The sequence below is a fragment of the Podarcis muralis genome, chromosome 14, assembly GCF_964188315.1.
Source record: "Podarcis muralis chromosome 14, rPodMur119.hap1.1, whole genome shotgun sequence".
NCBI lineage: Eukaryota > Metazoa > Chordata > Lepidosauria > Squamata > Lacertidae > Podarcis > Podarcis muralis.
Window position 1 is genome coordinate 11259619 of NC_135668.1, and position 110640 is coordinate 11370258.

General features: G+C 47.1%; 1 protein-coding gene across 1 annotated transcript; it reads right to left on the reverse strand.

Moving 5' to 3' along the window:
• Positions 1-402: 402 nt before the first annotated feature.
• TNFAIP8L3 (TNF alpha induced protein 8 like 3) lies at positions 403-72628 on the reverse strand. Its single transcript, XM_028706166.2, has 2 exons — positions 72278-72628; positions 403-7224 (listed from the first exon to the last, which is right to left on the reverse strand). The coding sequence occupies exons 1-2, from the start codon at positions 72327-72329 to the stop codon at positions 6662-6664; spliced, it is 615 nt and encodes a 204-aa protein (XP_028561999.1). The 5' UTR covers positions 72330-72628; the 3' UTR covers positions 403-6661.
• Positions 72629-110640: the final 38012 nt, after the last annotated feature.

Here is a 110640-nt window from a genome sequence, read left to right on the forward strand (position 1 = left end):
GCTCATGTTGGAGAAGATGGTTCTTTGGATAGAAACGAGCTTTCAGGGAAATGGAGATTTTGCCTACAGTTCTGATTTTCACTGTGCCTTGGTTCTCGAACGGCTTAGTTCTCAGACAAATCGGCTCCCGAACGCCGCAAACCCAGAAGTAAGTGTTGTGGTTTGCGAACGTATTTTGGAAGCTGAACGTCCGACGTGGCTTCTGCTTGAGTGCAGGAAGCTCCTACAGCCAATCACAAGCTGCTCCTTGGTTTTCAAACAGTTCCGGGAGTCGAATGGACTCCCGGAACGGTTTAAGTTCAAGAACCAAGGTACCACTGTACTTAAAAAATAAAAAACCCTGCAAAAGAAAGTTAGAGGAAATAACTGCAGCAGATTAAAAAAAATCCAAAGGACATATAGTTTAATCACAAATCATTTAATGCATAATTTCTGATAAACACATGGCACACTTTTTGAGTCTGACTCAAACACTACTGAAATGATTGTTTTGCATGTTAACCCACCAATATAAAAGTAAACGATGAATATATAGCATATGCCAGCATGAGACACGCGTAATATTTCTGCCTCCCTTTTAAAGGCTACTCAAGTCTTTTATACATATAAATAACAAGACATTTGGCTGTTTCCTTAAAAAAAATAACCAGATTTGAAGCTCAATGTGTGCAAAATATAAACATCTCTCCTTTTTGTGCTTCCTCCCTGGAGCAGCCTCCCTGCATCACTGCTGGGGAAATTGGCTTATTGGAAGTAATGGTGTCTATAGCTCTCTAGCTATTGGTGGAGCCCAATTGTGGAGCCCATTTCCATCAGCCCCAGCCATCCTGACCAATCGTTGGGGATAATGGGTGTCCATCACCATTGGGAGGGCCGCAGGTTGCTGATCACAGTGTATAGGATTGGCCAGATTGAGTAACTGATTTTGCACATAATACCAAACCGTAGTTGTGTTAACACGAACATGCCTAAGTCTTGCACACCCCTCTTCCTCCTCCAGCGTAGCCACATGAAGCAGCATCCACTTCTATTTTTCGCTAAGCGCAGTTTCCTGTTGCCTTCAAAAAGGGAGAACTCTGCTTAGTTTAAGCTATGGTTTCTTAAAATGAATTATGGTCCTGCATGCTATGCTTTGGTATGTAGACAACAGGCCAACTGGTACTCTCTAGTTTTTGGGACAGTTTTGCAGTGGGTCACTGAGCCAAATTTATTTCGACACACCTGTGAAACAACAGTTTTCAAAGTGATATTTTATCCCGTCTTCCCTTTTAAAAATTATTTGGATGTGTGATTACCTTGGATGTATAATTTCTGTCCTGGTTTAATAAAAATCTATTGAAAATTAATAAAATAAAAATAACCATACTCTTAACTAACCAGAATTTGCCCTGTTTAGATGTAATGTTAACTATGATAAGTGAACAGCAGAAACCACAGGTTTTAAATCTCTTTGCAGGTGTACAGAAGTGGGAGCCTGAGGCTCACACCTGCTCATTCCCCTAATGTTAAACCATGGTTTAGTGTTATGTGCAAAACAAGCCAATTCCTCTTTGTATTTCTCTGATTTGACAAAGAGCTGATCTTCTTCCCCAAATTACATGATCCAGTGAATGGACACGGATGCAAAATGGAAACTGCCCAATGAAGCTACCCGAGACAAGTGACTCGTGGACAATCTCATCAAAGCCAGCAGGAGGGCACGTCATTGTGGATTTTACTCTTCTGGTTGCCAGAATAGATCCTGTGTTTAATCTTAGAAAACAATTGTTATGTATTTGCTGCTATGCGGCAATAGGCCTTTGTACTTTGTTAAGCAGCCATTCTACACCCACTTACCTGGGAGTAAGCCCAGCTGAACCCAGTGAAACTTATATCTGTGTAGGGATGTCAGAGAATTCCGACGAAAACAAAAATGGGAGCGGAAATCGCCAACGCTCGCTTTTTGCTCCCTATCCAAAATTGGAAACAATCTAGTGAATGCCATTGACCTTTGCTGCTGTTTTTGCTTTCAGTTTGTGAACCGTGCATAACTGATTGTGCCCTTCCCTTCTTTACACTGCAACGAGTGGGGTGGAATAATGTAAGGACAACGTAACTGTCAGGGGCTCAGGAGCTGAGCCACAGGGGAGAGAGGAAATGGAGAGTGAAGGGGAGGAATCTGAGGGTAGCGGAGGACAGAATGACAGTGACTCGAGAGATTCCATAAGCCTCTCCAGTGAATCAGAAGATTCCCAGAAGGGGGCGCCTATGGCCAGGGCAAAGGGGGTCCCAGGGGGGACACACCAGAAGCAAGGGGCCAGCGGAGACTCCCAAAGTAGTAGCTGGAGATCAGGGCCAGTTTCCCCACCAGAGTGCAGTGGGGGGGAAGAGTCCCTTGGGACAGAGCCAGCATCCACTCCAGGAGGGAGGGAAGAGGAGTCAGGGCTGGCCACGCCCCTGTCGGAGAGTGAGGGAATGGAGGGGAAGTCAGACCCAGCTAGCACCCCTGGAGAGGAGAGTAGCAGCAGGAGCAGTGTAACGGTGAGGAGGAAGGTGTCAGGCTGTGCGCGCGCGCCAAGTTCAAATGTACAGGCGCGCGGGACAGCTGACAACCCGGAGTGGGAACCAGGTCCTAAAGCCCGCCGGAGGGAGGGGGAAGAATCAGGAGACTCAGCGTCAGAAGAGTCTAGGATGGGCAAGACCCCAGCGGACAGGCGGAGGAGGAAAGAGCTAAGGAAGAGGTGGAGCAAGGCTAGAGTCTTAAACTGGTGTCTGGGGGGAGGAGACTCAGATGGAGGTTCGGCGGTCTAGAGTTTGAGACGTAGAGCTGCGCGCCGAGAATGTAAAAGCGAAGCAGAACTTAAATAAAGACTGTTTCATATAACAACGACCTGGCGTTGGTCCTTTGTGAGCTGGGACCTAGGGCAGCTCTGTAATTACGTAACTTATGCAATTTTGCCAAAGCAGCGGGTGTGGTGGATGATGCTGTTTTTGGTGGATGACAAATTGCAGCAGAGCAGAAACACTGCTGCATGCAACAAGTCAGGATTGCTTCTTGCACCCCTACTTCTGAGTAGCCATTTATAGGTTATGTACAGTGTTTTCCGTTTCTCCTATAAACTCTCCTGTACTGGAATTTCTAGGAGGGAACACAATTTTTAAATATCTTTTCAGTAATACATAATCAACACTTGGACCAGAGTGTTCATTGTGACCCTACAGCGATTTCCTGAAAGGAAAGAACAGCACCGTGAGGACATCCCTTATCAGACTAAAGATTTAAGGAGTACACAGGCATGAAGGGTCTAACAGATTAGCAGGGCTTGGGCGAGGAAAGCTAGCTTCTGGTGGTGTTGCTTCCTTTCATTTCCCCCCTCCTCTTTTCTTTCTTTCTAAACCACTTCTGGCTCAACGGAACACTGTGACAGAAACCAGAGTGCATGGAAACACCGTTTCCCTTCCCGCCACAGCGGTACCTATTTATCTACTTGCACTGGTGTGCTTTCGAACTGCTAGCTTGCAGGAGCTGGGACAGAGCAATGGGAGCTCGTCATGGGGGTTCGAACCGCCAACCTTCTGATCGGCAAGCCCAAGAGGCACAGTGGCTTAGACCACAGTGCCACCCGTGTCTACACACCACTTTCTATCATCCAGCCAGACAAGCATCATCAGAGCTCAAGGGCACAGGCAAAAACCACTTGCCAGCAATGCGAAGAAGGCTGGCAAGGGGTGTGGCCTGTGGAAATGGGGGTGTGGCTGACATGGGGGTGTGGCTTGGGGAGAGTCCCACTATTCCCCACTCCTGAACTAGGGCCACAAATGAATGACAAGTAGCTGGCTATGATTATGTCAAGGGTGGAAAGTGTTTTGTTGGATTCGATAGGCAGCTTTTGAGATCCCATGCCCTTAGAAGGTCCTCTGTTATCACACCAGGCATACGCTGTTGCTCCTCTCACTGGTGTAGCCTCCTCTTGTTCACCTGCCAGCCCTCCAAGCAAGCAAGAAGATGGCTGTAAGAAGGTGGAAATGGAAGAAGCCACCCCTGGAGTTCCTCCCCCTCGCTGTTTTCAGGCAGATGTCCCAATGACCAGGAGCAAGACAACAGTGGATTGCTCAACAAAGATGTCAGCCCAGTGTGCAGCTGCTATGATAAAGGTGAATTCCGGGTTGGGGATTTCATTAGGGTTGGAAATCAAATGGTCAATATCAAAATAAAGTAAAGGTAAAGGTACCCCTGCTCGTACGGGCCAGTCTTGACAGACTCTAGGGTTGTGCGCTCATCTCACTCTAGAGGCCGGGAGCCAGCGCTGTCCGCAGACACTTCCGGGTCACGTGGCCAGCGTGACAAGCTGCATCTGGCGAGCCAGCGCAGCACACGGAACGCCGTTTACCTTCCCGCTAGTAAGCGGTCCCTATTTATCTACTTGCACCCGGGGGTGCTTTCGAACTGCTAGGTTGGCAGGCGCTGGGACTGAACGACGGGAGCGCACCCCGCCGTGGGGATTCGAACCGCTGACCTTTTGATCGGCAAGTCCTAGGCGCTGAGGCTTTTACCCACAGCGCCGCCCGCGTCCCTCAATATCAAAATACACATTGTTAAATATATGGCCTGATGTATACAGCTCTGGCTGCTGTCTACGCCTCAAAAAGGATATTAGAGAGCTAGAAAGGGGCAACCCAAAATGGGTTGAAACACCTCCACTATAAGGACAGAGTGAAATGTTAGGGACTCTAGCTTAGAAAAAATGATGAGTAAAAGCGAAGGTATAGAAGATTATGCATATAGAAAGTGGATAACAGAACTTGGGGCCATCCAACAATTTTTGGAAGATTTGGGACTGACAAAAGAAAGAGACTGCACAGTTAAAATTACGAAATTTGTTTCCACAAGATGTAGCGAAGGTCACCAGCTCAGACCGCTTGCAGAGAGGACTGGACAAATTCTTGGAGGAATTTGGCTACTGGCCACAACGGCCATGTTCACTCACCACGGTGAGAGGCAGCATGGCTCTGAATGGCAGTTTCTGGGGGCCAGTGGGGAGGGTGCTGTTGCTAGTGGGCTTTCTTCCCATAAGTGTCTGGTTGGCTTCCGTGAGAACAGGATGCTGGACCAGATGTGCCTTGGGCCTGATCCACCAGGGCGCTTATACTTTTTGCAGATTAATATGGAAATGGGATGGAACAGACAAGCCAAACCGTGCAAACCGACTAAGGATCAGAAATAGACGGATCCGTCCATTCCTAGTGGGTGCAGGCCTTCAACGATATCGGTTGCCATCCAGTTTAAGGCAGAGGATTGTAGGGTTGTTTGTTTGTCTTAAATGAAGCTTTTGAAAATGAGTATCCATTTCTATGCTTTGACAAGAAACAATCACGAGCTCTTCGGGCAACATTTTGGACAGCCTCATTTCTTGCAAAGCCCAAGGACCTAGAGAAACATAGATATATAGAAAATACAGAGCTGTATATGGTACAGAAACAACAGTGAGACACCAGGCTTTGTGGGGACTCTGATTCAACTGTGGGGAGGTTACTGACATCATGCTTAAATTCAGGAGTGGAGGGACGAGCCCCAAAATCACCCCACTTCACCATGTTCTTCACCCCCCCTGCCAACGCACACCCTTATGAATAATAGCTTCGACAATGCAGAATTTGCACAATCTTTCTGCGGCACCCCATTTAAGAGTCTTTAAGAGATTGGCACAACTTTTTCATTCCTTTCTTGGTCTAAAATGCTGACACCTTAAGAGAAGCAATATTCCTGCTTTTGTTGTGCTTTGCCCTCATTCCTGGCATATGGAATTATTCTCTGTTTGGATCATGTGCTAAAAAGAGATTTTCAGTTTTAAAAATAATGATATCCAGAAACCCATTCTTTCCACTTCACCTTATGGGTTCCATTCTTCTACAATATAAACGTGGGCATGTTTGCTCGATGTCATGGAACTTCAGGTTTCCTTTTTGGCACATCAAACTGTAACCACAACACAGCAATAATGAGATCATGGTATGTAATCATTTCCCTCCCCATCACAAATGGCCTTGCATCATAAAATGCTCAGTTTATTTGTGGTCTGAAGTGTGGCTTGCTTTGCTTTCCATTACAAATGCTCTGGAATGGCCTGGTTCACACATAAACACTAAACCATGGTTAATGTTAAATGTTAAACCATGGTTAACACTAACTGTCATTAATAAAACCATCATTAAAGTGGAAACATCTGGCAGATGGTCACTTAAGCCTTAGTTTATTACATCTCTCTTATCAAAGAGACACAAGCCCAGAAGAGCTGCTATTTAGTTACAGCTCTGTACCTTTTGAGCGGTGATGACTCCATAAGCAGCATTAAGGAGGAGGTGTTGGGCTGCGTCCACATGTAACACTAAGCTATGGTTTACAGTAACAATGGTTTATAAACCAACTACAAACCTTGCTTAACAAACAACTTTTAACCATAGTTAATAAACCATAGTTAAGCTGCTGGGGTCATCCATAACACTAAGCCATGGTTAAAGAAACTGTAGTTTAACAAACCATGGTTTAGTGTGCAAACCAGGCCATTCTCTTTTGGGATTATGCACAGGAAGCTAACAGTTGGTCCCAACTCTCTGGTTACATTTCTTAAGCGAAACTTGTATAGTTGCTGTTTTGTTTTGTTTTTTTAAAAAGGGCAAAGTTTCAAAGGATTTTCTCATCTAGCAGTTTGTTGATTCCATCACAGATCTTTTTGAGGTGTGGTCGGCATTCCCCATCAAGGCTATAGAGGGCAGTGAGGAACTCCACATTTGCGAAATGGTTGAAGACGTGATTGATTCGCGCATGAGACCTGGCTGTCAGGTGCCGTTCCACGAGTTCGTGAACAAGGTCTTTGCACTCGTTCAGGAGTTCCGAGAGGACATTTTTATCGAAAGTGTACTCCACCTCGTAAAAGCTAACAATCGTCATGGCCGCTTGGTTCAGCTTCTTGCGGAACTTCTCGACAATCTCCAGCTCTTCGGAATTGAACTGATTGTTTCGGTAGAGGATCCCGATTTTGATGGCCACTTTGATCAAGTCCCTCATGATTTTGTGGGCTTCCTTCTTGTTTTTCATGTGCTCCGTGGTCACTTTGTATAACTCGTCGAAGATTTCGCTGCTGGTGTCATCAATCAGCATGTTAGCCATGGTCTTGGTGGCCATTTTACTCAAGATCTTTTTCTGGGCTTGCAGCGCAAGGCTCTTTGAACTGAAGTTTTCGGGACCTAAGGGTAGTGGGCAGGGTGGGTGAGTGGGGGGGGGGAGGGATAGGGAGAGATGGAAAGGGGGGAGAGAAGAAAGGAGAGAAAGAAAGGGGGGAAGTCATCTTTGAATAATTTGCAATGAACATTTCACAGTTCAAAGTGCCATTTACTAAATCATCTATCTATATCTATCATCTATCATCTATCATCTATCATCTATCATCTATCATCTATCATCTATCTATCATCTATCTATCTATCTATCATCTATCATCTATCATCTATCTATCTATCTATCTATCTATCTATCTATCTATCTATCTATCTATCTATCTATCATCTATCTATCTATCTATCATCTATCTATCTATCTATCATCTATCTATCTATCTATCTATCTATCTATCTATCTATCTATCTATCATCTATCTATCATCATCTATCTATCATCATCTTCTATCATCTACATCTATCTATCATCTATCTATCTATCATCTATCTATCTATCTATCTATCTATCTATCTATCTATCTATCTATCATCTATCTATCATCTATCTATCTGTATCTGTATCTATTTCTGTATCTATATCCGCATTGTTTTGTAATTTATAATTATCATTAGAACAGATTTTGTCAGGTGGCACAAGATCCAAGCCCCATGGCAAGTTGCCAGGAAAAAGATAAGACAAGTGAATGTAAGGTACAAAACCGTAACTCTTATTAGGGGGAACTGCTTGCAAAAACGTGTGCAAAAGGGGAAAATGCGCTTTTGGGGAGATATACCCCTCAATGTGGAGGGTTTGACTAGATGAGCTGTGGGGTCTCTTCCAACTCTACAATTCTATGAGAAATTCACATTAACGTTTTCATGAGAACTAAAAAAAAACTGATCTGGAAATGTGCAAAACTGAACTTAAAAGACTGGAAAAGCAAGAGATAACTGAAATTCACAGATCCATCCATCTACCCCTAGTTTGTATTATGCTAGCGTTGCAGAAGGATAAAGAGGGGAGGAAATACATTGGCTCTTCAAGCCATATGGTCTCCCTCCTCTTCAAAGAGCAGCGAAAGCTTCTGGAGAAGTAAAAATAAAAAAAGCTGCAGTAGGCGGTGAGAATTGGCTCAGAAGCAGCGGAACGGGCCAAAAGCCTGTCACAGACAGCATGTTGACCCTGCTTGCTGAGAGGAGAAGTCTGTTTTGGTCACGGGGAGTCACTGTTGAGTGGCAGCTAGCTGCGTTGGGTCCGTTAGGAGGAGTTGGGTCTGGGGAGCAGCATGGTGGGGTGTGTTTGTGAGGCTATCCAAGAAGTCACAATACGGCACTGCTTCTGTCAGAAGCACCTAAAATGTTTCGAAGTCAGGAGCGAGTTCCTGAATTCCCACAAAACCATTATTAATAGAGCGCTGATCAAATCAGATGTTAAAAACAGCTGCGAATGTGGGACCTGCAATTCAGGATGCAATTCGAGCCTCCCAGTCCAACGGCTGTGCAGTCCCTGCTTCAATGCCCCTTAGGCAGGGGTAGGCAAACTAAGGTCCATGGGCCGGATCAGGCCCAATTGCCTTCTGGATCTGGCCCGCGGGCGGTTCGGAAATCGCTGCATGGATTGCCAGCTCACGTGAATTCCTTGGCTCTTTCTTCCACGGCGGCGGCAGCGGCGCCTCCTCCCTCCCTCCTCCTGGTTTCTCCCTGCCCTGCCTAAGGGAGGAAGGGGGCTGGGCTTTGTTGGTACAGCAGCAGCAGTGCTTGGGCAGCCGCCATTTTAAGCAGCTCCTCTCTGGAGCCCTTTTGAGTGCCACTCAGCATCCCTCTGCCGCCGCCAGCCCCTTTCGCTCGCAAGACACAGGTAAGCAGCCACTGGGGCTCGTGGGGCTCTTGAATCATCCCCCCCCTCAAAATATAGTCCGCCCCCCCACAAGGTCTGAGGGACAGTGGACCAGCCCCCTGCTGGAAAAGTTTGCTGACCCCTGCCCTTAGGGATGGAGAGCTCACCCCCTTGCCTTGCAAATCCCTCTTGAGAATACAGTGGTACCTCGGATTAAGAACTTATTTTGTTGTGGAGGTCCTTAACCTGAAACTGTTCTTAACCTGAGGTACCAGTTTAGCTAATGGGGCCTCCTGCTGCTGTTGCGCCGCTGCCGCACGATTTCTGTTCTCATCCTGAAGCAAAGTTCTTAACCCGAGGTGCTATTTCTGGGTTAGCGGAGTCTGTAACCTGAAGCGTCTGTAACCTGAAGCATCTGTAACCCGAGGTACCACTGTAGTGCCCTTGGAACTTCTTTAAGAAAGCTGATAAGCTTCAGACACCGGCTGTGCTTTGCTTCTGCGACGCAGCTGCAAAGTTCTGCCTGGAGAATTCAAATGGAGAGGCCAATTTTGCGTTTATTGCCTGTTAATTCTAAAATAGCCCAGTATCTTTTTTTTGACTAGGGGGTTGGGGGTGGAGTGGGATGCAGACACAGCTATGGTTGAAATGATTCATCTTCAGCACATCTTTGACAATCTTAAAACAATGAGGGGAATTCTTTTCTTTTTTTAAGAAACAACTGCTGTCATTAATAAATGGTGTGCTCCAACCATGAATGCAAAATAGTTTCAATCAGACAATCCTAACCTTACAACTTTTTGTCACGTTTTGACCACAAACTTGACATGAGCCAACAGTCAAGTTGGCTCTAGATAGCATCTAGATCAAGGGAAGTAATAGTGCCACTGTATTCTGCTTTGGTCAGACCTCACCTGGAGTACTGTGTCCAGTTCTGGGCACCACAGTTCAAGAAGGACACTGACAAACTGGAACGTGTCCAGAGGAGGGCAACCAAAATGGTCAAAGGCCTGGAAACGATGCCTTATGAGGAACGGCTAAGGGAGCTGGGCATGTTTAGCCTGGAGAAGAGGAGGTTAAGGGGTGATACGATAGCCATGTTCAAATATATAAAAGGATGTCATATAGAGGAGGGAGAAAGGTTGTTTTCTGCTGCTCCAGAGAAGCGGACACGGAGCAATGGATCCAAACTACAAGAAAGAAGATTCCACCTAAACATTAGGAAGAACTTCCTGACAGTAAGAGCTGTTCAACAGTGGAATTTGCTGCCAAGGAGTGTGGTGGAGTCTCCTTCTTTGGAGGTCTTTAAGCAGAGGCTTGACAACCATATGTCAGGAGTGCTCTGATGGTGTTTCCTGCTTGGCAGGGGGTTGGACTCGATGGCCCTTGTGGTCTATTCCAACTCTATGATTCTATGATTCTACGTTCTCACCACTGCACTAGCAACGGCAATTCTGTTTTGTTTGGGAGAAGGGGCAGGTCTGCTAAGAAAAAATGTTTTAAGAGAGCAGCAATGGATGTACTAAACCACTCCGTGGGTAGTTGGGTCAAGGTAGGCCTATGGCTATTGGTTTTTATCCAATGCTAATCGCACTCAGCTCCTTCATGGATCACTGCCCTGTTGTGGCGAAAGGGCCTGAATAACTGCAAGAAGCGATGAGCTATGCTGTGCAGGACCACCCAAGACGGACAGGTCACAGCCGAGAGTTTAAATTAAATGTGATCCACCTGGAGAAGGAACTGGCAAACCACTCCAGTATTTTGCCAAGAAAACTCCATGGACATAAAAAAGGAGAAGCTTTGAGAAGAAAGTGAGAGTCTCCAAGGCATGCTCTGCTTCATGGGGTCACAGAGAGTCGAACATGACTAAGACGGCTAAACAACAAAAAATCTCACTCAGAGTAAACTTAACTGAAATTAATAGGCCTAAATTAGTCATGCAACGTGCTCTTTATGGAGCTACCTTTGAAGGTGACCTGGAAACTACAACTAATCCAAAATGTGGCAGCTAGACTGGTGGCTGGGAGTGGCCACCGAGACCATATAACACCGGTCCTGAAAGACCTACATTGACTCCCAGTATGTTTCCAAGCACAATTCAAAGTGTTGGTGCTGACCTTTAAAGCCCTAAACGGCCGCGGTCCAGTATACCTGAAGGAGCGTCTCCACCCCCATCGTTCAGCCCGGACACTGAGGTCCAGCTCTGAGGACCTTCTGACAGTTCCCTCTTTGCGAGAAGTGAGGCTACAGGGAACCAGGCGGAGGGCCTTCTCGGTAGTGGTGCCCACCCTGTGGAACGCCATCAGATATCAAGGAAATAAACTATATGACTTTTAGAAGACATGTGAAGGCAGCCCTGTTTAGGGATTTAAAAAAAAATGATGTTTTATTGTGTTTTTAATATTCTGTTGGGAGCCGCCCAAAGTGGCTGGGAACCCCAGCCAGATGGGTGGGGCATAAACAAACAAACAAACAAACAAACAAACAAACAAACAAACAATAATGCCCATTAATTCCAATGGGTCTACTCTGAGTAGGACTAGCATTGGCTACAACCCAATAGCTACAAGTTTCCATTCTGTTCAACATTCATGATGGTCATCAGGAGAGTTATTTCTAGGAGAGTTCAGTCAATAATAATAATAATAATAATAATAACAATAACAATTTATTATTATTAATACCCCGCCCATCTGGCTGGGCTTCCCCAGCTACTCTGGGCGGCTTCCAACAAAATATTAAAATACAGTAATGCACCAAACATTAAAAGTTTCCCTAAACAGGGCTGCCTTCAGATGTCTTCTAAAAGTCCAGTAATTGTTTTTCTCTTTGACATCTGGTGGGAGGACGTTCCACAGGGAGGGTGCCACCACCGAGAAGGCCCTCTGCCTGGTTCCCTGTAATTTGGCTTCTCGCACTGAGGGAACCGCCAGAAGGCCCTCGGAGCTGGACCTCAGTGTCTGGGCTGAACAATGGGGGTGGAGACACTTATGGGCGTGGTAGTCCATAAGACAGGGCATTCTTGGTATAGATACCTCCTTGATGTAGCTCTCTGCTGGGGAGTATTTGATCTGTTCTCAACAGCAGACATTTTAAACAAAGGTTGAATTTTTTATTTCTCCAGGCATTTGGATCATAAAGGGAATTTGCTCTGGGTACAGTTCCACAGATACGTGTCATTTCCTGTGTTGTGGTCTGATTTTTATGGTCCTGATGATGCTTTTTATTGTGCGATTGCTTTATTGAATTTGAGTTGTCATTTGTCCTGTGCTCCTGACAGGAGGATGTGCGGGATATAAAAACAAGGACTGCTGATACAATCAAAGAACTGTAGCATTGGAAGGGAATCCGAGGGCCATCTAGTCCAACCACCTGAAATGCTAAAAAAAAATCCCTGATCACCCAACCTGTTTAAAAACCTCAAATGAAGGACAAGGTAAAAATCCATAAGGCCTTTAAGAACCATATTGTCAGGAAGGCTGTGTTTAATGTCTGGACAAAATATAAGGACTTACTAGAAAACAAGACCCCAAGGTGGCTGTCACCAATGGAAGCTAAGGCCCGGAAAAGACTCAATATGGAGGCCAATTGGCTGAAATATTGGGAAATAATAGAAAAAGAAGGAGATACTTGGAGATTGCAGAGTCTTGAGAAATTAAAGGATAAAGTGCGAGACTGGTTACACTATGCTCAGATTAAGGAGGTCTTTAAGGCAGATAAAAAAATAGGTTTCCAGGTGGAAAAATCGAAATTGGAAACTGAACTGTTAGAACCTAAGACCAAGGTACTTTCAAAAATGTATATCTTGCTGTTGAAATGGAATACACAGGATGAAACTGTCAAATCAGCTATGATAAAATGGGCACAGGACATTGGGTACAATATTATGTTTGCTGACTGGGAAAAGTTATGGACCACCGGAGTGAGGTTTACGGCATGTAATGCCTTGAAAGAAAATATTATGAAAATGATATACAGGTGGTACATGACCCCAGTCAAGCTGGCAAAAATATATCACTTGCCTGATAACAAATGTTGGAAATGTAAGGAAACTGAAGGAACATTCTTTCACCTCTGGTGGACGAGCCCAAGGATTAAGGCTTTCTGGGAAATGATTTATAATGAGTTAAAAATGGTATTTAAATATACCTTCCTTAAGAAACCAGAGGCCTTCCTTCTGGGCATTGTCAGCCAAGGAGTGCTAAAGAAAGATAAAACCTTTTTTATGTACGCAACAACAGCAGCAAGAATACTCATCACAAAGTACTGGAAGACCCAAGATTTACCCACGCTGGAAGAATGGCAGACGCAACTGATAGATTATATGGAGTTGGCTGAAATGACTGGCAGAATTCGGGACCTGGGAGAAGAGACGGTGGAAGAGGACTGGAAAAAATTCAAAGACTATTTACAAAAGCATTATAAATTGTATGAATGTTAGGAAAATGCACGACTGAAAGAAACACGGCAGCAGTAAATTTATTGTAAGACATATGAGAATAAGCGATGTTTAATGAAATGATGAAACTTGAAGTAATATTATGTTCAAGCCAAATAGTTTAATTTATGATAAAACCATTTAAAAGTTGGAACAGAATATGTGAGATTTATAAAATAAGAATGGAAGTAAGGTAACAAATTGCTGCATATAACTATATGATTGAGAACGCAGGGAAGGGCGATGTGAGGAAGTTCAAAGATTATGAAAATATGTCTTATGAACAATTTTATTTTACTTGTATTTTCTTTTCTCATTTTTTTCTCTCTATCTTATAATCTTACTTTGTTCTTTTTTGTTTGTTATATGGTGATGGTACTTTATATGCTTGGTGGTCTGTTTGTTGTTTAAAAATTGAAATAAATATCTTTATTTAAAAAAAAAAAAAACCTCAAATGAAGGAGAGTCCACCACATTCTGAAGCAGTCCATTCTACTGTTGAAAAGCTCTTACCATCAGAAAGTTCTTCCTAATGTTTAGTTGAAATCCCCTTTCTTATACTGTAATTTGAATCCATTGTTTTGGGTTGTACCCTCTGGAACAGCAGAAAACAAGCTTGTCTCCTCTTCCATGTGATGGCCCTTCAGATATTTGAAGATGGCCAATGTTGTTGGACTCTCAGCAGCCCAAATTGACAAGGCCAACAGTAATAGAATCTGAAGTCTAACACCACCTGGAGGACCACAGACTCCTCATCCCAGAGCTACAGGCATATTTTTCTATACTCCTGTCCTTCCCATCTGTGTACATTTTGTCCTGGACTTCCACCAGCCGCGATGAAGCCCAAAAGCTCAGAAAATGCCTGCCAGATACGCTCAGAGTTATCATGGACACAGGCGCTACCGTCCCTGTATAATTATAGAAAGGCCAGAAATAATATGCAGTCTTCTTAAAATTCTCATCTTGAAATGGAATCTTCTTAAAATGTCTTCCTCCTCTCCCCCACCTCGGATTGTAAACGCAAACTCCGTGAGCATCTGCAAGATTCTCAAAATATTTTGCTTCCAGATGGCGAGAAGGGAACGTACCAAATTGTTGCCGATCTGGGGAGGGGCGAGTGGGGCTCGACTATATTATCTGCATGCAAATATGCTTTTAATAAATGCAGGTCCTGCACGTATGCAGAAAAATGCGATGCACAAAGCATGTCCTGGGTTTCTATTCCTAGATATGAAAATAAGACTTGAACCCTTGTACTGTGAGCTATGTGCATTTGGAACATCTGTTAGGCTAGATGGTTTCTAGAATTATTTTTGGATGCTAGGCATAAGTTATTGGCAGATGTAAATTTCTTATAGCACAGAGGAGAATGCAAGATAAGCCCTGGATCACTCATTCAATAACCACAAAATGTCCAACACTTGGGGCTTTGCAGAGAGGTTAAATTATAAATAGGAATAATAATAATAATAATAATAATAATAATAATAATAATAATAATAATAATAATAATAATATGTTATTACTTATGCCTCACCCATCTGACTGGGCTGCCCATGCCACTCTGGGTGGCTTCCAACATGATATACAGAAACATAATGAAATATCAGACATTAAAAACTTAACGGCTTGTTTTCACCAGATAAGAATCTGACCCATTGCTTCTTTCAGAGACTTGAATAGTCTACAAAGACTTTCAGAGACTTATAAGACTTTCATTTGGTTCTATGTATTCAAGAGAATCCATCAAGAGTGCATATTTTGTGACTTTCAGAGATTTATAGATTTTTGTTTATTTGGTTTTGCAGGGAGTACATTTCATACTGTTCAGTGTTTTGTATAATAGATTATATAAAGAGTTTACATTGACATCGTATTGTTGTACTTGGTCATCGTGTTGCTTTGGATATTACTGATTGTGCTAAACTGCCTGCATGTGCTTATTTATGTATATCCTGCTCATCCTCTCATTGGAGTTATAAAAAAATTAAAACATCTTAACAACAATTCTAGTGACAACAATAGTGATGCCAACTGAGAAAGATCTCAGAAGGCTTGCTGAAAGAGGAAAGTCTTCATCAGAGGCTGAAAAGACAAGCAAGATGGTACATGTGTAATAGTCAACAGGCTTATATGACTGGTTCTGTCCCCGCACCTCCATTCTGGCAGACCTGTTTAGGGAAGTTTTTAAAGTTTGATGTTTTATCATGTTTTTAATTTTCTGTTGAGAGCCGCCCAGAGTGGCTGGGGAAACCCAGACGGGGTATAAATAATAAAATTATTATTATTATTATTATTATTATTATTATTATTATTATTATTATCATCATCATCTGACAACTGATGGAAGGGCTTTCCACAAGGTGGGTGCCACTACTGAGAAGGCCCCCTGCCTGGTTCCCTGTATCCTTACTTCTTATCCTTGGAGCTAGACCTCAGTGTCTCGGCTGCTGAATGAGTTTATGAGAAGTGAACATGGCTGTTTTTTATTAATAAGGGATCATTTCTCTGGATTCCAGATACTTGGCATTTTGACTATGCTTTCCTTTGCATTAAATGGAAAAATGCAAAAGGTGTACGTGTGGCGGATTCCGACCACTTCTGCCTGATCCATTTATTGAATAGTCACCCTGGTTTGGTTGCAGGGAGGTTAGCTGAGAAAATATTATCTCACAACTTCCAGAGCATTTCCCCATCACATTCCTTGTTGCAAAAAGTCTGATCTTGGAGGGAAATGGTTTCGTTGCACAAGACTGCTATAGCAACCAGTGGCGTAGCGCGGGTTGTCAGCACCCGGGGCAAGGCAAGTAATTTGCGCCCCCTAACCCGTGGATTTGCGCCCCCTAACCCGTGGATTTGCGCCCCTAACCTGTGGATTTGCCCTAACCCCAGATGTTGCGCCCGGTGCGGCCGGCCCCCCCTGCACCCCCACGCTACGCCAGTGTTTCCCAACCTTTTTTGGGCAAAGGCACACTTGTTTCATGAAAAAAATCTCGAGGCACACCACCATTACAGCCCCGTGATGTCAGCGCGCAGCGTCACGCCGGGAGGGACGCACGAAAGTGTAAGTTTCAATTTTTTCCCCTCCCCCTTGCCTTCCTTCTGTGCCAACCGCCAAAAAGCCAAGAAAAAAGCCAAGACTTTAGGGCAGCAGGTCGACATGGAAGAAGCTCCTACCTAAGGACAGGTGCGACGGCCGTGTCCTCTTCTGCCACACTTGGCAGCCCTGCCTCACGGTCGTGACTCCCACCCTGATTTCTCCCCGCAGGTCGAGCGGCACAGGCAGCCCAATGTGTCCAGCCCAGACACAAGCCCCGCTTCCCCACTCTAGATCCTGAATGCAACCAAGTGCTCTGGACTCCCGAGCAGGGTGGGAAAGAGGACTAGCATCTGGTAGCCTCCGGGCTCCTCGCCTGCTCGAGGGATGGCATTGCAGGCAAGCTGCCGGCCGTCGCCATCGCCGCCCCCTCATGCGAGTGGACCTGCCCGGAGTGGTGGGCCGGGGGAGGCTCGCTCTCTGTGGGGATGTGGCCCGCACGCGCGGCCCCGCTTCCTCCTGCCCAGGGCTGAGCTCCTTACCCGCGATCTCGGTCTCGCGCACACGGATCCCACTTATTCTGAAGCTCGCGCCACTAGCCGGGGCTCTCACACCGTGCCAGGGCGAGGCGGCGCGGCCCACTGACGTCATCGCGGCTCGCCGCCGCCCTCGACTTCCCTGTTCCCTCCCCTCCCTCGGGTCGCCGTGGTTACCGAGGACTGCAAGCTGCTCGGGCGAGCGTGGGGCATTAAGTGGGAGAAGGAAAATTAAAATTAAAACTCGCCTGAAGGCCGCCTCTCCGGATACAGTGGTGCCTCGCAAGACGAAATTAATTCGTTCCGCAAGTCTCTTCGTCTTGCGAGTTTTTCGTCTTGCGATGCACGGTTTCCCATAGGAATGCATTGAAAATCAATTAATGCGTTCCTAGGGAAACCGCCTTCAGACCAGGTCCGGGGACAGTCTGTCCCCCGACCTCTTCTGAAGGCTGGGGGGGGGGACAAGGGCTTTTCTTCCCACCCCCAGCATTTTAAAAAACCCCGGGACAGCGGAGGACTTCTCCGCTGTCCGGGGCAATCTTAAAATGCTGGCGGGCGGCATTTTAAAATCGCCCGGGACAGCGGAGGACTTCTCCGCTGTCCGGGGCGATTTAAAAGCCCCTGGGAAGGCAGGCAAGGGGGACAAAGATTTTCGCCCCCCGCCCGCCTTCAGAAGAGGTCCTGGACCTCTTCTGAAGGTGGGTGGGGGCGAAAGTCTTTGCTCCCCCCTGCCTGCCTTCCCGGGAGAGCGGAGAAAGGCAGCACATTTCACCGCTGTCCCGGATGGCTTTAGAAGGTCCTTGACCTCTTCTGAAGGCGGGCGGGGGCGAAAGCCTTTGCTCCCCCCTGCCTGCCTTCCCGGGAGAGCGGAGAAAGGCAGCATGTTTCTCTGCTGTCCCCGACGGCTTTTGAAGGCAGGCTTTTGAAAGCCGTCCGGGACAGCGGAGAAACGCAGCGCGCCCTTGCCGCTGCCCCCCGACTTGGCTGGAAGGCTGGCGGGGGGAGAAGCCTGCTCCTCCCCATCGCCAGCCCTGCAAACTCGGGGGACAGCGGGAGAGGCGCAGCGCGCCCTTGCCGCTCCCCCCCGACTTGGCTGGAAGGCTGGCGGGGGGAGAAGCCTGCTCCTCCCCATCGCCAGCCCCGCAAACTCGGGGGACAGCGGGAGAGGCGCAGCGCGCCCTTGCCGCTGCCCCCCGACTTGGCTGGAAGGCTGGCGGGGGGAGAAGCCTGCTCCTCCCCATCGCCAGCCCTGCAAACTCGGGGGACAGCGGGAGAGGCGCAGCGCGCCCTTGCCGCTGCCCCCCGACTTGGCTGGAAGGCTGGCGGGGGGAGAAGCCTGCTCCTCCCCATCGCCAGCCCCGCAAACTCGGGGGACAGCGGGAGAGGCGCAGCGCGCCCTTGCCGCTGCCCCCCGACTTGGCTGGAAGGCTGGCGGGGGGAGAAGCCTGCTCCTCCCCATCGCCAGCCCTGCAAACTCGGGGGACAGCGGGAGAGGCGCAGCGCGCCCTTGCCGCTGCCCCCCGACTTGGCTGGAAGGCTGGTGGGGGGAGAAGCCTGCTCCTCCCCATCGCCAGCCCTGCAAACTCGGGGGACAGCGGGAGAGGCGCAGCGCGCCATCCCGCTGTCTCCCGACATGGTTTGGAGGCTGGCGGAGGGCTTCCTCCTCCCCCAGCCCCGCAAGCTCCCAGAGCGATGCCAAAGCTGCGCGCAGCTTTGGCATGGCTCTGGGTCCCGTTCTGGGGGAGGGGGAAGCTCGGGCTTCCCCCGCCCCAGCCCCACGCCTGGCGGTGGGGGAATAATTTTTTTCCCCTTTATTCCCCCCCCCCGCCAATTTTTCCCGCGGCACACCAGGCAACGTCTCGCGGCACACTAGTGTGCCGCGGAACACCGGTTGGGAAACACTGCGCTACGCCACTGATAGCAACTGTCCAACCTGATTTTGCTGCTATGTGGCTGAATCCCACCTGAAAATTGCAACAGCCTGGAACTGCCCAAATGTTGAGGCAACAAAGGCTACATCCAGCTCCTTCTTGGCTTTTACCCGTCATTGGGTATTTACAGAGAACACATAAGATAAACAGAGATGTTTTACGCTCGCCTCTTTGGCTGGAAATATACAATTATTGTCATGGCGACAATTGGCGATCGCCGCCTTGTCTGTTAGTTGACTAAAACAACCCACCCTTGGCTGAAAATAACCTGTTTTAATAGCTGAATCCTGCTCTTTGTGAAAATATTTAAATGCTTTTAACATTGCTGTAACTCGATGTTGATTTGGAGAGTAAACAAACGTCCGGAAGAAATATGTCCCTCAAAAGAACAGAGTGCAATAATTTTAACTAGAGTAAATAATGTTGATGAAACCTTTCTCGGTGCACTGGGGGGAAAGGCCCGGGCAATGGCTTGCAGTAGACTAAACACACCACCCACAAGCCTTTGTGCAAACTGGGAGCAGGGTGCTGTCGCTAGAAAGTTGGGCAGTGACCTGTGGGGGATAAAAGAGGATGCAAATGACTGTCATGTAGCTTAATTGGTGCTCTTGGGCCTGTCTGGAGATTACACGGATTTGCCCATTTTGGTTTCTCTCAATTTCTGATTTTTCCAGTCTTATGTCCAGTTCTCCACATTTCTGCATCAGTTTGCAAAAAAACAACAACAAAAAAACCTCATGAAAATTAGTCAGCATTTTAGCATAAATTTCTCCCTACATGCACATTTTTGTATGCAATTTTCTCTAACGCATTTTGGCAAGCAGATTTCCTTAACGAAATGCATTATTTGAATCTGAAGGCAGCCCTGTTCAGGGAAGTTTTTAATATGTGACATTTTAGTGTCTTTTTCATCTTTGTTGGAAGCCGCCCAGAGTGGCTGTGGAAACCCAGCCAGATGGGCGGGGTACAAATAAATTATTATTATTATTATTATTATTATTATTATTATTATTATTATTATTATTAGCATGTTAATTTCACTGATAAATGCTTTTCCCTGCACACTTTCCCCTGCTGTGCGGATTTTTGTAGACGTCTATTTGGAACCACATCACAAAATTCAAAGAAGGGCTAATTTCAAAGGATGGCTGCGGTTTGATTTGCACATTGTTTTGGGAAGTGCTGAGCCGAATTCTCCTCCATCCTCCATCTGTTATACCATCACAGGGCCAAACTGCATGAGATGCCTGTGACCAACTGCACAGTTGGCTTTGAAAAAGTATATTTCAGATGCAAAGGGGGGCTCTGTTCCAAATTGGGACCTTGGTGTGGAGTTAGAAATGTACGGTAATTCCTGCAATTCCTGGTGTGAACTGGATAGATTTGCACTTTCCCGGTTAATTAATTATCCTTCAGATGTCATACATCCCCAGATTTTCTGATACAGTTCTTGGCTCAAGGAACATACCAAGATGCATTAAAGGTGAAATAAAGGTAAAGGTAAAGGTACCCCTGCCCGTACGGACCAGTCGTGTCCGACTCTAGGGTGGTGCGCCCATCTCACTTAAGAGGCCGGGGGCCAGCGCTGTCCGCAGACACTTCCGGGTCACGTGGCCAGCGTGACAAAGCTGCTCTGGCGAGCCAGCACCAGCGCAGCACCCGGAAACGGCGTTTACCTTCTCGCTATAAAGCGGTACCTATTTATCTACTTGCACTTGGGGGTGCTTTCGAACTGCTAGGTGGGCAGGAGCTAGGACCGAAAGACAGGAGCTCACCCCACCGCGGGGATTCGAACCGCTGACCATGCGATCGGCAAGCCCTAGGCACTGAGGTTTTACCCACGGCGCCACCTGTGTCCCAAAGGTGAAATACATACATGGAAAAAACCTGGCATTTGTATATCTATTTAAATACAATTTTTCATGCAGATTTTCCTCTCAGTTTAGATTAATGAGGAAATGGAACTTATGACTAGAGGAAACAAACATCTATCTGACTTTTAGATGTTTGATGTTTTATTCTGTTTTAATATTGTGTTGGGAGCTGCCCAGAGTGGCTGGAGAAACCCAGCCAGATGGGCGGGGCATCATCATCATCATCAAACCTTTTATTGGCATCACATACAAACATCCAAAACAAATCAATACAGAATTACCACTTCCCCAGTGGCACAAAACATTTGCTAACAGAAAGGAAGCAGTGCAGTTTAGGGTGAGGTATAAATAAACCATTCTTATTCTTATTCTTGTTCAGTTGCTGGGAATTGTAACTCTGTGAGAGGTAAACTTCAGTGCCCAGGATTCTCTGAGGGAAAGAAGGAGGGCCAGACACTTGGCGGCTACCTGAAGTTGCCCAGTGGTGCCCTGGGCCTGGCAGAGAGAGTGTTCCTGGAGCCCAGAGCCCATTGGCTCCAGTCCTTGGCCCGGCTCTGACCTCACAACCAGCTGTGGAATCCTGGGGAATGTTTTGTTTCCTAGGAGACCAGGTGAGTTCTTTGAAAGGATCCCTGGGTCAGTTGAAAGCCCAGTCAGTTGGAGCAGTTAGAAGCCAGAAAGCAGCCATTCTTCTGTTCTTGTCTTGAAAGCTGTTCAGGCGGATTGACTGACTTTCTGGACATCTTCGGTTTTGTACCCCCATAGCACAACGTGCTGCTGGTTAGGCAGAAGGTAAAGTCATGGGAAAGAAGGGAGACATCCTGAAGATTTGTGTCCCCACCACATGCCCATTTTTTAAAGATGCTCCTTGGACCAAGGACCTTGGTTATCTGACCTTTCTAAATCCCATGCTGGGTGTTACATGAGCCAGCAATTTTCCCAGGGAGTTTTCTGATGAGTTTTCCGAGTGTCCTTTTTTTGTCACCATCCAAATTGCAGCAGAATTACCAGCTCCCCATCCCAAATATTCAGGAGAATGCTCCCCCACCTCCCAATCTCACCAGCCACAAATAGGATGGGGAATTCTGGGAGATCATTTTTCACTCAACCCTAAAATACACACTCCACCTCTGTAGGGATCCCACCAGCACCCTTGGGTACTCTCTTCCTCAGCTACATCTCCAGGGTCTTGAATTAGTTTCCCAAGTCCCATCAGCCCCAGACAGCAGGTCCAGGGGGGCAGGGAGAGGGGGGAGGGGAGTTGGAGTCCCACAGCAACATCTGGAGGGCGCCAGGTTTGGGAGGCAGTTGTTTATCAGCTCCATCTGGTGCGCAGGCTGAGACCCTACCTGCCTGCAAACTGTCTCGCCAGAGTGGTGCATGCTCTGGTTATCTCCCGCTTGGACTACTGCAATGCGCTCTATGTGGGGCTACCTTTGAAGGTGACCCGGAAACTACAACTAATCCAGAATGTGGCAGCTAGACTGATGACTGGGAGCAGCCGCCGAGACCATATAAGAAAGAACTAAACTGCCTCGGCCCAGTATAACTGAAGGAATGTCTCCACCCCCACCGTCCAGCCTGGACACTGATGTCCAGCTCTGAGGGCCTTCTGGCGGTTCCCTCACTGCGAGAAGTGAGGTTGCAGGAATCCAGGCGGAGGGCCTTCTTAGTAGTGGCGCCTGCCCTGTGGAACACCCTCTCATCAGATGTCAAGGAAATAAACAACTATCTGACTTTTAGAAGACATTTTAGGCGGCAGCCCTGTTTAGGGAGTTTTTAATGTTTTACCTTGTTTTAATATTCTGTTGGGAGCTGCCCAGAGTGGAAATATTATTATTATTATTATTATTATTATTATTATTATTATTATTATTATTATCCACCGACTTCAACCCATCCCATTCAGGGGGTGGGTCTGCAGAGGAGTTAAATGCCCCCCGCCTTTTTTTCTGGCTGAAAACTGTACCTCTGAAGTTGCTTTTTACTGTCCCTTCAGAAGGATGATTCTCTGGGGGGGGAGCGGTGCAGGAGGAAAGCATTAACCCTTCTCCCCCCCCAGATTCCCAAACGTGGAATTAAAAGACGTGTTTGACGTCAGTGTCTAGGGTGATACGTACTGGCAGGATATCAAAGATGGAGCAGCAGCAAGCACCTGCCAACATTATGTTGCTATGCTGGTGGTGTATTTTTCGTAGGCTATAAAAAGCTGCCTTATAGTGAGTCAGGCCATTGCTCATGGTTGCCTACAATGCCTGGTTTTCAGACAGGGCTGTTTCTGCCCCTAGCTAGAGATGCTACAGACTGGGCTTGGAACCTTTTTCATGCAATGCAGTACCAATGCACAACCTTTAAAGCCCTAAATGGCCTTGGTCCAGTATACCTGAAGGAGCGTCTCCACCTCCATCGTTCTGCCCGGACACTGAGGTTCAGCTCTGAGGGCCTTGTGGCGATTCCCTCGCTGCGAGAAGCCAAGTTACAGGGAACCAGGCAGAGGGCCTTATTCGGAGTGGCACCCGCCCTGTGGAACGCCCTCCCACCAGCTATCAAAGAGAAAAGTAACTACCAAACTTTTAGAAGACATCTGAAGGCAGCCCTGTTTAGGGAAGCTTTTAATGTTTAATAGGTCATTGTATTTTAGTGTTTTGTTGGAAGCTGCCCAGAGTGGTTGGGGAAACCCAGCCAGATGGGCGGGGTATAAATAATGAATTATTATTATTATTGTTGTTGTTGTTGTTGTTATTATTATTATTATTATTATTATTATTATGGTCCTTCCCTGATAGCCCGACTTATACCTAGGGATGGGGGAGACGTTCAGTTCAGTTCACATTTAAAGCAGGGTAATTTCTAAGATTTGCAATTTCCAAAACAACATAAGTACTGAAACAAAATATGATGATGGAAAGAAGATAAAGTCCTTGCCAGAGAAGATTGGCAAATCAAGTTGATGGATTATGCCGAAATGGCTAAAACAGGCATAGGCAAAGTTGGCCCTCCAGATGTTTTGGGACTACAACTCCCATCATCCCTAGCTAGCAGGACCAGTGGTCAGGGATGATGGGAATTGTAGCCTCAAAACATCTGGAGGGCCAAGTTTGCCTATGCCTGGGCTAAAATGACCAGAAGAATCAGAAATCAGGAAGACCAAATTTTTAAAAAGGAATGGGGAAAATTTATAATTCATCTTAAGAACCATTGTTTTTAAGTTGAAGTTAGCAGGATTGGAATAACACTTGTAGTTTAATGGTGAATTTTGGACACAATGGAGAGGTAAAAGATTCGGATTATTATAGAAGATGCAGGAGGAAATGATTAACAATAGGATCCACAAAGGGGAGAAGGGAAGTCTAAGAGATTCTTTGGAATCTTTTTTCTATGTTGTATATGTGGCTGTAAGATTTTAATCTGAAAAACCAAATAAATTTATTTTTAAAACCCCCAATATGAACAATATGACACCCAAGATACTTCAAAACTCACACCTATCTGATTTTTTATGTGCAGTTCTCCAACCAAGGCTTACAGAACTGCACATATTAGTGGGAAATGTGTATGGAAATGAATGCATTTGTGAAAATAATGTACAAGAAATGCACTACATTAGAAGCCGCTTGCAAAAATGCACGCCTTAGACAGAGAAAAACGTGTCTTTTAGCGATTGTGAAGATCTCTGAAAGGATGTCTCCAAACGGTGAGGATGGGAGATAAAGTATCAAATGTAATTCAATGCAAACAGGTGAAAAGTGATGCATGTCGAGACAAAAACAACTTAATTCCACAGTGGTACCTCGGGTTAAGTACTTAATTCGTTCCGGATGTCCGTTCTTAACCTGAAACTGTTCTTAACCTGAAGCACCACTTTAGCTAATGGGGCCTCCTGCTGCCGCCACACCACCACTGCGTAATTTCTGTTCTTATCCTGAAGCAAAGTTCTTAACCTGAAGCGTATGTAACCCGAGGTACCACTGTATACGCTTATACGGGTCTAAACTGGCAGTGCCTGGGCAGGAACAAGACCTTGGACAGCTCTGTGAAGATGTCGCCCAAATGTGCGGCTAGGAATCAGATCTCAACCCTCTCTTGTAGAACGGGCAAGAACGGACGCTGCTTTCTGCCCACACATACTGTAAGTGCTCTTAAAAGTTCCGTTGCCTTTTAAGGAATGGAAACGAACCTTTTTTAAAAAGAAAAAAATTGGTGTTGCAATGGCACCAGCAAGGGTATCATTTATCAGTTGGAATCCAAACCCCGGAAAGAATCTTGAGACAATCTTACTAATGTTGGAAAGTGGAATATTTCTCCAAGGCTCAGAAAATAAATCTGGATCTGCAAAAGTATTACAACATCCCCACCACCCCTAATATAAGCAATAAACCTTTTACAAATCTAATTTAAATACATTTCAGCCAAGTAGTAAGTCAGCAGGCGGCAGGTTTTCTAAGGCTTTGCAGGCACTAAAACTGCCACATTCTGTGGGCAAAGACCCTCAGTTTTTAACAAGGCTTAATGGGCAGAAGTTCATACAGCTACAACTACAACTAACCCAGAATGCGGCTGCTGGACTGGAGATTGGGAGCGGCCGCCAGGACCACATAACACTGGTCCTGAAGATATGCGGTGTGTGGCAGACTCTTCTTGCAGACAGACCGAGCCTCCTTCCGAAGCTTTGACTGTAGATGTAAAAAAAGTATTCAAAGTGTGCTATAATCCGTGTCTTCCTTTCACAACTTGCTGCCTGGAAAAGAACTTCTTTGCCTATTTGCCACTGAACCACTTGAATTATAGAATTGTGAGGGACCATGAGGATCATCTACAAAGACCTCCATTGGCTCCCAGTACGTTTCCAAGCATAATTCAAAGTGATGTTGCTGACCTGTAAAGCCCTAAATGGCCCTGTATACCTAAAATAACGTCTCCATCCCTGTCACCAGCCCCTCTTCCTTGTTTTAAAACACAAATAACAAAGAACAGAAGAACACGCACTGTGTCAGGTTGCCCTAAGATCCTTTTATTTTTTTTTTATCACTGCATGACCCCATCCATTGCATCATGTCTATTACAGTGTTTCCCAACCACTGTTCCGCGGCACACTAGTGTGCCGCGAGATGTTGCCTGGTGTGCCGTGGGGAAAATTCGAAAGATTTTTTTTTTTTTTGGAAAAGTCAAATTAGGTCCTAACCTATCCCTCGAGCGCATCTTGTCCGTTATTGTGACGCATGAAGCGTGTTCCCGCCCACCCCACGCCCTCCCTTGCTTCTCTCTCTCTCTCTGTGGCGCTCTCCGCCGCTTCCTGCTGGGCATGCGCAGCTCGCCTCACGCTTCCATTCCGGCCCCTCCTTCCCCCGACTACCCCGCCGCTCCGTTCCTTTCTCTTTCTCGCGTGTCAGAGAGCGGCGGCGCGAGCGCGGTGGTTCCCTCAGGGCTGACGGAGGGCTCGAGGAGGAGGAGGCAGGATGTGGAGGCGGAGAAAGCGGCGGCGGCCACCCCCCACCTCCGGCTCGAGGCCCGCGTAGAAAGCTGAGGGGGAGAGATAGATAGAGGTGGGCGGCGGCGGCGACCACGACCAACCGCCACAGTAGTTGTAGCGGTGGCGACGGCGAGCAGGGACTCCCGCTCTCTCTCCGTCGTGTCTCTCTCTCTCTCTCTCTCTCTCTCCCGGGCCCGTCCGTTGAGTCTCCCGCGCGCCTCGGCTACAAGATGAGCATCGAAATCCCGCCGGGTCTGACTGAGCTGCTGCAGGGCTACACGGTGGAGGTGCTGCGGCACCGGCCGCCGGACCTGCTGGCCTTCGCCGCCGAGTACTTCGCCAAGCCGCGCTCTCCTTCCTGCCTCGCTTTGCTGCCTCCTCCCCCCCACCCCCAAAGCTTGGAGGTTCCCCGGCGCCGACCCGCAGGTTTGACCCCCTTCTCACACCTGTTCGCGCTCCTTGCACGGAATGGGGCGGATGGGGAGGAACGGGGCTCGCCGCTGCCTCCGCTCGCCCTCCCCCCCTCCGCCGGCGGTCCCACGATTCTTGGCTTTTTGGCGGTTGGCACAGAAGGAAGGCAAGGGGGAGGGGAAAAAATTGAATCTTACACTTTTGTGCGTCCCTCCCGGCGTGACGCTGCGCGCTGACGTCACGGGGCTGTAATGGTGGTGTGCCTCGAGATTTTTTTCATGAAACAAGTGTGCCTTTGCCCAAAAAAGGTTGGGAAACACTGGTCTATTAGACTGCTTGCCTGTAGGCAGCCGAGAACTGCTTATCTTTAAATATACAAACAGTGCTCAGAGATGTTTTACAAGTGTTTAGCAGTGAGGACAAGTGCAAAGCACATTAGGAAATTCGGGCAGACTGCGATGCTCTCGGGCTTTTCTCCCCTTCACTTTTAGGGGAGCTGTTCTGTCCTATTTGGAGTCTGGAAGGAAACTTTGAAAAGTAGCAAAACCAGCAAATTTTCCTAAGGGCTGGAGCTTGAACAAAGCAGAGACAGGCAAGCTGACAGAAAGGAGGTGGCAGCCCATTGCTTCCAAAACAAACTTTGAAAGGAGCAGGCATTGAGAAAAGGGCGGTTGTGATGCTGTCAAGCCTGGGCAGCAACGCTGAGCTTCAGTTTTCCACCCTGCAAGCCAGAGAGAGGCTCAGCCTCTTCTCTCCCCCAAATAAAAGTCACCAGGTTCTTTACAGGATCAGCTTCAAAGGGAACTCGCTGAATAGGGCAGCAAAAACCAAGGATCAAACAGCTCCCAGAGTTTGGCAAGGAGAGGAGGAAGGGACGACCAGAGCAACCCGGTAACAAATCTCTCAGCCCCACTCACTTCACAGAGTGTTTGTTGTGGGGGAGGAAGGGAAAGGAGAATGTTAGCCGCTTTGAGACTCCTTTGGGTAGTGCTAAAGCGGGATATCAAATCCAAACTCCTCCTCCTCCTCTCCTCTAGTATTGGGTTAGACACAATCCCACTTTCTTTGCTTAGCCTGCAAAGGTTTGCAGGCAGTTGTACTGCTTTGCTTCTATCAGTGCATGCCCTGTCCTTTCCCACTGAATCTGCCTGTTCCATCAGGCTTCGGGAAATGGATTGCTTTTAATGTGAAGGTAAAGGGACCCCTGACCATTAGGTCCAGTCATGACCGACTCTGGGGTTGTGGCGCTCATCTCGCTTTATTGGCCGAGGGAGCCAGCGTACAGCTTCCGGCTCATGTGGCCAGCATGACTAAGCTGCTTCTGGCAAACCAGAGCAGTGCACGGAAACGCCGTTTGCCTTCCCGCCAGAGCGGTACCTATTTATCTACTTGCAGTTTGATGTGCTTTCGAACTGCTAGGTTGGCAGGAGCCGGGACTGAGCAACGGGAGCTCACCCCGTCGCGGGAATTCGAACCACAACCTTCTGATTGGCAAGTCCTAGGCTCAGTGGTTTAACCCACAGTGCCACCTGCATCCCTTTTAATGTGAAATGTAATTATCCGATCCTCCTAAACTCCCACTGCCTTGCGGGAGATATTCAGAAGACTCCAGTTCGGGACTCCAATTCCCAATGACCATGGGTGATGGGAGTTGCAGTCCAGCAACCTTTGGAGGGCCACAGATCCCACACCCTTGGTTAAATTCCTGTTTTCAAACTTGAAAAAACTCCTGAAAGATGGCACATGGCCCTGCGGAGAGGGACTCTGATTCTTATGCTGTGTGTGAAGCATCTAGACCACACATAGCTTGCTCAAAATATTGTTATGAGTTGGGGGCAGGGGTTAGGTTGTATGCCGGAGCCCCTCTTCTAATTCCTGGATCCAGCACAGATTCAATTGCCAGCCTGGTAATCGCCCTCTGAGTCGCTAAGGGAACAAACCCTACACAAATCTGGAGTGGAGTCCCTAATACGGTTGGAGGGCGCCTGGTATGCCTCCTTCTGGCAATTCCTGAAGCCAAGCTGGTGTCAAACATATTTCTCTGCTTTCCTTTGGACCACATCAGTGGGGTGGGGGGGTGGACTCTCCTGTGTGAGTGTCTGAGGGCCCTGCTCCTTCCTGCCACTCACCATCTGGCCCAGGGCGGGGCCTGAGGCCTCATAAGGACTGCTGCGTTCTGCTGCCCAGGAGGACTCTCCTGTGTGAGTGTCTGAGGGCCCTGCTCCTTCCTGCCACTCACCATCTGGCCCAGGGCGGGGCCTGAAGGACTCACAGGGACTGCTGCGTTCTGCTGCCCAGGAGGACTCTCCTGTGTGAGTGTCTGAGGGCCCTGCTCCTTCCTGCCACTCACCATCTGGCCCAGGGCGGGGCCTGAGGCCTCATAAGGACTGCTGCGTTCTGCTGCCCAGGAGGACTCTCCTGTGTGAGTGTCTGAGGGCCCTGCTCCTTCCTGCCACTCACCATCTGGCCCAGGGCGGGGCCTGAAGGACTCACAGGGACTGCTGCGTTCTGCTGCCCAGGAGGACTCTCCTGTGTGAGTGTCTGAGGGCCCTGCTCCTTCCTGCCACTCACCATCTGGCCCAGGGCGGGGCCTGAGGCCTCATAAGGACTGCTGCGTTCTGCTGCCCAGGAGGACTCTCCTGTGTGAGTGTCTGAGGGCCCTGCTCCTTCCTGCCACTCACCATCTGGCCCAGGGCGGGGCCTGAAGGACTCACAGGGACTGCTGCGTTCTGCTGCCCAGGAGGACTCTCCTGTGTGAGTGTCTGAGGGCCCTGCTCCTTCCTGCCACTCACCATCTGGCCCAGGGCGGGGCCTGAGGCCTCATAAGGACTGCTGCGTTCTGCTGCCCAGGAGGACTCTCCTGTGTGAGTGTCTGAGGGCCCTGCTCCTTCCTGCCACTCACCATCTGGCCCAGGGCGGGGCCTGAAGGACTCACAGGGACTGCTGCGTTCTGCTGCCCAGGAGGACTCTCCTGTGTGAGTGTCTGAGGGCCCTGCTCCTTCCTGCCACTCACCATCTGGCCCAGGGCGGGGCCTGAGGCCTCATAAGGACTGCTGCGTTCTGCTGCCCAGGAGGACTCTCCTGTGTGAGTGTCTGAGGGCCCTGCTCCTTCCTGCCACTCACCATCTGGCCCAGGGCGGGGCCTGAAGGACTCACAGGGACTGCTGCGTTCTGCTGCCCAGGAGGACTCTCCTGTGTGAGTGTCTGAGGGCCCTGCTCCTTCCTGCCACTCACCATCTGGCCCAGGGCGGGGCCTGAGGCCTCATAAGGACTGCTGCGTTCTGCTGCCCAGGAGGACTCTCCTGTGTGAGTGTCTGAGGGCCCTGCTCCTTCCTGCCACTCACCATCTGGCCCAGGGCGGGGCCTGAGGCCTCATAAGGACTGCTGCGTTCTGCTGCCCAGGAGGACTCTCCTGTGTGAGTGTCTGAGGGCCCTGCTCCTTCCTGCCACTCACCATCTGGCCCAGGGCGGGGCCTGAGGCCTCATAAGGACTGCTGCGTTCTGCTGCCCAGGAGGACTCTCCTGTGTGAGTGTCTGAGGGCCCTGCTCCTTCCTGCCACTCACCATCTGGCCCAGGGCAGGGCCTGACAGGACTCACAGGGACGGTTGCTGTCACTGCTGCTGCGGCCCAGGGGGATCCGGTGGGGCGCAGAGTTCCTTTTAAAATGTTTTAAAATTTTCCTTTTCCTTTTCCTTTTATTTTTTTGTATATGTGGGGACGGGGATGGGGGTGGGATGGATGTTTAGTTGGGAATTTGTTTGATTTTAATGGATTTGTAATTTTTATAGTTTTTCATATGTATTGCTTTTTGTTTTCTGAATTTTGTTTGTTTGTTTGTTTGTTTTTGTTTTTATTGTTTTAAGGTCTTATTTTGTTCTTAAGGGGAAGGGTCAGGGCTGCCGGGGAGTGGGTCCCAGCCAACAAAATGGCTGGGGTATGTTCCACAGAGGGGGATGCGCTGGGACAACCGATCTCAGTGATCACGGGTAGGAGGAGGAGTTACGCTAAGACCAGACCATGTCATTACAGAGGAGGCAGGTTTAGTCGTTGTCTGAGGACTATCCCTGCCTCCGGGTCTGGTCCTGTCCGGACGGATACTAGAATCAGCAAGGGATACCCACATAGCCTGAAGGTGCTGCTGTGCAATGCCAGGTCAATGATTCATAAGACCACTGCCATCCATGACTTGATCATGGATGGAGGATTTGACCTGGCTTGTGTAACAGAGACTTGGTTGGATGAAGCAGATGGGCCTGTTCTTGCCGCTGCTTGTCCACCGGGTTTCTCTTACGCACAGCAACCCAGGCCTTGTGGGCGGGGAGGGGGGGTTGCAGTGATTTTTAGGAAGTCATTAGTTTGCACCAGGCGTCCTGTTAGGAAGACCCAGTTCTCTGAGTGCATGTTCTGGAAGTTGGGCAATAGGGGCAGTACAGGATTCCTTTTGGTGTACCGACCTCCCCGCTGCACCAAGGATTCCCTGCCCGAGCTGCTTCAGGTCGTGGCGGATGTTCTCCTGGAGACACCTAGTTTGGTTGTCCTAGGGGATTTTAATATCCATGCCGACACGACCTTACAAGGGGCCGCTCGGGACTTCGTGGAAAGCATGGCCTCCATGGGGCTGTCCCTGAATAACTTTGGCCCAACCCATAGCCGCGGACATGCCTTGGACCTGGTGTTTACCTCCATGGATGTTGGTGTTCTGACACTAAATAAAAGCGAAACAAAAGAAGTGCCATGGTCAGACCACTTCCTGGTGCAACTTGACTTCTCCGCGACCCTTCCCCTCTGCAGGGAGGTGGGACCGATTCGGATGGTCCGCCCCCGCCACTTAATGGATCCAAATGGCTTCCAGAGAGTGGTAGGGGATGCTTTATCCCATGTTGATGGCCTTTCAGCTGATTCCCTGGTGGCCCGCTGGAATGTGGAGTTAACCAGGGCTATTGACTGTTTGGCTCCGAAGCGCCCTCTCCGATTGCATGGAGCCCGGACAGCCCCGTGGTTTTCCACGGATCTGAGGGCAATGAAACAATCGTTGAGACGGCTAGAGCGCCGGTGGCGGATGACCCATTCTGAAGCTGACCGGACACAGGTTAGAGCTCAGTGTCGAGCCTACCAAGTGGCGGTAGCGACGGCGAAGAAGGCCTTCTTCGCCGCCTCTATTGCATCTGCAGAAAACAGCAGCAGGAGACTTTTTCAGGTGGTCCGCAATTTAGCGGAACCACCTGCTACATCGGGGCCTAGTACGGGCCACATGATCTCCTGCAATGATTTTGCAAAGTTTTTTGCAGATAAAGTCGCTCAGATTCGGGAAGAGGTAGACGCCACCGTGGGAGCAGGGCCAGGGCGGGAGAGTGCTAGAGTCCTGTCTAGTCAAATTGCGTGGGATCAATTCCAATCTGTTACCTCCGAGGATGTGGACAGGCTGCTTGGACGAGTGAAACCAACCACCTGTCTCCTGGATCCTTGCCCATCCTGGCTTATAAAAGCTAGCCGGGAAGGGCTGGGCGATGGGCTTCGTGGGGTGGTGAATGCTTCCCTCCGTGAGGGAACCTTCCCAGACCCGTTGAAAGAGGCGGTTATTAAACCGCTTCTTAAAAAACCATCTTTAGATGCGGCCACGATGGCCAACTATCGCCCAGTCTCAAATCTTCCATTCTTGGGCAAGGTGATTGAGCGAGTGGTTGCTGAACAACTCCAGGCACGCCTGGAAGAAGCGGACCATTTGGATCCCTTCCAATCGGGATTCAGGCCTCATCACGGGACTGAAACTGCCTTGGTCGCACTGGTTGATGATCTCCGGCGGGCTAGGGACAAAGGTGAGAGCTGTTTCCTAGTTCTGCTGGATCTCTCAGCGGCATTTGATACCATCGACCATAACATCCTTCTGGACCGTCTTGAGGGGCTGGGAGCCGGGGGTACTGTCATACAGTGGTTCCGCTCCTTCCTCCTGGGCCGTGTTCAGAAAGTGGTGGTGGGGGATGAGTGTTCAGACCCCTGGGCTCTCACTTGTGGGGTGCCTCAGGGTTCTGTCCTCTCCCCTATGCTTTTCAACATCTACATGCAGCCGCTGGGAGAGATCATCAGGGGGTTTGGGCTGGGTGTTCATCAGTATGCAGATGATACCCAGCTCTACCTTTCTTTCAAATCAGAACCAGTGAAGGCGGTGACGGTCCTGTGTGAGTGTCTGGAGGCGGTTGGAGGATGGATGGCGGCAAACAGATTGAGATTGAATCCTGACAAGACAGAAGTACTGTTTCTGGGGGACAGGAGGCGGGCAGGTGTGGAGGATTCCCTGGTCCTGAATGGGGTAACCGTGCCCCTGAAGGACCAGGTGCGCAGCCTGGGAGTCATTTTGGACTCACAGCTGTCCATGGAGGCACAGGTTAAATCCGTGTCCAGGGCAGCTGTGTACCAGCTCCATCTGGTACGTAGGCTGAGACCCTATCTGCCCGCGGACTGCCTCGCCAGAGTGGTGCATGCTCTGGTTATCTCCCGCTTGGACTACTGCAATGCGCTCTACGTGGGGCTACCTTTGAAGGTGACCCGGAAACTACAACTAATCCAGAATGCAGCAGCCAGACTGGTGACTGGGAACGGCCGCCGAGACCATATAACACCGGTCTTGAAAGACCTACATTGGCTCCCAGTACGTTTCCGAGCACAATTCAAAGTGTTGGTGCTGACCTTTAAAGCCCTAAACGGCCTCGGTCCAGTATACCTGAAGGAGCGTCTCCACCCCCATCGTTCTACCCGGACACTGAGGTCCAGCACCGAGGGCCTTCTGGCGGTTCCCTCACTGCGAGAAGCCAAGTTACAGGGAACCAGGCAGAGGGCCTTCTCGGTAGTGGCGCCCTCCCTGTGGAACGCCCTCCCACCAGATGTCAAAGAGAACAACAACTACCAGACTTTTAGAAGACATCTGAAGGCAGCCCTGTTTAGGGAAGCTTTTAATGTTTGATGTATCACAGTATTTTAATATTCTTTTGGAAGCCGCCCAGAGTGGCTGGGGAAACCCAGCCAGATGGGCGGGGTATAAATAATAAATTATTATTATTATTATTATTATTATTATTATTGTTGTCTGGGCAGCCCAAGACCTCCACCCACACTGCCCAGGCTTGCACCCTAGGGAGGTCACTTCAGTGATGGTAAAGCAGCGCTTTGACTCCACTCCCAGAGGTGCACTCCATTGTCTCTCGAGGCAGATGGATGCCAACAATATGCTTTTAATAGATTTTATATAAAAGTGTAAAGGGACCCCTGACCATTAGGTCCAGTCGTGGCCGACTCTGGGGTTGCGGCGCTCATCTCGCTTTATTGGCCAAGGGAGCCAGCGTACAGCTTCCAGTTCATGTGGCCAGCATGACTAAGCTGCTTCTGGCAAACTAGAGCAGCGCACAGAAACGCCGTTTACCTTCCCGCTGGAGTGGTACCTATTTATCTACTTGCACTTTGACGTGCTTTCAAACTGCTAGGTTGGCAGGAGCAGGGACTGAGCAACGGGAGCTCACCCCGTCAGGGGGATTCAAACCGCCAACCTTCTGATCAGTAAGTCCTAGGCTCTGTGGTTTAACCCACAGCGCCACTCGTGTCCCTAGATTTTATATAAGTACAGTCAAACCTTCGTTCTCAAACTGCTCCGTTGCCGAAAACCCAGAAGTGAATGCTTTTGTTTCCGAATGCACCTCAGAGGTCGAATGGCTTCTGAGGCGTGTTTCTCAATTTTCCCCATTGAACTTGTTGACAGTCCTTTGATCCTCAGTTTTCAAATGTTTTGGAAGTCGAATGGACTTTTGGAACGGATTACATTCGAAAACTGAGGTTCCACTGTATATGGTTTTACTTCTATCAATGTCTGATTGTTTTTTAACAAATGCCCCCCATCCCCTGTGTTTTTAGCAGTTCTCAGTTTTATCTGTAAACCACCTTGAATCCAGTCAGGGAAAAAGGTGGGGCATAAATAAACATATGATAAAAAGGTAAAGGTAAAGGGACCCCTGACCGTTAGGTCCAGTCACGGACGACTCTGGGGTTCCGGCACTCATCTTGCTTTATTTCATTGTGCTGTGGCATCAGAGTGCCCCTCCAGATGGCAATCATGTGGTAACTTTGGGGGAAATTAAAGCAGAACGGCAGGGTGTGTCCCCAGTATAAATCTGTCCCTAAAGCACCATTATTGTATCAATGATATGTTCCAGAATATACATCTGCAAAACAACCCTGAACACCAGTTTTGGAGGGGCCCCATACCAGTAGCAGAAATTCTAAAACCCAAACTCATTCAGGTTTTATTTTTCATCCCTTTCCAACAAATCCCCAGATTGTAGGGATAATATATGCAGAATACGGCAAACGCTAAAAAAAGGTTTTTTAAAAAGAGCACAGGAAAGCTCAAATCCAGAACCCAACTTTCAGGGAACCTGCCCCCCCCAATTCCTACCCAGAAAGTTTTCCCTCAGAACAGTCTCCATGTCTTAAGACATTATTCACCTGGTCCCCTGACATTTGCATTCTCTTTTCTTTCGTTAAGCCTCAATGATAATTGTACATATTTGACTAAACAGCTGCGCTTGGTTTTTTCCTAAACCGAACCTTATTAGGCCATGTTTATACCAAACACCCTCTAGAAGACGCTATGCCGTTTTCATTCGCCTCAATCTATGTCTTGTTTCTGTGATCAAGAAGCTAAACAGAGACATCTGAAAGGGAGAAGAGGGGAAAAAAAAACCCCATCCCATTTAAAAGAACTATGGCCAAGTTCAAAGTTTTGATACTAAAATATCCTCTATTTGCATTTTCTGGAAACAACTGAAGACATTACTGAAGACAAGAAGCTTTTCCCGATGAATGAATGGGTTCTCTGCCATTCCCTGTATTGGTTTTAAATATATCTCATTTTCTTTTCAATGCTGTTTTAGTTGATTGAGGCAGGTGTGTGGAAGGCATTAATAATCATAAAATAATCATAATATTTTGGCGATTGTCCAGCTTCTGGGAATGATTTCCACCTTAACCCACCTGCGGATTGGCCCTTGTGCAAGAAACAGGAGGCTTTGGGTTCGTGAGGTGCGCTCAGATTTGTGACCATTACATCTTTACGATCTAATTGAAAGTTTTATTGGCTTTCCTTTCCCTTTTTGTTTCCGTGCAGGATGTGCCTGCTACAAGGCGAGATATGGTGCAAAGCCAATTTGCAAAACAGGACGGGGAAAAAACAAATTCTATTTAATGTTAAAGATTGCAAGATGAGAGCGGGAGGAGGAGGAGGAAGAGGAAAAGCCCCAAGCGATGGAGGCAGAAATTATAGTACCATAAAAGATATCGAGGAACACTGGAAGCTGAGAAACACAAACGCAGACCACAAGGACAATTCGAGCATCGTGAATGGAAGCAGGAAGGCGAGATGGAAAAGGGGCTGAGGTCTCTGCAGATCCTCACTTACAGGGTGGGGAGAGGCAGAAGGAGACGCTGCCCCAGTAAATTTTATTATGTCCCCCCCTGCCTCCACCCACTCACAGGGCCATCTTTAGCATAATGCGGTGCCCCACCCAGCGCCCCCAAATTTAGTTTAGCCCTGCCCCGGTGCCATTGTGATTGACAAGCGCTGCTGCCACTGTGTGTGTGTGTTTAGTGAGTGCAGGGGAGGGTTGTGCTGCTCTCTCCTCCGCCTCCCCCCCTCCCCTCCCCCCCGCCATGGGCGCCCCTTCCTGCCCCCAGCCAGGCCCAGACAACAGGAAGCATTTCTTGACACGGTTCATGGTGGAACTTTGGGATTCACCCCAGAAACTGTAGTGATGGCCACCAACTCGGATGAATTTGAAAGGTGTTTAGACTGAATCATTTAGGACAAGACTGTCAGAATGGCAAGGGATGCGGGTGGCACTGTGGGTTAAACCACAGAGCCTAGGACTTGCCAATCAGAAGGTCGGCGGTTCGAATCCCCACGACAGGGTGAGCTCCCGTTGCTCGGTCCCTGCTCCTGCCAACCTAGCAGTTCAAAAGCACATAAAAGTGCAAGTAGATAAATAGGTACCGCTCTGGCGGGAAGGTAAATGGTGTTTCCGTGCGCTGCTGTGGTTCGCCAGAAGCGGCTTAGTCATGCTGGCCACATGACCAGAAGCTGTACGCCGGTTCCCTCGGCAAATAAAGCAAGATGAGCGCCACAATATTAGAGTCGTCTGCGACTGGACCTAATGGTCAGGGGTCCCTTTACCTTTAACTTTATCAGAATGGCTATGATCTACCTCCACATTCAGAGGCAGCAAGGCTTCTCAATGCTGGAAACCAAAGGAGGGGAGAAAGTGCTCTTGCGCTCGGGTCCTGTTTGCAGGTTTCTCAAAGGCATCTGGCTGTCCATTGTGAGAACAAGATGGGAGGGAGTTCCCTAGTTAAATGTGTCACCTGACGCCATTGTGATGTCAGGTGATTGGCAGGTGGGTGACCCTATCCACTTGCCAAACTTGTGTATACCTGGGAAAACAGGCGAACTAATGCCAGTGTACTGGAAGAAGCAAAGATCCCCAGTGTTGAAGCGATGATTCTTCAACATCAACTTCGTTGGACTGGTCATGTTGTTCGGATGCCTGATTATCATCTTCCAAAGCAACTACTCTATTCCGAACTTAAAAATGGAAAGCGTAATGCTAGTGGTCAACAAAAGAGGGTTAAAGACTCTCTCAAGGCAAATCTAATCTAAAAAAATGTAGTATAAACACCGCCAACTGGGAAACACTGGCCTGCGAGTGCTCCAATTGGAGAACAGCCTTTACCAAAGGTGTCATGGGCTTTGAAGACACTTGAACTCAGGACAAAAGGGAGAAACGTGCTAAGAGGAAGGCACGCTTGGCAAACCCCCACCTTGATCAACTCCCGCCCGGAAACCTATGTCCTCACTGTGGAATGATGTGTGGATCCAGAATTGGCCTCCACAGGCACTTACGGATTCACTTTTAAAACCGTGTTTATGGAAGACAATCTTACTCGGCTATGAGTTAGAAGAAGAAGATTAGGATAATAAGAACATAAAGGTAAAGGGAAAGGGACCCCTGACCATTAGGTCCAGTCGTGACCGACTCTGGGGTTGCGCGCTCATCTCGCTCTATAGGCCAAGGGAGCCGGCGTTTGTCCGCAGACAGCTTCTGGGTCATGTGTCCAGCCTGACTAAGCTGCTTCTGGTGAACCAGAGCAGCAGACAAGAAACACCGTTTACCTTCCCGCCGTAGCGGTACCTATTTATCTACTTGCACTTTGACGTGCTTTCGAACTGCTAGGTTGGCAGGAGCAGGGACAGAGCAACGGGAGCTCACCCCATTGGGGGGATTTGAACCGCTGACCTTCTGATCGGCAAATCCTAGGCTCTCTGGTTTAACCCACAGTGCTACCCACATCCCAATAAGAACAGAAACACCTGCATTTTATTTTCTTTTTAACCCATCCTCACTCCCTTTTTTCTTTTCCTTTGTCACTTTCTTATTATAAATGAAATTATTCTCATGAAATATTAGCGACAACAACAGTTGAGCGGGGGGGGGGGGGGAGGAGAGGCAGGTCAAATCTAGTTCTCCACCACCTCTGATTTCCCATGATAGAAGCAGGCTAGCGAAAAACAGGGCTTGGCTCAGCACCCTTCCTCCTGTGAATCATTGCTCCACAAACGCTTTCCGATTAGCTTCTCGCAATTCAGAGGTAGGAGACAAATAAACGTCGGCGGGGAGGGAGGCGAGAGACGGCCAGAACTGGGAGCGCTCCGGCCTGCCAGCTAGCCAAAGCAGAGAAAGCTGTGGGGAGGGGGAGCGAAATGGGGTGGGTTCTTTGAAAACGTTGTATGGGGAACTGGCGTTTGAGAAAAGAAATGGCTATTCATTGGTTCATTCAGGAACTTCAGAAGATTTGGCAGGGGAAGCGGAGGGCAGAATAGGGCCTCGGCTCGGCCGCTGCATAACGATGACCAAAAATCTGTTTCCATCTTCTCGAAGCCAGTGGGTCTATTTCACCTTCATCTCTCTTGCAGTATTTTGAGACTACCCAAATGCCAAGAGAAAACAAAAAATCCTGACCCGCGGTTCTAAAGAGAGAAGCAGCCTTTCCTACAAAGGCACAGGCAGTTGCTAAGTTGCTCCCTAGACCCCCCCAAGATAGATCAGGTTTCGGGTTTTCTTAGTGAGTGGGCATGTGTGTTGGAATAAGACTTGATTGTTCTTGAAGGCAAGCTGCCAGCTATTTCCCTGCAATACAGCCACCTTTTTGGCCGACAGAGGCTCTTTGCATGTAGCAGCTGCCTACCAGGCAGAAATCCAACAGGCCCAGCTTCCCTGACCCAGCGATGGGGGCAAATCTGCATCTGTTGATTTCCTGCATGGTGGGCTGTTTGCTTGTGTTTAAGAAGCAGCATCTGTTTCAGAGAAGTGGTGGTCAACCCTTTCCCTACAGGATGACCAAGCAGAGAAGCCAAAGCAGAAAATGAGGATAAGCAGATGCAGTCAAAAGCTCCTGCACATTTTAAAGTACAGTGGTACCACAGGTTACATACGCTTCAGGTTACAGATTCTGCTAACCCAGAAATAGTGCTTCAGGTTAAGAACTTTGCTTCAGGATGAGAACAGAAATCGTGCTCTGGCGGTGCGGCAGCAGCAGCAGGAGGCCCCATTAGCTAAAGTGGTGCTTCAGGTTAAGAACAGTTTCAGGTTAAGTACGGACCTCCGGAACGAATTAAGTTCTTAACCCGAGGTACCACTGTACATTTTTGGAAGATGTCAGAAAGTAGCCTTGTCTAGGGAAGGTTTTTTTAAAAAAAATTATTTTGTTTTTATATATGTTGGAAGCTGCCTAGAGTGGGCAGGATATTATTATTATTATTATTATTATTATTATTATTATTATTATTATTACCTATTTTCATCGAAGAAATGTTGGTGGGTCACCCTTAAGGCCAGCATTTTGCAGGAATGATTGATGCACATACCACAAATTTAGGCATGTACGATTAAGGAGGCTTAAAGTGAGGGGGATAAATGCATGTTTCTCTTATTCTAGATTACATTTCAGCCACCCAAACTTCAGAGGGTCCCATACATACACACACACTTTTCTATCTAGGCAACGAAAAGGCATGGTCCCGATCCAAGAATACATTCCTCCCAGACCGAACACTCTAGGAGCGTGTCGATCAGGGTGGCCCAGGTAGAGTCTCCATGGCCACACAGAGAGGCCCAGACAGGCCCACTCCTGTCCTAGTGTCACAGGAGACAACGAGGGCACCATCTTGGATGAGCAAAATCATTCTGTCTCTCTCACTCGCAGCCAGTTTGCTAACATCTGCCGAGGGTTTGAGGTCAGAGACTGAAGAGAGCAAGAAGCAGGACACGGCTTTTATTGAAAGGGTATTAATAGATTTCCACGTTACGGTTTTGATTCCCCGTCAGGTCTGTTTTCCTTCCTCCGCTTAACGATGTAAAAGCAGGAGAATCTTAAAGAAAATCAATGACTATTCCATTCTGCATCTGATTATAATGTCAAATAGCTTTTAGGCGCTGTGCAACGAATCCACCCGAAGTCGTTTTCTTTGGCTATGGCCCAAAAAGGAAGAGTTTGCAAGAAATATTAGAAGCATATAAGTAACCTCCTGGGACAGATGTCAGAACACATGTTGGACATGTAGAAGCACCCAAATTCGATCCCCTTTAGTAGAATTGGGAAAGATTCACTTCTGAAACACTAGAGTGTCAATACCAATCAGTATAGAACAGGGGTGGGGGAACTTTGGCCCTCCAGATATGGCTGGAGTTCCAAACAGCCCCAGTCAGCATGGCCAATGGCTGGGGATGATGGGAGTTGTAGTTTAGCTTAGTGGTGGCCGCAAGGGTTTCCTGCAACCAGCCTAGATGATACTAAGCCAGATGGACCAGTGAGCCGACCTGAAATGAGACAGCTTCCTACAGGCCACGAGGAAGTGGAAAGTTGTTGTCCTTAAGGCTCTTGAGAAGAATGCAGCACAGGGGGAAGGCACAACTGTAGCTTGAATTCCCCCGTGCAATTCTGAAACATAAACTGGGTGCAATGTCCATGCAATTACAGCTTGTGTATGTTGGACTAGCCCCCTGTTGCCCTTTCAGCTTCCGAGACATCCTCTTCCTAGTCTCCCTCTGACCACAGAGCCTAGGACTTGCCGATCAGAAGGTTGGCGGTTCGAATCCCCGCAACAGGGTGAGCTCCCGTTGCTCTGTCCCAGCTCCTGCCAACCTAGCAGTTTGAAAGCACGTCAAAGTGCAAGTACAGTGGTACCTCTGGATGTGAACGGGATCCGTTCTGGAGCCCTGTTTGCATCCTGAAGCGAATGTAAGATGCGACTGCATGTCCGCGCGTGCGCAGGTCATGTTCTGCTGCTTCCGCGCATGCGGGTGACGTCATTTTGAGCGTCTGCGCATGTGTGAGCGGCAAAACCCGGAGGTAACGCATTCCGTTACTTCCGGGTCGCCGCGGAGCGCAAAGCGAAAATGCTTAACCAGAAGCATATTCATCCCGAGGTATGACTGTAGATAAATAGGAATGGCTGTTGCAAGAAGGTAAGTGGCGTTTCTATGTGCTCTGGTTTCCGTCACGGTGTTCCATTGCGCCGGAAGCGGTTTAGTCCTGCTGGCCACATGACCCGGAAAGCTGTCTGTGGACAAACGCCGGCTCCCTTGGCCTGAAAGTCCAGTCAAAGGTGATCATAGTCACCTTTGACTGGACTTAACCATCAAGGGGTCCTTTACCTTTTACCTTTTGTCCCACTACCACTCGCACGGCTCTTAGCCTTCTTCCCTGGGGGTTCTCTAGCTGTTTCCTCCCACCATTCCTCGGAGTCCAACCAGTCCGCGAGAACAGGTGATATTCCCAAGCTACTTGGTATCTGGGACTGGGCAGAGGAGGAGGAGTGGTGGTGGAGACCCCCTCCCCATCCTGACCCCTCCAGGGAGGAAGAAGAGGAAGACAGCATAGATTTACAACAGGGGTTTGAGGGAGGTAGCAGCTCAGAGGCAGATGAGGGGGAAAGCTGGGAAATCATGGGAGAGCCGGAACAACACCCAGCTGACACGTTGTCATTAGAAAGCATTCCAGACCCTCCATCTCTCAGAAACCAGTGAGCCTTGAAAGTAGGAGTGCAAAGAGCTCAAAGACAGAGGGCACTTAGTGGCATCCGTAGAGGAGATGATGAAGAATGAGGAAGTGGGAGAGACGGGTGTATGTGTGGAGATTCACACGGGACACCACCATTATCCAACAGGCTGCGATCTATAGCCTCTCTCTGTAAAGATTGAAATAAAAAAGGACGGTAGGAAACTCTTCCTTGTCTTTATACTTTCCTGGGCAACCAGCCAGGAGCCACAGACAGCATCCTGACACTTGGAGATTGTGAGGATTGAACCTGAGACCTTCTGCATGCAACAGAGATGCTCTGTCACCTGACCATGCCAGCTGCAGCCAGGAGGAAAGGCACAGGGTTATGTGCAAAGTAGCCCCAAGTGTAACACCCCATTTCCAGCTTGTGCAATGGGCCTTCTCCCTCCCCCCAAAAAACCTGGAGCAGATTTGGTGAGGAAGAGAGGCACATACAGGCAGGAGAGCTGGGAGGGACGTTCCATGGAAATTCTTAGACTGTCGGGACATGTGAGTTGGCTACCATCCATGATTCCCTTCCTGCCTTGTGCAGTTCTGCGCATTCAATAGCCTCATCTGAAAAAGTCACCAGAAGTGATGGATTCTGGTTTCATGTTATGAACAGTGGGACTGCTGCTCTCTGAACCTGTTTGGCCTTTTGGCTCCGTTCTTTTTTTCGAAAAAGAAAGAAAAGAAAGTAGTCCTTTTAAATGTGTTTGTGGGAGTGGGGGGCGGTTATTGGTTCGTTCTTGTTTGTATTATGTACTTTGTGGTTTTATCCTGTATTTTATGCTGCGAGCCACCCCGAGAGCTTTGGATGAAAAGCAATATACAACTTTAATAGATAATTATAATAGCAATAGCCACCCTCATTTGCAGAAGAGGCTTTTTCAAAACGACAAGTGTGCAAAAACGCCGTGCAATTGCCCATTGTTCCTTTCCCTACAGAACAGGCTGCGATAAAATACAAAAAAAGTAGGAAAGCAGGAAAAATATGAACAGACCCACTCGAACTTACTTAATGGCTCTTTCAAATGACCTTCTGGAAAGATATTGACGAACACTAATAATGTCAGTCATAAAATGAGAAGCATTTGAAGTAGATTCAATTCCACCCCCCTGGCAAACAGAGTATCAGGCTTCCCCCACACACTTGGCAATCAAACCAAACACCCCATCTTCTTGCTCTCGGTGCTTCTCTGCCCACACTCTCATGCGCACAAATCAAACTACAAAGATTCCCTCGGGCGAACCAATCTGGCTGTATTTTATTCTCTGACTAGAAATACACCAATTCGCTTTCCCCAGGTAAACGTGCATTGTGGGAACACATGAAATGACCCCAGCTCAGTGGCAGGGCAACTGCTTGGCATACAGAACGTCACAGGATCAACCCCTGCTGTCCCCTGCTAGAAATCCTGGAGGGACACTTTGACCACAGGGGAGGGAGAGAAAGCAGATTCACTGTGTTTAAAGGCAGATCTACCAAAGCTTAGGGCTTGCCGATCAGAAGGTCGGCGGTTCGAATCCCCGCTATGGGGTGAGCTCCCGTTGCTCGGTCCCAGCTCCTGCCAACCTAGCAGTTCGAAAGCACATCAAATGCAAGTAGATAAATAGGTACTGCTCCGGCGGGAAGGTAAACGGCGTTTCCGTGCGCTGCTCTGGTTCGCCAGCAGCGGCTTAGTCATGCTGGCCACATGACCCAGAAGCTGTACGCCGGCTCCCTCGGCCAGTAAAGTGAGATGAGCACCGCAACCCCAGAGTCGTCCATGACTGGACCTAACGGTCAGGGGTCCCTTTACCTTGCCAAAGCCACAGTTTCAGAAACAGAGTGATAACGGAAACACGGGCATCCTGCAAAATGTGTGGTTCCTTGAATTTTGCAATGCCGTTCTCTAGTCAAGTAATATGTACGAAGAGACACATTGTGGGGTAAAGTGTGCAGACCAATGTATGCAACAGCAAGCAAAAAACAAACATTAAATGAGAGGCAATTGCTTTGCAAAAATGGGTATCTGCTTCGGAAGGTGTCAATGGATCAGACCCGCCTTTGATGCCTGGCAGAATGCATAGCACTGCAAATTGGTCTTCTGAAATGTTCATGTGATAAAGGCCCAATTGCATTTGAACATGTACACAGTAGAAGAAATTCATACTAAAATGCTGGTGGATTTTCATGAAGACTGTTTTTTTGCTTTTGAATGCACACTGGTGCGCAAACATGGAAAACTGAACTGGAAACTGGAAAAATGAGAAACAGAGAGAACCCAGAATTTACAGTCACCTTTGCTGATCTGCCAAGTTGGTGGCGACAGCACCAAACTAGATGGACCAGTTATCTGACTCAGTCTAAGGCTTAACAACTCAGAATAAAGGAAGAAGATGAATGCTTTTTTCATACATCGCCTCTTCCCACTGCACCACACGCCCAATCTGTGGCCTTTTTCTTTGCTGCCATCATTCCCCCCTTCCCACTTTCGATCTAAATTATTTCAGTCCACCTACGCAGGGAAGAAATGTGTTGACTGGGTGCGCTCCGTCAAAAGCTCTTCCCGCACAACCGTCTCTGACGTCAGGACGAAAGTGCACCTGACTTTGAATGTGTATCTGCATCAAATGCGCAGAGAGCTGTACTTTTAAAATGCAAATTCTATCAGCTCAAAGGTGGAAGGGGCTGATAATTAATGGGATCGGAATAGGCATGGGTTGGGGTGGAGGGGGGATTTAAACTTCCCTTCCCTTGCAAAAGTCCTGAATCCATCTGCTGAAGCTGACTTTGGGGTGAAATCCACAAATAGTTATTATTAAGCCTGCAAGGTTTAGTTGAGCAATTAAGTCAGATGAATAAGTTAACAGTTGTGCAGTTAGGGAATCTCTAAGACAGGCATAGGCAACCTCAGCCCTCCATATGTTTTGGGACTACAACTCCCATGATCCCTAGCTAACAGGACCAGTGGTCAGGGATGATGGGAATTGTAGTTCCAAAACATCTGGAGGGCCGCGGTTGCCTACTTTATAATAATTATAAATGAGCCTCTTACAGATGTACCTTATGTGTACACATCCTAGGGTAAAGTGTGCAAACAAATAGTTATATTCGGTTTAATTTGAGACAGATGAACTCTCATCTCATCAACGCAAAGAAGCCGTCATCTTGCTTTCATTTTGAAAAGATATCTATCCATATTCTGCATATATATATATATATATATATATATGATAAAGGTGAAGGACCCCTTGATGGTTAAGTCCAGTTAAAGATGACTATGGGGTTGCGGCACACATCTCGCTTTCAAGCTGAGGGAGCCAGTGTTTGTCAACAGACAGCTTTCCGGGTCATGTGGCCAGCAGGACTAAACCGCTTCTGGCGCAACGGGGCACTGAGATGGAAGCCAGAGCACATGGAAAGGCCGTTTACCTTCCCACTGTAGTGGTACCTATTTATCTACTTGCACTGGTGTGCTTTCGAACTACTAGGTTGGCAGGAGCTGGGATAAAGGAACAGGAACTCACCCCATAGCACAGATTTGAACCACTGACCTTTTGATCGGGAAGCCCAAGAGGCTCAGTGGTTTAGACCATTGCGCCACATATTATACAATACAATACTAGGGCTGGGCAATATTTGGTTTTCAGCATCACGCTATATCACCAGCTAAACATAACAACAAACTGATATATCACGATGTCTGAAAGAAGGATGGAGTTCTGTAGAGGCATGGGCTGGCTTCACTGTCCCCCCCCACACACACATTGTGATTTTTGTATAGCACACAAACACACACATCATGATTGGCGATATATTGCCAGGTCAAAAAATTATGAAACTGATATCACAATATGGGCTTCAAACCGATTTTGGACGATGTATTGATATATCACACAACCCTGTATTATACTGTACTGTACTATATTATATTGAAATGTTTAAATCAGGGGTCAGCAACCTTTTCCAGCCCTGGGCCGGCCCACCGTCCATCAGACCATGTGGTAGGCCGGACTATATTTTGAAAAAATAATAATGAACGAATTCCTATTGTTATGTACTGATGTTCTCACCCTGGGCCGGCAGGAGGATACTGTAGATATAGTTTTCACTCAGGTCCACATATGCAAATAAGGAATTGAAAGTGATGTTCAGTGATTGGACAGTTACAGAAAGTTGTTACTGTTGCTTTGTAGTGGAGCTCTATATAAGCAAGTTGGCTGAACCCTTCAGCCCAGTTCTGTTCTGGGCCTGTGAATAAACAAGACCTGTTTGAAGAATCGCTGTGTCGTCTGATATGTTCACCCACAACTTAACACCTATGCCTCACAAATAACCCAGAGATGCATTTTAGATAAAAGGACACATTCTACTCATGTAAAGACACGCTGATTCCTGGACCATCTGCGGGCCGGATTTAGAAGGCGATTGGGCTGCATCTGGCCCCCGGGCCTTAGGTTGCCTACCCCTGGTTTAATTTTTTTTTTATTGTCCTTGAATCTTCCTGCCACACTTGCCATCCTCTCCTGCCATACCAGTGTGGTGTGTCACACCTGAGCACCACTACAGTGTTACATACGCTTCAGGTTACAGACTCTGCTAACCCAGAAATAGTGCTTCAGGTTAAAAACTTTGCTTCAGGATGAGAACAGAAATTGTGCTCTGGCGGCGTGGGAGCAGCAGGAGGCCCCATTAGCTAAAGTGGTGCTTCAGGTTAAGAATGGACCTCTGGAACGAATTAAGTACTTAACCCAAGGTACCACTGTACTCTTGTCTTTGCACTCAATGGTCTTACCGCCTTTACCTCCTTTAGAAGGTAACAGTGCATAAGTTAATTCAAAAGGTGGTGAACAAGTCTGTTTGGGCCAGGGACCCCTTGTCTCATTCCCCATGGCTGCTGCAATAACAGCACCACCACAGATTCAATTCTGCATGTCTATGTGTTGGAATAAAGAGGGGCTGCCAAGGAAGAGGGCAGCAACCGTCCTCCATATTGCTAACACATATAAAAACTGCAGCTGCCAAGCGCTATCAAGGCCACATCTGCACCTATATCTAAAACATTAACACAACACTTTAAACAATGATGGTTCCCCGCAAAGCATTCTGGGAGCTATAATTTGCTATAAATAGGGAGTCGTTAGGAAAGCCCTGTTTCCCTCTTGGAGCTACAATTCCCTGAGCTGTTAAGCACCCAGTCGATATCCCCAGGGAACCAATTTCCAGGGAATTGTTGTTGTTGTTTAGTCGTTTAGTCGTGTCCGACTCTTCGTGACCCCATGGACCAGAGCATGCCAGACACTCCTGTCTTCCACTGACTCCTGCAGTTTGGTCAAACTCATGCTGGTAGCTTCAAGAACACTATCCAACCATCTCGTCCTCTGTCGTCCCCTTCTCCTTGTGCCCTCCATCTTTCCCAACATCAGGGTCTTTTCCAGGGAGTCTTCTCTTCTCATGAGGTGGCCAAAGTATTGGAGTCTCAGCTTCACGATCTGTCCTTCCAGTGAGCACCCAGGGCTGATTTTCTTCAGAATGGAGAGGTTTGATCTTCTTGCAGTCCACGGGACTCTCAAGAGTCTCCTCCAGCACCATAATTCAAAAGCATCAATTCTTTTGAAGCGATAAAGAATCGCGATCAGACTTCTTTATGGTCCAATTCATAAAGAAGCGATCAGCCTTCTTTATGGTCCAGCTCTCACTTCCGTACATCACTACTGGGAATTGGAAAGGACAATTGTAACGATGTACATAAAGCGATTCAAAGAGTAAAAAAAAAAAAAAAAGCGATCTATAAATGCTGCGTGTTATTAAACAATCACGAGCAAATTGTTTAATATCTGTTTCTGGGACGCTTACTGCGGAGCGAAAAAATATATCTCTTTACAATAGACAAATGAGCTCTTCTTTCTTTTTTTAAAAAAAGGGGGGGGGTTGTTGAAGTTTTGAATTATGGCTTCTATTTTTATGCCAGAGTTGCAGTTAGTGCCAAAGAGCTAAACAGCCTGAATCAGAAGCAAATGAGAGGCCTGGAAAAACATTACTCATTCCTCTTTAGCTGCATTGTTCAAAGGGGAAACAGGAATTCCTTCTCGTTCCTTTCGCCGCTCCCCATCCGACGCGGCACGATTCACGGTGTCAGAACTCATCTAAATTGTCTTCAGCACAGTTCGCGAAAAGATGTCAACAGTGATTAAGGTAACATAGCTTTTAATCCTGCAACGTCCTTCTCAAAGGAGTTTTGCTAGTATCAAATGTCTACCACGCCAGGGTGGTTGTGGCTAGTGCACTCACCCCTGGGGGGGGGGTATCACATTGGCACCACCATCCCCCCGCAGTGTGACCCCTCCATTTAGGAGACATTAGCAGTACATCTTTAGAAATGGTTCTGTTCTTTTTAAAGAGATTGCCTTCTATTTTTTTTTATCTCATAAAGGTAAAGGACCCCTGACCACTAGGTCCAGTCGTGGCCAACTCTGGGTTTGCGGCGCTCATCTTGCTTTACTGGCTAAGGGAGCCGGCGTACAGCTTCCAGGTCATGTGTCCAGCATGACTAAGCTGCTTCTGGCGAACCAGAACAGCGCATGGAAACGCCGTTTACCTTACCGCCGGAACGGTACCTATTTATCTACTTGCACTTTGACGTGCTTTCGAACTGCAAGGTTGGCAGGAGCAGGGACCAAGCAATGGGAGCTCACCCCGTCGCTGGGATTCGAACCGCTGACCTTCTGATCGGCAAGTCCTAGGCTCTGTGGTTTAACCCACAGCGCCGTTGCCCCAAACTGTGCAGCAGCTCACACATCTGTTAAAAGAATAAACAACTTTTGCTCAGAGTAGACCCAATGAAATGCATGGGCATGACTCACTTAGCCCCATTAACTTCAGTGCATCTACTTCGAGTCCAACTTAATTGGGTACCGCCTGTGATCAGCGACTGGGCAAAATCTGGTCTGTGGATGATCACCTCTTGCCCTAGTGAGTGCTAACAGGGAGAAGGAATAGAAGAATTGTGTCGCTGACATCTATTTATAACTTTCTCTTCAAGAAGATAATCTTCTGTTCTTTCTTTCTTTGTTACAGGCATCACCAAAACGAACAAGATTATAAGGGCTCATACTGCTTAAAGGAGAGACCTGAAATTTGCAGTATTATAGGTGGTAACAGAATTAACTGGACTATTTCCTAACTTAATAAGACTATTTGGACTAATATAACAATAACAGCATCACTGCAGATGGTGACAGCAGCCACGAAATTAAAAGACACCTGCTTCTTGGGAGAAGGGCAATGACAGGCCTAGACAGCATCTTGAGAAGTAGAGACGTCACCTTGCCAACAAAGGTCCGTATAGTTAAAGCCATGGTTTTCCCAGTAGTGATGTATGGAAGTGAGAGCTGGACCATCAAGAAGGCTGATCGCCGAAGAATTGATGCTTTTGAATTATGGTGCTGGAGAAGACTCTTGAGAGTCCCGTGGACTGCAAGAAGATCAAACGCATCCATTCTTAAGGAAATCAGCCCTGAGTGCTCACTGGAAGGACAGATCATGAAGCTGAGGCTCCAGTACTTTGGCTACCTCATGAGAAGAGAAGACTCCCTGGAGAAGACACTGATGCTGGGAAAGATGGAGGGCACAAGGAGAAGGGGGCGACAGAGGACGAGATGGTTGGATAGTGTTTTCGAGGTTACCAGCATGAGTTTGACCAAACTGCGGGAGGCAGTGGAAGACAGAGGTGCCTGGCGTGCTCTGGTCCATGGGGTCACGAAGAGTCGGACACGACTAAACGACTAAACAACAACAACAATAACAGCTGGTGTGGTATAGTGTTGAGGGTTTTGGTCTGGGATCAGGGTTCAAATCCCCACTCAGCCACATGGAGTGACCAGTAATTGCCTCTAAGCCTAGCCTACCTCACAGGCTAGTTGTGGGAATCAAAATGAGGAGGGGGGAAGAACCATGTAAATAATAAAATAAACATTTTTTGTCCCCCCCCCTCCCTCCTTCTTTCCCTTCTCTCCACTGCTCTTGCTAATGAATCTTTATTCTCTAATGTGCTAATGAATTTCCACTGTCAGATGGCTGATGAATATCCTTACTTGCAGATGGTGGTGTGATGATTAATTTTATGCTCCTACAGTATATTAGCTTATACGTACCAAGTACTTATTCAACTATTTAATTTACAGTTTTGTTTCAATTCCCTTTAAGTGAGTGAGCGGAACAAGTTCTCTGAAAGGAAACGCACACAAAAAACAACACATTTTGGGCCCCCATAAACAGATTGTGGAAGCTGGGTCCTAACCAGAAGCCAAAAAGATGGGGAAATCTAGGAATATGAACCTTACATGGTAAAACAGGGATAGGGAATATGTTTCAGCCTGAGGGCCACAAGGAAAGATGCATTCTCAGAGTTCAAATACGCATCCCAGCCAGGCAAAAGCACTTGGGGGAAAATGAAGGGTTGGTGAGGGCTGGGGCTGGGGAGAATTCCAGGGCCAGACAGAGAGACTTGGGGGCCACATTTGGCCCCTGGGTCTGAAGTTCCCTGCACCTGTAGTCTTCAGGAATTGCACACCTTTAAGAGACATGTGGGGGACGCGGGTGGCGCTATGGGTTAAACCACAGAGCCTAGGACTTGCCGATCAGAAGGTCAGCGGTTCGAATCCCCGCGACGGGGTGAGCTCCCGTTGCTCAGTCCCTGCTCCTGCCAACCTAGCAGTTTGAAAGCACGTCAAAGTGCAAGTAGATAAATAGGTACCGCTCCAGTGGGAAGGTAAACGGCGTTTCCATGTGCTGTTCTGGTTTGCCAGAAGCGGCATAGTCATGCTCGCCACATGAACCGGAAGCCGTATGCCGGCTCCCTCGGCCAATAAAGTGAGATGAGCGCCACAACCCCAGAGTCAGCCACGACTGAACCTAATGGTCAGGGGTCCCTTTACCTTTTAAGACATATGTGGACATATGGAGAAAATGTGGGACAAGGCGGAAAAGAAATCTTAAACTAGGATCACAGTAGAAGAAAAGACTGTGAATGGACAGGCAAAAAGGAGAAAAGATCAAAAGTTAGAAGGAGGAGGAACCTAGAACATCCACAATAAAGTACGAACGTAAAATAGCAGATGAAAGCACTCTGTCTCCCTTGTACAACAAATCCACTTTTATAGAACAAAATGGGACGTTTGCAGTTAGGAAAGTGATGGGGAAATCCACTGAAAAGCGTTGGGCCGAATGAATGATTGATGGTACGACCTGAGGGCAAATCAGGATGGATGCTCCTTGTCATATAATTTGCCTCTAAACAGATCGGAATGAATGTTCAGGAAAGACTGGATGTGGTCCAATTGCCCTGTAAGCGTTGTACAAGCAAATCTGGATGAATGTTCATGTCATCTGGAGGAGCCCTTAATGGTAACACAGCACAGAGAGGCAAACTACCCCCAGGAATCCATTTGTTTCTTTCAAATGGAATGTGAGGATTACGAACCTCCGGGAGCAAAAGGGTCTTCTGCGGTTATTCAACTGCTCGGCAGAATCTATTTGCTCGAGAACAGCCTGCGGTGGCTTATGGAACTTTTTCCTCAATATGCTGCCCACATATTTCACAAAACACTTTGGAATTGTTGTGCGGCGCTAAGTCAATTCCTTTCAGCCAGGCTTCCCCTCCCTCCTAACTGCTTTGCTGACTCATGTGGCTGAATGTTAACACAAAATAAGTGTAGAAAAATAAATAAGAGAGTGATCAAAATGCAAACATGCGGAGGCACCCCCCCTTTGTTAAATTGCCACCATGAAACATGAATAAACAACCGTAAACCTCCCATAAAGCTTGGAGCAGCTCCCTTTTGAAGAAAGGTTACAAATTTGAGGCTTTTTTTGTTTGTTGAGAGAAAAGGCAAGTATTCCCATGTGGGGAGAACACTGTTGAACTGGGTTACAGCTTGCAGGCTTCCCGAAGAAGAAGAAGAAGAAGAAGAAGAAGAAGAAGAGGAGGAGGAGTTTGGATTTGATATCCCGCTTTATCACTACCCAAAGGAGTCTCAAAGCGGCTAACATTCTCCTTTCCCTTCCTCCCCCACAACAAACACTCTGTGAGGTGAGTGAGGCTGAGAGACTTCAGAGAAGTGTGACTGGCCCAAGGTCACCCAGCAGCTGCATGTGGAGGAGCAGAGATGCGAACCCGGTTCCCCAGATTACGAGTCTATTGCTCTTAACCACTGCACTACACTGGCTCTCACATAGGCTGGGTTGCACCCTGTGAGAATAGATGCTGGCTGATGAGCCTTTGAGTTGGTCTAGAGTCTAGACCATGGGTAGGCAAACTAAGGCCCGCGGGCCGGATCCGGCCCAATCACCTTCTAAATCCGGCCCGCGGATGGTCCAGGAATCAGCGTGCTTTTACATGAGTAGAATGTGTCCTTTTATTTAAAATGCATCTCTGGGTTATTTGTGGGGCATAGGAATTCATTCATTTCCCCCCCTTCAAAATATAGTCCAGCCCCCCACAAGGTCTGAGGGACAGTGGACCGGCCCCCTGCTGAAAAAGTTTGCTGACCCCTGGTCTAGACTCTTCTAATGTCGTTTCCCTCCCAGGACTAACAACTGACTTCGGAGAGATTTCGAACGGCAACACAGTTTGTGTGACAGGGTTTAGAGGGAGAGCATTTACCCCCCCCCCTCTGTAGGCTGCAGTCCTGATTAAATGCTCTAGTATCAAAAATTATTATTATTATTATTATTATTATTATTATTATTATTATTATTATTAGAATTTATATACCGCCCTATACCCAGGGGTCTCAGGGCAGTTCACAGAATAAAATCAAGATAGAAAACCACAAAATACCTAATAAAAATAAAAACAACAACCCAACAGCACACACCCCTCACACACACAAAAACACATTTTAAAAGGGCATAGGATGTAAATCGGATCAACGAAAGGTTTCGTTAAAAAGGAACATTTTTGCCTGGTGCCTAAAGGTGTGTAATGAAGGCGCCAGGTGAACTTCCCTGGGGAGAGCATTCCACAGACAGGGAGCCACTGCAGAGAAGGCCCCGTTCTCGTGTTGCCACCCTCTAGACCTCTCAAAGAGGAGGCACACGAAGAAAGGTCTCAGAAGATGATTTTGGGATCCGGGTAGGTTCATATGGAAAGAGGCAATCCTTGAGGTATTGCTGTCCTGAGCCATTTAAGGATTTATAGGTCAAAACCAGTGCTTTGAATTGGGCCCAGAAGCTAATTGTTAGCCAGTGCAGTCGGACCAGGATTGGTGTAATGTGCTCAAACCATCTTGCTCCCGTGAGCAACCTGGCTACTGAATTCTGCTGAAGTTTCCGAACCGTCTTCAGAGGCTGATACATTAAATGCAAACATACAAATACACACATCACCCTCTATATTTCTCACTGTACAAAAGAAACTCTGGTGAGGAAAATACTCTGTAGGGGGTAGGATCTTCAAAACAGCTTACTGTGGACTGAGCAACACATTTCTCCAGAAATGTCTGGGAGAACAATCACAAACATTGCTAGGGCCACTGATATGCAGGGATGGGGGGGGGGGCAAAGGTCAAATTGTATTTTTGAAGGTGAACCAACCTAATTTGCACTTTCCAAGAAGAGGACACAAACTTGAACTCAGCCTTTCCAAGTTGCACTTCTCTGAATTTTACAGGGCTGTTCTCCAGCCATGTAATGTGCATATACCGTATGTGTGTTGGGAGGGGGAAGGTGTAGAAAAAATATATAGATAAGTTGGTGAGAATAACATACAAAAATACAGGATGGGTATTCTGTGGTACCTGTAAAAGGGTGACTGAAGTGATCCGGTCAGTGCGTCTGGTTGCTAACCAGAAGGTTGGTGGTTGAAGCCCACCCAGGTTTATCAAAAAATAGATAAGTTGGGGAGAAGAATAACATACAAAAAATACAGGATGGGCGGGTGGCGCTGTGGGTTAAACCACAGAGCCTAGGACTTGCCGACCAGAAGGTCGGCGGTTCGAATCCCCGCAATGCGGTGAGCTCCCATTGCTCAGTCCCTGCTCCTGCCAACCTAGCAGTTTGAAAGCACATCAAAGTGCAAGTAGATAAATAGGTACCGTTCCGGCGGGAAGGTAAACGGCGTTTCCGTGTGCTGCTCTGGTTCGCCAGAAGCAGCTTAGTCATGCTGGCCACATAACCCGGAAGCTGTACACCGGCTCTCTCGGCCAATAAAGCGAGATGGGCGCCGCAACCCCAGAGTCGGCCACGACTGGACCTAATGGTCAGGGGTCCCTTTACCTATTCTGTGGCACCTGTAAAAGGGCGAGTGAAGGGATCAGGTCAATGTGTCTGGCTGCTAACCAGAAGGTTGGTGGTTCAAGCAGATTCTATGGTTCATACAGAAGAGGGTGATAAACCACTGGCTCTGCTGATGTTCCTGAACACCAGCTCCCATTAAGACCCGGCCAGCACAGCCAGTTTTCAGCTAGCATGGGTGTTGGAAGAACAGGGATTTGCCACCCCTCTTCTAGAATTGCTGGATTCACAGAATCACAGAATTGTAGAGTGGTTCTGGTCATCTAGTCCAACCCCCTGCAATGAAGGAATCTTTGGCCAAAACGTGGGACTCGAATCCACAACACTGCGTTGAAGAGTGGAATGCTCTACCAACTGAGCTACCCCCAACTGGATTGTCACCCCCCCAAAAAAAACCCCTTTTCAGCTGGCAAACAAGATGCCAAAGCGGAGTGGAATTTAACCAGGCACTTTTTAAATTTATCCCAATAACTTAAACATAGCTCTCTAGAGGGACACGCCATCCCAGGAAAGGAAATTCTTACACATGGGGAGGGAAATTCGGTAAAGAAAAGCCACAAGTGTCCGTTCTGCGTAAGAGAAAGACATAATTCGAAACTGGTTTCAATTACAACCCCCCCCTTCAAAAAAAAAAAAAAGGGACGATGAGAGTGCTGGTCATAAAGCACGTTAAACGGTTTAAAGAAAAATGATTTCTTAGGCATTGCAAATTAGATAATAAAAAGCACTGGACAAAACAAATAAATTATGCCGTGGCTTTAGAGCCTTAGTTATTATAATAAATAACGTATAAATCCGATACTGTGTTTACTGGCAACGTTTTTCTTCCCCCCCCCCGCTGCCTCTGATCAAGATGAGATGATCCATCATGTAATTTAATCACCGCCATCATCATCACCGTTTTTAGTGCCAGAAGGAAAGAGACAAAAATTGCTCGGAAGGCTGAGGCTGACAATGGACAGAATCCCGGGACAAGGCAGATAATGGGTTGAGACAACTCTGCTGCTGTGTGCAGACTCTGTCTGGGCTTCCAGCTGTCAGGCTGTCACAGGCTTCATGCCCATGGACTTTGGCTGAAGTTCTCCCAAACCAGGGTGTGTGTGTGTGTGTGTAAGGGGTGGCGGCGGTGGGTGGCAGGGCACGGGGCCAGGATGAAGCCATTCCAGCTCTGAGATGCGATGCAGCTGAAACGCTAATTACATGCAAGCTCTCCCCGACTTACACAGCAATTTTGTAATTTGAGCACCGGGTTTCGTAAGGGCAGGAGGAGCGCCGTAACATAAGGCTTCTCCTCCCTCTCTTGTGCATGTGTGCGCGCGCACACACACACACTCTGTAAGCTCTTTTCAGATACCACGCTTCACACTTTGCCGGGACAGCGTGGGTGTTCCCGGGTTAGCAAATACGCAAAGCGTATCATGATATATGCAACGGCTGCCTAAGCATCTCTTGGCCACGCTTTAGCAGAGGCAAGAGGCAATTTTAAAACAAGAGACACATGCCAGTCGAAAGCAGAGCTGGATGGGGTCAGGCCTGGCTCTCCACCCTTGAAATAATTTGCTGTCATTTTCCTGGGTTGCAATCAAGAAGCCCCACGTGCAAAATCTGCATTAGGGAGAGCCAAGCTACACAGTAAGTGCTTGCTTTTAAAAGGGTGCTTACAGGCACCCTTCCACTAGGAAAAGTAGCTGTATGGGTAGCAGACTCTCCAAATGTCCGTGTCTTCCAGGAACAGTCCGAGGTTTACAGAAGCCGTCCCGGTTTCTGATTTGATTCCGGAATGTCCCGCTTTTCCTTAGGACGTTTCTATCTTCATTGGAGATCTGTTAGAGGGTATGGAGTTACGTGAACCCCAAGCCAAGGAGATAAGTAACTATCCCCCATTGTTCTGCCCGGACACTGAGGTCCAGCTCCGAGGGCCTTCTGGCGGTTCCCTCACTGCGAGAAGCCAAGTTACAGGGAACCAGGCAGAGGGCCTTCTTGGTAGCGGCACCCGCCCTGTGGAACGCCCTCCCACCACATGTCAAAGAGAACAACAACTACCAGACTTTTAGAAGACATCTGAAGGCAGCCCTGTTTAGGGAAGCTTTTAATGTTTGATGCATTACTGTATTTTAATATTTTGTTGGAAGCCGCCCAGAGTGACTGGGGAAGCCTAGCCAGATGGGCGGGGTATAAATAATAAATTATTATAATATTATTATTATATGTCCTTTGGAAGACTTCAGAAGGCAGCCTTGTATAGGGAAGTTTTTTTAAAAAAACGTTTAATGTTTTATTATGTTTTTATATATGTTGGAACCTGCCCAGAGTGGCTGGGGCAACCCAGTCAGATGGGTGGGGTATAAATAATAGAATTATTATTATTAAAGAGCATGTCTCTATTTTCATCGGAGAAATGTTGGAGGGTTCAGGATTCCCTGTCTGTTCCCTGGCACTCTCCTCAGCCCATTCCCGCCAGGTCAGAACCCCTCACTGATCCTGCTCCACAAACTGTTCCGGGACAGAAATAACGCCTCTTGGTTGCCTAGAAGGATGAGGAGGTGTGTGAGTAAAAAGCCGTCTTTTGCATGGCTGGAATGCAGCCTCCCGTACAAAGTCATCCATCCCCCCCAAAGCTGCTGGCAAGAAATATTGCAGGTGATGCAGGTGAGCTAGGAGAAGCAGGAGCCCAGGTGTTTCTGGCAGGAGACATACGCCGCCTTGAAGCTGGCACTCCTGCGAAAGTGTCAGGGATGTTATGCAGTTTTACGTGGCGGGTGCCTTTCCAGAGGTTTGATATGGGGCAACAGCTTTCTTAGGCTCAGGCAAGCAAACTCCACAAGCCAAGGTGAGCTTTTGAGGTCACAGTCTCCAAGCCACTCCATCAGAAGAAGAGTTTGGATTTGATATCCCGCTTTATCACTACCCTAGGGAGTCTCAAAGCGGCTAACATTCTCCTTTTCCCTTCCTCCCCCACAACAAACACTCTGTGAGGTGAGTGGGGCTGAGAGACTTCAAAGAAGTGTGACTGGCCCAAGGTCACTCAGCAGCTGCATGTGGAGGAGCGGGGAAGCGAATCCGGTTCACCAGATTACGAGTCCACCGCTCTTAACCACTACACCACACTGACTCCAGTTGGTGAAGCTACCTGCCAAGGCATCTAGCTGGGAGACTAGCTGCCGCCCTTGCATTTGCTGCTGTGGTAGTGGTGTTTTGTAGTGGCATAGTGGGGGGGGGGAGCATGGGGGCTGTGGCCCAGGGCACAACTTCTGATGGGGCACAACCAGGTGCCCCCACGCAGGTGCCGGCTTCCATGAGTATCCTCACCCTTCCCTGGCAAAAGGTGAGAGGGTGCGGACAGAGGGACACAGGTGAGGGGCAACCCCAGCGTAGCCTGTCCCATGCTCCTCTCCCTGGGCGTCAGGGAGATTTGCCTGCCAAGGGCCACGTCGGCCAGCCAGGCTCCCCCCTGCCCACAGGCAGGCAGGCAGTGCAGCTTGGTCCCACTTGGCTCAGGTGCAGGGGTGTTTAGGTGGCATCGGCGGCTTGCCTGCCCCGGGCTCTAGCAACCCACGCTACACCACTTGTGTTTCACATGCTGCCACCTTGGCGGATGACCCTGCAGAGGCATCACGGCTTCCAAGGGTGGGCCAGCTCACACTCCTTGCTCTGGGCCACAGAGTGACGCATGATGGGGATGAGGGGTTTCAATATCTGTGTGGTTGGGTGTTGCTGGCACCACGCCTATTTGTTCCGGCTGTCGTCCTGGAGCATATGCTTTGTGCTTGGTCCCTGATTGGCTGCCCTGAGGTGGGCGGGGCCGGTGGGCCTGCCGGGAGCCGTGCGTGTGGATTGTGTGGTGCAGCAGAATTGCTGGACTTGGGTGCAAGTTCTGCGGCACTTGTAGCTCCTTGGATGCTGTGGATTTTTGCACTGACAGATCTATCTCCCTGCTTTGGACTCCTCTGTAAATGAACAAACTGCAATCCATGCTGCCAAAGCACTCAAGGCCGTGCACAATTTCAGATAATGGCTTCTAGTCTGAGAGACACGATGTAAAAGTGTGGGTGGCTGGGAAGGAACGGGAAGAGAAGAGGAAATTAAGCGAGAGGCGGGCGCCGCATCTTTCATGCGCTTACATAAGAAAGGCATGTCATGGTCAGGAGCAATGCTCAGCGCTGGGAGTCAATTCTAGTAGGGCAGGAAGAGTCAAATGGCAGGTGGGCTCAGCCAGGTTTGTCCTGCCATTTGTTTTGGAGTTTTGGTTGCCATGGAGTGCTTAGGGGAAAGGGCGATTTGTTGTTGTTGAAAAGAAATATATGAGAGAGAGAGAGAGAGAGAGAGAGAGAGAGAGAGCGCGCGCTTGTGCCTTGGATGCTGCTAAAGAGCCACAATACGGATAGTCACATTTTCCTAATGGATGCCCTTGAAAACAATGCTGGGTCAGGATACTGCCCTGTTCCCAGGGGCATCCTGTGCCAGGAACGCAATGCGGCTTAGCCATCATGAAGCGGTGGCAAGGCTTTTCGTTGCAGGAAAAGAAGAAAAGTCCTTTTAGAGGCCATGAAAAAACCAGAGGTCCTTAAAATTTGTCCACTCTGGGCATTAATGGGCCAGAAAAGCCCCGCTGGATCCAGCATCCTATTCACACGGTAGCCAACCTGATGACTCCTGGAAGCTCACAAACATGACATGAAACAACCAAGAGGAATTCTCAACAACTGGTATTCAGAGGCATTCTGAGAGCACAGCATAGCTAGTAGCTGTGGATAGCATTAGCCCCCAAGAATTTGCCTAAAACTCTTCTAAAGCCATCTGAGTTGGGAGCCATCACTAGTTATTGTGGGAGTGAATTCCATGCAATGTGTGAAGAAGTCCTGTCCCGAATCTTCCAAGTTCCAGCTTCGTTGCTACACCCCTAGTTCTCCTATTAGGAGAGTACAGTCATACCTTGGTTCTCGAACTGAATCTGTTCCGGAAGTCTGTTCGACTTCCGAAAACGTTCGGAAACCAAGGCGCAGCTTCTGATTAGCAGCAGGAGCTTCCTGCACTCAATTGGAAACCGCAGAAGCCGCGTCGGACGTTTGGCTTCCAAAAATAGTTCACAAACCGGAACAGTCACTTCCGGGTTTCAGGCATTTGGGAGCCAAAATGTTTGAGAACTAAGCTTTTTGAAAACCAAGGTATGACTGTAGGAGAAAAGGACCTCCCTTATCCACTTTCTCCACACAGTACATACAATTTTCTGGGGGAGGGGGCATTTTTGCCACACCCAAAACCTTACGAAATCTGGCACCGCTGAATACAGTGGTACCTCGGGTTAAGTACCATATTTTTTTGCTCTATAAGACACACCAGACCACAAGACACACCTAGCTTTTGGAGGAGGAAAACAAGAAAAAAAATATTCTGAATCTCAGAAGCCAGAACAGCAAGAGGGATCGCTGTGCAGTGAAAGCAGCAATCCCTCTTGCTGTTCTGGCTTCTGGGATAGCTGCGCAGCCTGCATTCGCTCCATAAGATGCACACACATTTTCCCTTACTTTTTAGGAGGGGAAAAGTGAGTCTTATAGAGCAAAAAATACGGTACTTAATTCGATCCGGAGGCCCATTCTTAACCTGAAACTGTTTTTAACCTGAGGTACCACTTTAGCTAATTGGGGCCTCCAGCTGCCATCGTGCCGCCAGAGCACGATTTCTGTTCTCATCCTGAAGCAAAGTTCTTAACCTGAAGCACTATTTCTGGGTTAGCAGAGCCTGTAACCTGAAGCGTATGTAACCTGAGGTACCACTGTACTTCAGCCTGACACCAAAGAAGACTTAAGATGCACAAAAGGAGCTATGCCCATGAGAAACCTGCACGTGCGGGTCTTGTATCCTCAAGTCACTCGGGAGGCTCTTAGGATAATCCACCTCTGACCTCGCAGGCTAAAAGCCTCCAGCATCTGACAGAGGAATGCTGCTCTCAGTCTCTCAGCCTATGGGCTCCTACATATTGAGCATTCCTCTGGATTTGCTTGCACAAAGTTTCCGTGGAAGTTACATTAAATCCGGTCTTCCCTGAGCATTCATATCTGACCTGCTTACAGGGCAGTTGGACAACAAGCACAGTGCCAGGATTTACGTATAAGCTAAACAAGCTATAGCTTAGGGCTCCACTCTCTTGGGGCCCCCAAAAAAAATTAAAGGGGAAAAAACCTGGATGTACAGTTCCAAAATATAAGATAAAAAACAAATAAAAATAAAAATAAAAATAAAACCTACATACAGCAACAGTGTTTTGTGTTGTGTAGGCTCCTATTTGTTATGTGCAAATGGCTTTAGAAACCTATTAGGTCCATAAATTACCTAATAATAATAATTATTATTATTATAAATTTTATACCCTGCCCTAGCTAGCCAGAGCCGGGCTCAGGGTGGCTAGCACCATTAAAATTACAGTAAAAACATAGTAATAATTATAATAACAACAACGATAACAATAATAATAACCAATTTAAAATACAGGTTAAAATGCAATTTAAAATGCAGCCTCATTTTAAAAGTAGCCCATAGATCAAAACCATAAGGGGAGAGAAACATAAGGGTCAGACTGAATCCAAACCAAAGGCCAGGCGGAACAGCTCTGTCTTGCAGGCCTTGCGGAAAGATGTCAAGTCCCGCATATAGCATATATTCAACACAAAAAACAGTGACAATTTGCTGTTGACAAAGGACAGCTGGACATATAAAGGGCCCCATTACCTTCATTGGTTGAGGGCCTCATCAAACCTAAATCTGGCCCTGGACAAGTATCATTCACCCCAACTCATCTGAAGAGTGCTTACAGAATTCCCATTAACGTTTCATTCATCCCAACAATTTTGGGTGCATTTTCCATGCCACTTTCCAAACCACAAAAAGTTTTATTGCGCAGATTTGATGACATAATGCTTGAATCCACTTTAGCTCTCCAAACCTGTGTTCCTGAACCCCTCCCTCCTAGTCTTTTTGTCCCTTTTTTCTGTTTTTGCCTTCAAGCAGTGACTGACAGCATAACAATCAAACATTCCCAGAAACCCGTGTATTGTACTGCGTATAGTAAAGACGTGGGCGAGCGGAAAGCAGAGTAAAAAACCTGCTCCCAGAGAAACTTGCTGTGTGGTGGCAAACGAATAACAAGCAGTTAGCAAAACCATTACTTTATTTTATTTCGATGAAGGAAGAGTAAAACGATTCAACAACATGTGCTGCTCCAGACTAAATAAACACTTAAGGGTCAAACCGGACATGACGTTAAATAATAATAATAATAATAATAATAATAATAATAATAATAATAATAATAATAATTTAATGTATATACTGCCCTATCCCCGGATGTCTTAGGGCGGTTCATGGGGGGAAAAGCAAAATATAAAACCACAAAATATATAATCAAAATGAAAACAACAACCCAATAACCCCCTCCCCCGAAAAAACCCCATTTTAAAAGGGCATAGGATGCCAATCGGATCAACCAAAGGCCTAGTTAAAAAGGAATTGGCTCCTAAAGGCGTATAATGAAGGCATCTGGCGAACTTCCCCAGGGAGAGCATTCCACAGATAGGGAGCCATTGCAGAGAAGGCCCCGTTCCTTGTGTTGCTACCCTCTGGACCTCTCGAGGAGGTGACACATGAAGAAGGGTCTCAGAAGGTGATCTCAGGGTCTGGGTAGGTTCACATGGAAAGAGGCGGTCCTTGAGGTATGGTGGTTCTGAGCCAATTCAGTCCCTATAGGTCAAAACCAGCACTTTGGGCCCAGAAACTAATTGGTAGCCACTGCAGTTGGACCAGGATCGGTGTAATATGCTCAAACCGTCTTGCTCTGGTGAGCAACCTGGCCGCTGAATTCTGCACTAGCTAAAGTTTCCGAACCGTCTTCAGACGCAGCCTTACATATAACGCATTGCAATAATCTAGCCTTGAGGTTACCAGAGCATAGACAACAATAGTTAGGCTATTCCTGTCCAGATAGGGGTGTAGCTGGGCCACCAGCTGAAGCTGATGGAAGGCACTCTGGGGCACTGAGGCCACCTGAGTCTCGCGCAACAGCAAAGGATCCAAGAGGACCCCCAAGCTATGAACTGGCTCCTTCAGAGGAACTGTAGCCCCATCAAATGGAGGCAACCTCCCACCCATCTGGTCTAGGGAACCACCCACTAACTGCCTCTATCTGGATTGAGTTTCAGTCTGTTGGCTCTCATCCAGTCCATTACCGAGGCAAGACACTGGTCCAGCACTTCCACTGCCTCACCTGCTGAGTGTCATCAGCATACTGCTGACAACATACTCTGAACCTCCAGATAACCCCATCCATCACTTTCATGTAGATGTTAAGCAACGTGGGGGATAGGATTGAACCCTGTGGAACCCCACATTGAAGGTCTGATGGGGCTGAAAGGCATTCCCCAAGCAACACCCTCTGGGAACCACCATCCAAGTAGGACTGGAACCACCGCAAAGCGGTGTCACCCACCCATAGTTCAGATAGCCGCTTCAGAAGGACACCATGGTTGATGGTATTGAAAGCCTCTGAGAGGTTGAGGAGAATTAACAGGGACATGTTTCCCTTGTCTCTCTCTCAAGCAAAGCAGTTTCTGTGCCAAAACCAGCCCTAAACCCTGACTGAAATGGATCCAGAAAATCAGTTTCTTCCAAAGGCGCCTAGATCTGGTCTGCGACCACTCGCTCCAGAACCTTGCCCAGGAAAGGGAGATTAGCAACTGGCCAGTAGTTAGTTAGGTTTCCCAAATCCAAGGAAGGTTTCTTAAGGAGTGGTTTTACCACTGCCTCCGTCAAACAGGCAGGGACCACCCCCTCTCGTTAAAGAGGCATTGAACACCCCCTTACCCAGCCAGCTGTTCCCTCCTTGCTGGTTTTTATCAGCCAAGAGGAGCAAGGGTCCAGGGTGCAAGCAGTCTCCCTGACCGATCCGAGCACCTGGTCCACAACCTTGAGCATTTAGCAGGCAATATTTAAGATATGCAAATATCAATTATTAAATGGGGTTGTAGCAGGCAGAGAGGTCCTGCTGAGGTGCTAAGGAAATCTGTGCCTGGTAGTTGTATTGGGAGGCAATCTCCCATTGGGACCATGCTGGTGGGTGGCAAAAATGGGAGGGAAAAATGGAGTGAGTGTGGGATGGACCGAAATCTGGAAAGGAGGAAGGGGAGAAAAGCTCTCTGCAAGTGAGGAGTTCAGCCCTTCAGAAAGAGCTACCTCTTCCTTCCTTCTTCAGTCGTCCTTCCCAGGAAACCCTAGGAATTGTAGTTCTCTGAGGGGAACAAGTGGTCTACAGTGGTACCTCAGGTTAAGTACTTAATTCGTTCCAGAGGTCCGTTCTTAACCTGAAACTGTTCTTAACCTGAAGCACCACTTTAGCTAAAGGGGCCTCCTGCTGCTTCCGCGCTGCCGGAGCACGATTTCTGTTCTCATCCTGAAGCAAAGTTCTTAACCTGAGGCACTATTTCTGGGTTAGCTGAGTCTGTAACCTGAAGCGTATGTAACCCGAGGTATCACTGTATGTTGGATGCAATATGCATCAAAGTCAGTTGCTGGAAATCACTTAATTCGTTCCAGTACTTAATTAAGTACTTAATTCGTTCCAGAGGTCCGTTCTTAACCTGAAACTGTTCTTAACCTGAAGCACCACTTTAGCTAAAGGGGCCTCCTGCTGCCGCCGCGCCGCTGGAGCACGATTTCTGTTCTCATCCTGAAGCAAAGTTCTTAACCCGAGGTACTATTTCTGGGTTAGCGGAGTCTGTAACCTGAAGCGTATGTAACCTGAAGCGTATGTAACCCGAGGTACCACTGTACTAACAAGCCTCAGCACCCTTATCCAATCACAGTTCCCAGGATCCTTTGCAATAAGCCACAACTCTTTAAAGTGGGATGCTATTGCATTAAATCTATAGTGTTGACAGGGCTTTACAGCTACCGGCTCCAGCCCCAAAGCTCTCTGAATCTTCATTGTGTGGTTCACACAAAAAGACTGTGTGACAGGATGAATATATTTCCCCCTCTAGTATTGTTATTATTATTATTATTATTATTATTATTATTAGTAGTAGTAGTAGTATTAGTATTAATTTTATTTCTATACCACCCTATACCCAAAGGTCTCAGGGCGGTTCGTATAAAGTATACAGTACCTTTAACTGGAAGAACACACTCCCTTTTGGTTATGCAGTCAGTGGGTAGACAGTAATAGCAGAGTGAAGGCCCAATTGTGGGACAGAGCCAACACTAAAGTACAATAGCAGTGTGTGTACGCCTATGTGTTTGAATGCTTGCTATGGAAATTGTAGTGTCACGAGTACCTATTTTCATCTTTGAAATGTCAGAAAGCCTGCTACGCATGCCAAGGTACCATGACAGACCCAACAGGGAGATTTTATGAGAAATTCTATCCCACTGCCAATGTGTTAACAGTGACTCATTTGATTTGTTCACTGCACAGGGAACTGACCTGGGAGGAAAAACACATTTCTCCATCCGCTGGCTTTCCCTCCAACCTTATCTGTTTTCCATCCATGGAAAACAGCTGGTTTATAGTCTCTCTGTGAAACAGAGTTCCGTCGTCGCACCAAAAAGCCCATGCCCACTTTTCATCTGTTCCAAATTAGCTGGAAGAGTCGGAATACCACCCATGATAAAGGATTTAGCACCAGTGGGATTTGTTCTTCCTTAGGGACGTTTACCACAAGACTGAACAAAAGGAGCTATATCCCATTCTAGCTTAGGGAAACACTAGAGTACAATTAGTGAGATCTCAACTATTTCCACTATTGAATTCAATGGGGTTTACTCCCAGGCAAGTAGGGTTAGGATTGCAGCATAACCAATGTTTAAATTCATGGACACAACTAACTGGGGCCCATTCATGTCCATGGGGATACTCTGAGTAGGACTTAGCAGGATACAATCATAAGAGAGAGAGAGAGAGAGAGAGAGAGAGAGAGAGAGAGAGAGAGAGAGAGAGAGTGTATCAGGCTTTCATTTCTTATTTATTTAAGGCATGTTTATTTTTCTTGTTGTTTAGATAAGTCCATTTATTGGCGCAAATGTTTATTTAGCTAACAAGAAACCGCCTTTCTAAATCTGAATCCTTGCAGTTGACAGTGTCTTAGGGTGCCATATGCAAGATTTTTTTTAACCTACAAGGGAGTTCTCAACATTTGTCTGTAAGTGTAAAGAGTTCCTTCTTTGGTCACCTATGGTGAGTAAGAATCACTCTCAAGGAGGAGGCAAAGAAGGTGAAGACATCGTTTTTATCCTACGTCTTTTGAGAAGGTGAAGAAAAAGAGTCTAAGTGGAAGTCGGTTTTTGTTTTGTTGTTAACTTTCAACACTTCTTTTCTGGGTCCTGAAAAGAAAAGAAAAACTGCAATATCTGCAATATGAGAAACTGCACACTAATTCAAATCAATGGCCCATATAACCCAAAAGTGTCAACACTGAATCGAGATGGAGGGCCAAAATGTCACTTTGGTGCAATTTTGCCCATTTTTTGGCATAGGTTCAGCTGCCTCTCATTGCCAAACTCAGCATGAGAGTTCCTGAGGTGGAGCCGCAGATTTTATCAATGTTTGGATAGTGGGCGCCATTTTGAATCAAGTTGGTGGACCCAAATGTGACTTTGGTGTGAATTTGTCCATTTTTCGCAAAGTTCCGGCCTCCTCTTAAGATATTCTCGCCAAACTCAGCACAAGGGTTCCGAGGTGGAATGGCTGTTTTAGTTGATGTCTGGGTGCTGAGTTCCATTTTGAATCAACATGGAGACCAAAACATGGTTTCGGCTGACTTTGCCCAAATTTTGGCGTGATGGGTCAAAACTCACAAATTGTACTACCCTTTTAAAACTCACAATATTCAACAAATTCCTGGGCAGTGTTAAACACCCCTCACTAGTAGGAACTATAACAAGGTGGTGTGCAACATAACAATAACACAACAATAACAACATTGGTAAAAACATTAGTAACAATAAAAACAAGTATCCAAACTTGGAGTAGAGCCACTGAAATGAATAGACCTGAGATAGTCATGCTCATTAATTTCAATGGGTCTACTTTGAGTAGGACTTGCACTGGATTAAACCCACTGGTTAAAAAAAAGAGAAACATTCCAAAGACCTGTCTGAACAATACATTTTTAAAAAGTAAATAGGGATTATTCTTGCTGAACGTCTATTGGCAAGGAGTTCCACAGGGCAGGGTTTGCCATGCTGAAGGCTCAGACCCTGGTAAAGGATGGCTGAACCTCAGGGGCATAGGGGACCACCAAAAGCCTTCCGCCAGAAGATCTCAGTGATGAAGATGGAACATGAGGAATCAATGTGCCTAAATTGTTTAGGGCTTTGTGAATTAACACAAGAACTTTGTGTTAAAGTCGGCAACCAGTGAGGCTCTCCCAGCAAAAGGAGTGACATGTTGCTGGTGACCTGATCCTTTGAGGATCCTGGCCGCTGGCTTCCACACTAGTTGCAGATTCCGGACCAGATTCCACTGCAGTCAATAACCCTGTCTTTTATTCTGGGCTGTCAACATCTAACAAAATGGCAAGCACACGGAGAGCCTTTAAATCAGGCGTTGTCAACCTGGTTCCTACCGCCCACTAGTGGGAGTTTCAGGATTCTAGGTGGGCGGTAGGGGGTTCTACGGCACAAGCTGAATCCTCCTTCCATCGAGCACTGGTGGGCAGTAAGGAAATGTTACCATCAATAAAGATGCATTAGTGGGCAGTAGGTATAAAAAGGTTGACTAAATGGTGGTCTTTAAATGGTGGTCAATGCATTGGTAATCTTAGAATTAGACTACTGCAATATGCTGTGGCGGGGGCTATCCTTGCACCTGGTTTGGAAGCTGCAGCTTTCCAAAATGCGTCTGCTAGGGTGCTTAGCAGGGCACCCAGTTCTACACCAGCATCGAAAGATCTGCACTGGCTGTCTGTTATACAGTGGTACCTCGGGTTACGAACTTAATTCATTCCGGAAGTCCGTTCTTAACCCGAAGCGTTCTTAACCCGAGGTGCGCATTCCCTACCTAGGCCTCCCGCAGCCCCGGAAGAGGAATTGCATTCATATCCCAGGGCAAAGCTTGCAACCCAGGACACCTACTTCCAGGTTTGTGGAGTTCGTAACCCAAAGCGTTCGTAACCCAAGGTACCACTGTAGTTTCATGGACCAACACTCAGGCTGGTTGAAACCTTGTAAAAGACAAAACTGCCCCAAGTTAGCTATGCTCTTGTTAAACACAAATCTTCGTCAGGCCACCTTCACAGCATATCTGAGGGCACTTGCACATCACACCCAACTGCGAGACACTCTTTCAGTGCCAATGAGCCAAATCCCCATCATTATAACCCAGTTTGTACAGCAAGAGAATCTTGATCTCAGGGCTGTGGGTTCAAGCCCCACGTGGGGCAAAAGATCTCCGAATTTCAGAGGGTTGGACTAGATCAGTGGCCTGGTCCCTTCCAACTTTACAATTCTGTGACTCTATGAGCAGCCTTTGCAGTAGGCAACCTTCCTTTAGAGTCTGGCCTAGAATTGCTCATTTCAAACTCTTGGCTGACTTAAAGGTAAAGGGACCCCTGACCATTAGGTCCAGTCGTGGACGACTCTGGGGTTGCGGCGCTCATCTCACTTTACTGGCCGAGGGAGCCGGCGTACAGCTTCCGGGTCATGTGGCCAGCATGACTAAGCTGCTTCTGGTGAACCAGAGCAGCGCACGGAAATGCTGTTTACCTTCCCGCCGGAGCGGTACCTATTTATCTACTTGCACTTTAATGTGCTTTCGAACTGCTAGGTTGACAGGAGCTGGGACTGAGCAATGGGAGCTCACCCCGTCGCGGGGATTCGAACCGCCGACCTTCTGATCGGCAAGTCCTAGGCTCCGTGGTTTAACCCACAGTGCCGCCTGCGTCCCCACCTTGGCTGACTTACACCTTGCTTTATTCCTTTATTGTCCTCAGCATTCAAAATTCACCAAATGCCCCTGCTTGCAACCAAGTGAAGATGCCCGGGTGCTGGGATGGCGGCGTCTGACGTCTCCCCCATCTGGAGGTCCATGCCTGGGGAACCTCGGAGCCCTGACTGTTTTCACACACTGCCAACACATCCTGTAGAATTCCACCCATTATATTTTATCTGCCCAATCAGACTGAATTTCAGAAACAAAAAAAGTTGTATTGAAAAATACGACTTTTGGGCCGCTGGCCCCCAAATGGCAACTAGACATTCCATGTTGGCGACTGCAACCCTGGTTTAAGGAGCCATTTCTCACCTAGCTTATATATCTGAGTTTCTAGCACTGTCACAAGGCCATAGCTGAGTGGCAACATCAGCTTAGCATGCATAAGGTCTCAGATTCCATTCCTGGCATCTCCAGGTAGGCCTGGGACAGACCTCCATCTGAAACCCTGAAGAGCCACTGCCAGCCAGTGCAGGCAGCACTGAACTAGATGGACCAATGGTCTCACTCTCTAGAAAGGCAGCTTTCTAAATCTGACATGTGTATTATTACATTTCTATCCCGCCTTTTTTCTCCAAGGAGTGTACATAGTTATCTTGCCCTCCTCATTTAATCCCCACAACAATCCTGCGAGGTAATAATAATAATAATAATAATAATTTATTTATACCCCACCCATCTAGCTGGGCTTCCCCAGCCACTCTGGGCAGCTTCCAAAAAAATATTAAAATACTATAATACATCAAACATTAAAAGCTTCCCTAAACAGGGCTGCCTTCAGATGTCTTCTAAAAGTCTGGTAGTTGTTGTTCTTTTTGACATCTGGTGGGAGGGCGTTCCACAGGGAGGGCGCCACTACCGAGATGGCCCTCTGCCTGGTTCCCTGTAACTTGGTTTCTCACAGTGAGGGAACTGCCAGAAACCCCTCGGAGCTGGACCTCAGTGTCCGGGTAGAATGATGGGGGTGGAGACACTCCTTCAGATATACTGGACCAAGGCCGTTTAGGGCTTTAAAGGTCAGCATCAACACTTCGAAGGCCGTTTAGGGCTTTAAAGGTCAGCACCAACACTTCGAATTGTGCCAATGTAGGTCTTTCAGGACTGGTGTGATATGGTCTCGGCAGCCACTCCCAGTCACCAGTCTAGCTGCCACATTCTGGATTAGTTGTAGTTTCCAGGTCACCTTCAAAGCTAGCCCCACGTAGAGGGCATTGCAGTAGTCCAAGCAGGAGATAACCAGAGCATGCACCACTCTGGCGAGACAGTCTGCAGGCAGGTAGGGTCTCAGCCTACGTACCAGATGGAGCTGGTAAACAGCTGCCCTGCACACAGATTTGACTGAGCTTTGCGGCAGAGGGGGGATTGGAACCCTAGTCTGCCAGGTCTTAGTCCAGCCCTCTAACCACTACACCACACTGGCACCTGGATGATCGACATGACCAACTGGGAGTGGGGGAAGACTACCTCAGTCAGGCTGCAAGGCACCCAAATCATGGAGGAAGCATGGAGAGGTTTTGAGGGCAAGGAAGGCTAATCTGCAGCTCTCCAGGTGTTGCAGGACTCCAAAGGTCATCCGCCACAGCTAGCAAGGCTCAGGCATGAGGGAAGCTGCAGTCCAGTGAGATCTGAAGGACTGTAGGTTCACCAACTGCCTAAGCGGTCAGATTCAGAACAGGTTACATGAAAGCAGGCGGTTGTAAGGAGTCTCTCTCAAACTGCCAAGGAACCACTAACATCCCCCACATCTGGAATCATAGAATTGTAGAGTTGGATGGGACCCCATGAGTCATCTAGTCCAACCCCTGCAGGGCAGAAAGCACAGGTAAACATTTTGGCACAGGAAGTGGGGCTTCCAAGCACCTCTCAAACAAATGCTGACACTGCTCAGGGATAGAGCAGATGTTTTGGATGTCTCCTTGCCTGATGCCAGTCAGCGCAAGACAATACTCAGTTAGATGGAACAATGGCCTGAGTCCGTTTAAGGCTTCTTCTCCCTTTGTTGCTTGTGCCTAAGTTGTGAGGTACAACACGAACCAGCAACGTTCAGCCAGGGAACATATTTGTGGTGTTTTGTTTTGTTTTTTAAAAAACCCCATCACCCATCTTCCTTTCAAAGAGTCCAGGGCAGCACACATTTTCCACATCACAACAGCCCTGCAAAGTAGGTCAGACCAAGACATTGTGACAAGCCGAGGCTCACCCACTAAGCTTCATAACTGAGTTGGGATTTGAATCCAGGGTTCCATATTAGGTACAAAGTAGGTAGCTCAGCCTGGATAGCTCAGCTGGTTACAGCATGGTGCTGATAATGCCAAGCTGGATGGGACATATGCCTGCCTTGTGAGGGGTTGGACTAGAGGATCTTCAGGGTCCCTTCCAACTCTACAATTGTGCAATTCTATGAGATTGCTATGCAGTGATGGTCACCGACCTGAATGGCTTTAAAAGGGGAACAGATACATCATGGAAGAGGAGGTTTCAATGGCTGCTATGGTCATGAAGGCTATGTTCTACCTCCATTGTTAGAAGAAGAAGAAGAGTTTGGATTTGATATCCTGCCTTTCACTCCCTTTAAGGAGTCTCAAAGCGGCTAACATTCTCCTTTCCCTTCCTCCCCCACAACAAACACTCTGAGAGGTGAGTGGGGCTGAGAGACTTCAGAGAAGTGTGACTGGCCCAAGGTCACCCAGCAGCTGCATGTGGAGGAGCGGGGACGCGAACCTGGTTCACCAGATTACGAGTCTACCGCTCTTAACCACTACACCCACTGGCTCTATGCCTCTGTAGAAGGGACTTTTTATCATATGTGGTGGGAAAGTAAAGAAGTTAAAAAATATTGGGAAATGATATATAATGAACTGAAGAAAATGTTTAAAATGACATCTGTTAAAAAATCAGAAGCATTTTTGTTAGGGATTGTAGGACAAGACCCTGCCAAGGAAAATAAAGAATTTATTTATGTATGCAACAACAGTTGCAAGAGTCTTGATAGCACAAAGATGGAAGAATGAGGAAACCCCGACAAAAGAACAGTGGCAAGAGAAACTGATGGATTATGCAGAACTGGCTAAATTGACACACAAACTACGAGATAAGGACGACTGTGACTTTAAACAAGAATGGGAACTTTTTACAAATTACTTAAAAAGACAACAAAATGAACTGGACTCCTTGGCAGGTTTTGAATAAACATACGCAAATTTATTGATTGATAACATGGCAGATAGATAATGTAGGAGTTGCATAATTTTATAACATGCAGAGAATAATATGTGTTGAGAAATCAGAGAGAGGAGCTGAGGGAAGTCTCTGGGGGAGGGGGGAGGGTTTGGGGGTGGGGGGAAAAGGGGGGAAATAATGAATATGATATGTTTTGATAAGCTGTTATGTTGAAATTGCTAATAAAAACATTTTTTTAAAAAAAAGAAAGATGTGCTATGCCTCTGGATTCCAGCTGCTGAGGAGCAAAAGTGGGGAAACAGATTCTTGAACTCAGGTCCTGCCTGGGGGCGTTCCACAGGCATCTTGTTGGCCACTGAGAACAGGACGCTGGACTGGAGGGGTCTCTGGCCTGATCCAGCAGCGATGCGAACCCCATTGCTGCTGTTCCACCAGAGACAACTAATTGCATATCCGGCAGAAATTCATTCTGGAGGCAACGGGTTGCTCACATATCAGAATATATCCTCCTGTTAGCACAGCCTCCACCCCGTCCTTTCAAAACCCTCTGTCACCGCGCCACTAATAACAACACCGTGCCTCTCTGAGCATGCACAGAGTACGTTCCTCCTCCCAACCCAGCCGCCAAAGACCATGCAGGAACTCTGAAGAGATGTAACCTTCCACAGAAGACCCGCCCACGTCCAACTGAACGCGGTGGTGATGGATATGATTCATTCAGGGTGCAAAAGAGCCGGGGGTAAAGGTACGAGTGCCGCTTCCAAGCCCCTCTTCTTTCTAGCAATAACGAGCCCCCTCCCCAGATCTTCCCAGTTTGCGGTGGCTTGGAAGCGGGTAAGGAAACGCGCGCGCCCCAGCGCCAAATCAGCTGTCTGCCCTTTTCCTCCCTGGTCCTCCCTCGTGGCAGCAGCCCGGGCTAGGCAAGAGCCTCCCGCTCTTCCCCCAAAAAGTGCTGGCCTCTTTCTCTCTCTCTTTTACCTGCTGAAGAAACCAGCTCCCCCTCGCTCAGCTCTCCGGAATCCGAATCCATGGTGGCGCGGCGGAGCAGCTGCCCGGGTTCCGCGTCTCCAAGAGCGCAAACGCCTCGTCTCGGCCGCTTGCGAGAAGTCGGGCGCCCAGATTACTTGGAGAAGGAGGGAGGGACAAGGAGGGCGGTCCGGTCCGGTCCGCCTCCTCCTCCTCCTCCTCCTCCTCCTCCCAGCCCAGTGCCGGGTCAGCTCCGCCACATGCAGTAGCAAACCGCCGCCGCCGCCACCTCCTCCTTCTCCTAGCAGCGAAACGCGTCGGGCTGCTGGCACAGGCGGAGCCGAGAGGCCAGCCGGCCGGCGGCGCTGGCTCGTGTTTTTTTTTTTTTTGAGGGGCAGCCTGGGGAGGCGAGAAGGAAGAGGGGCTGGGGGTGGGGGAAGAGCTCAAGAAGCAGGAACGGTATTTTCTCCCTGGTTCTCCTCGCTGCCCCTTGATGTGAGATCCAGCTGGATCGCTTTCCAGCAACTCCCTCCGCCTCTCTCTGGGCGTCTCCACGTTATTTCCTCGTGCATTCCCTTATACCGAGCGCGTAACTCAAAGGATTGGGAGGACCCGAGGATCGCGCTCCCTCGTGGGCAACCTTTGTGGGGCGGCGGGGAGTGGGGAGGAGAGAGATGCCAGTGGATGGGTGGAGGGGCCATAGGTGTGCAATTGAGGGCATTTTCTTGCCGGACAGAACTTAAAAGGCAGGCCAGCGAGTGAGAAGCGGAATCAGCTGTGCAGGGGACTCGAGAGCGCGGAGCAAAGGCCAGTGGGGTGTGTGTTCTGGGGTCAATGGTGCAAGTAAGGGGCTTGCTGGATCAGGCCCATCTAGTGCAGCATCCTTTTTCTCACAATGGCCAAGCAGAGGCCTCACTGGGAAACCTGCAAGCAGGATTCAAGCACAAGCACACATTTCTCCAATGAAAACAGGGAGATTGCCCCAGCCACTCTGGGCTACTTCCAACATACAGTCATACCTCGGGATGAATACGCTTCAGGTTAAGCATTTTCGGGTTGCGCTCTGCAGCGACCCGGAAATAACGGAACACGTTACTTCTGGGTTTCGCTGCTCGCGCATGCTCAAAATGACGTCATGCACATGCATGAAGCAGGAAAATGTGACCCACGCATGCGCAGACGCGCAGTCGCATTTTACGTTCGCTTCAGGATTCGAACGGGGCTCTGGAACGGATCCCATTCGCATCCAGAGGTACCACTGTATATAAAAACATAATGAAACTTTTAGAAAACCTTCCCTATACAAGGCTGCCTTCAGATGTCTTCCAAACTCCTTGCCTCGGGGGTTGCATAACTCCATACATACCCTCCCACATTTCTCTGATGAAAACAGGGACATCCTAAGCAGTGGCGTAGCGTGGGTTGTCAGCACCCGGGGCAAGGCAAGTAATTTGCGCCCCCTAACCCGTGGATTTGCGCCCCCCTAACCTGTGGATTTGCGCCCCCTAACCTGTGGATTTGCGCCCCCTAACCCATGGATTTGCCCTAACCCCAGATGTTGCGCCCGGTGCGGCCGGCCCCCCCTGCACCCCCCACGCTACGCCACTGATCCTAAGGAAAAGCGGAGCATTCTGGGGTCAAATCAGAAACTGGGGCAGCTTCTGTAAATCTGGGACTGTCCCTGGAAAACAGGGACACCTGGGGGTCTGAGCACAAGACCACTTTCTCCTGTGGTTTCCAGCAACTGGTCATCAGAAGCATTGCTGCTTCCAAGTTGAGCATAGCGAAGATAGCCCTCTCCTCCAGGAATTTCTCTAATCCTCTTTCAAAGCTATCGAGGTTGGTAGCCGGCCCTGCCAAGCAGGTTCCAGAGTTCAGCTGTGTGCTGTGTGTAGGAGCGCTTTTCCTTCCCTCTTTTTCTGATGCTCTGCTTTGTGTAGGTTGCTTAAGCAGCCAAAATGGTACCACCTGCACACTCAACAGTGAGGAGCAGCCTAGAACTTGGTAGGGAGGAGAATGGTGTGTGTGTGCGTGCAAATGAGAATCAGTTGGTTCTGCCTGTTGCTGGCTTTGGCTCCACCTGCTGTTGGCATCTTAGCCTTCCAGTCTTGATGGTCACCTGCCACTGCCAGGGACACCATAGTTCTTCTTCCTTCTTTTCAAAGCATAGCTCCGTACGTCCAAAGGCAACTGAGCCGAGCAGGATATTAGTCACCATAGCATTTCAATGATTTGCAGGGAGCAAAGTGCTGATCTCAATTTGTTAAGACTTTAATGACTGCGCTGGGGCTAAAGGGGAAAACATACCGTAAACCGAACGCTAATAATTAGGACTTGCTGGTTCCATAAGTGCTTTTGATTTGCTGTCCTGATGCTGGTGCACGGAGATTTCTGGTCCAGAGCAAGCTCTCCCCATGAACCATAGCAAGTGTTAACAGCTGCTAATGACAATTAACACCATTGATTTAACTTCATTATGATGATAATTATTCTCGCTCTCTCTCTCTCTCTCTGCTTTTTAACCAGAATGACTTCACAATTCAAGGTGATTCATGACAAGAGTGGCCAACGTTTTAAAAAACCACCACCTGTGTTGGTACTTTTAACAGGAGCTTAATTGGCAGACCTTAGCTGGTGGTGATGGGAGATACTTATTTCCACGCCGCAGTGGTGTAACATGGGTTGCAAGCACCCGGGGCAAGACAAGTATTGTGCCCTGTAACATATGACAGCACTGGCGTGGCAATTGCAGCCCACCCACCTCCTGGATCACCTTCCCACCCATTTCTCCCTTTTCACCTTCTGTTAAATGCAGATCACAGCAACTGCCCAACAAAATATGTGCCTTTCACCTGATAGAAGAAGTGAGGGAAGTAAAGCATGAGAGTGCAATTGTGAGACCACGGTGGGTGGGATTTGAGGCGTTCCCTGCCTCTTGAGAGAGGCACAGACTGAGGGAGAATTATTATTATTATTTTGAAGTTTTGTGCCCGTAATAATTTTTCACCTGGGGCAACCATCCCTGTGCCTCTGTGCACACACTACACAACTGCCATGCTGGGAAAAGTTTCCCTTGTTAATTTATACCATCCTGAGTTACTATGGAAGGCCCAAGTATAGTCCAGGGAAGGGGGTTGTTTGGTCAGGTAGGAGCAGAACCACCATCCTACACAGCCTCGCTCACTGCTGTGGTCCAGAAGGATGTCACAGTTGGTGACCTCAGGAGCTGCTCAAAGATCCAGGAGAACCAAGAGGAGTGTGCTCCTTCCTACTCCTGTCCTGTTAAAGCAGCGGTTCTCAACTTGTGGGTCACCAGATGTTGTTGGACTACAACTCCCATCATCCCTGAGCTCTGGCCTTGTTAGCTAGGGATGATGGGAGTTCTAGTCCAACAACATCTGGGGTCCCACAGGTTGAGAACCGCTGTGTTAAAGGACATCCGTCAGGGCAATCAGGCCATTTCAATGCCAAAACGGGGCCTTATGCCAGACTGAAATGGATCTGGATAGATAATCAGCTTCATCCAGGTATCCCTGAAGTTGCCTGGCAACCGGCTTCTCCATCACTTTGCCCAGACATGGGATGGCTTGCTCTTGTAAGTCAAGATGGGCAAAGGTCAATAGAGCAACAATTGGCTACATGCTTGTAGGTGCCCCGTCCACATCCTCAGGTTGCAACAACTGAATCTGATCCTAAGTGAACTGGGGATCCTGAGGGTAAAGGGTGCAGAGAGTTGCTAGGAGACCCCTCTTCCCCTTCCGAGACTGCAATTCCCAGAGTGGTTTCATGATCCCCCTCTCTTCACAGGGAACACTGGGGGTGGTAAGCCTTTGAGGGGATTTCCTAACTACTCTCAGCAGCCTTAACAAACTACAGTTCCCATGATTCTTTGGGGGAAGCTATGGCTGTTTAAAGTGACCTGATATTGCTTTCAGTGTATAGTGCTTTCTTCTCTCCCAATGTATCACAGCAGGCATCTGAAGAGTTAGTTGTTCTGGTGTTTGGATCTTTCTCACCAATCCACTCACTAATCCAGGCTTACTCAACCTTGGCCCTCCAGATGTTTTTTGGCCTACAATTCCCATGATCCCTAGCTAGCAGGACCAGTAGTCAGGGATGATGGGAATTGTAGTCTCAAAACATCTGGAGGGCCAAGGTTGAGGAAGCCTGCACTAATCCATCTCCCCATCATGGGGAAGAATGCAAACAGGTAACCAGTCTGTCTCCTCAGTCTGCTGCCTAGGTGCTGCAAATGGTTGCTGGGCAACTTCAGAGCTCCTGTTCTCTCCTCGTATGGTTTTCTCTAAACGAAACCTGGGGCTACACAGCCATGAATATAGAAGACACCTTTGGCATGAAGCTCTTTTTTTTTTTAAAAAAAAAATAATTTTTATTAATTTTCCAAGCATATAATAAAAACAAACAATCAAACAAAACAAACAAAACATACAAACATATAAACATGTATACTTTCGTAATCTTATCTTCCTACACCTTGCTTCCTGGACTTCCCCATACCTCCCCTTTTCTGCATCCTTGTTTTTACCTTTCTTCAGCAACCCTCCAACTGATTAATTAATTCACTTTCATTCTAATTTCCTTAACTTATTGTTTACAGCTGCAATTCTCTATTTCTTAACACCTTAACATCTCATTACACTTCAATTTTACAACAATTTTTAAGGTAAATTTTAAATTTCTTCCAGTCTTCTTCCACTGTCTCTTTCCCCTGGTCACGGATTCTGCCGGTCATCTCTGCCAATCCCATGTAGTCGATCACCTTTGCTTGCCATTCTTCCAGAGTGGGTAACTCTTGTGTCTTCCAATACTTTGCCAAAAGAATTCTTGCTGCTGCAGTAGCATACATAAAAAACGTCCTATCCTTCCTTGTCACCAATTGGCCAACCATGCCCAGGAGAAAAGCCTCAGGCTTTTTAGAGAAGGTCCATTTAAGAACCTTCTTAATTTCATTATAGATCATTTCCCAAAAGGCTTTAATCCTCGGGCATGTCCACCAAAGGTGATAAAAGGTACCTTCAGTCTCATTACATTTCCAGCATTTGTTATTGGGCAAATGATAAATTTTTGCGAGCTTGACTGGGGTCATGTACCACCTATAAATCATTTTCATAATGTTTTCTCTTAATGCATTGCATGCCGTAAACTTAACTCCAGTATTCCATAACTGTTCCCAGTCAGCAAACATAATATCATGACCAATGTCTTGTGCCCATTTAATCATAGCTGATTTAACCGTTTCATCCTGTGTATTCCATTTCAACAGCAAATTATACATTCTTGACAAGTTCTTAGTATTGGATTCTAACAGTTCTGTTTCTAATTTTGACCTCTCCATCTGGAAACCTATTTTCCTGTCCTGTTTAAATACCTCGTTTATCTGGAGGTAATGCAACCAATCTCTTACCTTAGATTTTAATTTCTCATAACTCTGTAGTTTAACTCTTTCTCCGTCTTGTTCTAAGATTTCACAGTATTTTGGCCATTTCGACTCCATATTAAGTTTTTTAGTCTCTTTAGCTTCCATTGGTGATAACCACCTGGGAGTTTTGCTTTCCAATAGGTCTTTGTATCTTATCCACACATTGTATAATGCTTTCCTAACAATATGGTTTTTAAAGCCTTTATGCGATTTTACCTTGTCATACCATATATATGCATGCCAACGGCATGAAGCTCTTAATCGCAGGTCGTGGGTTTGAGCCCCATGTTGGGCAAAAAGATTCCTGAATTAAAGGGGGTTGGATCCGTGAGATCCTTTCCGACTCTACAATTCTAGGATTCTATGGAAGATCAAGGGCAATAAAGCAAGACACAGGGTCACCCTTGCTCTCCATGCATCATGCGTCGTGGGACGCAGGTGGCACTGTGGTCTAAACCACTGAGCCTCTTGGGCCTGCCGATCGGAAGGTCGGAGGTTCAAATCCCTGCAACAGGGTGAGCTCCCGTTGCTCTATCCCAGCTTCTGGCAACCTAGCAGTTCAAAAGCACACCAGTGCAAGTAGATAAATAGGTACCGCTGTGGCAGGAAAGTAAACAGCATTTCTGTGCACTCTGGTTTCCATCACGATGTTCCGTTGCACCAGAAGCAGTTTAGTCATGCTGGCCACATGACCCGGAAAGCTGTCTGTGGACAAACGGCGGCTCCCTCGGCCTGAAAGCGAGATGGGCGCCATAACCCCATAGTCGCCTTTGACTGCACTTAACCGTCCAGGGGTCCTTTACCTTTACTTAACAGGTGGGGCAGTGGGGTCTAGTGCCCTTTGGGACTGGTAGGGGCAGGGAGGTCACCAGTAGGTGGAGGCAGAGACAGGCAGAGCAAGCGCCAATGACAAACAGTGCCAACGGAGGGCAGATCCATGCAATTTAATGCACATCGAATGTACAATGATCTCCCTACAGACTCACTTGGCGTCCATATAGCTGCTGTTTTAGTGCCAATCTGAGCTTCCTTTGTTGTCCCAGCCCATGTAAGATTGTGGTGTTTTATCAAAGTTTGGGAAATATGTAGAGAAATCACCAGGGATATCCCAGCTGGCTCAGGAAATTAATCGTTTTGTATTTATAGAAGGGAGGGCCATGGCAAACTACTACTGCTCATAAGAAAGTGATGTGATAATGTTTAAAGAATTTTGACTGATTGAATGCATATTTAAGTCACATGACCAAACAGTAGAGAAGATGGTTGCACCAGGTTCTCGTTTTATCAATATTTACAATTAAGAAATTATATTTTAAAAAGCTATTTTGATTTCAACAGGGGTCTTAGGCCATTCAGGAAAAGGCTACTATTTAAGCAACAGAAAGCCCAATTATAAAAATGTATATAATTTTAAGGTGCAATACCAGCTGCACTGGCTCCTGGTGGAGTACAGGATCAGGTTTAAGGTGCTGGTTTTAACCTTCAGAGCCCTATACGGACTAGGACCCTCGTACCTACGGGACCGCCTCTCCTGGTATGTCCCACAGAGGAATTTATGATCTTCAAACAAAAACATCTTGAAGGTCCCAGGCCACAGAGAGGTTAGGCTGGCCTCAACCAGAGCCAGGGCTTTTTCGGCTGTGGCTCCAATCTGGTGGAACGCTCTGTCACAAGAGACTAGGGCCCTGCGGGACTTGACATCTTTCGGCAAGGCCTGCAAGACAGAGCCTTTCCACCAGGCCTTTGGCCAGGGCACAGCCTGACTCCCTCCTTTGGCAATCTTCACAGAACTCTACCCAATGGTTGCCATCAATTTGATTTGAAGTAATTTTTTTATTGAAATGATTTTAAAATGTTGTCTTATTTTATTGTTGTTAGCTGCCCTGAGCCTGGCTTCGGCTGGGGAGGGCGGGATATAAATAAAAATTTATTATTATCATCATCATTATCATTATCATGATAACGACAATTGGGGGTGGGGAATCAAAATGAGAAAAATAATTTAATTGGGTTATATTTAGTGTTCTACCCCCCCCCCCTATTCTTACTACAACCAAAAACAAGCACCTGCTGGTATTTTTCACTGTTTCTCTCATCTTTTAAAAAACCCTTTACAAAATACATTTCTAGTGGAATGCTCCTTACTGACAGATTTATTGCCTTTGTACAATGCTCTCTTGTTCCAGACTGTAGTATGTAAAAGGAGATATATTTAGATGTAACGATATTGTGCCTGTATTTTTAAACTCCCCAACTTTCCAAACTTGGAATCACAGCCTGGCATGTTGAGTTGTTATTTATTCATATAAATCAGTCTCTTTGTACTAAACACCTCCCTCCGGTTCTTAAAATTCCTTCTGTGCGTGTGGTGTGATTTGTTTGTGATCCATCATTCATTAAAAGGTTTGGCTTGCTCTACTGCAAGAGATGGAGCTGTTGCTAAATGCAAATGAGGCAGCCCACACAGACTTCCTCCTTGCCTGTTCCAAATATCTGAGACTGGCCAGCTTTAGCTGGAGATGGGGTTCTACATCAGCTGTCTGAAGACTCAGATCTAGAAATACACTGCACAGCTTGGATGATACAGGAAATCACAGAGAGCCCTAAAATTTCTCCTCAGGGTTCTGCTGCCCCTAAGAATGCAGCATGTTGTAGAGCTGGACCCTAATCCTTACAAAAGTGAGTCTGGCAATATAATCAAGACAGCGTGGTGTTGTCCAGAGGGACTTCTGGGTAGGTTTGCCAGCTCTCCAGTATCCCAATGCCTAAGTAGGAAGTAGTGATCTCTGTTAGAGAGGTTTGGAAGAGAGCTTCTTTACTCTCCCAATGCTGCAAGCACATGAAAACTTGGTTAGATTTACATCTGTCCTCACCCATCTTTAACCAAATGTTCCCCACAAAAATACCTAGGCTAGAATAAATCACAGACAGTAACTTTTGCAAATAAGGGAATATTCTACACAGAGTTTCAGGAGTTACAGCAGACGAGTCTCCATCCATTGGCAGTAAAATTAAAGAATAAAAGGTTCCAAGCAACTTTTTAAAAAAATACAGTGGTGCCTCGCAAGACGAAATTAATTCGTTCCGCGAGTTTTGTCGTCTTGCGATTTTTTTCGTCTTGCGAAGCACGGTGTCGGGAAAGTTTTGGAAAAGCTTCAAAAATCACCAAAGTCTTTAAAAACCTCAAAAAAGGCTACCACACCGCGTGCTATGAGTTGCTCCTCGAAGTCAAGTCGCAACTGTATTAACGGTGTTAAGAAAAAGGAAACAAACTTGCAAGACGTTTCCGTCTTGCGAAGCAAGCCCATAGGGAAAATCGTCTTGCGAAGCAGCTCAAAAAACAAAAAACCCTTTCGTCTAGCGAGTTTTTTGTCTTGCGAGGCATTCGTCTTGCGAGGTACCACTGTAACTTGGTTTCCTTAAAAAAGAATCATGCCATCTGAAGGCAGTAAAAATATTCTTTTAGAGAAGTATTTCACTTGGTTTTTCTACATGAGCTGGGAACCATTCCACATGGCTTCTTACTCATTCCAGGAAGCAGGAGAGGCAGGGAGAGGAAGAGGGAAAGAAAAGGCTGATGGGAGGCTGCTAAGCCACACTCACTGGATACTTGAGCTCCGGGGTCAGGTTAACCCTTTCATGCACGCAAATGTGAATCAGTAACAGTATATTACAACAATAACATGGGTCAGGGTATAGTGATGGCAGAGGGCTGCAAAGGACAAAAATCTGATCCCTAGTTGGGTATTAAGGATAGACCATGCAAGCAGACTAGAGTTAGCCTGGAGGTGGAAGCCAGAAGGCTCAAGTGGACAAGAAGTCAAAATGAACCAGAAAGTAAGATTGACGAAAAAGCCAGGAATTGAGATAAGGACCAGTTGGGAGTCCAGAGGTAGGACTGAAGAACAAACCGAGGATCAGGACTGCAGAGTGACTAGGGGTGACTCCAGATGACCTACTTAATGAGCAGATATCCTGATTTGCTTACACAGAGGTTAGATGGCATCCAGTCTGTATTGAGCGTTTGTTCTGGTGAAGAGTAGTAGGTGGGTGGAGCTCATACTTTGCTTCATAGATTTCTTTGTAGGCAGAGTTGAGATAAACTTTGTTTTTGTTTTTTTTTAATGAAAGCTGGCAGTTTGGAGCTCCTGCTAGTTCTGGGGTACAGTACATTTGTGCCCCCTTTATCCACCTTTCAGTGGCCCTGCCACCAGGTATACAGGAGAAATTCGATTCAGGTCACATTTAAAGGCAAAGCTATCTAATTTTCACCTTTCCAAACAATACACAAACTGAAACTCAACCACCCTCATAATTTGCTCTTCTACAAATTTTGGAATGCGGTTCTCCTGTCAAGAAATGTGTAGAAAAATGCATATATTGAGGTAAGAGGTACATTAAAATGCAAATATTAGTGAAATGCAAACTAATATGGGAGTGCAGAGAACTGAAATTAAGCTTGGAAAAACGATAAACTGATAAACTGAAATGAACTGATTCATGATCCCTATGCCTTTCTACAGGGGGGAAGTTCAACATTTTTGGGATAATATAGCTCACATCTCTATATGGTGTGGACTGTGTTCACATTTGGACGGCCATGAGTTGGACTAAAATACTGGTACTTTCAGTTGTGTTTGCTTTTTAAGGGCAGGTTCTTAAGCACACCTCCCACCTGCAATTCCTGTTATCTCTCCACAAATTTAAGGATAGCTTCTGCCTGGGAGCACTATTGACAAATCTGCCTATGCGTCACATTCTGTTATGCCAATGGCTGATAATGCACCCACATTGAGCTGTTCCATTTGACACCCCCCCTCAGTTCTGTGCTATCATGTTGGCATGGTGGGTTTCAGCTGGGCTCTGATCTTATCTTAAGTGAACAGCAGCATGCTTGGGAGAAATGGGAATAATTCCCTGAATTGAATGTGGATGGATGACGAGCCTCCATTGAGGTTTTGCAGAGCTTGACCATGAGCGCCATCACCTCTGCTCTGCTCTCAAGGGGCACCTAGCATTATTACTCTGAATTTTGCGGAGCTCAGATTCGTTTCATCTGCAGTCTACCATCTCCTTGCCTTCCTTCCGTTCCCACATTCAGGGGGGAAATTACTATAATTATGGATTTGTTGAAGTGGAAAGCCATGAAATTTGGTGGAATTGCTTTAATCTTTTCCCAGACAGATATATAAATATATCACAATCATCTGTCTGCTTCTGTTTCTCTCTCTCTGTAGAGTTTTCAACCAACCAACCAGAAAATACAAACCTAGCGGTTTTCTCGCTGTTGTTTTTTTTATGTGTGTCATGTGTCCTTGGTCAGTAGCCCAATTTTATTTTATTTTGTCTGAAAGGAAAAGAAGCCTCTTCTCTCTTGAGAGGAAGCCAGAGAAATGAGGTTGGCAGGCCTTGTGTTAAAGCACAACCTTAAAGAGTCAGGTGGGCTCTGCACAGCTGCTTGTGGAATGCTCTCCCAAAGTACATAGCTGTCAACCGTCCCTTATTTGGCGGGAAAGTCCCTTATCCCAGAGCCATGTCCCGCTGCTGTCCCTTATTGATGATGTCCCGGCCAGGGAGGAGGGAAGGTCCAACTGTGTTGCTTGGCTCCATTGCTCACCCAATAAGGAGTCTAAGAACGACTGGGGGGTGGAGCTTGCATGCCTTGTGCCGATCAAATCGGCCGTGTTGCCTGGGAACTCGCCTTTGCTCAGCGCTTCCCAGCGGAGAGGTGACAGTGGTTTTCCTTGCTGCATCCCCTTTGCCGGGTTGCTGCGCTGTGGGAACCACCGCTTGAGGCTTTGTTTGGCTGCTGGTTGACTAAAATCCCTTATTTTGGCTGCTGATCCCTTATTTTTGAGGCTGCTGGTCCCTTATTTTCAAATCTGTAAGTTGTCAGCTATGCATAGTAGGCTCACCAGGTGCCATTTTTATCTACACTTGGCACTGGGCAAAACATTTCCCTTTTGACCCTTGATTTGAGGGGGCTTTAAGTGCTCGTGGCCTCTTTTAGTTGGGCAGGATCTGCAAGACTGTCTTCCATTTGCATGGGTGCATTTCAAAATTTTTATTGGTTGCGTTTCTTGTAATTGGTTTCAGTCTTTATAATATTTATATAGGGACACGGGTGGCACTGTGGTCTAAACCACTGAGCCTCATGGGCTTGCTGATTGGAAGGTTGGTGGTTCGAATCCTCGCAATGGAGCTCCCATTGCTCAGTCCCAGCTCCTGCCAACCTAGCAGTTCGAAAGCATACCAGCATGAGTAGATAAATAGGTACCGCTGCGGTGTTTCCATGCACTCTGGTTTCTGTCATGGTGTCCTATGGCACCAGAAGCTGTTTAGTCATGCTGGCCACATGACCCGGAGAGCTGTCTGTGGACAAATGCCGGCTCCCTCCATCTGAAGCAAGATGAACGCCGCACCCCATAGTTGCCTTTGACCAGACTTAACTGTCATTTACCTTTTACCTTTACTTTATATTGTAAATATAAGTACTTTACCTGCATAGTTTTTACTGCTACTGTTGCTGAGAACTAACCCAAGCCTATGCATAAGTAAACTAATTTTTAAACTTACTTCTCAGTCTGTTGTCTGATTTTTTGTTAAGCAGGGTAGAAACGGGGGAATCAGCTTGAAAACGGGGATGAGCAAATTCACCCTATAGTCGAATTTGACAGGACTTAACCATCCAGGGGTCCTTTAACTTTACCTAATATTTATATATTGTGTTTTAGTGCTTATATTTGACATTCTGACAAATATACTTCCCAGTCCTCACAGTCATGAATGCTCCAAACATTAAACAACCTCTAAGAAGGGCCAGATATAAATGTGGGCAGTTCTTACCTCTGTACAGTAAGTTACATGTAAGCGATGTAAAAGTCAGAGGTAGCTTAGGCTGTGAGGCAGTGACTGGTCTAAGGTCACCCAGTGAGTTTCCTGCTCGAGTGCAGATTATAACCCTGGTCTCCCAGGTGGGAGTCCAACACTCTAACCCATGGGTAGGCAAACTAAGGCCCGGGGGCCAGATCCGGCCCAATCACCTTCTAAATCTGGCCCGCGGATGGTCTGGGAATCAGCATGTTTTTACATGAGTAGAATATGTCCTTTTATTTCAAATGCATCTCTGGGTTATTTGTGGGGCCTGCCTGGTGTTTTTACATGAGTAGAATGTGTCCTTTTATTTCAAATGCATCTCTGGGTTATTTGTGGGGCATAGGAATTCATTCATTATTATTTTTTCAACATATAGTCTGGCCCACCACATAGTTTGAGGGACGGTGGACCGGGCCACGGCTGAAAAAGTTTGTTGACTGTTATGTACTGAAGTTCTCACCCTGGGCCAGCAGCGGGATACTGTAGATAGTTTCCACTCAGGTCCACATATACAAATAAGGGATTGAAAGTGACGTTCAGTGATTGGATAGTTACAGAAAGTTGTTACAGTTGCGATGTACTGGAGCTCTATATAAGCAGGCTGGCTGAACCCTTCAGTTCAGTTCTGTTCTGTTCTGTGAATAAACAAGAGCTATTTGAAGAATTGCTGTGTTGTCTGATATGTTCACCCACAACTTAATACTGACCCCTGCTCTAACCGCTGGACCTCAGTGTGCAGAAACCGTCCTCCTCTTCAAAGGTCAAATGTAGACCAGTTGTTCCTCCCATCTTTGCTTCTGGCCCTGCCAGCCACTGGTATGTGGCCCTGGGAAGGTTGCCGAGAAGGGAATGTGGGACTCAGTCTGGAAAAGTTTTCCCATCTATGGTCTATAATATGCAGGGCATTTTTTTCAGCCGGAACTCTCCAGAACTCAGTTCCGGCACCTTACAGGTGGGCACCATTGCCATTATAAGAGGCATTCATGGTGAGCTCCAGTACCACTTTTTCTAGAAAAATGGCACTGCTTATATTTGACTTGTTACCTGTTTCAGCAGATGCGTTTTGCGTTTCCAGAGAAACAATGAGAGGGCGAATTACCTCCCTCGCTCACTCTCTTTTTTCAACTCTTCAAGTTTGATTAAAATAAAATGAAATAAAGGGAACCCTACAGAACTGCAAAGAGTTAACCAAATAACTGTGGCTAAGTACAAATAAAAATCCCACTAAGCCCTCAGCAGATGCTGCCTGACACTTAGCAATTTTTTACCGGGCTCTGAAACCAATTTCCGTGTGGAGTCTTGATACAGGTCATCCTTGTGGTCAGTCTTCAGATCAGGATATCTATGGGAGGGAAAGATGGCTTCTCTCCAAAAGGCAGAAGAATGCTGGTTGCTAGGAGACGGGGGAGGTACTGTTCCTCACTTTCTCTTAAGAACAGTTTCTTGGCTTTCATGCTTTGCTTCGTGGAGTCAGGGCTGTTTCCGTTCTTCCACTCCTCTCAGCACCAGCACACAGCACCTTCGAGAAACTGACAGGGCTCCAATGTAGGGCTGGCTGATACCTGGTTCTCAACATAATGATATATCACCAGCTAAATATCACGATATCACAATATATCACAATGTATCACGATATATCACGATATTTGTTGTTGCTTAGCCGTGTCTGACTCTTCGTGACCCCATGGACCAGAGCACGCCGTGATCCACCTGGAACAGGAACCAGTATCCCTGCCAAGAAAACTCCATGGACAAAGACAACAGGTATATCACGATATATATCTGCAGTGGCAGAGGGCCTTACCATACGGTTACCAGATTTTTTTCAATGAATCCGGGGACACTCTTTTTTTTTTTGAAGCTGAGTAGCACCAGGGAATCAGTAGTGGGGATGGTGAGGCAAAAGACCCTGGGCCCAAGCAAACATGCATATTGTATAAACGTGCAAAGCCTTTCTTTCGCACCCTGTGAAACATAAATGCTCAGTTTTTTAAAAACTGGGCAACGGCTGCCCGCCTGCAACTCCCGAGCCTCCCCTGATCAGTCAAAACAAAGGGGGAAAGGGGCAGGAGATCTGTACCGCCGGACGTCTCTGGTTCCCCTTCGGCAGTGGTGTCAGAAGCGGCAATTGGCAGCCCAAAGCCAGCCTGGTAGAGCAGTTGGCTCTGGCTGGCTTCAGGAGCTGCTCGCTGCCATGGTGCCCACCATTTCTCCTTGCCAGAAGTCCCCATATGATTTGTTGTGCACTAGGCTGGCTCCGGGCTGCTGAGGCTGCCGCTGCCACATTTCCTGGGGGCAGATTTGCAAATCTGGGGGCTGTCCCCGGGAACTGGGGACGTATGGTAACCCTACCTTACTACGCCTCCCTGTGGTGGCAGAGGGTCCCGCCGTACCTCCCCAGAGCGGCAGAGGGTGTACTGCACTTCCCCGCAGCAGCTGAGGGCCTTGATGAGGCTCCCTGGGGCGGTGGAGGGCCTTAAAATGTAAGGAAGTGGTAGATTTAATAAAAATATTAAATAAAATTCCATATTTAATATTTAATATATTTTCAACTAATTTATGAGTAGTTTAAGCGATTTACTAGTCAAGTTGCACTCAGAGGTCTAAGTGGAATCTGTGCATTCATAAGCCCCACTGAGTTCAACTAAACTTACTTCTACTTTCCTGGGAGTAAACCCCATTGAATTCAGTAGGGCTTGCTTGTGTGTAGACACGCATTTGCTTTCACTGCTTACTGTAACCTGAAGCACCTGTAACCCGAGGTACCACTGTACTCTATCCTGAACTTTTTAGAGGAAGACTGAGTATAAAATGTATCTCTATATTTTGTATTTTAAATTGTGTTTTTATGTTTTTGCCATGGCCTTTGGCTAGCACAATAAACTCACTGATGATGAAAACCTGATAGCCATGATGCGTTAAGATAAGAAGTAAATACATAAAAGCCTCACAATTCATCAAAAATGTCTGCGAACTGAATCAAATATATTGTTGGCTAGAAAGGTACAGATTTACTGTGATGCACACTCTAGACAGAAATCAAGTAGTCTTCTCTCATAAATAATGTGCCCCCGTGCCAGACATAAAGCTGTTTGATGTGCAGTCTTGGGAACATGCAACGTAAGGGAATCAAATTATGTGTACCTCCACTACCTTCCGAGTATAGAAAATAAAATTACACAGAAATTTTCTGCCTGGGTCCTTGCCAGCTGAATTATGCCTATGGCACACACCCTAATCCCTGGAAAGGTAATGGGAAGAAGAGATGGATTTCAAAAACTCCGTTGCTATCAGTGGCATAGCGTGGGTTGCCAGCTCCCACTGCGGCGCAGAGCGGAGCGAATGGGTGGGTGGGAGGGAAATGGACAGAGTTAGTATGCACATTCAACTGCCTAAGGTGTCCGCATCACCCAGGGGATAGCAGCTACAGAAATAAGAGAGGTCTGGAGAGGTCACTTCCTGGTTCACACAGAGAAGCTGTTTTCAATGGAGCCCAGAGACAGAAGCGTGTAGCTGAATTGAGGCAGCACCGGGAGTTGAAATTTTGCACCCCAACAATTTTTGCACCCCAGGGCAACTTCCCCCAGCCCTCCCCCCGCTATGCCATTGGTCGCTATTACTTAGCAAAGAGAACGGTTGCCCTGATGTGGCTAATTTGGGCACAGTTTGCCCTTCGGGACTGAGGTCCATTTAAGGTCCATTTAATGTTTTAAGGATGTGTAAGGACCTTTCTTTCATTTCTCTATTCTTTTTCATTCTTAAACTTTATTTCATGTTTCTTTCATTCCCCCCTTAAAATTGTAACTAGTTCATTCACACACACCCATTTATTTCAGTGGGGGACTTTTCTCTTTTTAAAGAAAAATTATTTATAATTTTCACTTTTACATATTTCACATTTACATTCATGAAAAAGAAAAATCATTTATTCATAAACTTCCCTCCCCACCTTCCACGGTTCATTCTAATTATCCTCTGCTGCTACATATTCTAATTACTCCATATTAGTTTTTTTCTCACTTTATCCCAACTTAATTAATTTACTCTAATCCTGCTAGCGTTTTAATTTGCTCACGATGATTCTTCAGATACTCTGCAAATATTTTCCACTCTTCTTTAAACACTCTTTCTTCCTGATCTCTTATTCTGCTGGTTAAACCTGCCATTTCTGCATTTTCCATCAATTTCGTCTGCCATTCCTCTGTCATTGATACTGTTCCCTCCCTCCATTTCTGGGTCTATAATATAATATTTTTAGGCATTCTGCTACCCCTTCAATGGCTCAACCTTGCAAAATTTCAGGTAACTGGACGAAGACTTTCTGTTTGGAGGCAATAAAAAAAATGGACATAGATGCAACCTACAGTTATCTAAGCAGAATTTGCTATACTAAAAAAAAAAATGAAGTAATTTTATTTTATGTTTTGTTCAGAGATTGCTCACCCCATTTGTATTCCCTCAGAATCTCTGTTTAACAAAGAGCAGACTGTCAGAGAATTCTGCTTCTACCTGTTAATGGCACCTACCAATTAAGCGGAGAATTTTGAGAGGCATTTTCCATTCAGCCTAGGAACGAGTGCAGCAGGGAATTCTTTAATCATGGTTCAGGTACAGCCATCAGCACAGTAACCTCTCTGCTTCTTTGACAAAAATCGCTGTTGGCAAGAGCTTCAGGCAATGCTAGCTTGTTCCATATATGAACAAGGAGCATCCCTCTGTCAAGTTCCTCTTACTTCCTGTACCTTCTCAATATTTCCCTTCCATGGAGATGCTGAAGAGACCTAACACTGCCCTCACCAAAATGAGTCAGAGAACCTTGAGCAATGCATAAATCTGGTGGCATCCCACAATACCCAAGAGGTCTGCAGAGATCTTGCTCACCAGCGCAAATACTTGATTTTATGCCAATGTGATTCTGTATTTTACTGCTGTGGTGCCTTGAACCCTGCAGTTTGCTGCCAGGGTTCTGATGTACCGTAGCCTCCAGCCAGTTGCCATCTATGTGCTGCCGTTAGCATTTAAATTCCTGCAGGTGACAAGGGGGACACAGATCCCCACAAAAGGCACACATGTCTCCAACATGGCACCTGTCTCCTCGGTCATGAGGTGGAGAGGGTGGTTGCTGTTTTCTCCCTTGAAAAGCACGTAGAGCTGAAAGAGGAAGTGGGAAGAGAGGCACTCTTTCCCACTTCCTCTTTCAGCTCTACGTGCCTTTGAAAGCTCAGATTAATTCTTCTGGCGATCCAGCTTTTACCCAGATTCTTTGGGAGCTAGCATGGAGGGAACACCCTTGATTTGCAGGGGTTGAAGGTTTTGACCAGGACTGCAGAGGGTGAAAAGCAGGAGACCCTAGGCCATCCTTGACGAAGGATGGTCCTCTGTTTGAAGGTGGTCCTCTGTTTGAAAGGCTGCCCATAAAATCATCGAATCACAGAACTGTAGAGTTAGAGGGGTCATCTAGTCCAACCAGGAATCTTTTGCCCAATGAGGAACTCAAACCCACAACCCTGAAATGAAGAGTGAGCTACTCCATCTGGTACGCAGGCTGAGAGCCTACCTGCCCACAGACTGTCTCACCAGAGTGGTACATGCTCTGGTTATCTCCCGCTTGGACTACTGCAATGCGCTCTACGTGGGGCTACCTTTAAAGGTGACCCGGAAACTACAGCTAATCCAGAATGCAGCAGCTAGACTGGTGACTGGGAGCGGCCGCCGAGACCATATAACACCGGTCTTGAAAGACCTACACTGGCTCCCAGTACGTTTCCGAGCACAATTCAATGTGTTGGTGCTGACCTTGAAAGCCCTAAATAGCCTCAGCCCAGTATACCTGAAGGAGCGTCTCCACCCCCATCGTTCAGCCGGGACTCTGAGGTCCAGCTCCGAGGGCCTTCTGATGGTTCCCTGACTGCGAGAAGTGAGGTTACAGGGAACCAGGCAGAGGGCCTTCTTGGTGGTGGCGCCCGCCCTGTGGAACGCCCTCCCTTCAGATGTCAAGGAAATAAGCAACTATCTGACTTTTAAAAGACATCTGAAGGAAGCCCTGTTTAGGGAAGTTGTTAAGTTTTTAATGTTTGATGTTTTATTCTGTTTTAATATTCTGTTGGGAGCTGCCCAGAGTGGCTGAGGAAACCCAGCCAGATGGGCGGGGTATAAATAAATTATTCTTATTCTTATTCTTATTCTTATTCTTATTCTTATTCTTATTCTTATTCTTATTCTTATTCTTATTCTTATTCTTATTCTTATTCTTATTCTTGTTCAGTTGCTGGGAATTGTAACTCCGTGAGAGGTAAACTTCAGTGCCCAGAATTCTCTGAGGGAAAGAAGGAGGGTCAGACGCTTGGCAGCTGCCTGAAGTTGCCCAGTGGTGCCCTGGGCCTGGCAGAGAGAGTGTTCCTGGAGCCCAGAGCTCATTGGCTCCAGTCCCTGGCCAGGCTCTGACCTCACAACCAGCTGTGGAATCCTGGGGAATGTTTTGTTTCCTAGGAGACCAGGTGAGTTGCTTGAAAGGATCCCTGGCTAAGCTGAAAGCCCAATCAGTTGGATCAGTTAGCAGCCATTCAGATCCCTTCTTCTGTTCTTGTCTTGAAAGCTGTTCAGATGGACTGACTGACTTTCTGGACATCTTCGGTTTTCTACCCCCATGGAACAATGTCCCGCTGGTTGCGCAGACGGTAAAGTCATGGGAAAGAGGGAAGACATCCTGAAGATATGTGTCCCCACCACATTCCCAGTTTTTAAAGATGCTCCTTGGACCAAGGACCTTGGTTATTTGACCTTTCTAAATCCCCTGCTGGGTGTTACGTGAGCCAGCAATTTTCCCAGGGAGTTTTCCGATTAGTTTTCTTTTTTTTGTCACCATCCAAATTGCAGCAGAATTGCCATCCTCCCATCCCAAATATTCAGGAGAATGCCAAGTTACAGGGAACCAGGCAGAGGGCCTTCTCGGTAGTGGCACCCGCCCTGTGAAATGCCCTCTCACCAGATGTCAAAGAGAAAAACAACTACCAGATTTTAGAAGACATATGAAGGCAGCCTTGTTTAGAGAAGCTTTTAATGTTTAATAGGTTATTGTATTTTAGTGTTCTGTTGGAAGCTGCCCAGAGTGGCTGGGGAAACCCAGCCAGATGGGCGGGGTATAAATAAAATTATTATTATTATTATTATTATTATTATTGTTATTATTATTATTATTACTCTCATTCCCATACCTGCTAACATTTATTTGAAGAAGATAGGGCCATCCTATTCCACAATAATAATAATTTTATTTTTATACCCCATCCATCTGATTGGGTCGCCCCAGCCACTCTGGGTAGCTTCTAACACATATAAAAACATCATTAAATGTTAAACATTAAAAAAACTTCCCTATAAAAGGTTTCCTGGGTGTCGGATAACTCCAGACCCTCCAACATTTCCCCAATGGAAATAGGGACGTCCTACCATACCCTCCAACATTTCTCTGATAAAAATAGGGACAGCCAAAGGAAAAGCGTGACCTTCTGGGATCAAATCAGAAACGAGGAGGGGCATATATTAACTAAAATAGAAACATCGCCACCCGCCCCTACTCCCACCCCCCATGGCCCCCTCCACCTCTTCACCCCTTTTCTTCCTAATGTAACACTAATGTCTCAAGAAATGAAACTGAGCTGTAGAAAATGTAATTTGGAAAAAGAGACATTGCACATACTTTTGTAAACCAAGAAATCTTTAATTAAAAATACTTTTTTAAAAAAAGAAAAAGAAACCAGGAGGGCTACTGTAAATCTTGGACTTACATAGTAATAATAATATAATAATAATTTATTAATTATACCCCACCCATCTGGCTGGGTTTCACCCAACCACTCCGGGCAGCTTCCAGCAAAATATTAAAATACAATAGTCTGTCAAACATTAAAAGCTTCCCTAAAAAGGGCTGCCTTCAGATGTTTTCTAAAAGGGAAACTTGAAGGGTCTGCATTCAAAGTTAGAGTCCAGTTTAAAGAAAAATCATGTCTATAGTTTTTCTATAGACGTTATTTCTGAATTTGCAACGTATGCAAATTGTTTAACCTCCTCCCTCATTTATGCAAATTGCCTTTTGTCCTCTTTTTCTGGCGATGCATCATTGGCCACCCTAGCGAGGAAGCAGGCAGCGAGGTGCTCAGAGAATCACCATCGCACACGAGAACCGTTGCTTCATTCTTTGACACGCCTTTGCAAAAAGCTATTCTTGGATCCCTTCTAGGAGCAAAAAGGAGGAAGGGGTTAGGGTGTTACACAGAAGATCTGCATACACAACCCTTTCTCTCTCTCCTCCTTCTCAATGTGGCACATTGAACTTGCCTCGCAACGCCTTTGACATGCGTCTTGGTGATGACTCACGGAGCCTTAGAAACTGTTCCGACAGCACAGATTGTGGTGGGTCACAACTTACCAAAGATGGCAGAAGGGACCTTCCTGAGCCAAGAATCACACGATTGCATGATATAGCATCTCAAATGAGCTAGTTAGAGTATGATTAAGGGACTTGGAAGGATGGAACTGTTGATGAGATTATCATCAATCTGTTAACAGTAGCTAAACGGTGGTGTCTAGTAGCTTCATTTGTACAGCATTGTACAGCTTTCACTCTATGCTGAAGATGCACATCTATATCCCTGGCCTCTGACAGTTAAAGTATTTTGATGATGATCATGTATATATCTCAAGATGATGTATAAAACATAATGAAAAGAGAAACAGCACAACTGGGTTTCTTTGAATAACTTCACTGACACTGGAGCAACCCCACAGAGGGTTGACTTTACCCCTGGAAGTGCACTCCATTGTCACTCATGACAGACTCCTCCTCCTCCTTCTTCTTCCACACTGCATGAGCTGAGCAGCACAAGGAGGGTTTTTTTTTTTGCAGGAAGAGGAATGTTAAACCTTTCCTCCCATGAATCTTATGGAAATAGCACCCGCCCCACCAATGCTGCTATTCAGCTAAGGAAAAAGTTGCAGAATGGGGTCAGCCATCATGGGAATTGCAGAGGAGGAGAGATTTAACCAGCTGAGAAAGGGTTGCTCAGCGGGGGACAAGGGCTGGGAGAGAATTTGTGTGTGTAAAGTACATTTCTAATGTCCCATTTCTAAACAGGGAATTGAAATTGGGCAAAACATCCTGTTTACATCCAGTTATGAAAAACTGTAACAGATACTATAGCATAGATTCCTCCTCAGTTAAATACCTATCAATCTCCTTCCTTCCTTCCTTCCTTCCTCTTTCTTTCTTTCTTTCTTTCTTTCTTTCTTTCTTTCTTTCTTTCTTTCTTCATCTATTACAGTGATACCTCGCAAGACGAATGCCTCGCAAGACAAAAAACTCGCTAGACGAAAGGGTTTTTTGTTTTTTGAGCTGCTTCGCAAGACGATTTTCCCTATGGGCTTGCTTCGCAAGACGGAAACATCTTGCAAGTTTGTTTCCTTTTTCTTAACACCGTTAATACAGTTGCGACTTGACTTCGAGGAGCAACTCATAGAACGCGGTGTGGTAGCCTTTTTTTGAGGTTTTTAAAGACTTTGGTGATTTTTGAAGCTTTTCCAAAACTTTCCCGACACCGTGCTTCGCAAGACGAAAAAAATCGCAAGGCGACAAAACTCGCAGAACGAATTAATTTCGTCTTGCGAGGCACCACTGTATATGCAAAAGTTGGGATATAAATATATTAAATAATAAGGGTGAGCATGACTCCCTTAGAATCACCTTGTCTCAATGAATTCATTAAAAATCCAATCTGTTGCTGAGCTCCTCTATAGACCCTTTGCTCAGATTGTAATGAGGTGATTGAGCCACTCTGTACAAAATCAAGCTCTGTGACTTCCCTCTGTGACTCTAATGGGGAGTCTAAAAAAATGACTATAGCTTTCCCTCCTTTTGGACAAAGTGAATGAAGTTTACAGGCAAAGGAGCACCTTTTGAGGGAATTCAGCCTGCCAAATCGTAGGCCAATGGACCCAGAATTTTCCATTTTTTCAACCAAGGAAAAAACAACATTTCCCCCCCATTTTCTGACAGAATTGGATGCCATTTGCAGCTGTGGGACCAGCCCCTTCTGAGGCGATGACACCTGCCCAATCTCAGCATGACAGTTGTGCTGTTTCTGTAGCAAAGGCAGATGCTACTATTTCAATAGAGTATAATAGGATTCCTAGAGGAACAGGGGGTTTGCAGAGGTGGAAGGGAGACGAGACCATGGATTCCCAGAAATGACTGTGGCAGGGGAAATGTTACTCTTCCAGCAAGGAAGAGTCATTGGAGAATGAACTTCTTCCCACCAGCAGCCACAGATGAACGCGAAAAGCAAACACAGTTTTTAACTCCTCCCCTAAATTGCTGTGATTGGAGTACCCTGGGAAAATAAAGCACTGTGATGCAAAACTAGACCTGTCTGTCAAAATGAAATATCTCCTCACCTCTGCAACCCCCCACAGATTGGATTTGTTTGCTGCGGGGGTGGTACTCAGCAAGTAGATCTGACAAGAACATTGATCAAGTCAGAGCAAAGTCACTTTTGAGTAGGTATGGATGAATCTATCAGTTTTGCTTTCTCATTTTCCCACGCTTTAAGTTCACTTTTCTATATTTCCACATCAGTTTGTGATTTTTTTTTAAAAAAAGAAACAAGTCCTTATGAAAATCCATCAGCATTTTAGTGCAGTTTGCACCTATTTGCTTGCAATTCTGCCTAATATACACAGTATATTAGAAAAGCATGGCTAAAAAAGCCACCTCTATTGGTCTGTCACCCCCCCCAACTGTATTACCTGGGTTATGAAGGCGCCCAAAAGATGTTAAAGCAAAGATTATGGGATAATGCACACAGTGACTTGCGATCTCGATCACACACAGTCTGTAGTCCGCTGGCAGTAGGAGTACAATATGGGCATGTCTTTAAGCTAACATCTTACATTTAAAACCTGACAGTACCAAACTATCGAATGCTTTTCACCAAAGCCAGACTAAATGTCTTTCCTTCTGCAGTGTTGGATGGCAGGTTGAGAGGAGCTCCCTACCAGGACAGACTTTGCTCGTGTGCTCAAGACATCGATTCCATAAAACATATTTTGTTGCACAGTGCAAAATATGAGCAAGCCAGGGCTGAACTGATACTACCCTTGCTGGTACCTTTCCCGGGAAAATCAGAGGCTCACTATGTCAGGTTCCTCTTGGAAGACCGGACAAACGCTAGAACATTAGCAGTGGCAAAGTTTTTATCGGTGGTTGCAAGAACCAATGATCCCTATATTCTGAACAAAATGCTTGTTTAACCTGGAGGTAGGCTGTATGAATTGTGTATTGCGTTGTGACGATTTGTTGGGTCTCTGAACCGTAATAAAGATTATTGTTGTTGTTGTTGTTGTTGTTGTTGTTGTTGTTGTTGTTGTTGTTGTTATACACAGTATTGCAGAGCAATCATCCTTTATATGCCATTTCCCACTAATATATTCCTTTTTATGCACACTTCATCCTCACATGTGCACTTATATATAGTGGCTGGAAAACAGCATTGGAAAATTTGGAGAAGTGCACTTTGAAAGGATGACTATGGTCTGGGTTGCATATTGCTTTGGAAAGTGTGGATTAGGTCCTGAATTCAAATTCTCCCCCAACCCTGGAGATGACCATGTGGTTTTTTGGCATCCAAATCTGGAAATTTGGGGCATTCCTGACCTGCCTTGAGATGCCTTGTTAATGGCGTAGTCCAACTCGGAACTGTGAGAATCTCCCCTGAAAGATCCCAATTTTCCTCGTAATTCAGGGCACACCCCAGCTAGCCCATCCACCCCACCCCACCTGGGGACATCTGAATTCCTGCCACTCATGACCACCAGGGCAGAAGGCAAGCAGCTGGCAAATTGCTGAGTCCTAGAGGTGGCAATGATGTTACCACAGTGAGGCTGGTGCAGGTCGCAGCAGATCCTGGGCCAATTTTTCCTTGAGAAGGCGCCGTTTTGGGATTTTCGTTGGGCTTGCACCACTAGGAATCCCACCAGTGGCACTCCTGCCTCCCCAGTCAGCTGGCAGAAGTGAGACTTTTGTGGCAGCTAGACTGGTGACTGGGAGTGGCCGCCGGGACCACATAACACCGGTCTTGAGAGATCTGCATTGGCTCCCAGTACGTTTCTAAGCACAATTCAAAGTGTTGGTGCTGACCTAAATGGCCTCGGTCCTGTATACCCGAAGGAGTGTCCACCCCCATCGTTCAGCCTGGACACTGAGATCCAGCTCCGAGGGCCTTCTGGCGGTTCCCTCATTGCGAGAAGTGAGGTTACAGGGAACCAGACAGAGGGCCTTCTCAGTAGTGGTGCCTGCCCTGTGGAACACCCTCCCTTCAGATGTGAAGGAAATAAGCAGCTATCTTCTCTTTAAAAGACATCTGAAGGCAGCCCTGTTCAGAGAAGTTTTTAATATTTAACGCTGTACTGTTTTTAACACTTGATTGGGAGCCACCCAGAGTGGCTGGGGAAACTCAGCCAGATGGGCGGGGTATAAATAAATAAATAAATAAATAAATAAATAAATAATAATAATAATAATTTGCTCTAGTGGAGTGAAGCTGGCATTACTTCTTGGGTGAAGGTGGCTAGGATTGGGGTACCCAATCCAACAAAGCCCAGATCAAAGGAGGTTTGGATTGCATCCTAAACAAAACCAATTAGAATACCTTTATAAACCCCCAAAGTGACTTTTCTTCACTCATCTGACAGAAAGATGGGTCAGCCACCCAGTACTGTATAATTATTTCTGGTCAGGCTGTTTACATATTTGAGAGATGCGGCTGGTGTCTAAATCCAGCAACCCTTCTGTTTCTCTCCCCCCCCTGCCCTCCCCCAAAGACAGAGAAATCCACAATGGAATCATGTCTGATTTCTGCTCTTCCTTCCTTAATATTAAGCAGGCTTCAAATGCAAGGTAACTCTAGGAGCTGCAACTCGTTTTTATGGGTGAGGCATTTTTGTGTCTGCCCCCCCCCCGCCCCCCCGCCCCGGTTCTGTTTGGGACAATAACAGAAGTAATAAAAAGGAGATAGATTTATAGAAAAGGTCTTGTCTAGCTTTTATTTTCCCAGTAGGATTAGATCTAATGAGATTCTGAAGAGCTATCTAATACAGTGGCTTTTGGTCATCTGAAAGGCCCTGTGATTCATTGCAATAGGGAGACTGGTTACTCATGAGGATTTCAGCGCAATAATCTGCACCCTATGCTCTGTTTTTGGAACAACGGAAATCTTCCAAGCGGCCAAAAGGGCAATTTCATTTCTCACTTGTGTTATAAGAAAAAAACCTGCTTCTTTTCCCTCATGGAGTATCCAAGAGCCCATATAGAGTACTTAAGTGGATTCCCTATTGGTAGGAGAAAATAACAGAGGCCAACCTGAAGCAAAGCAGCTAGTAAGCCTGATCTTTATTAAACTATTGCAGCAGGGTCCCCTACTCACCCCACGCAGGGAGGGAGCCGAGACACCTAGAACAATGGTGTGCAAGCCCCTATATAGACTTTTGAAATTGCCCACCCTATAGCCCATGACCACCCCCCTGAAACATCATACATACATCACAGAAGGAGGCGGTCTACAGCAGAAATCCTGTCTGCCAGGATACCTGATAATGGCCATTGATTGCATTACCTGGGCAGTCTTGCCATTCTTTTGTGATAGTTAATAGTTAATAGCTCCTGAATCCAGGTCACAGGCTCACCCTATTCATACACAAATGCACCCTTAAGACACGATTTATAAGCAAAAAGACAACGGAGAGGCTTTCCCATTTTCATCCTCATTGCAGAGAAATATTTGAGGTCCATTTGGGAGAATAAAAATGGCTTCAGGATTGCTCTCCTGTACTATTTCAGACATGTGATTTATATACGTGGGGTGGCGGGTGGTGCTGTGGGTAAAACCTCAGTGCCTAGGGCTTGCCGATCGCATGGTCGGTGGTTCGAATCCCCGCGGCGGGGTGAGCTCCCGTCGTTCGGTCCCAGCTCCTGCCCACCTAGCAGTTCAAAAGCACTCTTCTCCCGCTTTCTAGCGGGAACGTAAACGGCATTTCCGTGTGCTGCGCTGGTGCCGGCTCGCCAGAGCAGCTTCGTCACGCTGGCCACATGACCTGGAAGTGTCTCCGGACAGCGCTGGCCCCCAGCCTCTTAAGTGAGATGTGCGCACAACCCTAGAGTCGGACACGACTGGCCCGCATGGGCAGGGGTACCTTTATGTTTGCCTTGTACATTTACGAACATTTCATTTATATTTGAGACCCTAGAATTCTTATAACACTTGGGAGAATGTCATTGCATTAAGGGTGTGTATTCTACACACACACACACACACACACACACACACACATCTATATATAGATCATGGCCACTGGTCCCATCACCTCCTGGCAAATAGAAGGGGAAGAAATGGAGGAAGTGAGAGATTTTACTTTCTTGGGCTCCATGATCACTGCAGATGGTGACAGCAGCCACGAAATTAAAAGACACCTGGTTCTTGGGAGAAAAGCAATGGCAAACCTAGACAGCATCCATATAGTTAAAGCTATGGGTTTCCCAGTAGTGATGTATGGAAGTGAGAGCTGGACAATAAAGAAGGCTGATCGCCGAAGAATTGATGCTTTTGAATTATGGTGCTGGAGGAGACTCTTGAGAGTCACATGGACTGCAAGAAGATCAAACCTCTCCATTCTGAAGGAAATCAGCCCTGAGTGCTCACTGGAAGGACAGATCCTGAAACTGAGGCTCCAATACTTTGGCCACCTCATGAGAAGAGAAGACTCCCTGGAAAAGACCCTGATGTTGGTAAAGATGGAGGGCACAAGGAGAAGGGGAAGACAGAGGATGAGATGGTTGGGCAGTGTTCTCGAAGCTACCAGCATGAGTTTGACTAAACTGCAGGAGGCAGTGGAAGACAGGAGTGCCTGGCGTGCTCTGGTCCATGGGGTCACGAAGAGTTGGACACGACTAAATGACTAAACAACAGCAACAACAACTTCTACATACTGAAGTTTTCGTGGTAGATAAGGAATGTCTCTTGATCTCTAACAAGAGGTGGTGATAGTCCCCAACTAAGAAACCGGGACAGACACCTCTGGTTTCACCCCTAGTGTATTAACAGAAACGTTGCTCAAAGAAATCTCCATTTTATTATCCTTCTGAAAATGGAGTGGGCATTGTTGGAAACCATAGAGCCATGAATGGCAATGCCTTATTATGACAATGGTGGGAAACCTGTGGCCGTAGGCATGTTGCTGGACTACAGCTCCCATCATCCTTTGCTGCGGTGACTCTGGCTGGGGTTGATGGGAGTTGGAGTCCAACAACATCAGGAGGGCCACAGGTTCCCCATGCCTGTTTTAGGCTACCGAGACTGCTCTGCTGCAACAGGTTGAGAGCAGACCCTTCAAAACTTGAGGCCCCTTGAAGAAAAGGCCCCTAGAAGTGTCTGCATAGTGTCTTGCTAAGTTCTTTGGCTCAGCTTGAGTTCTGTGAATATTTATCATTCAGCATCTCTTGCTGTCGTATTTTAGATCTGCAGCTGGCCAAGTCTTTGTAATGCGATTATTTTTTTGTTTTTACCCATTGTGGTGGAGACGGACAAATTGCAGACTTGCTCCTTGGCAGTTGTTTATGACCATACAGCTGGGTGCCTTTAAGGTTGCTGGGTGGTGAGATGAGGCTGAGCTGGGGTCAAGTTGAAGGCATTTCATGCATATAAACCCATTGCATTCTCACAATGACAGAGGAAGACCTGTACTGTTATGTACTGAGTTGAATAGGATCCAAAATGCAGCAGTCTGATTGGTCCTAGAACAATGCAGCAGTATGATTGGTCTGCAGGAGCCACCCAATCCAGCTCCAGGTGGAAGTGAATCCACAACCTGATCGGCCTATAGGAGAATCCCGGAATTAGCCAATCACGTGTGGCCCATTGTGTAAATAATGTACAGTGGTACCTCGGGTTAAGTACAGTGGTACCTCAGGTTAAGTACTTAATTCGTTCCGGAGGTCCGTTCTTATCCTGAAACTGTTCTTAACCTGAAGCACCACTTTAGCTAATGGGGCCTCCCGCTGCCGCTGCGCTGCCGGAGCATGATTTCTGTTCTCATCCTGAAGCAAAGTTATTAACCTGAAGCACTATTTCTGGGTTAGTAGAGTGTGTAACCTGAAGCGTATGTAACCTGAAGCATATGTAACCCGAGGTACCACTGTACTTAATTTGTTCCAGAGGTCTGTTCTTAACCTGAAGCTGTTTTTAACCTGAAGCACCACTTTAGCTACTGGGGCCTCCCGCTGCTGCCGCGCTGCTGCTGATCGATTTCTGTTCTCATCCTGAAGCAAAGTTCTTAACCTGAAGCACTATTTCTGGGTTAGCGGAGTCTGTAACCTGAAGCGTATGTAACCTGAGGTACCACTGTATATAAAGCAGATATTGTGGGGGGGGGGGACTTCCATTCCTCCTCACCACTATGAGCTGAATAAAGAGCATGAAATCCACTCTCGACTCCGAGTATATTTCATGTACATTGTGGCTCTCACTGATGTGGTGCTTTATAGCAGCCTTTCTGATATTTCTGATATTTTGGACTACAATCACCATGAGGCCCAGCCAGCGCTGAAGGGAGTTGTAGTCTGAAACTAGATGTGAAAGGGGACCTCAGGGCCAGGGGCTGAATGTGGCCCTCCAAGCCTCTCTATCTGGCCCATGGGGCTCTCTGCAAGCCACACCTCTCCCCAGCGCATGTCTCACCCCCCAATTTTTTTAGACAAGGATTATAGCTGAGTGGTCTGTCTGTTTTGCATGCCGAAGATCCCAGGTTAAATCTCCAGCATCTCCAAGTAGGGCTTGTAGGGAAGCCTATCTGAAGCCCTGGAGAGCTTCTGCCAGTCAGTGTAGACAATACATACTTGGCCACTGGCTGGGACTGATGGGAGTTGATGGAAGTCCAACAATAGGCAGAGAGTACCACATCCACTAGGGACGCGGGTGGCACTGTGGGTAAAAGCCTCAACGCCTAGGGCTTGCCGATCGAATGGTCGGTGGTTCGAATCCCCACGGCGGGGTGCGCTCCCGTTGTTCAGTCCCAGCGCCTGCCAACCTAGCAGTTCGAAAGCACCCCCGGGTGCAAGTAGATAAATAGGGACCGCTTACTAGCGGGAAGGTAAACGGTGTTTCCGTGTGCGGCTCTGGCTCACCAGAGCAGCGATGTCATGCTGGCCACGTGACCCGGAAGTGTCTCCGGACAGCACTGGCCCCCGGCCTCTTGAGTGAGATGGGCGCACAACCCTAGAGTCTGTCAAGACTGGCCCATACGGGCAGGGGTACCTTTACCTTTACCACATCCGCTCCCTGTGAAACACAGCGTATGATCTTGGTGCATTGCTTCCCTTTACGTTACTTTCCTCTTGATGGAACTGGAATAATAAAGATTACGGTCCTCTTTAATAAATGGATGGACAATATAATAACACTTGTAACTTATGAATGGACTGCTTACACGCCTAGAGTTTGCTTGTATAAATATGACAATATTTGGAATGAGTTTATACAAAATGTAGCAGGCTATTAATATTTACACCTGTATTAGGATAATACAGTGGTACCTTGGGCTACAGATGCTTCAGGTTACAGACTCCGCTATCCCAGAAATAGTACCTCAGGTTAAGAACTTTGTTTCAGGATGAGAACAGAAATCGTGCTCCGGCGGCACGGCGGCAGCAGGAGGCCCCATTAGCTAAAGTGGTGCTTCAGGTTAAGAACAGTTTCAGGTTAAGAACAGACCTCCGGAACAAATTAAGTTCTTAACCCAAGGTACCACTGTAATATCAAATTTATAAAAGAATGTATGGGTGAAGGTATTTTTTGTATATATTCATAACTGTTTTTTTCTCTACACATTTTTGTGCCATTTTCTTTTTCTTTTCTTTTTCTTTGTATCACTTTATTTCTTTATAACAACTTTACACAACGACACACACAAACACGCACACACATTTATGTATCTTCTCCCCTTTTCGATTTTCTGGTGTGTTTTTTTAATAATTTTTTTTTATTAAGTTTTACAATTTTATATTCAACACAATCATTATTATCACAAAAAGCAGTTTTCTGTCTTTGATTTCATCATTGCTCCCTGTCCGAAACGGGAGCAAGAGTCGCCCAGAGGCCTGTCTCTGAACGACACATCTGGGAGAACGTCCTGTTTGATAAGACGTCGTGTGTGTCTGTGTCCTTAACCCGAAGCCTAAAATAGACGGGGGAAACTTTCGTATCCTTAGAAAAACGGTGACTCGGTATAAATGAGACGCAGCGTAGCTGGAAGCCTTTAATAAATCAAAAGTTGAAGTGTGTCTAAACTGGACGCATTAGAGATATTTGACAAGAATCATAAACCAAAACAAGAAGAAAACTCAAATGGGGTATCAAGTTGATTTGAAGGCTCACACCTGGGATTTGGCTTTAGAGATGTCATTGGGCCACAATAGAGAGGATTGATGTGCAGTATAAGAGTAATAAGAGAGCCTCTATGATTCTGGAAGACTTACAGAAACAACTGTAGAATGAACAGTCTATTTTGAGGGCAGCAATATTGCTTTCATCTCCGGGCTACAGATGGCCCATTGCGCCAACAACAGACCCTCGTCTTCTTATATGGAGGCATTTTCTCTTGCCCTTCCTACTAGCCTCAATGTCAGGTGGGAGAGCAACCAACCCCCACGGCAGGTTGCCAGGAACGGATAAGACAAGGAAAAGTCCTTACCACCTGCTTTTTCTTCAATATTTACAGAGAGAGGCTTGAGAATGCAGCCTTGGAATAGTGATGTTGTCCCGAGTAAATCTCCACGCCCCTTCTCTTCCACTTCCTCATTCGTCAACAGCACCACCTCCTCTATGGTTGCCGCTTAGGACCCTCTGCCTCTGAGCTCTTTGCTCTCCTACTTTTAAGGCTCGCTGGGTTCTGGGATGTGGTGGGTCTGGAATGCTTTCTAGTGACAACGTGTCAGCCAGCTGTCCATTATTTCCCAACTTTCCCTCTCATCTTCCTCTGAGCTGTGACCTCCCTCAAACCCTTGTTGTAATTCGGAACTGCCTTCTTCTCTGGAAGGGTCAGGCTGGGGAGGCAGTCTCCACCATTGCTCCTCTGCCCAGGCCCTGACACTCAATAGCTATGTTCCACCCTCATGCGTGGCGCTGTGTGTTAAATCACAGAGCCTAGGACTTGCCAATCAGAAGGTCGGCAGTTCGAATCCCCGCGACGGGGTGAGCTCCCATTTCTCGGTCCCTGCTCCTGCCAACCAAGCAGTTCGAAAGCACATCAAAGTGCAAGTAGATAAATAGGTACCACTCCGGTGGGAAGGTAAACGGCGTTTCCGTGTGCTGCTCTGGTTCGCCAGAAGTGGCTTAGTCATGCTGGCCACATGACCCAGAAGCTGTACGCCGGCTCCCTCGGCCAATAAAGTGAGATGAGCGCCGCAACACCAGAGTCAGCCACGACTGGACCTAATGGTCAGGGGTCCCTTTACCCTTTACCTTACCCTCACTGTTGGAGGCAGTGTGCCTTTGAATAACAGTTGACGGAAATCACAAGTGAGGTGAGAGATGCTGCCCTCAAGCCCTGCTTTTGTGTTTCCCATAGGCTTCAGGTTGGCTACTTTGAGTACAGGATGCCGGACCAGGCAGGCCACTGGCCGAATCCAGCAGTCAGGCTTCTCTCATACCCTCCAACATTCCTCGGATGAAAATAGGGACATGCACATCATGGTCTCACTATCTGACTCCAACTCTCTGATGATGCCCGAGTACAATGGCTGATGGGATTGCCAACTGTTTCCCCCCGCTCTCCCACCCCTTCCGACATTTTTCTGCTATGTATTTTGATTCCTCCCAGGTTCCCCCAACATATTGATTTGTCTACTGATCGCTCGCATAAAGTTGTGATTGCGAAATAACAGTGAGCCAGTTTGGAGGATTCTTTCCCCAAAGAATCATGTGAATTGTAGTTTGTTAAGGGTGTGGGGACTGTAGCTCTTTGAGGGGAATGGGAGTCTCCGGACAACTGCCACCTAAGCTTAACAAACTACAGTTCCCAGGAATTTCTGGGAGAAGCCTCTATGTGGAGCTACCTTTGAAGGTGACCCAGAAACTACAACTAATCCAGAATGTGGCAGCTAGACTGGTGACTGGGAGCAGCCGCCGAGACCATATAACACTGGTCCTGAAAGATCTACATTGGCTCCCAGTATGTTTCCGAGCACAATTCAAAGTGTTTGTGCTGACCTTTAAAGCCCTAAACGGCCTTGGCCCAGTATACCTGAAGGAGTGTCTCCACCCCTATTGTTCAGCCCGAATACTGAGGTCCAGCGCCGAGAGCCTTCTGGCGGTTCCCTCACTGCAAGAATGAGGTTACAGGAAATCAGGCAGAGGGCCTTCTCGGTAGTGGTGTCCACCCTGTGGAATGCCCTCCCATCAGATGTCAAGGAAATAAACAACTATCTGACTTTTAGAAAACATCTGAAGGCTGCCCTGTTTAGGGAAGTTTTTGATGTTTGATCGTGTTTTTAATATTCTGTTGGGAGCTGCCCAGAGTGGCTGGGGAGGCCTGGCCAGATGGTATAAGTAATAAATTGTTGTTGTTGTTATTCCATGGCTGTTGACATGATATAAGAGTGTTTTTAAAAGTATGGTGTAAAAGGTAAAGGTAAAGGTACCCCTGACCGTTAGGTGCAGTCGTGGATGACTCTGGGGTTGCGGCTCTCATCTTGCTCTGTAGGCCAAGGGAGCTGGCGTTTGACCGCAGACAGCTTCTGGGTCATGTGGCCAGTATGACTAAGCCGCTTTCTGGCGAACCAGAGCAGCACACGGAAACGCCATTTACCTTCCCTCCTGAGTGGTACCTATTTATGTACTTGCACTTGACATGCTTTTGAACTGCTAGGTGGACAGGAGCTGGAACTGAACAATGGGAGCTCACCCTGTCGCAGGGATTCAAATGGCTGACCTTCTGATCGGCAAGTCCAAGAGGCTCTGTGGTTTAGACCACATCGCCATCCGCTAACCCCCATGTGGCAGGAGGCTGCCTGCTGCAGACGGTTGTCCTCCAATTCATGGAGGGTAATGTAACACGGGGGACGGGAGAGTCAACACACTTGCTTCTTGCTCTCCCCACTCCTGTGATCTGTTACGGAATGTGCTCTCTGCTGAAATATGAGAGTTTGCATCTGTACTGAAATTCCAACAGCTTTCAGAGATGCACCTGTTTGCACAAACATTTCCTTGATCTCTCAACCTGCACCTCCTCTTCTGATTGCTGGGTTGCTTTCAACGGGATCATTTTATTGCATATGCTAATTACGGGTGCCTCTATTTTAACGTTTAATAGGTTTGTGATATTGCATATTTTAATCATGGAGGCTTAATGTTGTGCAATTGACAAATTAATGTTAAATAACTCATTTGCATAGGTTGGTAAACTTCAGTATCCTATTTTGGCACAAAGTGTAATGATAGGTGCATTTATGTGAGTTTTAAATGGGGTGAAGCAGATGGAAAAGGGCTCCTCCCCTGCAATCTTTAGTGGTACAGTCCAGAATTTCTTCCACCTCGTTCTGTGCAAAGTGCAGACAAGTGCTTGGATTCCATCTGTCACCCTCACTTGGAAACAAAGAGAAAGTTTTGCATTTTCACAGGGCAGGTGACACCAGCATTCATTACGACGACGACAATATTTCTTCAGAAATGCAGGTCTCACCAAATAAAGGAAAACAAGCCTTGCGTGGCGAGGACTACATTAATATGCCTGGAGAAAATTGAGTGTCGGTGCTGAAAATCTTGTCACTTCTCTTTATTTTGAAAAAAAAGCGTGAGGGGGGGGGAAGGAGAGAAGAGTGAAACAATGGTTTAATGAACTTATGTGGCGGTTGAGTGGCGCCTATTTCCAGATGTCTTAAACTTTCTATGGGAATATATTTCCATGGATTCGTAGCCTGCCACATCCCAAGGGCTTGTGGTGGGCACCAATGGCAAAAAACGTACAATGATTCCATGCAAGGGGTGTGTGAATATCTATGCCAGGAACAAGGGGAGGAAGAAAGATCTAGTTTGGGAACAAAGTGGGGCAGGTGGGGAAGAGACCAGCAGTGCCTCCTAGTCACCGAGAGGCTGCTGTAGCAGTGGCATGGGGAGGTGGGGGGTTGCCAAGGAGGGGACATATCCTGTATCCAAAGAGCGCACCGCAGCCATCACTGCCACCATGGCAGCCGCAATGGGCAGTACATCCCTTGGAGGCCAGATCTGCTGCCCCTGTGGATCCTGCTGCCTGAGGCAGTCACCTCACCATGCCCCATGGGTTGGCCAGCTCTGGCCATCGCAGCTAGTAGCCATGGAGACCTTTTAGCCCCTGTGCATTTGCTTAATCCTCTTTTAAAGCCATCCAAGTTGGCGGCCATCGCTGCTTTAAGGATGGATATTTTTCGCTCTATAAGACACACTTTCCCCTTCCTAAAAAGGGGAAATATGTGTGCGTCTTATGGAGTGCATGCAGGCTGCACAGCTATCCCAGAAGCCAGAACAGTGAGAGGGAACGCTGTGCAGCGCTCCCTCTTGCTGTTCTAGCTTCTGGCTCAGCTGTGCGAAGCCTCTTCAGGGCATGGGGAGCCTTCATCCTGCTGCCCTGAAGAGGTTTCGCGCGGCTATCCCAGAAGCCAGAACAGCAAGAGGGATAGCTGCTTTCACTGTGCAGCGATCCCTCTTGCTGTTCTGGCTTCTTGGGATTCAGAATATTTTTTTTCTCTTGTTTTCCTCCTCCAAAAACTAGGTGCGTCTTATGGTCTGGTGTGTCTTATAGAGCGAAAAATACATTTAACTCCCTTCCAACACTCCTGCTCACGCACGCCGCCTTGCCCCCATGATTGAGGGGGCCTGGTGCTGTGCAATGTCAGTGCGCTGTGCACACATGCCCCACGGTGTGTATGCGTAACATCAGTGCACCCTGTGGTATGCACACATGACGTCAGCATGCTCTGCGGTGTGCTCGCACCATGTGCACACGCCGTGGGGTGGTGTCAGGCTTCGGGGAATCGGATCCCTCCCCCGGTGGCTGGCAGTAATAAGCAGAACCAAATGAAAGGACCATTCTTACCAGTTAGTTCTTTAATAATCACAGCGAGAGACAAAGGAATGCATATCTCTGTAGAAATAGTGTTGCTCCCAGTAAAGGTTCACTCCCTCCGTCCCTATTAATCTATGTCACTCCTACGTCGGGTAATCTGAGTTTGTTGCCTCTACGCTTTCTGTCCTATCACTCTCAGAGCCCGTCTAGTCCGAGGTGAAGAGGGGTCAGGAATGCTGTCCGAGGACACTGAATCTGCCAGCTGTCTCTCTCCTGGTGTTCCTCTTCTAGCTGTTCCTCACCCAGTATTTCCAAGCTTTCCCCCTCTAGACTATGCCCCTCTTCAAACCACTGTTCTAAATCAATACTGTCTTCCTGCCCTTGGGAAGGTTCAGCAGAAGGGGTAGCAGCTCTCACCATTCCTCCTCAGTCCAGCCCCTGACACATGTCTGGATGTGATGTGCGGATGTCCCATGGCATGCATGCATGACTGTCACAGAACTTTGGGGGGCTGATCCTTTGATTTGAAATTTTGGCACCCCTGCTCTTGCTCCAGTAAGATGTGGAGGCCCCATCCCACCTGTGTGGCTGGAATCAGAGATCCTTCCAGATCCGATGAATATCACCAAGTAGGTACTTGTCTACCTTCTCTCCATGGCTAGCAGAAGGTGTACACTCACTGCAACTCATGTCAAAAAAAGGCCTTGCTGTGCAGGATGCCTCCACGGTGCCACTGGAGTGTTCAGAATTATCTGAACACCTGACCACCAGCACCAGCCACCTGTTGCTTGATGCAATCCGCACCATTGTGTGCATGTGTTAAAATAAAATATGGGTTGCCATTGGAAACCAAGGTCGGCACCTGGCTTCTGAGGGTATGTGTGTTCTTCGCGAAAGCTTGGCAGCCCACGTTAAGCTGATGTGGGCTGCAAAACAAAGCACTCGGCTTGAGGGAGCGGTGATGTGGGGCTCCCGTCGCCTGGTGCCAGGGCTGTGTTTTCAGTGGAAACAAGCTTATATCCAAAACAGCCAGAATGTAAGGGGATCCCGCCCACATCAGTGGCCACCCAAAGTTAATGGCAGTCTAGGACAAGCCGACCTGCTTCAGAAGGCCCGTGACTCATCTGGTCCAGCATTTTGCTCTCACCGTGGCTGACCAGATGTCCATGGGAAGCTCCCAAGCAGGGCATGAGTGTGACAGCGCTCTGCTCACCTTTGATTCCCATCAAGTAGGTATTCTGAGGCATGCTGCCTTCTACAGTGAAGGTAGAACGTAGATATCATGGCTGGTAGCCATTGAGTCTTGTACTCCTTGCATTTGTCTAATCCTCTTCGAAAGACATCTGTGTTGGTGGCCATCACTGCTTGAGTTGCCACCTGTCCTGTATAATACAGGATTGTCCTGTATTTCAGTGTAAAATACTACATCCTGTATTGATACACTTCTCTCTTGTATTTCAGGTCTTCTCTCTCTCCCCCCCCCCCCCTTCTCTCTGCCAAGTTAAGGATCTGGCGGTTCCCTCACTGAGAGAAGTGAAGTTACAGGGACCAGGCAGAGGGCCTTCTCGGTGGGGGCACCCTCCCTGTGGAACACACTCCCTTCGGATGTCAAGGAGATAAAGAACTCCACAACTTTTAGAAGACATCTGAAGGCAGATGTACCAGGAAGTTTTTCATGTTTGACATTTTATTATGTTTTCATAGTTTGCTGGAGTGGCTAGGGAAATGCAGCCAGGTGGGTGGGGTATAAATAATAAAATGATGATGATGATGATGATTCTCTCCAGATGCATGTGTTTGAAAGCGTGTGTGAAAGGTCATGTATTTAAGTTCTGGGTAGCCAAGCACAGACAGGTTTACAAATCCATGTGTATGTTTGGGCACGTGTGACAAATTCCAGAGGGGCCATCCTGTTAGGCTGCAATAGATTGTAATGGATTGAAATCACTTCAGCAACAATATGAAAAAAAATTTTGCCTCCCAATTGCCCCACCCCCCTCTGTCCTGTATTTTGCCAGAACAAAGGTGGGAACCCTAACCACTGCCTCCTATGGGAGTGAATGATTAGCCCCAAAGAAAGCTTTCTTCATGGGTCTTATAGCAGGTTTTGGTGGGGAACTTACCTGGGAGTGGTCACTGGGACCACATAACACCGGTCCTGAGAGATCTGCATTGGCTCCCAGTACGTTTCCAAGCACAATTCAAAGTGTTGGTGCTGACCTTTAAAGCCCTAAACGGCCTTGGTCCTGTATACCTGAAGGAGCATCTCCACCCCCATCGTTCTGCCTGGACACTGAGATCCAGCGCTGAGGGCCTTCTGGCAGTTCCCTCACTGCAAGAAGTGAGGTTACAGGAAACCAGACAGAGGGCCTTCTCAGTAGTGGCACCCATCCGGTGGAACACCCTCCCTTCAGATGTGAAGGAAATAAGCAGCTATCTAAAAGACATCTGAAGGCTGCCCTGTTTAGGGAAGTTTTTAATATTTAATGCTGTATTGTTTTTAACACTCGATTGCGAGCCGCCCAGAGTGGCTGGGGAAACTCAGCCAGATGGGCGGGGTATAAATAATAATAATAATAATAATAATAATAATAATAATAATAATAATTTATTAGGATCCCCCTCATCACATAGCCCCTTGATCACCACAGCCCAAGGACACAGGTGCTATTTATATGAGAAAAATCAGAAACATGAAGTATACACGCTCAAAATTATCAATCAGTTTGGTTCTTAGGAAACTTTGGAAGGCTTCGCAAACCAAAAGAAAAAAAAAGGGAGGGGGGAAGCAACTCTGCCTTTTAATAGTTTTACTGGATAAAATCACCCTAAGAGAGCGAAGAAGGACATTTTGTTTTATTTCTAATTTAGACGCAAGCAAGTCTTTGTTAATGGGTCTGAGACTTAAGCATCTCTCATG

Bases quoted from the DNA above. Each gene is read 5' to 3' on its own strand.
- TNFAIP8L3 (XM_028706166.2), bottom strand. From the start codon at position 72,329: ATGGATTCGGATTCCGGAGAGCTGAGCGAGGGGGAGCTGGTTTCTTCA. The intron at 7,225-72,277 runs GTAAAAGAGAGA...CACTACCCTTAG, and splicing joins GGAGCTGGTTTCTTCAGCAG to GTCCCGAAAACTTCAGTTCA.